This window comes from Chionomys nivalis, chromosome 2 (assembly GCF_950005125.1).
Source record: "Chionomys nivalis chromosome 2, mChiNiv1.1, whole genome shotgun sequence".
Lineage (NCBI taxonomy): Eukaryota > Metazoa > Chordata > Mammalia > Rodentia > Cricetidae > Chionomys > Chionomys nivalis.
This window is the reverse complement of record NC_080087.1, coordinates 81,890,977-82,031,847: the sequence shown is the minus strand read 5'-3', so window position 1 is coordinate 82,031,847 and position 140,871 is coordinate 81,890,977. Positions and strand designations below refer to the sequence as shown.

The 140,871-nt window shown below is 50.5% G+C and overlaps 6 protein-coding genes and 1 non-coding gene across 11 annotated transcripts in view; 1 reads left to right on the top strand and 6 right to left on the bottom strand.

Moving 5' to 3' along the window:
• Positions 1-12,960: 12,960 nt before the first annotated feature.
• Positions 12,961-21,899, bottom strand: Dyrk1b (dual specificity tyrosine phosphorylation regulated kinase 1B). 5 transcript variants are annotated; one of them, XM_057761950.1, is made up of 12 exons: positions 20,654-20,917; positions 19,464-19,627; positions 18,640-18,759; positions 18,359-18,547; positions 17,912-18,059; positions 16,465-16,751; positions 15,761-15,907; positions 15,540-15,680; positions 15,223-15,258; positions 14,943-15,138; positions 14,485-14,585; positions 12,961-14,401 (listed from the first exon to the last, which is right to left on the bottom strand). In XM_057761950.1, exons 1-12 carry the CDS (start codon positions 20,730-20,732, stop codon positions 14,030-14,032), a joined length of 1,980 nt encoding a protein of 659 aa, XP_057617933.1. In that variant the 5' UTR covers positions 20,733-20,917; the 3' UTR covers positions 12,961-14,029. The 5 variants fall into 5 exon arrangements, with proteins under 5 accessions (XP_057617933.1, XP_057617932.1, XP_057617935.1 ...); XM_057761949.1 differs by having other exon boundaries at positions 12,963-14,401; positions 14,943-15,258; positions 20,654-20,916; XM_057761952.1 differs by lacking the exon at positions 15,223-15,258 and having other exon boundaries at positions 12,963-14,401; positions 20,654-20,916.
• Positions 21,873-30,776, bottom strand: Fbl (fibrillarin). Its single transcript, XM_057761955.1, has 9 exons — positions 30,671-30,776; positions 26,149-26,331; positions 25,942-26,049; positions 25,763-25,857; positions 24,851-25,021; positions 23,629-23,761; positions 22,595-22,707; positions 22,028-22,173; positions 21,873-21,930 (listed from the first exon to the last, which is right to left on the bottom strand). The coding sequence occupies exons 1-9, from the start codon at positions 30,678-30,680 to the stop codon at positions 21,906-21,908; spliced, it is 984 nt and encodes a 327-aa protein (XP_057617938.1). The 5' UTR covers positions 30,681-30,776; the 3' UTR covers positions 21,873-21,905.
• A 7,084-nt stretch (positions 30,777-37,860) lies between these two features.
• On the bottom strand, positions 37,861-70,067 carry LOC130868961 (IgGFc-binding protein-like). The gene is made up of 19 exons (XM_057761040.1): positions 70,013-70,067; positions 66,396-66,745; positions 64,438-65,008; positions 62,008-62,612; positions 59,616-60,177; positions 57,682-58,274; positions 54,162-54,747; positions 53,856-54,055; positions 50,841-50,982; positions 49,273-49,610; positions 48,448-49,021; positions 47,532-48,148; positions 46,655-47,192; positions 45,124-45,692; positions 43,882-44,455; positions 42,560-42,759; positions 39,768-40,142; positions 37,965-38,236; positions 37,861-37,870 (listed from the first exon to the last, which is right to left on the bottom strand). Exons 1-19 carry the CDS (start codon positions 70,065-70,067, stop codon positions 37,861-37,863), a joined length of 7,731 nt encoding a protein of 2,576 aa, XP_057617023.1.
• A 3,381-nt stretch (positions 70,068-73,448) lies between these two features.
• LOC130869359 (40S ribosomal protein S12-like) lies at positions 73,449-73,865 on the bottom strand. The gene has a single exon (XM_057761378.1). It carries the CDS (start codon positions 73,863-73,865, stop codon positions 73,467-73,469), a length of 399 nt encoding a protein of 132 aa, XP_057617361.1. The 3' UTR covers positions 73,449-73,466.
• A 5,902-nt stretch (positions 73,866-79,767) lies between these two features.
• On the bottom strand, positions 79,768-79,870 carry LOC130870581 (U6 spliceosomal RNA). The gene has a single exon (XR_009056725.1). It is a non-coding gene; the product is annotated as a U6 spliceosomal RNA (small nuclear RNA).
• A 5,789-nt stretch (positions 79,871-85,659) lies between these two features.
• LOC130869358 (IgGFc-binding protein-like) lies at positions 85,660-121,363 on the bottom strand. Its single transcript, XM_057761377.1, has 19 exons — positions 121,309-121,363; positions 117,259-117,608; positions 113,865-114,435; positions 112,639-113,243; positions 108,585-109,152; positions 106,732-107,324; positions 103,432-104,017; positions 103,140-103,339; positions 101,857-101,998; positions 100,618-100,955; positions 99,516-100,089; positions 98,600-99,216; positions 97,618-98,164; positions 96,089-96,660; positions 95,182-95,755; positions 91,377-91,576; positions 88,304-88,687; positions 85,918-86,189; positions 85,660-85,812 (listed from the first exon to the last, which is right to left on the bottom strand). Exons 1-19 carry the CDS (start codon positions 121,361-121,363, stop codon positions 85,803-85,805), a joined length of 7,758 nt encoding a protein of 2,585 aa, XP_057617360.1. The 3' UTR covers positions 85,660-85,802.
• Positions 121,364-138,635: 17,272 nt separating this feature from the next.
• The window catches only part of Psmc4 (proteasome 26S subunit, ATPase 4), a 9,638-nt gene continuing 7,402 nt past the window's right edge, over positions 138,636-140,871 (top strand). The window contains exons 1-3 of the mRNA XM_057762851.1: positions 138,636-138,724; positions 139,698-139,796; positions 139,921-140,107. Coding sequence (XP_057618834.1) covers positions 138,689-138,724; positions 139,698-139,796; positions 139,921-140,107 — 322 coding nt within the window. The 5' untranslated portion in view covers positions 138,636-138,688. The remainder of the gene's footprint in view (positions 138,725-139,697; positions 139,797-139,920; positions 140,108-140,871) is intronic.

The window sequence follows — 140,871 nt, the reverse complement described above, 5'->3', positions numbered from 1 at the left end:
AGGCTGGCCTCAAACTCACAGGATCTGCCTCTACCTCCGGAGTGCAGGGATTAAAGACGTACATCATCACAGCCCAGCAAGAAAATTAAAATTTCCAAAAAATTTAATTTTTGTGTATAACTGTTTTGTATGCAAGTGTATATGTGAACCATGCATGTGCCTGGTGTCCTCTAAGGTCAGAAGAGGGCACTGGAACCCTGAAACTGGAGTTAGAGGCAGCTGCGAGACCCTGTGTGGGCGCTGAGAACTAAAGTAGGTCTTCTGTGAGAGCAGGAAGTGTTCTTAGCTGCTGAGCAATCTCTCCAGCCCCATTTAATTGTGTGTGTGTGTGTGTGTTCGCGCGCGCACGCATGCACGCGCGTGTCTGCTTGTCTGTGCTATAGCATGTACTCGATGTCCAGCTGGCTGGGTAAGAAATGGATTTCCTGCCGGGCGGTGGTGGCGCACGCCTTTAATCCCAGCACTCGGGAGGCAGAGGCAGGCAGATTTCTGTGAATTCCGCACGCTTTCAATCCCAGCACTCGGGAGGCAGAGGCAGGCGGATCTCTGTGAGTTCGAGACCAGCCTGGTCTAGAAGAGCTAGTTCCAGGACAGGCTCCAAAACCACAGAGAAACCCTGTCTCGAAAAACCAAAAAAAAAAAAAAAAAAGAAATGGATTTCCTTTGGTTTGAACCTTCTGGAGCCAAGTCCTTCTGTCTACAGTCAAGGAGGTGCCCACAGGTCAGTGTATCACAGTTAACCTTTTGGAGCTTGTAGGTAACTGGCCCTGTGTTGAGGCCTGGAAACTGGGCAGGAGGACTGCAAATTGTGACGTAGGTAGTTCCAGGACAGCACGGGCTACATAAAGAGGCCCCAAAGATTTTTTTTTTTTTTAAAGACAGGATTTCTCTGTGTAGCCCTAGAACCTCCTTTGTGAAGGGTCTAGAAATAAGAATAATATAGAAATGTAGTTACCAGAAATTAGAATGTAGAAAGAAAGACACATAAAGTGGTAAACCTAGACAAACTACCAGCAGCTTTCTCAGCAGTTAAGGATGGATTATCCACAGTGGGTTATTTTCTCAGCTGCTTAAGGATCTATGGACAGCAGTGGGTTACTTCATTGTACAACTGGCTGCTCTGTTTACAAGACCAAGAAAACACCCCTGCCATCCCCACCCGTCATTAACAACAGATATGAGCTGAGTTAACTTTTAAATGATGGGGTGTACCTGACTTTTGGGTTGTGCATTTTCCCATACACAAAACCGGCAGTGTCAGGGAAAGTGCAGAGCTTTGGTAAGCACCATCAGGGAGCACCAGGGAAAAACAATAGACTAAATACAAACAACAGTATAACTAAAAAACTCTGGAAGTGAAAATTGTAAAAAAAAAAAAAAAAAAAAAAAGGCAATTTGTATTTGAGTTTTACCTCCAGATTGTAAACATTCCTTTGTTCATGCCTAATACTCTTGCATCTTGCTATAAAAGGGGGGAGTTCAGAAACCAGCCCCTGCCACAGCCTTACAAGTCCATCCCTGGCTGTGTTCTCAGCTAGCTGATGAGCTTCTTGTGCCCCATGGAGATTTTTTAATTTTTGACTTTCTTCCTGGAATAGAGTTTGCTTCTGGTTTAATAGACTTTGCTGGTCTGTCCCCATCTTTGCATGACCCCCATAGGCACAACACTTTGTAGACTCGACTGGCCTCAAACTCAGAGAGATCTGCCTGTCTCTGCCTCCTGAGTGCTGGGATTAAAGGCGTGTGCCACCACCACCCAGCATTTTATATATTTTGTTTTGGTTTGGTTTTTCGAGACAGGGTTTCTCAGTAGCTATGGAGCCAGTCCTGGAACTCGCTCTATAGACCAGGCTGGCTTTGAACTCACAGAAGTTCACTCTACCTGCCTCTGCCTCCTTCATATGTAGTATGCACACACGCATTTCCATCACCTAATACATGCCCTGTTGCACTGAGAGGACCAGTCACTGAGCACCACTCAGTCCTCCTGGGAAATGCAAAGGTCAGTCCAGGGCTGTGAGGTCAGAGCATCCCTTCAGGAGTGAGCACAGTGATGCCTCCCACTGGCCTGTCTCTCCATGCAAGTGCTGTTGGTGTCTGGGGTCTGGGTTGGGTGTTTCCCGGTTTTTAGGCTTCTCAAGACTGACATAGGCTGGAGAGATGACTCAGTGGTTAAGAGCACCACATACATTCTGAGGACCTGCATTCAGCTCCCAGCACAAACCAGGTAGCTCATAACCTGCCGGGAGTTGCAGGGGAGCTGACACCTCTGGCCTCCATGGCTCTTGCACTGGTGCCCGCTCACGCATACCATCCCCTTCCTCGACAATGGAATAAAGCCTACACAGATTTCAAAGTAGCAAGGAAACCAATCAGAGCAAAGTGACGGCACCCATCAAAATACACTGCAGGACAGCAGTGGGCCATAAGAGTTAAGACACTCAAGGGCGGGGCTGCTGATGGGTTAGCTCTTACCAAGGACCTAGGTTGGCTCTCAACCGCCTAACTATAGCTCCAGGTGATCCAATGCCCTCTTCTGGCCTCCACACTCACATTCATAAAGACAAATAATAAAACCAGAAAAATAGGTGGCCAGCTCCTGAGGAACACCTGAGATTGTCTTGTACACACACACACAGTGAATGTAACTGGACATATGTCAATGACTAACAGAAGAATATCAAAGGAAAACAATGGATATTATGCATATAAGTGCTCTGCCTGCAGGTATATGTGCCTCGAAGAAGAAGTTATCAGATCCCCTGAACTGGATTTACAGTTGTTAACAGTCATGTGCGTACTGGGGCCAAACCTATGTGTCTTCTGCAAGAACAATTGTTCTTAAACACCGAGTCATTTAACCAGCTCCTAACTGGCAGGTTACTTTTTGGTGACTTTAAACTTTAAACTGTTCCAGGGACTGGAAGGCAGGGAAAGGGATCCCGGGAGCAAGCTGGATTCAAGTGAGAGACCCTTGATGCTAACTCACGTACATGAAAATACATGGACTTCTCCACATGTGAAGACACACGTATAGATGTTGATACTCGTGTGCATGAAAATGCATGGACACCTCCACACATGGAGATAAACATTGACACTCACGTACATGAAAATGCATGGACACCTCCACATGTGATACACACACAGATGCTGACAGAGGGCTGGAGGGTAGGGGAACTCAAGTCCAGTACAAGCTCCTGAGAGCTTCCTTGGGAAGACCGTGGGGAAATCTCTGGATGAGACCTTTTGTTTGTTTTGAGACAGGATCTCATGTAGCCCATGGTGGCCTCAAAAATGTCATCTTGCTGTCCTAGCCTCCCAGAGGGCTGGGAGAACAGGCATGTGTCACGCCTACCCAGGAAGACAGACTAATGGCAAATTCAGACACCTGGAACGAGCAGCTGGGAGGAGAAGCAGGAAGGATGCACCGAAAAGAACACACACCAAAAGCAGCGACAACAGGGAGTCCAGAGTACCCCGGACCAGCTTGGCTCAGCAGAACAGCCAAAACACAAACGGCCAATGTAATCCCAATTTTATTATTAAAATTTTGTTGATTTAAAATTTAAATTTTTGGGTGCAAATGTCATGTGCCACAGCACCTGTAGGGAAGTCAGAGATAACTTGAGGGCGCTGGTTCTTTCCTTCTATATGTGGGTCCTGGGGCTTGAACTCAGGTCCCCAGGCTTGGCAACAAGCACTGTCATCTGCTAAGTCATTTTGCTGGCCCTAATTTTAAATTTTCTAGTAGCCACATAATAAAAATAAAAACAATATAAGTAAAGTTAATTTTAATAATATATTTTATTTAACCCAAGATATCCAAAATATTACCATATCAACATGTGAGCAATATAAAAAATTATTTTTTGTACCACATCTTTCAAATCAGGTGGGTATTTTACACTTAAAATATATCTCAATTCACACAAGCCATATTCTCAAGTGCTCCAAGCCACACTGATCCTGGTGGCCAATGACTGAACGGTACAGCCAGGCCCTCACTATGCCAGGTCATCACACCCTGGGCCCCTTAGAAGTGTGGTATCTTGGGCCCTTTCCAGATCCCAGAGAAGTCAAATGCACATTCAAGACTGAGGAAATGGGCCAGTTCTGCTAACACTTCTGTGGCTGCCTATTGCTCTCGTGCTAAGAGCCTAGTTTCTGAGCGTGGCAACCATTCATCCATCACTCCATCCATCACCATCCATCCCACTCAGGCAGCATCCTAATGTCACTCACTCCACACCTGCTCCCTGAGCACTGAGTGCCAGGCCCCATGGTGGGTGGTCTGGGTGGTGCTGGGGACACAGCAGGCAGGCAACAGTGATCATCCATGCTCCCTTTGACCAGTGTGGATGCCATGTGCTTCACAGTTACTGTGAGCGAGGGGCATCCCAGGAGGCCTGACCTGGCCAGGGTGGACAGGGACCCAGAAACTAAGCCAAATAAGGGAAGAGGCCCCAACTGTGGCAAGCAGCCATGAGCAGATTAAATGTCCTACTGCAGGGGACAGGACTGCCAAGCAACCTGGCCCGCTGTTAAGATGGATCACTTTCAGGCCGTACAGAGGCAAGGAGACAGGCCCCAAGCATAAGATTACAGGAAGATCTCCAGGGCGACATGACACCATGCTCAGAAAAGTGGGATAAAGGGGACAGAGGACTAGGAAGGTACTCAGCTGGCCAGCAGAGGAGTAACTTGGGTCAGAGAATCCTGGTGAGCCTTTCTTTAAAGAGTCCTTCCGTTAGCCAGGCATGGTGGCACACACTTTTAATCCCAGCACTTGGAAGGCAGAGGCGGGCTTATCTCTGTGAGTTCAAGACCAGCCTGGTCTACACAGTGAGTTTCCGCCACGTCTACACTGAGATTGTGTCAAAAACAAACAAACAAGATTCTTCTATGAAATGTGAGTTTGCTCTGACATCTGAGCAGGGGATGAAACAGCAGGAAGAGATGAAGGGGGCTTTGGGGACACAGGGGTGTGAGGCTTCTGTGTGTCTCAAAGTTTCCCTAAGACGAAGGGAGAGTCCTGTTTTCTTCAGGACAACTGAGGACTCTGAAAAGTTCCAGCCACTGGTGAAGGAAGGCATTGAAGTCCCTCCGAAAGGCGACCCCTCCTCTCACAGGTATCAAGGAGGGGAGTGGCTAACTGGCACCCAGGGCCCAGAGAGGCCTTCAGATTCGGAACCTGAAACCTTGAGCCTGGTCCAGCAGCGCGGGTCTGGGTCTGGGGCCCAGCCTGCCCAGAGGCAGAGGCAGGAGAATCCGGAGGCAAGGTCAGACCACACAGTGAGCCCAGGCTACAGAAGACCTTGTCTTTTCTCTCTCTCCTTTTGGAGACAGGTTTCACTGGGTAGCTCCCAGTTGGCCTGGAACTCTCTGTGTAGACCAGGAAGGAACTGAATTCAGAGCTCTGCCTGACTCTGCCTCCCAATCACTAGGATTAAAGCTGACCCACCATATCTGGTTTTTGAAAAATATTTTCTGTGTATGAAGGTTTTGCTTGCATGTATATATGTGCCCCACATGTGTGCTGGGCCTGCAGAGGCCAGCAGAGGGCACTGTGCTCTTTGGAAGTCGAATTATGAGCTCCGTGTGGGGCCTCCATAGAGCGGCAAGTGCTCTTCTTAGCTGCAGTCATCTCTCTGCCCTCTCTCCAGCGAACAGACAGTGATAAGTTTAAACTCCAAATGTCTCACTGAGAACCGGGAAAGGAAAGGTGAATACCCACTGGGCTGTTCCAAGGTGACTGAATCTTGGCTGTGGTGTGGCTGAGGCTCCAGGCCCGGGTTCTATTACCAGTGTGTCTGGGAAAACTAAGCAGTGACTGCAAGCTTACGAAGGGCTCAGGACTGCTTGGTTTGGAGAATTTGTCTTGGAGTAGGCAGTTATCATTGCAATTTGGGCTTCTGAGACCAGCTGGCCTCAACCTTATGATCTTCCCGCCTCTGCCTCTCAAGTGGTGGGACAGGCCTGATTCACCACATCTGGCCGGCATTCACTGTCATAACAAGTGTCCACCATGCAGATCACTCTGAGACAGCCCAAGTGGCCACAGTGACAGTCATGGACACCAACCTGCTATCCTCACGGCGGCCAACACCCAAAGAACCTGTCAGCTATCCAGATGCTGCGACACTGGCGCAAGTCAGGTGACATCTGGAGATGCTTAGTGGGACAGCTGGCATGTGTGTAAGGGACAGGAGCTGCAGTGTAGATGTGTCTCAAGAGGCCTTGCAGGCCCGACTGTGACACACCGCCTTCCCCTCCCACTCTAGGGCCTTGCAGTAATGCATCAGTTCGTGGAGGCCCTTATCCTTGTGGCTAAACATTATCCAACTTACACCAGTTATACTGGGCTGGAAAGGGGGTTGGGAACGGGAAAGAATCGCAGTGGATGAGGTTGAGTGACAGAGGGAGGTGGAAGCTCCAGCGGACAGGCTGGGCCGGCTGGTGAGCATGCAAGGGCCACTCTGAGAGAGGGTAGGGTGAGGCAGCAGATAGAAATTAGGGCCCAAGGACCAGCAGGGGCAGAGGCTGTTTACCAGGCCTCAGGGCCAAGAGAAGACAATACCAGCAGAGGCAGGAAATGATGGCCCAGGGATGAGGAGAGCCCTACATGGGAGAAACTGGGGAAATACAGGGATTTGCTGGATGCTGTCTCTGGGACCAGCAAAGGGACAGAGTCTGGTTGCAGGGAGAAGCCTCAAAGTGCAGGCCTGGCCATGTTGCCAGGTTCCGCAACACAGACTCCACAGAGCAGCCAGTTCACTGTAAAGAAAGGACAAAGGGAACAGGAGCCTGTGTGGACCCTGGGTGCCGACCTGGGTCAGAGACATGCACACGGGAACACAGCTGTGCATATGTGTGGGGCTACAGATGCGTGATGTTAGCTGACAGCAGGACAGGAGGCAGCCGCACATCCCAAGTCTAGAGACCTGAGTCTAACACCGCTCTCCTGTAGAAGGGTTCAGAGTTGCCTGAGGAAAGACCGAGAGCCTGCAGCGTGATGCAGCACAGAGAGGAAGCTCAAGAAGAGGAGGCAGAGAGAACACAGGAGTCTGCCTGGAAGGCAACAGCAACTTGAACAAAACACACGGAATCACAACAGTGCTCTAGACCAGATGGTAAATGGATACCCTGAGTTCATGCTGACAGACTGTTGTAGAAACAGACAAAAGGAAGACAAATACAAGAATTCTCGTTAGAATGCCACAGTGCTCGCTACAGGCCAGGCCCCTGGGAAGCACCAACAGCATCCTCCTGAGTTTGTTAGTTACTGTGGACTATGCCCTGGAAGGTGTGAACGCAGCTCAGGTGCATGTGTTGGAAGCTTGGCAGCCTGGCCTTCACTGTGATGAGGTCACAGGGTGTGCTCTCCAATAGAACGAAGTTCTTGTGAGACCCCAGTTAGTTCTCACAAATATTATTTAAAAAGCAAGCCTGCCAGCTCCTCACTGTCTGGCTTCCTATCTCACCATCGACCCCTTTCCCACATGTTCCTTGCCATGATGACTTCTACCTCAAATCATGAAAAAAGGGGGGCATCTGGTCTTGGAGTTTCAGTTTCCCAAACTTAGCTCTTCTCTTTATACATTACCCAGTCGCAGGCATTTCGTTAGAGCAACAGAAAGCAGACTACTGCGCTGTAGTTGTAACGCACAGGCACAAATCCTCGTGACAGCTTCTTCCTTCGGGAACTGGAGCTTAATGCTCCTCACTCTGAGCGTGGACTGGAGTCAGTGACCACTTCTTACAAAAAGAGGATGGAAGAGGAGAACAGGAATCCTACAGCTGGGAATCTGCAGACTGAGGTCATGGTCGACACCACCTCAGCAGACTTTCCAGAATTTAAATCCCAACCTAACCATGAGAAGAATACCTAACAGACAAACAGAGCGGCACGCTGTGTGCTCCTGACCACCATCTTTAGAAACCGTCACAGAGAAAGTGCCCCACAACGGAAGGGTACATGCGATATGGCCTCCCGGGCTGGATCCTGACCAGAAAAAGGAGAGGTGTGTCGAGGACGTGAGTGAAGTGAGTGCCAGTCAACGGGGGTGGGTGGTGGGGTGGGTGGGGGGTGGTGTCTTATGAAAGACACCGACACCAGGGGAGCCAAGGCAGACCCTGACATTTTCCCACAAGGCTAAAGTGATGGATAGGAAGTTCCCCCTCTACTGACTTGGCTACAGTGGTCCTGTGCCCTCATTTGACTTCTGTAGACCTTACCCACGTCTCCTGGTGCAGACTGGTCTAGGTGTGGCCCCTGGGTTTCCGCAGCCCCCTGCCACCATGCCTTGCCCAAGCCTGTTTTCCTTGCTCAGCCTTGAGCACTCTGCAGGCGGGATGCCACCCCGACTGGTAAGTTCTGTGAGCTCAGAGGCCAGCCCTGCCATCACTGTCTGGCTACAGGGATGCAGGTAAGAAAGAAGAAACTGGGGCCGGGCGGTGGTGGCGCACGCCTTTAATCCCAGCACTTGGGAGGCAGAGGCAGGCGGATCTCTGGGAGTTCGAGACCAGCCTGGTCTACAAGAGCTAGTTCCAGGACAGGCTCCAAAACCACAGAGAAACCTTGTCTCGAAAAAAACCAAAAAAAAAAAAAAAAAAAAAAAAAAAAAAGAAGAAGAAACTGGGCCGAGAACACTCCTGACCTAATCTTGAGCCCTTCTCAGCTCAGAGCCTGATAGACTCTACTTTCTATAGGGATGCGCTCCAGGGTAAGTGTTTCCCACCCACTTCTCAGGTCCACACACCTGAGGCAACATCAACGGTTCATTCCACACACCCCTTTCCCCAAAACAGGGCCAAATCCTCAACCTATTACACCAGCTGTCAGCACACTAACTGTGAGGCTTGGGGTGCCTGGTGAGCACGGCGCCCTTTGAAGAGGACACACATCACAACAGGAGCCCCCCAGTGGCAGCAAGTCTAACTGGGCTGTAGTGCTGGCCCCTGCATTTCAACTCCTGCTGGTCACATTGTGACCAAGAATGGAGGAGCTGTAGGGAACTGAGCAGGAAGGCCACACAGGGCTGGGGCAAGAGTTCCCTCCAGAGCAGCCAGCCACCTGCGCAGAGGGAAAGCAGTAGGTGCTGAGAAGTGGGAGCCTCGGCCTGGCAGCCGAGAGCCCAGGTGCCATCACAGGTCCTGACTCTACTCCCAGGAGGGCCTTCAATTCTCTTGCTGTCACTGCTCATGACCAACCCATGAGGCAGGGCGTTCTGAATTCAACACTACTCAAACTTGGCGACTGCTCACCACACCGTGCCCTGTGGCCTCCAGGCTGGGCTCCTGCTCTTATTCTTATCCCCACGTCCATCTTCCCTGTTCTGATCTCCAGGGCTCTCATGTTAGCAACATGGTGACCGTTCTCACATGCGCCTACCCGACTGCTCTTCCACATTCAGTGGCCAGCACGCTTCCTCCTTCCTCCTCCACTCAGGTTGCTCCGGACTCATGCAAGCCCAAGCCAACACCTTGCATCCGACACCTGACCTCTTCTGCTACCACCATGACCAAGCCACAGACACCAACACTGACTAGACTGTCTGTCCCACTGGAATGTTCCATGCCTCTGATGCACGGCTCTCAGAGGTCCTTGAACACCGCACTGCTCCCCGCTAACTGAAAGGGATGATGCTTTCCATGACGCTTGGCATACAAGTCAAGTCTTCCCATGACTGCTCAGGGACCTTGCCCTTGTCCATGTCACTCCTGTCTGTTTAGCTTTAGTTTCCCGACAAGGATGTCCTTCCTTAAAGAACGCACGGCTTCCTCCCTTTTGGCCTAGTCTTCTAATGCTTTCCTTACCATCTCTGTCCCCCAACCAGTGTCCATGGCTCGTCTCCCTGGCATTTCACTGAAATCTACCTTGTCCCGGGATGCAGGCTTTGGAACGACAGGGGCGCTTGTTACTGCTGTAGCACTGCCCCCCCTCCCCCCAAACAGTGCTCACAAAGTGGCAGGCGCCTGTGACAGGATAAATCAACAAGCAGTGAACAGGAACTGGTTCAACCAGGACTTCATGCTTCTTAGTAACAGGAGGCTCCCTCTGACTTGAATGACAAGCCGCTGGATTCCCTGGGAGCGAGTCAGAAGCAAGAGGACTCCATGGCACCACTAGTGCCACCAAGGACTTGCTGCCCTCCCCATCTTGCCAAGGAAACGGGATAGAACTACATTCCTAAAAGGTGGTTAATAATGCTTTCATTCACCTGCCCACCATCTCTTCAACATCTACGAAGAACTTAATTCTCATAAACTCCTTGTTGTTATTAATGCTTGAGTACTCAGGACAGACTAAGGCTAAGGAACCTCACAGTGCTTCAGGGAACCTCACAGTGCTTCAGGGATATCTCTCATGCCTTGATTCTTTATCTGTAGGATGGTCACAACAACACTATTTAGCTGGGAGAGATTCAAGTAGCAATCCCATAGTTAGACGACATCACCATTGAATGATTCAGAAAATACTGTTTTACTTCTGTTAGCTATTGCTAGTAGCAAATCACCCTAAAACAGTGTCATAAAATTGCAATTGTTTATTTCATGATTCTGGGATATGAAAAAGGTTCAGGGGGTGTGGCCTGAGGAGGACTCAAGTCTGTTCCAGGGTAGTGCCAGTTGGGTCAGAAGGTCCACGAGGTCATGCACAAATCTGGCCCAGTTGCAGTAGGTGGGGCAAAGACTGGACCTCTCTCTCTAAAGACGGTCAGGGTACCAGGGTGAACAGAGAAGCTGACAGACCCGTGAAGGCCACTGGGCTCAAGTTACTGGCCCAGTCATTACTCAAGAGGAAGGAGACTTCCCCATCTCGAGTATAGACAGCAGAATGAAGGCTATCTTTAAGTGTAGCCATGGTAACACCTGTCTGGAACCTTTTAAATATACAGCTGGGCCTAGAGAGTTGGCTCAGTGGTTAAGAGCACTTGCTGCTCTTCCACAGGACCCGGGTTCAGTTCCTAGCATCCACACAGTGGTCCACAACTATCCCTAACTCCAGTTTCAGGGAATCCAATGCCCTCTTTAGCACCAGGCATGCTCATGGTTCAGACATACCTAGAGGCAAAATACTCATAAAATAAATAAATCTAAAACAAAACAAACAGAATCCCAATACAGCTAACCTTGCTTTCTTTCCTGCTGTTTAAATTCTCCTGCAACTCTCTGTACACAGACAGTGGGGACTCACGGTCCTCCTGAGAAGGACAAGGTATGACCTCAGCCTCTGGGTGTCAATCACCACATACATACTTCTTTCTGGATGGAGCCGATGCCAACCCCATGGGCTGGAATCTCTTTCTTGGAGCCAAAAGCACCTATCAAGTTTTCCTTCGATGCTCTTGATCCTGGTCACTTCCCATAGCTGTGCTATCTGAGTTCTTTCATGGCAGAGACACACCCTTTCTCCTCTGTTGCTTCCACATCGTATACTGCAGAAGCAAACTCCCTGCTCACTGCCTTGAGCTCTCAGAAAGGTTCAGCTGTACAGAAGGGGATGAGTGGAGTCCAGATCTACACCCTGCTGGTGCCACATATCCTTCTGTGTGGGAGATAAAGCATAAAGTGACCCAAATGCTTGCTTCCAACGAGTTCAAGGGCTCCTGGAAGGGTAAGCGGTTGGTGACAAGATACATTTCAGCATGTGCCAGCAATATGCCTGACCCAAGGAAAAAGTTAAAGAAGGAAAATGGACAGGGCCGTCAGAAAGATGATTCAGAAGAGTGGTCAGGCTGTGCTGTCTAGAGACAAATGATGCAGGCAAAGAGAACACCACGCACCACGGTCCTGAGGCTAGCTAGTGTGGCTGAAGCAGAGGCGGGTGATGAAGGTCATGCAAGGATTGGGCTTTCACCATGAGTGAGATGGCATCTAGGAGGCTTCTCAGCAGGGAGGGACAAGTAGGTGCTCAGAATTTCTTTGGTTACATGGGGAACAATGAAGGCAGGAAGACCAATGAAGATGTCATGGACGTTCACCGGTATGAACTCTGAGTACCCTGGAGATACCCAAGGAGGTGTCAGGCAGTCAGTCAGCCTGGAGCAGTTCCCAACTACAAACAGAAATGGCATCCCACACCCATTCTACATTCCTCACAGGGCCTACATGATTTGGTCCTGCTGAGGCCTCCAGGCTCAAATACACTTTGCTAAATTAATTTGGACTGGTAAACACACACACACACACACACACACACCCCAACTTGAGCCTATCTCCTAGTCGTGTGACCCTAGACAAGAAGTAACTTAACTTCCATCTGCCCTCACTATGCCTAAACTCGGAGAGGTCACTGTTCTGGTCTTCTAGGACTGTTCAATCAAAGTCTTTTACTGGGAGGCTGGATGTGTAGAACACTTGCCTAGCATCTGGGGTTCCTTGGGTACCATCCCCGGCACCACACACACATACACACCAAACCAATACTATCAATGGGGCAGGAGACCTCCCTTCCCGGGCCCTCTCTATCTCATCCTTCTACTCAGCCTGTCAACGCAATCGTCTAGAAAGTTCACCTGTCCTTCCCTGACCTCTTCAGCACCGCCCCTGCCCGATTACACCGCGCCCCTGCCCGGTTACACCGCAGACAGCTCTTGCCTAGGGGCCTGCCACAAGCCGCCAGACTCACTGCAGCCTACTAATCATGTTTCAGAAAAACTGGGCTGTACACCTTCCTCTCATTGTGCCTCAGCCCCTTCGAAAAAGTCCAGCTCTCTACATAACCAAAGAGCCCCAATAAATCTTAACCGGCATTCTCAAAAAGATCACTATCACCAGTGACCCACAAACGACCAGGACCTTGCTTACCGCGGCTTCAGCATGTGCCCTCCATTGCCCCGCCCAGGCCCTGCAAAGTAGATTGACAACTTCCAGCACCACCACCCCCGCCCCGCCCCTGCACACTATCCAATCACTACCCCTTCTCCTGACCCGCCAACATCCGGGCCCTAATGCCGAAAGCTCAGCGAACACCAGGCCCCAGCCACGTGCGCAGAGACTTCTGGGCTTTGTAGTTCCCCAAGAAAAGTGAGCAAAGAGCTAGCCTAGCAGAACTCCATCTCCCAGGAGTCACCGCGCCCGCCCATTGTGAGTGCTTAACAGTTTGAACCAGGTGGTTCTTCCAAGACTGACTGGGAGACAGCTGGTTCCAAATTGCCATGAAACAAAAATCACTTACCTGAAAGTCAGGGAGCGTCTTTTTGCCCGAGAATCTCAATATTCTGCAATGACTCCAGAATGGGCTGGACACAGGTGGGGTAAAATCTGTCCCCATGGCCTGTCTGGATAGTACCAAGGAAGGCCCGTGGAGTATACCCAGAGCCTACTGGGTGTCTGCCTGACACAAAAAGCCACTCCTTGGTGGACTCTATGAGAGCCCTGACAGACGAGTGCAGGACATTATTATTTCCAGCAATAGGCCATAAAGGGGCCTTTTATACTGGAAAAGGCAAATGTGGGCCAGGATCGTTGTGTTCAGGATGTGTCTATGGTTCTACAGCCCACCAACTTCCCGCTGCCCCGTGCCTGCACCAAGTATGATGTCCCCAGGAGGGATATACCCACGCCACAAGGCACCCTTTCCCACACAACCTTCCCCACCATGCCTCTGAGGGTCAGGAGAGGGAGCCAAGGCCCTGCAAACGCTCAGGCAGGCATGTGAGAAAGCTCTTTACTGGGGGGTACAGCAAGGAGGAGCAAGGCCATCTCCCCCTACCTGCCCCCACCCCCTCCTAGGGCCCTAGGGTGAGGGGCAATCTCCCCTCTACCGGACCACCACTGTCTTTGGTACAATAAATAGAAAACAAGGGGGGAGAGGGGGCCAAGGGTCCAGTCTTAGTGGGGAGGGTGCGGCCAAAACCCCTCTCCCTTGACCCCCTGCCCTGGGCCCCAATCAGTGCAGGCCTCACCCACCCCAGCTGGGTAGCAGCAAGTCCAGTCAAGGGGAGAGATGAGGATGGGAGCCCAGGGCCCCCAGATGGGGGGGGGGTATGGCTTCAGGAGGGGCCCCAGGGAGGGGGCAGGGTCATGAGCTGGCTGCTGTGCTCTGGGGTACGCCATGGAGGCCCAGGCGAGGCCCCAGAGTGGCAGGGTCATCAGGGGGTGGGAGAGGTGGTCGACCTCCCGTCATCCGAGTCCGGAGGGCTGAGGCAGCCGGGTGCTGGGGGGCAGGTGCTGGATGAGGTGGAGAGCATTCTGGAGGGCTGCCTGCCAGGCTCACATCCATCAGCTCCGGGGGTGGTGGTGATGTTGGTGATGGGGGACGTCCAAGGCATCGGGGTTGGGGGGGTAACTGGGCCCCAGTCCCTGGCAATGTCGAGGCAGAGGTAGGGGCTGGATGTGTCTTGTGGGGCACATCACCCCCTGCCCAGGGGCGCAGAGGCTGGGAGGGTATAACCTGAAAACAAAGGAATGGGAAGTGTTGAGATCCTGGAGCCCCAGGCACCTGCACCCCTCTCCGAGGACTCACAGCTCCAGTACCTGGGGGCTGTTCATCTCACAGTCGGTGATGGGGGGCCCAGGCCCCCCACAATATCGGTAGCGGTAGGCCCTGTTGTCACTGGAGGAGCCACTGGAGCCTCCTGGAAACACCGGGATGGAGAAAAGAGGGCAGAGGTGCTAAGATGTGTGGAGTCTGTTCAACACCTAGACCCCAAGATTGACCTTTGAGACCAGAGTCCTTGTGAAGGCTCTAAAAGCCCAATTTTGAAATCTGGGATCTGAGATTGTGTGGGAGGCTAGCGTCAGTTTTAGGGGCTAAATCCCAAGCCCGGATTCAGAGATTCTGTTGGTCACGCGGGACTGTCCCACCCACCGTCCCACCCACCCCCTTACCCTGGAGCTCAGAATCTGGTAGCTCTAAGGCTCTAGGACAGAGGACCAGTAGTAAGGCTTCCCAGGCTGGGCCCTGAAGCACACATCTGACACTGGGCACCCACCAGAGCTGGAGATGGAACTGGCGGTGCTAGAGGAGGGGCAGGTGTCGAGGCCCGCCGGCGAGGTGGAGGCACTGCTGCCCGCCGGGCCCGTGTTGGTGGCCTCGTCGGCCGTGCGGCGGAAGAAGCCGTGCTGCAGAGCGCCCAGCGGGCTGATGCGGGCGGCGGGCTCATATTCCAGCATGCGCAGCACCAGGTCCTGGAAGCGGAGGTAGTCGGCGGGGCTGTGGCCCGGCTCCCCCGCCCGCCGGCCCCCGGGCCCGCCCGTCTGCACGCCCAGCACCTCCTGCAGCCGCCGTGTCCCGGGGCCCTGGTAATCCTGGCAGGGAGGGGGTGGGAGGGGGGGCAAGAGAGTGGCCGTCAGTGGGCAGGAGGGGCAGGGAGACACACATGGGGAAACTGAGGCACAAGAGAGGAAGAGGAAAAGAGAAGCTAACAAGAGCTGTGGGGTGGGATGGTAATGGGGTGGGCAGGGGAGGAAGGAAAGGACAGACAAGGGGGAAGAGAAAGACAGGGAAAGACACAGGGAGAAGGGGGAGCCCCAAGTGTGAGTGAGGGGCCACCCAAGGAGGGAGAAGTGGCACAGGGCAGGGGCCGCACCTTCCTGAGTTCCTTTGTCCTTCGTAGGGTCCAGCCACCCCCAGGCAGCCGCTCAAAGTACTTGCGAGCCTTGGGTGCCTGTTCCAGCATGGGCGCAGGCGGGATGCCCAGCACCTCGACAATTCTGCTCATCTGGTCCACCTGCGGGCAGGCGGCGGTCAGGGGCGCCGGGTGGCCAGGCTCCACCCCTCCACCTCCAGCACACCCTTCCAGGGGCACACCTCATTGGAGCCGCTGAAGAGGGGCTCTCCGGTGTGCATCTCCACAAGGATGCAGCCCAGGGACCACATGTCGATGGCCAGGTCATAGGGTGTGCCCAGGAGCACCTCGGGTGAGCGGTAGAAGCGGCTCTGGATATACTGGTAGATCTGGGGAAGGGGGCAGTCATCAGGGCACTAGCTCCCCTGCTGGTTTCACTGAATACTCAACTCAAGACAAGCCCCTGCTTGAGAACAGGATGGAGCCTCTAGGCTCTCAGCAAGGCTGCACAAACCAGACACTGTCTTGCTGAGCTTCCAGTCTTCGTTGGCCTGCCGTAACCCTGGCTCCATCCCCAGCTCTGGCCCCTTTTAAGAGAGGCTGGCTATCCCATACTGAATCATACTAACTAGTGTAACTCCTGTCTGCTTACACAAGGCTGCAAGACTTAAAGGTCTTCTACCTGTGACCTGAAGAGCACAAGTAGGCAAAGCAGAGCTCAGGCTCAGATCTCAACTTTACTACTGAGGAGCTGCCTGCCCTTTGGGGTCACCCTCTTTCTTCCTTGCTTGGGTCTCCTCTGCCCCCTTCACCTCTGACTCCCTCCCTCCAGGGGGCCTCCCTATGCCCAATGTCATTTCTCAGATATCAGCTCCCAGGACCAAAACAAAGCCGCAAAATGCCATCCCACCCAAGACACTGGCCCTGCCCAGAGTCAGAGCCGCACCCGCTGGCCAAGCTGGCAGGAGCTGCCAAAGTCCACGATCTTGATGGCACTGCGCTTAGGATTGCAGAGCAGGATGTTCTCAGGCTTGAGGTCGCAGTGGATGATGCTGAGCTCAGGCGTGGCCAGAAAGAGCAGCGCTGTGCAGAGCTGCTGCGCCAGCTTCCGAGTCAGGTTCAGTGAGACACCTCGGAAGTGTGTGTTGCGCAGGAGGTCGTACAGGTTGTAGGACAGCAGCTCAAACACCAGGCACAGATGATTCCGGAACATGAAGTGCCGCTTCAGGTGCACTGTGGGGAACCACAGGCAACAGCTTAGAGACAGGTGACAGGGCAGATGGCCTGGGGCCACTCAGCAACCACCTCTGCTAAACCGCAGTGAGCACGCAGGTGTTTGTGCCCTGGGCTCAGTGGACTGGCAAAGCATGCTAATTCTCCTGAGGCTCTCACACCTCCTGATTTTTACCAAAAGGAAGGTTTCTGCCAGCAGGGAATAGTAAACACGACTGTAATCCCAGCACTTTGTAAACTAAGTCAGAGGATGGTTGAGTTCAGGACCAGCTTGGCACACAGTGCAGCCTGGAATTGTAAATAAAAAACAGAAAAACCCCAAAGGGTGGTATAACTTGGGTTATATTAGCATAGGGCAAGGATGACCAAAGAAGGGTTGGAGCATGTTTGCCTAGCAAGCACAAGGCCCTAGGTTCAAGCTCCAGCACTGCAAAGGGAAAATCAAACGCACTATCACCTTCTAATAGAGCTGCAAAACAATTCCAGGCTTCCTCATTTCACATTATACCACGGAGCCTGGCCTGGTGGTGCAGGCATAGAGACCAAGGTCTTCAGATGCAGAAAGAATGGAAGCTCAAGGCCTGTCCGGATAACTTAGTGAAATTCTGTCTCAAAATAACTTAGTAAAAAGGGGTCTGGAGATGTAGTTCTGGGATGAAGCCCCCGCCTAGTGTGTATGAAGCACTGGGTTTGATCCCTAGGATGGCAAAACAAAACCCCAAGAAGTACCACCACCACCAAGAGCCCAAATGAACAAATGAACCTGCCTTCCTTTTAGCGGTATCTATCTTTGTGGCAAGGGACACTGGTTGTCCTTTTTAGAGTCTATCAGTCCCTTTCCAGAGGAATGGGACACATCTCGAGAGTCAGAGTTCCAGAGACCACTGCTTCTCAAATTATTAATTCTGTTGTGTATAAACTGTCACTTCATGTGCGTGACAGCACTGAGGGCCTCAGTTTCCTATCTCCTTCACCGGCGGGGGTGAGGTAATTCATGTGGAGTGTTGCAACAGTCTGGCCCTTAGTGAGCACTGGATCAACACTGACCACTGCTGATCAGGTAAGCAGAAGAGCAAAGCCATGACCAAAGCATGGCCACTGCGGTGGAGAAGCCCAAAGACCCTTACTGGTGGTATCTCCCACAGGCGCCCTGCACTCACCTATGTAGTACTTCATCTCTGTGTCATGCTGGTTCATCAGCTCCAGCAGCCGCAGCTCAATCTGTGCCTGGTTCAGGAAGGCCTTTTTGTTCTTGATGATCTTGATGGCCACCAGCTCCTGGGTCTGGTGGTCATAGGCTTTCACCACCTGTAGAGACATGGAGAGTTACCCAGGGAGGTGGGACGACCACCAGCCACACCTTTCCAACTAACAACTCACAGCCCAGCGCTCACATCCTTTGTACTGGATACAAAATAACATAGTTCCCTTATGTGGAGTCTTGTTATTTATACTTCTACAGAAACTGAAACAGAGGGATACTAAGTGGCCTGAGAGACTGGCCAAGACAGGACTTGGCAGCAAGTGAACACTGGGGGTAGAGGGAAGGTGGGTAAGGTTAGTAACTGTCTGCATGCAGTCAGTGGATGAGTGGCGGAGTCCCACACCTGGCCAAAGGAGCCTTTGCCAATAAGAGAGTCAATCTCATAGCGCTCTAGCCAGCGCTCGCCACTGCGCACAATGTAGTCGTGGTTGTCGTCGTCGTAACCGTGGTTCAGGACCTTCTTCTCCTTTTTAGTGCTCGAGTCCTGGGGTGGCGCCTGTTGGGCCCGCCGCTTCTTCTTCGCATAGTATACCTGCTCAAGCAACCAGGAAACCGGACCCCTGAGTGATCCCGGCAAGCAGCCAGGCCCCTTTCCAGCACCCAGCAGGGAATCCCATCCCCCACCTCATTGATGTGCTTGTAGGTCTTGATGAGGTCCACTGAGAGCTTGCGCAGCGGGGCTGAGGCTGCGTCCCGGAAGGCCAGGGGTAGTCTCCGAGGCAGTAGCCGCACATCAGGCAATACCTGTGGTGGAGACAGGCAGACACTGAACACAGACCTTCACCTCCAACTTTCAGGGAGAGAACTGTAGGGCCTATCACACATTGGGGTCCCCCAGATATCTGTTCATTGTGTGATGGAGTGAATGATTTACCGCCCACCCAGCCCCTGGTCAGCTTATCTGCTCTCTATATTTTCTTCTGAATCTCAGTGAACACCCTGAATGAGAATGAGAAACTTGGGGTCTTTGCACCTGAGAGCAGTTTGGGGGACCCACGCCATTGATTTCCCTGTAGCTCCATGTCCTCACCCTCAGATGAGTGTCTGTGCCCAGTTCCTAAAGCTCTTGGACCAGGATTAGACTTCTTGGATTTCCCACTATCCTCAGCTCACTTTCCTTCCCATCCCCTTGATTTCCCTTCCAGGTTTTTCACTCCAGACCTCTGGCTCGGTGTGGACACTAAGACCTGTGTTCTGGGCTGTTGTGTGCCAGTGACAGTTCTGAGCCTGACAAATATTAACCACTCCATGAGAGACAGAGGGTCACAGAAAAGCGCAGTGATTTGGTTCCCATAGCAGGAGTTAAGTGTGGACTTTCCACCCTACCTGAAACCCTGCCAGTATCACCAGGTCTGCAGCATCCTCAGAGATCAGGCTGATGTCTGAACCCTTTCATCCCCAGTCTCTTTCGCCCCCCCAGGCAGGTGAGAAGCCAGGTGAATGCCTACCTGTGTGTGTTCCTGGGGCCCCGGAAAGCCAGAGAAGGGACCATGGCCTGGTGGGACGGCCATGGTGGGCTCAGAGGGCCGCAGGGGTGTGAGGCCTGGAGCGGGAGCCCGGCCGGGGGGCGCCTTCTCGCATCCTGCACCTCGGCTGCCACCGCCGCTGAGACCTGAGAGCAGGTAGGAAGTAGGGAGACAACATGGAACAAGAGGGTATGTGGATCAGAGTCAAGCAAAGAGGTGGGATGAAGAACACAGGGCAAGGGGGAGGCACCAGGTAGCAATGCAGAGGGGACAGAAACAAGTGGCGTAGCAGTGTTCCTCAACACATCATCAGTCAAATAAATGAGACAACATAATGACAAAATGTAAAAGGAAAGGGTTAGAGTCACACAGGGGTGGGAGAGAGTGCACACAGGGCCAGGGCAGGAAGGACAGAGAAAGCCCAGTAATTGGGAGAGCAAAAGAGAAGACAGAAACCCTGCAGAGTCTGGGCAGTAGAATTCATTTTTCTTTGAATTTCTGCTGGTGCCCATTTGGAGTTCCTCAGAAAAAGACCCAACCTTCACATGGTCTTCCCTCAACATCAGGGTCTTCTGGGCCACAGTGAGGGCCCCATTTCGAATCGAGTCTAGAGAACTCCAGGATCCCTCACACCATAGCAGTCCTTGTGGAGTGCTCAGCAAAGATCAAGGTTATCTGAGAACTCCTTTATGTGTGAGTGCTATGGGTGTTTCAACCACCAGGGCACACTTTCCCCTGGGACAGCTCCCTAGAGGAGTCTCCCGCACCAGGGACTCCTTTCCCACTAGGACTTTCCCATAACCCAAGACCCCTACTCCTAGGAAAACACGAGGGAGATGTTCGTTCTCGACAGTTTAAGAGTCACTGTCTTTTTCTCCCTTACACTGGGATCCTTGCTATCCCCTTTATCAGATATTTCTAAACCGGGTCATTCGGCAATTGAGCCTGTTCCTAGAAGGGCCCAACAGCCAAATCCCTAAATAACACACAAGACGTCGCTCCCTGAAAGTGTCCTCCAGAACAAAGTCTTCTCCCTAAGAGCCTTCCCCCGTCAGATCCCTTCTACCCTATGACTCGCTACTCCAGGTCCCCTTTACTGGGGCTTCACCGACAAACAACCTCTTCCCCGGCCCTCCCACACTAGGACCGACTCTCCCAGCTCCCACCCCTACCCGGGTCAGGGCTGGCGCTGGGCCCACGGGGGGCTGGGGAGCGATGGGGCCCCCAGTGCGGTGGGCGAACGGCCAGCATGGCGGTGGTGGCGGCGGTGATGAGAAGGTGGCCGCCTGTCCCCGGCCTGGCCAGTCCCGCGGCGGTGAGGGCAAGCGGGACAGGCGGCCTGGTGGGTGACAACAGCAGCCGCCGCCACCGCCGCCAGTGGGGCGGGGAGAGGAGGGGACGAGGGTCAGATCGGGGCACGCGGGGGAAGGGGGACAGCAGGTGGACGGGGGAGGGGCGGGTTAACCCTCGCCCTACGGCCCAGCCCCGCCCCGCGTGGCCACCCGCCCCCAGGGACCCTGGCGTCCCGCCCCCCACCCGGCAAGCCCGCCCCGGCCGGTGGAGTCCCGGCGGGCGGGGCCCAACTGAGTTCGGCAGGCCGCACCTCCCATGGCAACAACCACGCCATTGGTTGTTGCCGCCAAGAGTTTAGCCAATCAGCACTCAGGGCAGCTGTTGCTAGGCGACAGTGAAGCGACCAGCGCAGCCGAGCCCAAACAAAGGGCGGGAGTGGGGCCGGGCTGCCCCCTCCCAGACTCCCTCTCAAGACGGCTCCCTCGGGCTGGGCCCCTTCCAGAAATCCGGCCGTAAATAGCCGGGCTCCGCTGCACTGGCCCGAAGCCCCCTCCTTTCCCTTGCTAAGTCTCGCGGGGATGGGCAGGGCGGATCCCCGTCTGCCCCCCACCCAAGCGTGCCACCCCGCCCCACCCGTCGCCGCACCGTTACCTGAGGGCGTGGGTAAGGGGACTCAAACTGCCCGGGGAGCCCGAGCTCAGACCTGCCCACTCGCTGAGGGTGTCCGGTGGACGCGGCAAGCCAGGGCCCCGATTACCCAGTAATGCAACCAGCAAAATGGCGACCACAACAAACCGGCCCCCCTGTCCCGGCTCCGCCCCCACACTGCTCACGTGACTTAGGAGAGCACTGTGCGCCTGCGCCTTCAGAGCGCTGAGCCGCGCACATGCGTAGCAGGTATCAATGGAGCATGCACCATGTGACCGGATGAAACTTTCCAAGGCACCCCCCCACAAGCGCACACAAAGTTGGTCAAGGGCGCATGCGTCTTTTGGCCACTGAGCAAACAGTACCAGACAGGGGAGACAGATGAGTCTTTTAATAGAAACAAAACAAAACAAAACAAAAAAAAACAACAACACGTGCAACAGTAGCAACACACACTTCTTCGAATCCAGACAGCTCCGAGTTTCAGTTCTTCACCTTGGGAGGTGGCCTGTGAGGAAATCAGAGGGGGTCCAGCTGTCAACATTTTCGGCTCCCAAGGCCCAGGGAGCTCAGGCTGCAAGGGAGAAGTCTAGTCTGGTACTTACCTGTACACACCTACAACCACAGCGTGGTCCCGTTCGTAGGGCTCAAGTGTCAGCTGCTCCTGGGGCTTCATATTCTCCTGCTGCATCTTCTTCACTTCAGAGGCAAACACAGCTTCTGCTGAGGCTGTAGAGTCAATGCAGTTCGCCTACAGAGAGAGGAGAAAGGACGAGGTTAGAGATTTGGAGACCCAGGGCTGGGCAATTATAAAACTCCATTACAGAAATTTTAATTTGGCTTGGACTGGAAAGGATGTCCCACTTATCTAAGGCAGTGTTTTAACTCCGGAATTTTCTTCCATGTCCTGGTAACAGTAGAACAAATGCCGCAAGAGGCTAATTTTGAACACGGTGAAGAAATACAATGTTTCTAAAAATGCACTTTGTACTTATTTTCTCTGTACCAGAAATCTGTTCTAAGCACTTCACATATATCAATCTTTGCTTCAAACCTTAAAGAGGGTTGATTAATAAACGAAGAAACGGAGTCTCGTAGGCTAAGTAGCATGCTCAGACACAGAGATCAAGCACCCACTGTTGCTGCCCCAACTTACATTCCAAGCCTCATACCTTAATGGAGATCACAAAGTGTCCTCCATTCCTCAGAAAGGTGTGGGCATTCAGGGCCACAATGCGGGTTTGGTCTGGCTGTGCCACATCGGCAAAGATCACATCCACCATGGCTAAGGAACAAGGGACAGCAGTTACCAAGTAGAAGCCATCAGAGAGCTACCCAGAGCCTCCCAATATGGGGCCTGTGCTCCATCACCACCAGGTTCCTGGGAGTCTCCTGCCTCCAGTCTCACTCCCCACCACACACCCTCCCTCCAAAGCACCCCAAAGGTGGGGCCAGAACCCAGACACATCACTCATCCACTCCTCTTGTAAAGCATGGTTGCCACCTACTCTGTGGCCAGCCCTGGGCTGGGCGTAGGGGACACAGAGACGAGTCAGACCCTGCCCTCGAGATGCTCCCGGGTCTGGGGGGAGACAGACATGTCATCAAAAAGACAAGTAAAGGTGAGCAGTTAAAGGCAAGACGTGGGCAGGGCTGTCAAATGAGGAAAGGACCAGAGAAGGGGCCAAGTGAACCGAGAAAATGCAAAGAAAAAAAGGAGGGGGGAAAACCACTCCCCCCAAAACCCAATCAAACCAAAACAAAAAAGTGCAATGAAAAGGCAATGTTTTTAGGCAGTATGATTTAAACACGAACACATAAACAAAGTGATGGAATGAAAATATCTTTAAGGATTTGGAAAAGCAGATGGTTAAGTATCGAGTACCTTCGGGGGAATTTAAGAGGCTTTCCATTTTTATACTACACCTTTGAGGTTTTTTCTTTTTTTTAAAAAAGCCATTGGGTCATACTTGCCGTGCTCAGGGCTGGAATGTCATCAGATAATATAAAGAAAGGCAGAATACAGGGCAGTGTAAAAAGGCATCAAGTGTCGGGGGGATCAGAAGTATATGGGGCTCAGGGAGGGAGAGCAGAGATGACCAGCACAATCTTCACCTGCAGCTCCTCACTCTAACTCCACTGGCCTCTTCCGGGAAATATGCAGTGGCTTATCCTACCTTCCCTGGGACACCCCCAGGCCCCTCACCGATAAGCATGCGGTATTTGTGTGGGTGTCGGGCATCTTCAATCACAGGAATAATGTTGGTCCTCTTCTTGGCCAAGTTGATGAGGTCACGGCCAGAACGGTGGGAGAACTCAACTGCATAGACCAGACCATCCTAAAATAAACCAACAGTGATGAGCACACACTTGTTCTCCATTACGGGCTCATGCGCCACTTGTAGCAGGCCCTCAGACCCTCATCACTAAGTCCGTGGTCCAGATGAGAAAATGGGCCTGGAGATGAGTCTCCTGCCATGGTTATCCACAACCAATAAAGTTACAAGATCCTAATTTATCTGATTCAAGAGCCCAGGCTCCCAACACAGGCTAAAGTCCAGGGCAGAGGACAGAGCCAAGGCATTTGCAATGGGCCAGCACTCACAGCAAACATACAATTTTCCAAACAACCTTATTCTCCATAGTGCTCACCCCTGGCTCAGAGAGCTCAGTGTCTCACTGAAGCCATACACTATTCAATACCAAAAGAAGTCTGAGTTTTGTTGCGGTTTAGATTTAGACAAGGTCTAACTATGTCGCTTAGGCTAGGACTACAACAGTGTGTGCTTTCACCCACCAAATTAAAGAGTCCGTAATTCAGCCAACAGCAAGAGGCTGTGAAGTGGGACATCCAAGAGGCAGGTGCTCTCTGCACTGCCATCACCACAGAAAACACATGCCCACCAGTAGAAACCAAGGGCTGCAGATGTAGGCATATCTGCCTAGCATCCAAGAGGCCCTGGGGTCAATCCCAATATGGGGGGTTGGGGAGAGAACAAACTAGGTTTGGGGGCCATGAGTATTTTGTGTCTATGTATGTAGAAGCCAGATGACAATGTAGGTGTTATTCTCCAGGAACTCCTCCCACCCTATTTCTAAGAGAAGGTCTCTCACTGGTATAGAGCTTATCCATTGACGGCAGCCGATGACCAGCAAGCTCCACAGCTGCTGCTGCCCCAGTGCTGTTATTACAGGGGTATACATACCACCACACTTTTACATGAATTTCGAGGATCAAAATCAGGTCCTCATGCGCGTGTGATAAGCACTTTAGTGACTAAGCTACCCTTCCAGTCCTGGGACATCAATTTTTCAAGTGGGCAACCAAAATAGTTTGGTATCTATGTTCCCAGCTCTGGGTGATTTTAACACAGTGCAGGTAAACAGCCAGGCTCGGCTCCCTCCATCTCCACCCTCTATCCACTCACCGGGCCAACGATGTCAGAGACGTGAGAGACGGTGGTGCCTGAGGCTGCCCCAAGGTAGAGCACCTTGGCCCCTGGCTTGATGTGGATCTGGTCTACGCCACCCAGGATTGCTGCTGCCAGCTTGGAACGGAAGGGGTTCCAGGCTCGATATTCAATTTTGTCATCTCCCTCCTGACCCAGGAGAGATGGGAACACAAGTCAGTGCTGGGTTCCTGTGCAGGATACCATCCCATAACCCTAGGGCCCTCAAAAGAAATGTTGCAGCCCAATCACTGTATAAGAACCAAAAGCAGATGTACAATAGAGACAAGAACAGAACACAGACAATAAACACAGAGGTGACAGAAAGACCTGGGCACTAAGCATTACTTCCTGCCCTAGCTGTTTCAGGTGTTGGAGATAACCTTGAATAGGACATGGATCCTGCCCCAGCAGTAAGTACCCACTGAACTAACACACAAACTGCCTCAGGAGACGGTGACAGGCTAGAGAGACCAAGCCAGGAGAGAGGATGGCAAACTAGAATGGACCAGGAAGGGCTGGGGATGTTTGAACTAGACCTAGAAGTGAGCAGGTAGGCCTCTGGCCGGCCATAGAGAAGAGGACGTACGAGAACCACGGCTGGGGCTGTGAGGATACGAGTCCTGTCAGGACCAGGAGGTCCTGACTAGAGACAGAAGATAGGGGCCGGTACAGTATGGAGCTGGGGAACAATGGGCCAGGCCAGGGAACTGAAGAACTGCAGGCTATGGAGGGCGGGGAATCTCAAGGCGCATGGAGCAGTGTGCATGGCCTAACTTATGCACTAACACCCTAGCTCCCCACTGTCACAAGTAGGACACAACAGCAGGACTGAACTGCAGGTGGCACCATCAGCTGGGCTGATACTTAGGACAAGGGTTTAGAACTCACTGAAATAGAGACTCTCTTCTCCCCATACACAGACTCTCCAGGGACCAGATTCTTTGTGACAAGGGCATCCTCCTTTCCGCGACAGATAAAGACGCCTGGGGAAGGTAGCAGAGACTCAGAATGCGGCCATGGTCCACTTGTAGCTGCAGCTGCCGCCCTGCCCTGCGCACCACACTCACCTTCATGCCGATGTGGTTCCACCATCACATTCTTCCCTGACTGGTTTCCTCTCTTGCCTCCCCGGCCACCACCTCGACCCCGGCCGCCCCCAGACTGGAAGCCTCCACCTGCAAGAGAAAGCTGCAGGTGGAGAGGGAGGTCCCTTCTCTCCCCCTCCCTGCACCCTCCAGGAGCCTGCTCCACCTCCCCATGTCAACCTCACTCACCTCGTCCACCTCCTCCTCCACCTCCTCGTCCCCTGAAGCCTCCACCTCCACCTCGACCTCGGCCTCCACCAAAGCCTCCTCGACCTCCGCCAAAGCCTCCTCGTCCGCCTCGTCCTCCTCTACCACCTCTGTCACCACCAAAGCCTCCTCTGCCACCAAAGCCACCCCCACGGGGGCTGAAACCTGCAGTAGAAACAAAAACAGGGAAATGAAGGTTAAGACGTTTAACCTAACTTACCCGGCAGTTCTACAGAAGTGAGACATCAGCAAAGCACATGGCTGTAAGCTCCCGGAGGAAATGTCCACTGCAGCCAACAATGCACACCAAGGCCACCCAATGTCCCACCAGCAGAATGGACACATAAACCAAGTAACAGTAATCAATAATGAAAATGATCTTCAGTTGTGCAGCACAGATGAACAAACCAGACCCTCCCAAAAGCAGAGAAACAAATTCCTATACAACTACACCCAACGACACACACTGCTCTTCTAAAATAGGGTATCAAGAACCCCAGGCTGGCCTTGAAGTCACCATGTAGCTGCTGATCCTCCTGCTGCCACCTCCCAAGTGCTGGGTTTACAGGTGTGCACCCCTGGACCGGGCACCTTATCTATCCTTATGAAGCATACCAGCAAGGGACCACTAAAAGCAAAACATGCCACAGATGATCTAACGGGATAGGGTTGAGAAAGAATGCAGACATTCTGGGCTTCTTGGTGGACAGCCTTAGTATCGGTGAGCCCTGCACATGTGCTGAGTGCAACGGGACCTCCTGTGCCCTCCCAGCATCTTCCCATGAGTCTTCGTGCATATGGTGTGTGTGTGTGGGGAAGCTCCAGCTCCTAATCTGATGCTCAGTTTCTCCCTTCTTTCAAGATTGTAACATTCCTGGGGAGGGGGGTGTTAAAAAAATCCCCAAATTTAAGGATGGGCAATGGCCTAGATGGGCAGATTAGAGCTCATCAGAAATCAGGCACGGGAGCATAGATCTGTGATTCCCGTACCCCAGGAGGCAGAGACAGAGACTCTAGCCTCCTCCCTTCTCCCTGATCAACACACACACACACACACACACACACACACACACACACACAAAACCCCCCAAAAAAACAAACCAGCTCCAGGGTGAAGCGGCAAACATGGGACTAACAGGTGTCTGATGCTGTTGCTGTGTTTGCTATTTCCCTTTTCTATGATGGAAACTTTTGAGTACTATGGGCAGGGGCACAAGAGTTGATCTGAAAACATAGTTTGAGATTAGTGTTGGCTTAAAACTATCTTACTTGATCTAAGATGTCAGATATAAATCTGCTTACGTTTTGTCACTGTGCCTTGAGACTACACCTATCACCAGCTTCAAACAATTTTTTTGTTGTTTTTTGAGACAAAGTCTCACTACATATCCCTGACTAACCTGGAGTGATGTACACCAGGCTGGCTTCAAACTCAAGAGATCCACCTGTCTCTGCTTCCTAAGTGCTGGGATTAAAGGAGTGTACCATCCTGAGAGTATTTTTAATGGTATTAAAAACAAACAAACAAACAAACAAAAAAACCAAGAAACAAAAAACAAACCTTTGCTGATTCTCTTCTTACTTTTTGCTCTCTTTATATGACACTTAAGGGGCTAGATACTGTAGCTCTAATGTGTCAGGCCAGAGTTCAACTCCCCAGAATTCACAGCAATAAAATACCTTGAAACTTGGTATCTATTCCTAATTTACTTTATTTTTTTGAGGGGGGGGGTTTCCTCTGGGTAACAGCTGGCTGTCCTGGAATTCCCTTTGTAGAACATGCTGGCCTCAAACTTACAAAGATCCACCTGCCTCTGAGTGCTGGAATTAAAGCTGTGCACCACTACCGCTAGGCCCTAATTTAATTTTTCAAGTTGTTAACAGTTTCCTCTTCAAAACTCTCAAACAATCCCAAGCCTTACACGAGATCCCATCCCGCTGCTTCCAACCTCCCACTTCACAATCCACAATAAACTCAGAATTCTTCTCTTTACAAAGAATCTCCGAGCCAGATGGTGATGCACACCTTTAATACCAGCACTCTGGAGGCAGAGGCAGGCGTATCTCTGTGAGTTCGAGGCCAGCCTCATCTACAGAGTGAGTTCCTGGATAGCCAGGGAGACACAGCGAAACTCTGTCTTGAAAAACCAAAACCAAAAATAAATAAAATCTGGGAAGGGCATTTTTTTAAAGAAGTTTCTCACAAGACCATAATGTATAGACCCAAACCATCATGCTGAAGACACGCCCCCGGGCCCTACTCAACAGCCAGCTTTGAAATCTCTCACATGAGCTGTTCCCACTTTCCAGCTCCTGCAAACAGGGCTGTGCCCATGCTACTTGGGTTTCTGATGAGATGATGCTGACGCTACCTTGTTTTCTCGTCATATTGCATTGGATACTGCCTGGCACTCTCACTGGCCGTTACAAGTTCCAAATGCACAATTCACAATTATTCTGGTTACCACAACATCCCAGCACCCTGTACAACATGAAGCTCAATAAACACCAGCAAGGCTCTGGTATATCCCCAGCTCTGCTGATGCAAGTCTCTAGGTCCCTCTTCACAGAGAAACCACTGGAAAACCACCCTGTTCATTCAAGAGTGGATGGTGAAGGGGGAGTTCTGGTTCCTCCTCTCCCAGCTCATCCAGGAGGACAGCTATGCCACTGTCATTCAGGACCCTAATGGAGGGAAGGTGCATGGGAGTCTGTTGTAAAATCAGGTGACTTTGTACCCACAAAAGTACTTAGAAGAGAAGCCACCCACCAGGGCCTGACAGAACAGAGGCCTGGTAAGTTGTGGGAATCTTCATGGGGAGCAGTGGGCCAGGGTCAACTCTCAGTCCCAGATACTCAACTTGTATCTTGGTCTATTTCAGGTCCTGGAGTTTTTAGGGAAAGGAACAGAAAGGACTCATTACTCAGAAAGACTCCAAGTCCATATATAGTCCGCTGTTTTAGAATCTGCTTCCCTCCAGTAGCCCTCCCACCTCAGAACTCCAGCCTGGTGAGGGATCCCAGGCCTACAACCCCACTGCTGGGGAGAGTGAAGCAGAAGGCTGAGTGTGTGGAGAGCCCGGGCTATACCAGATCCCATTTCCAAACAACGAAGGACCTTGTTAGAAGACAGCATACCTCTGCTTCAAAACCTCCCCCGGAGCCGGGCGGTGGTGGCGCACGCCTTTAATCCCAGCACTTGGGAGGCAGAGGCAGGTGGATCTCTGTGAGTTCGAGACCAGCCTGGTCTACAGAGCTAGTTCCAGGACAGCCAGGGCTGTTACACAGAGAAACCCTGTCTCAAAGAACCAAAAACCAACCAAACAAAAACAACTCCCCCAAAGCTGCTTCTGCCGCTCAAGGCTCAAACTGTCAACGCAGAGTCCACGGCTAGAAATTTTTACAACTTTTCATTCTATCATTTGCCAGAGCAAGGCTGGAGGAGCACAGACCACAGAACGGCAATCCCTCCACCCTACTTCACCAGACTCCCAGACATTCCACAGGTCTGGGACCAGGAGCATGGGTGATTATCCCCTGCAGCGGCTCTCATCTGTCCACAGGAACATGTGTGCACACATCAGACAAAAGCCTGCAGTAGTGAAAACTGATCCTTGGGCAACGGTGATAAGCTCACGTTATCATTACCGTAGCACAGACTGGTGTCAAGCCTCAGCTTCCCGAGTACCGGAATTGACGAGCATTGCTATAGCCCCGAGTAACATTTTACCAAAAAACTCCCTTATCCAGTAAGAATCCACGAAAGAAAAATCAGACCTTCATCATCATCCACCTTGTAGTGGATTCATCAGAAAAAGGCGGGAAATAAGTGAATATATTTTTGTCGGGCTAGGTGGCACACGCCTTTAATACCAGCACTCGGGAGGCAGAGAGGTGGTGGAGCTCTGAGGTCGAGCCAACCTGGTCTACAGAGAGTTCTAGGCCAGCCAGAGGCACATGTTGAGACGCTGTCTCAAAAGTTAAACCAAAACCAACCCACTCCACTAAGGCCGGGCTTGTAACGTTTCTCACCACAGAGCAGGTACACTCAAGTCCCCAGATCGTCGACTCCAGCAAGTCTAGGACCCCGCCCCTCCCGGAAGCGCGGCGATCGAGACCCTCACACCTCACCGACCCGGAGGTCCTCATCCCCACCCTCTCCCGCCTTCCCGGGGAAGCTGGGCTGGGGATCAAGATAGTGGTGCCGGCAGGTGACAGTGGGTGACAGGGAAGGCTTGAAGTGGGGAGAAGGGCCCCTGGCCTCAGGCCCGGAGCCGTTCCATTTGAAACCCAAGCCAGATCCCCCGAAGCCACGCGCAGAGAGCGACCCGAACCCTAGCTCTGGGCTGGGGTCAGGAGGGCCGCGCCGGCAGGCCGGGAGCCGCGAGCCTGTAGGCCTGTCTCTGGGAGCCGAACCACCGGCCACATTCCCCGGGTCCCGAGCAGCCGCGGTGCCCGCCCGCCGCTCCTGGAGCCCCGCTCCTGCCCGTGCCGCAGTCTCTACCTGGCTTCATCACTGCGTTCTGGTCGCGCGGCTCCGGCAATCAGCAGCTTCCCTCACTCCACGAGTCTCAGGCTTTCGCACGTGGAAAGGAGCGCATGCGCGCGACGACGTAGGGCGCGTGACGGAAGGACGTAGCCCCACCCCTTACACGCGCCCTCCCCCGGAAGGAATTGGGCGGGAATTCTGGAGACTGTGGACTCCTCCTTGTTGCTTCGCTTCTCTTTCCCAGAGCGCTAAATTCAATCGCAAACCCGCTGCGGCTTTCCCCCTCACTAGCATTCCAAGAATAAAAGGTTGTACTCAAACTGTGCTTTTTAATTTTTTCGAAGATTTATTTATTTTTATTTTATCCTTAGAAGTGTTTTGCCCGCAAGCATGTCTGTGCACCACGCTCATGCAGTGCTCGCAGAGATCAGAAGAGGGCGTCGGATCCGCTGGAACTGGAGTTACAGGCAGTTGTGAGCTGCCAGGTGGGTGTGGGACCCGAACCTACATCTTCTGCAAGAGCAATATGTACTCCTCACAGCTGAACTATCTCCAGCACAGCCTGTTTCTTGTTTTTCTGTTGTTGATGTTTGTATTTTGAGACAGGGTTTTGCAGTGCGGCCCAGGCTGGCCCGGAACTGGGGATCTCTACTGTCTCCAGGTTGTACCTCACTTTTCCTGTCTCTTCCCTTTGTACTCTAAAAGCCCTCCTTCACTCACTTGCCCCAAGAACAGGCACCTCATTGCTTCTGTTCCCTACCGCTGGCCAGTTTCTGGGAATCTTCAGTCACCCTAATGTTGCCGCAGCTGCCTCTGAGGCCACTGCCCCGCTGTCAGTGCCCTTACTACTTCTGGTTTGCAGTTGGCTCTGCGGTCTGTCCCTCGTCTTCAAGTCCTGGATTCTTTCCACCCCACCGATAACGATCAAAATCAAAGACGGAGTTGCATAAGGTCCGAGATTAATATTGCTCCACCAGGGGGCAGCACAGGAACGACCTGCTCTCCAGGAAAAGCGTCCCAACAGCTATGTCACACAGCACAGCCTTCCAGGGAACCGAAAAGACCGTTTGCACACATCACAGACTTTTTTGTTGGGTTATCGGGGAAAGAGTTTACCCTCTGGCCTAGATGAAGTGGCCGCTAAGGTTTACAGGGGCTTCTGATGGTAAAAAGCCCATGTAAATAAGCAATAGTCAGGGCTGGAAGAGTGCCTCCGAGCAGGAACTGTCTTTCAGAATTAAGTGGTTGTAGCAGTCTGACTTGGATGGTTGTTATTCATTAAAAGCTGCCAAGTACCAGGGAAAGGCTGATTGTCATGGTGACAAATCACCTAGCCTTCAACACCCTTTTGTGTTTTTTTTTCTTTTTTTAAGACAAATTAAAGTGGATTCTTAACATGAAATCCTATCATAGACACTGACGATGCTTAAACTTACACACACACACACACACACACACACACACACACACACACTGCATGGGCTCTCTGCCTTGCTGTCTTGACATAGGGCCTCTTCACTGGCTCCGAGGACCAGGAAGCCTCTAGTTTCACCACTGCCTCCCCGGTCTCGGGCTTCCAGGCACACAGATGACCCTCAGTTTTGCTTTTGTTTTGTTTGTTTGTTTGTTTGTTTGTTTACATGGGTGCTGGAATTTGAACCCAAGTCCTCATCCTTTCTCAACAAGATCTCTTACCTGCCCAAGCTCCTAGTGTTTCTAATTATTTAATTTAAAATCATTATTGATAAACAGGTCACATAGTATAATTTTCCCATTTATACAATTCAATGACTCTTCGTGTGGCGTATTCATAGGAATTTCAAAACACTTGGCAATTCCAACATGCCTAAAACGTGTTGTGCTCATATTCAGCCCTTTAGCCTCTTCTCCGTTGTGTTCCTGATGCTCCTCCTGCTTCCGTCTCCTTTTTGGTGTGACCCGTGTGCAGGTAGCCACAGCTTCTGTGTGTTGTCACGTGCCATGGTCACAGCATGTCCAGGAGACAGCATTTCACAGTGTTCTTCACCGTCATCCAGCTCTTAGGATCTTTCCAGTCCTCTTCCTCAGCGTTGCCTGAGCCTTGATTAGGAATGAACACTCCTCGGTCACTCACTCTCGGCACATATGAGTGACTTCTGAGTCCACTCACGAGTCACGGCAATACTATCAGCACTGCAGATGGATGAGAGGGCAGCACAAATCCTTAGAAGGCAGTTTTTGATGTCCACTTAGCCCAACAGTAGTAGACCCCACCCTGCCTCTTTCAGAGTCTGCCATCTCCCCAGCCTTGGACTTTTAATAAGGCTCACAGTGCTAGGCATGAATTCCTTCCTGTGGAGCAAGCTGTAGAGCCAATCAAACAGTGGTTAGCTGCCCCCCAAACAGTCATGCTACTGTTGTGCCAATGGGCATAGCTTGCCTCATCAGTTGGTCTGGTGTAGTAGGAGCTAAGGGCTGTGTTCCGCCGCCCGGCTCCTGGCCACCGGCTAGCTTTATACCCGAAATAACAACACACAAATTGTATTCATTTAAACACTGCTTGGCCCATTAGTTCTAGCCTCTTAATGGCTAACTCTCACATCTTGTCTAACCCATATTTAGTAATCTGTGTAGCACCAGTCTTACCGGGAAAGATTCAGCATGTCTGACCTGGCGGTTTGCTTCATCACGATTGCCCTGGAGAAGAGCGGCATGGCGTCTGAGCTCACTTCCCTTCTTCCCAGCATTCTGTTCTGTCTACTCCACCCACCTATGTTCTGACCTATCGGGCCAAGCAGTTTTCTTTATTAATTAACCAATGATCTTCCCACATCAGTCTGGTAATAGGCAGGACCCACAGTTGGGTAAAACAGTTGGTGACTTTTCTGCCCCAGCAGGCTACAGAGCACATTCTGGTACCATTAAACTAGCTAGCCAGCAGGGAGGAAGCTTCCAGTTCAGTTTCAGCTTGATCTATTTGTATTCTGCAACCTAAGTATGTGGTGCCTTCAGCAATATGAATCTACCATCTAGTTTTGGTGGACAACCACGAGAAACGGCCGTGGCCTGTATTGTTTGGAGGGACTCCCTGATGAAAGACTCATTGGCATTTTATGGTTGGCACTGAGATTTTCATTTAGTGACTTTGGCTTCTAGGAGTATGCAGACACGTCAATTCATGTTTTTAGTTTTTATAAATAATGTTTTCAGTTAATGTTCATGTTTTTGGTTAATCATTCCTCATACCCCATCTTTTCCCCGTCCCCCACTCCAACCCCATCTTAACACTTCCCACACCTCGTACCCCTCCCCTCTTTAACATCACCTGTGTGTTCCTACTTCCCTTTAGGGTCTCTCCCTCGTCATGGTTCTTTTCTTGCTTTCTGACCTCTGTTTTTTCTCATTCCAGTTTGAACACAGAATCCTGAAAAAATTCATGTGGCATCTGACTTTCTGTGTTCAGGTTGCCTCACCCCGTAGGATATTTTCCAGTTCTATCAATTTGTGAGTTCTGAAGTATAGTAATTTTAGTATCTGTGCTGGGTAGTTTTATATAACCTGACCAAGCTATAGTTATCTGAGAGGAGGGAACTTCAATGGAGACATTGCCTCCATAAGGCAAGTCTGCAGGGCATTTTCTTCATTAGTGCTGGGGGGGGGGTGCGCAGCCCATTGTGGGTGGTACCACCTCTCCACTAGTGGTCCTGGGTACTATAAGAAAGCAGTCTGAGCAAGCCATGACGAGCAAGTCAGTAAGTAGTACCGCTCCATGGCCTCTACATCAGCTCATCAGCTGCTGCCTCCAGTTTCCTGCGCTGCTTAAGTTCCTGTCCCAACTTCCCAGATGATGAACTGTTATATGGAAGGGCTAGTGAAATAAACTCTTTCCTCCCCAACTTGCTATTGGTCATGGGGTTTCATTCCTGCCATAAAAATCCTAAGACAAAATACAGGGAGCTTTCATGTTCTTACAGAAATGTACCTATGGAAATTGAATACTTTTAATGTTTTCCTCCTATAATTCCTCAGCATATAAATATCAAAAATATCAAGTTGGTATACCTTTGTATTATATTAAAATGTTTTTTTGTTTTTGACAGTGCATCACTATAGCCTTCAGTAGTCTGGAACTCACTGTATTCCACAGCTCCTCTCCCCCTCCCCCTGCTCTGATGTAGGAGTGTCATCTATCTGTTGCTTTCATTGGTTAATTAATAAAGAAACTGCTTAGCCTTTGATAGGCCAGCCCTTAGGTGGGTGGAGTAGACAGAACAAGATTCTGGGAGAAAGGAAGCCGAGTCAGGCAGTCGCCATGATTCTTCCACCTGACACAGACGCAGTTTAAGAACTTTCCTGGTAAGCCACACCTCGTGGTGCTACACTGATTAATAAATATGGGTTAAAGCAAGATGTGAGAATTAGCCAATAAGAGGCTGGAACTAATGGGCCAGGCAGTGTTTAAAAGAATACCATTTCTGTGTAATTATTTCGGGGCATAAGCTAGCCAGGCGACCAGGAGCTGGGGAGGCAGGAATGCAGCCTGCTGATCCTACTACACTGTTCTTTTTGCCTCCTCTTCTCAGTTACACCCTGAGCCTTGGTGGTGGGGTGTGGCTATAGGTCTGAGCACAGCATTAGAACTTTGAAGTCTTAAAGAGACCTTGAGCCAGGCGGTGGTGGTGCACGCCTTTAATCCCAGCACTGGGGAGGCAGAGGCAGGCGGATCTCTGTGAGTTTGAGGCCAACCTGGTCTACAAGAGCTAGTTCCAGGACAGGAACCAAAAGGCTACAGAGAAACCCTGTCTCGAAAAATCAAAAAAGAAAAAAGAAAAAAAAAAGAGAGAGAGAGACCTTAAACTTTTAGAATGCTGAAATTTATAAAGACTTAAGTGTTTGACAGTTGAATCCTGATATTAACCCAAGAATCTGGGGGACAAGAATTGAACAGTTAAGCTAAAGTGCTCTGTTTGTGTAGCAGGTTGATGAGGGATAGTGGGTCCTGAAAGAGCCCACTGTGGGTGGTACAATTCCTAGGCTAGTGGTCCTGCACTGTAGAAGAAAGCTAGCTAAGCACCGGCCTGAAAAGGAGCCATCAGGCAGTGTCCCTCCGATATTTCTACTTCAGGTTCTTCCTTGAGTTCCCGGCTCCCCTCAGTGATTGGTGGCGACCTGTGAAATGAAGTCAGTCCTCCGCCATCCTTGGTTGCTTTTGGCTGTGGTGTCTGACACAGTGGCAGAGTGAAACTGGAATCTAAGGTTAGATCCTCATTCTCCTTGGTGCTGTGGCTAAACCTTTCTCTCTGCCTCCTGGCTAAGCCAATGATATTGAAAGCTGCCAGACTCTGCTTCCATTCTCGTGACCCTTCTTTGGGACTTTAGCTTGTCTCCACACTGCAGCTCTGTTGTGTGTATCCATGTCCCACCCATCACGCCGTCTCCCTGCTTGACTCCCTAATGTCCATGTCCTATTGAGTCACTAGACTGTTCAGGTCTTCATCAGGCCCTACCCACTTGTCCCCACACTGCCCTCAGCCCCCATCACTCTCAGTCACACACCTTCTCCATTCATAGCCTCCAACCAAAACGCCAACTACACGACCTACAACGCTCCAGCTGCTCCGCCCCAGCATCCTAGAGGCTGGATGTAGAAAACGCTGCCTGGTTCATAATAAAACTCTTGAAAGAAATTTTTATATTTACTATATTCTTGGCTCCATCTTTCTTGAACCCATTCCAGTCAGATTTGTCTCTCCATCATGCCACCAGAAACTCAGTAAGGACTTGAACCAGCTGTATCATCTTGTTCTGGCGTGTAATATAACTGGAGCTTATTATGCTTTTTCAGCCTGGCGCTCAGCACCCTCCTCGGTTCTCTGGGCTGGTTTGAGAGGGAATGCTCCCCAGAAACTCTGGTCTTTGACACTTGGTTCCCAGCAGGAGGCATTAGTTGAAGAGGTTTGGATGGGAGAGACTTGGTGGCAGAAGTCCCTCACAAGGTTTTGAAAAGTAAGGGCTTTGCCCAGCTTCCTGTTTTTTCTCTGCGTGTATTTGCAGTTGAGATGTGATCTCTCAGTTTCCTGCTCTGGCCTCCTGTTGCTGTGCTTCTCCCGCCATTGTGGACTCCCCTTCAGAGCCATGAGCCAAAACATAATCTTTTTCCTATAAGTCGCCTTTGCTCATGGTGTTTTATCGTAGTGTGATGTTTTGAAAGAAAATGGCCCCCAAAGGGAGTGGCACTATTAGGAGGTGTGGCCTTGTTGGAAGAATTGTGGTCTTGTTGGAGGAAGTGTGTCACTGTGGGGACGGGCTTTGAGGCTTCCTAGCCTCAGAATACCACACAATGTGACTGTCAGTTGTCTTCCTCATGCCTGCAAGATGTAGGACACTCAGCTATTTCTCCAGCATCATGTCTGCCTGCATGCTGCCATGCTCCTCGCCATGATGGACTGAACCCCTGAGCTGTAAGCGAGCCACCACAATGAGATGTTATCCTTTCTAAGAGTTGCAGTAGTCCCGGTGTCTCTTCATGGCAGTAGGACCCCTAACCACGACCCACAGCAACTGTGGAGTAACTGGTTCATTTCCCTAGCATCAGCTCTGTTCATTTGCCTTGTTGACTGAACTCAGGAACTAAATCCTCACTCCAACTTTAAGAAAATCCTAGCCTTCGTTCTATTTCTTTTTACAGGTGATGGGACCAAGTCAGGGAGGAAGCAGGCAACTCACCAGGCTTGTCAATGGTAAAGCCAGAATCTGTCTCCCTCCCTCCCTCCCTCCTTCCCTCCCTCCTTCCCTCCCTCTCTCTCTCCCTACGTCCCCCCACCCTCCACCTCTTCCCCCATCCTGTCCTCCATCATTTCACCATCCACTCCTCTAGTCCCCTGTCTCTATGACTCCCGATCTCCCCAGTGCTTCCCCACTCTGGCCATCTGCTCCTTCACCTGCCGTGCCCCACACGTGAGCCCCCGTCCTCTCCTAGTAGACACCCGTCATAGATGCCATCATCATCCATGTCTCCCACTGTGGGGAGGAGGCTGGGGAGACAGCAGGAGGCAGACACACTGGCACATAGCCTGGGTCAAGACATTTACTCAATGCTTTCAGATATGGCCTCAGTGGCTCAGCAAGGGGGAGGGACAGGGAAGGAAGGGACACAGGGCATCCTTCAATCACTGTAGCTTCTGGAAGATGAAGCTCTTGAAGTGTCCATTGCCAGTGCTGACTGATCAGCGGGAACTGCAAGAGACAGACACTTGGCACTTCATGCTGCAGACTAAGTACCTACCCATACTACCCCCTCCCCCGGTCCCCTTCCATTCTCCATCCTCACCATGAGGAGAAGTCCTGTGCTCTCCACTTCTCCATCGGTATCTTCCCCTGAGATTTACGCACATCATTATTCTGATACCCATCGAAGTTTCCACAGGCCCCACACAGCAAGGCCGCATGGTCATCACCGACCATCACATCCAGATGCCCATCTGTTCCAAGCCGGACCTGGACCCCTGCCTTCTGGCGAACGAGCATGGAGCCATAGGACAGCCTCCTCACAGACACAGATGTTAAGACGCTAGCTGGGAGATCCACTCGGAGACCGTTAACCTGGTGTGGGGGAGGGGAAATGGAGAAGTGAGACCTGAGTGACAGAAGAGCTGAGGGACCACCACGCTGGTGTCCTCATCACAGTAATGATTCAAGCAAAGGGATGGGCAGGCGCGGGAAGGGACAGGGCCTGGAGAGGAGCGGTACATGAGGGATGCACAGGTGGGAAGACAGCTGGAGCTGTGTCCACACACGCTCACTGTGCAAGCTTAACCCCACTGCAATGTGACTCAACTTGACTTACTAGTGCTTTCAGAATCTCTGGGTTAATATTTGCCAGTGGACAGAAGACTGGATCAATGGATCCTCCCCAGATACCGAAGTTGGGGAAGAGCTCCTTGGATCACACAGATAAGTAAGCAACTGAGCAAACCTGGGGTCTCTGCAAGCTCTAGTTTTCAGAATGAAATAATGATTCAGCATGTCCTGGTTGATGCCTCTTCCCCATGCACCGTTTCCTAGCGTCCTCTCATTGTAACCATTCTCGGCTATCGGTACAACCATGTGCTGAGCTCTTAGAGGGATCTTGGCTATCGGTACAACCATGTGCTGAGCTCTTAGAGGGATCTTGGCTATCGGTACAACCATGTGCTGAGCTCCTAGAGGGATCTCGGCTATCGGCACAACCATGTGCTGAGCTCTTAGAGGGGATCTCGGTACAACTATGTGCTGAGCTGTTAGAGGGGATCTCGGCTATAGGCACAACCATGTGCTGAGCTCCTAGAGGGGATCTCGGAACAACCATATATTGGGTTCCTAGAGGGGATCGCAGAACCTAGAAATTGACTTGGGGAATCCCAATACTTCCTGTGATGCCAGCTTGGCAAATCATAACATTCCACCCCCAGTACAAGAAGTGGGCAGGCAGTCCAGGCTAGTTCAGTGAGATGCAGTCCTGGGCTTGTGCTGGATCAGTTTCTGCCCAGTTTTGGTGAGGCAGGTGGCACTTCCTTCATGAAACCAAAACTCTCTAGGAATGAAGTTGTAAGCCAGGCGTAGGGACACTCTTCTTTAATCCCAGCACTAAGGAGGTAGACCTGGGTGGACCTCTGTGAGTTCAAGGCCAATCTGATCTACAGAGTGATTTCCAGTACAGCCAAGGCTACACAGATACATACATCTGGTCTCAAGAAATTAAAAAAATAGACATTGACTTCAGGGACAAGTCTGAAGCCTAGAGGTGTGAACTGACAGGGTAGCTGGGGTGTCTGGGACCGTCTCTGGTTTCCCAGATATGGACCCAGTCCATTTGTTTCCCCTAGGGCAGTTTGTGTTTGTTTCCTGCCACTGGTAACCAGCGGAGGCTTGATTAAGACCAACAACAAAGCTATGCTGTTACTTAGTGTAAGAACTCAGGGCAAGGAGAGGGGCCCAGGCTGACCTCTAGAGACAGGTATAAATCCAGAAAAAAATGCAGAGACCTAGATGAGGGAAACATCACAAAACCACTGGATAGCCAGGATGTAGGATACCGTGATAGGAAGAAGGAAAGTCCAGGGAAGATGTCTGTGCCCTCTGTGCCCAGGCTTACCCACACGCCATTGCTTCGGGTCACAGTCACAAGTCCATCCTGGAAGAAGATGTGGACTTTGTCCACGACCTTGTCATTGCCCTGGACATCAGCAACCACACGGTACCAGGGCACAGTCTTCTTGAGTCCAGGGCAGCGAGAAGAAAGCTCATAGACACCAGGGGAGCTGATGGTATTGTGAACCCCATCGAAGGTGATAAGGTTGCCTTTCACAGAGAGGGAGCAAAGACCTTTGGCTGGCCAGCAGTTCCGGACTCCTGCACGTATCTCACAGACTTGGCCAGGTGAGCAGCCAGTTGGATAGCATGTCAGGCCAGTGCTTGGGGAGCAGAAGCAGTGTTCGCTGCAGTCTGAGGTCATCAGTGAAGAGTTCACCTGTGCACAGAAAGGAGTGGGTGGTGTGCATTCACACAGGGAGCCTGTGGAAGCTCCCAGTGAGAGACAGTGTGTGTCCTCTCCCCAATGGTAAGCTCAGTGATTTGTCAATAAAACCGCAGAGGCCAGCCTGTGACAAGCTCATGTTTTGACTCAAGAGCCTTGACAGTGTACCCCATCACTCACCTGTCTCAGATTATGCCGTTACTATGAGAACAAGCCTGGGCTAGTCCGTTGGAGGATGAATCACCGTTTGGTACAGACAATGATTCCAGCCTAGGCCACTTGCCATGGTTGGAACATGGCTTGTTCCCCTGAACCATGCAGGACTTCAGTCCTCAAAGTTTTGTATTAATGGTGTGAAGAGATTGGAGACTTCATCCAACTATGGAGTTAAAAGACAGGACTCTGGGTAGGTTGGGAAAGCATGAATAATCCTAGATGCTCTTGAAAAACTAGTATTAGCCTATGGCAGATGTCATTGTAACTGGAAGGGAATCTAGGGCAGAATGACTATTCGTGAGGCACGCAACCACCTGGAAATAAGAAAAGCAGGGGTGAAGTGTGTCACAAGCAGATCCAGCCACAAGGAGGCTGGGTAAGTTTGATTTATCCAATTAGTAGGAAATGTTCTTTTCAAATGAATATAAACAGTAGTTATTTTAGGGGAAAAATGACTAGGGCTGAGCGTTGTGGCGCACACCTTTAATCCCAGCACTCAGGGCTGTGAGTTTGAAAGCAGCCTGGTCTGCAGAGCGAGCTCCAGGACATTCAAGACTATGTAATCAGACCATGTCTCAAAAACAAAAATTCTTTTTCTTTGTTTCTGGTTTGCCAGAAGTTTGGCTGTGCAGATTCAAGCTCAGAGACCAGAGAGACAAGGCCATAAGGACGATATACATGGCTAAGTTTTGTAAAGAAAGAACCCATCCTCCCTGGCGAGGCTGAATGAGAAGGGAAGGGCCAAAGTACTCAGGATGAAGTGATGAGTGTCTCACTAGAGTCCTTGCCTCTAAGTCAGAAACAGGAGATGTGTGGCCTTGGGAAGCTGGCCGCATTAGTAGAGTCTCTAGGATGGCATATCCAAGACAGAGGTCTTATGACTCTTTACGGAGAGAGACTACATGTTGACGGGGACATGCAGCTGCTTCCATAATGACAACATACAGCCGGGGGCCTCCCCAGAGCCTGCGCCATGCACCTTGGTCTTCCAGTCTCCAAAGCTGCAAGTCACACAAACCTCCGTTATCCACAAAGCAGTCCTCCCTAGGCATTGGTTTACAGTGGCAAAAGGCCAGTGGCCTACAACAGCATCTTCTTCTGTCTTGTTAGCTGACAGATAACTCAGGACTGGAGGACTCCTACCTCAAACTGCAGTGACAGGACTAGACACACAAAAGAGGTCATTGTTTTTAATCTATTCATTTTGTAGTGATATAGTAACTAATTGCATGAAGATATTTACCACTATAGAAAAAAAACTAACTGGAGGAGAAAGGTAGGTGCTGGGGACATCTCCGAGTCTCCGGAGTCCACGGCAAGGCAGTGCCTCTCCCTGAACTGGGATCTCTTTTCTGATCATCTTATCCTGATTTTTCCCCCAGACCCAAGACCCTTGACCCCCTTGCCCTGAGCTCCATCCTCAGGCCTCAGTCTTGCCATTCCTTCCCTGGAGAGCTCATCAGATGTTAAGGATAGAAAACGGTGTCTGTTTCCTCAGGGGCCCTGGGTCAGAGAGGGCAATGATTACAGACGGTGGGAATGAAGTAACCGGTGAAATCTGGACGGAGTCAGTGATAATGATATCGAATAACCGGGGATTTCCCGGATTTGATCTATTATCTGTCACATAATCGATTTCCTTCTTCTCACAGCGCCCACACTTAATGACCCTGGGGTACAGGAGCCGCTGTGTTTACAAGAGAGTGGTTAGCAGGAACTAACAGGCACACACTCCCGAAGAGCAGACGGCAGAGCAGGCAGGGCATCAGTGGGTGAGCCTCAGGAAAGGGCACCCCCACACACGTTTACACTCGTTCTAAAGCTTAATTATTTAAAAGAACAAAAATTTGAGAAAAAAAAACAAAAAATGTTGAAAACTTGGCAAGAAAAACCTCAGTGTAGTTATCACAGCAGAGGCATCCCCCTGGGTCCAGGAGCCCCCGAGGTACTGGATTGGAGGATGCTGAAGCCATTCTGTACAATGGTGTAGTGTTTGCATGTAACATACCATGTCCTACTATACACCTTAAACCATGCAATGCTCCATAAACAGTGGGGTACTGACTAGGAGGGGACACTTGTCACACAGCTGGGGACAGGCGGTGGTCCCCCATGACCCCATCCTTGAGCAGAAACCCAGAGCACAGTAACTCTGATTGTCCCTCCAGCTTCTCCTGCTTGGAGTCTCTGCTCACCGGCATATAGTGGCCATTGTAGGTGCAGCCGCAGTGTTGGGCCGGAATGCACACACCCTGGGAGAGCAGAAAGTGATCGTCACACTCACATCCTTCAAAGCACTGAGTGGTGCATTGAGTGAGGCCGGCGAGAGCAGCACAGGAATCCTGGCAGGAACGTGTGCAGACAGAGTAGTGGCTGTGGGCAGGACACCGGAGAGCTGTAGGGAGAGGAGGCAAAGGGGGTCACATCTGCTGCAGAACACTGACTAACTTGACTTACTGAGCTCCCAGCCCTGGCCAGGATAGTGCTGAAGATGCGAATGCTGAAGGCAGTCCCCAGTGCTGTCTTACAAAGCTCACATCCAGGTTTGCAGACAGCAACAGATCAGGTAGGGGGTTTGTGAAGGTGAGAAATCTGGGACAGTCAGGCCTGGAAAACTGAAATGGCTGGGGTAGGATGGGAAGGCATGGAGGAAGGTAGGGAGTTGACTAGATGGCATCAGGAGGCTTGGGCTAGTCAGGGTGAAATGGGGTGGGGCTCTGACAGTGTGGAGTTGGTGTTGGGGGGCAGGCAGAGTATCGAGTTGAGATAGAAGGTGTAAGCAAAGGATTGGGATGGCACAAGAATGGGTTTGAGAATGGGGCAAGAGAAAGACACAGAGATATCAAAAATAAGGCACCAGGCTCTGACTAAGTGTGGCAGGTGGCCACTGGGGCAGGAGAGAAGGATCAGGCTTCGGGTGAAGTCTGACTTCAGCTGGAAACGCAGCAGATGACCAGAGCACAGGGTGCACGGCGCTAGCCTCCTGTTTTAGTTAGAGAGAGTGCCCACAGTCAAAGCCCGACTGATTCAGTGCTGTTAGATAGCGCCCGGGCACTAGGTCCTGCCTAGAAAACTGAAGGAGAAACTGCTCTTCGCTGGAGCACCGGGGACCATTGCTTTGGCATGGGGCATCTGAGGGGACCTGCTCCTACCTTGTAATTTGGAAAGAAGTGTATTGTTTTAGATTGGGGACCCATTGCCTGTGGCCTTGAACACTGAACACATGAGAGGCTACTTGGTCTGAGGGAGGGGTCAGTGAGTCACAGCTCAGGACTCTTGTGGGCTCTCAATCCATCCAACTCCCTTCCAGGTCACTGCAGGAAGCTGAGAACAGCCCTGGGAAGAGGTGGGTGTGAGGTCTGGGGAGAGTGGACTCTTGACTAGAGTCTGAGACCCCGGGTCAGAAGTAGAGTGGAAAGCCACAGAGGATGCTGGGGGAGGGCTGGAGGAGGCCCTGTCACAGGCAGGGATTTCTCCATAGCCCAGAAGTTTCCAAGAGGGGTCCCCAGACACTCACGGCAGAAGTCTTTTGTCCTCCAGGGCTGCACGGTTGCACCAACTGCCTGACAGGCTGCGGTATAGGCTGCCAGGCTTTGACAGAGGTATGTTTTGCTGCCCTTATGGGCACACAGGTCAAATACACATTGGCGGAAGTATTCCAAGGGACTCAGAACCTGGTGGCAGGCCACGAAGGGGCCTTGGGAGTCCTGCATCTTCCCACAGGCTTCGTTTTTCTCATGCGCTTCTCTCTCCTTGGCCGAGCACACAGGACAGCCTTGGGCCCCACAGCCCTCACCACAGCCCAGGGGGGAGCCAGGAGCTCGCCAGGCAGCTCCAAAGGCCTCAGCACTGGGGGCTAAGGCTCCACTTGGCAATGCAAAGTCGTCACTCCGGTTCCCATTGAAGTTCCCAGAGAGGCCACAGATACGTCCACGGAAGGGACTAGGGATGGACATGAGGACATGGCTATCACCATCGAAGAGAACCTTCAGCCCTCTCTTTGTCTGAAAGAACATGTTTCGGCTTTCAACAGTTATAAACATGGAGCCCACAACCACGGGCAGGCTCACAGCTTCACCATCCACAGTCACCTGGGTGGAAAGGTCAGTCAGGTTAGAGGTCAGAGCATGCCTCTTTAAGGAAGGCCCTTATTGTTCTGCCATAGAACTTCGTCTTTCTCAGACCCTCATGGCAGAGCTAGGGACTTTTTAGAGTGGAGCGAGGTCAATCCAGGCTCCCACGGTAGGAATGTCTCCAGTAGGTTACAGGTTGGGACCCTCACCTACACCTGGTTCTGTGGTGATCTCAGGATTCTTTTACTGGGATTTTTTTTTTTAAATATTTATTTATTATGTATACAACATTCTGCCTCCATGTATGCTGACACACCAGAAGAGGGCGCCAGATCTCATTACAGATGGCTGTGAGCCACCATGTGGTTGCTGGGAATTGAACTCACGACCTGTGGAAGAGCAGGCAGTACTCTTAACCACTGAGCCATTTTGTTTGTTTTTTGAGACCAGGTTTCTCCATAGCTTTGGAGCTTTCCTGGAACTAGCTCCTGTAGACCAGGCTGGCCTCAAACTCACAGAGATCCACCTGCCTCTGCCTCTGAGTGCTGGGATTAAAGGCGTGCGCCACCACCGCCCAGCCTGCTCTCAGGACTCTTTAGGTTGTCAGTGTCCCCTGAGACCTTCCAATGTAGGGGCCTGACTCCAGATGACCCTATCAGAACATGAACAGGTTTGTGTCTACTCACCCGTGGCCCTTGAGCCAGGACCACAACATGGCCTGCCACAATAACCACCACTCGCTGGGGTTCACCTGCCAAGTTCTTCTCAAGCACAATGGAGAACTCCTCATCTCCAGGTTTCGGGTGGCAGACTTGTGCCAAGATGTAGTAGCAGGAGCCATGAAGGTCATACACCAGTCCGTCGGGCGTGGCATAATGAATGCCATTAAGAACCACCATTAGTTTAGAGCTTCTGGGATGGCAGGCACGGACGCCATCCACTAACCGGCACTCCTCATGGATACCACAGGATTCTATCTGGCAGGTGACCTGCCCGTCTGACTTACACACACAGAGCCACTCGCACTCAGGGCCTGGGTAGAATGTGGCACCCAGCTGGTAGTAGCGTCCATTGTAGAGACAGCCACACTGGCCCACGGGCACACAGGTGTCACCACTGAGCACAAAGCCAGAGTCACAGGCACAGCCCTCCCGGCAGGTGGTTTCACAACCCTTGGGGGCCGAGAGGCTTGGGCAGCTCACAGGGCAGGAGTCACCACAGAGCTGGTAGTGACTGTTGGCAGGACACTGGAGGGCTGTGGGGACAGAGCAAGGGAGAATCAGGCAGAGGCAGTGGTGGCAGCAGAAGGGCTAGTGTGTAAGAGCCCGCCTGAGACAAGCCAGTGCCCCTGGATTGCTATGGGACGTAACGTAGGACATATGACAGGGGCACTGATTTGGGAGCTCAGGTGTGGGGGTGTGACCTCGTCTCTCTGAGGAGGGTGTGCCATCCTGACATCTAAGGCAAATGCCATCTAAGGCAAGGGACTGTCTGGGGGATGCAACCACATGCATCTGACCAGAACAGACCAGAACCGACCACGGCTGCATCGAGGTGCATGACTAGGGACCCATGTGTGTGGGAGACTAGTCACCCTGACTGAAGAGAAGGAAGATGGTGCCGACATGACTGGAGCACCCGTTGGTCTCTCAGACATCCTCTGTCTCAGGGTGCGACCCTGCCAGTGTGTATGTGATTGGGTGCCATTGACAGGGTGCCCCTTACTCAGCAGATCTGCCTGAATGTGCTGCCCCCCATCTCCTGACTCAGTCTTTTGGATCTGCCCAGGACAGGTCCTGATTCCAGCTGAGGGGTCTGACATCTGACCCGTGTGTGGCAGGCAGTGTAGGGTCTCACTGGGCTCTCTGACTACTCTTGTGTGTGTGACAGTGGTCCAGGGGCTTCTGACTGGGCATAACTCCCTTGGCCTCTGATAGGGGCTCCTTGGTGAGTAACTGTCACTGGTCATATCCAAGTCCACTAGCAAAATGTGCCTTCCAGAGTGGTCTGCACCCAGGCTGTGTGACTCGAGTGTGTAGCTGGGTCCTTCCCTACCCCACTGGTGGTTTTCAGTATCAGTGCCAGGATGTATCTCTGACAGGAGGTGGTGGGGCTGGGCCTTGAGCTTCACTGGAGCAACAGGGCTCTTGTCTTAGAGCCCCTGGAAAGAGTTGGGGGAGACCCTGTCTGTGTGGAGCTGCAAGGGTCAGTACTCACGACAGAAGTCTGGCTTTCTCCACTCTCCAAGTTGGGCCCCAGCATCCTGACAAGCTGCTACATAGGTGGCCACAGCAGGACAGAGACCTCCTCGATGGCCCTGAACTTGACAGGCATCCAGCAAGCAAGCCTCGAAGTACTGGGTGGGTGGCACGAGGCTGTGGCAGGGTGCTAGTGGACCTGCGGGGTCTGAGATGATGCCGCAGGCGTTGGGGCCACCGAAGGGTTTCCGTTGCTCAGGTGTGCAGGGTTTTGGGCACTGCTCCTTCATGCACTGGTCGCAGCCTGGGGCTCCGCCCACCTTCCAGTGCTCAGGTTTCCCCACTGCTGTCTCATCGTCATTGGGATTTTTGTTGTAGTTCCCGCATAGGCCACAGAGGGCGCCTGCATAGGCTGCAGGCACATGCAGGCGCAGGAAATTGTCTTCAAAAGCCAGGGAGAGCCCCCAGGTGGTGTTTACCACCAAGCCTGTGCCGCTCATGTGAACAAGCAGTCCTGAGTCCAGCTGGAAAGGCAGCATTATCAGCTCTCCATCCACCTGCGGATGTGGGAGGGCGGCGTGAATTGAGTGCTGTCTATACAGGCTCCAATCCAGCCTACACCATTCAGTATTAGTGATCTTAAGCATATGATTGCTGGTTATCAATAGTAAAGACACAAGAAACATTTGTTCTCTGTGCTACCATGAAGCAGGTACTTTCAACACTCCTCCCTACAGAGGAATAATGGAAGGCTGAGTCTGGGGAAGCCATTGCTTCTAGCTGTTCTGGTCTCACAGTGTAGGCTGAACCCAGCATCATGGTCCTGCCAAGCTGGGAATGGTCTATCCCTCATCTCTCCTGTCCAGCAGAGGCTTCGTGTCCCACAGCCCACTCACCTGTACGTGCCTTGGCCAGCGGGCACTAAGGGTCAGGCTGAGGCTGTAGATATTCAGAGTGACACTGCGTGTGTAGCTGACCGCCTGACTGCCCCTGTGCTCATTGACCACAGTGACACTGAAGTATTCAGTCCCTGCGGGTGGTGCATGGCAGGGTGCACTCAGCAGGTACTCGCAGGTGCCTTGGAAGTCAAACCGGTGCCCATCGAGGGTGATGTAATGGGGATCGCCCAAGACTATGCACTCAGCTATGCTTGTGGGTTGGCAGCTGAGCTGGCCAGAGGGCAACAAGGCACACTTCTCATCTGGCCTGCAGCTGGCAGACGTGCAATTCAGGGATTCACTTCCAGGTCCACAGCGACACCTCTCAGAGCAGCTGGCATCAGTCCAAAACTCGGTGCCCGCTTCATGGTATGTGCCATTGACCCAGCAGCCACAGCCACTGTCCAGGGGAACGCACTGCCCAGCACTCAGCACGAAGCCCTGGTCACACTGGCACCCCTCCACACAGGGCCCGTCACATGCAGCTGGGGTTGTGTGGCGTGCAGGGGGCGGGCAGCTGGCTGGGCAGGGTGGGCCACAGAGCTCGTAGTGGCTGTTGTCAGGGCAGGACATCTCTGTGGGTGGATGAAGGGCGGGAGAGAAATGAAGAATGGTGTTGGGGTGGCCTCTGGGCATGGAGTGGCAAGAGTCATCAGCAGAGACAGAAGGGGACGGGGAGACTACCAGATCCAGTGACGCAGTCGGGGAGGGAAGCTGAGACAAAGTAGAGCAGATGACGTGAGAGACAGACAGAGATGATGAACTGGGGACACACAGAGACAGCCAGGAGACAGCGACAAACAGAAGCCAGCAGAAAGACCCAAAGGGTGGGAGTGGAGCCAGCCCAGCCCTTGCCCTGGTCCCCACCACTCACCACAGCCAGCCTGAGTCCTCCAGTCTGTGATTTGGATGCCAGCAGCCTGGCAGGCAGCAGCATAGGCAGCCAGGGACTGGCATAAAATGTCTTTGACTTGACCACCCATGCAGACATCCAGCACGCAGCCCTTGAAGAAGTTCTCAGGAGGCACATGGGCATGGCAGCTGGTGAAGGGGCCCACTGTGTCAGGGGCCAGAGGTCCACAGTAGCCAGGACCCTCATACTCCTCCACTCGGTCCTCTGGACACACTGGACAGGAACCCTGACATTCATTCCAGCAAAGAGGGTCCCACCCTGGAATCTGCCAGCTGCCACCCCAGGTGGGTATCGAGGGTGCCGTTGTGCCGTTAGGGAAGACTTGGTCATTTTGGGGGTTTTTGTCCATGTTTCCACAGAGCCCACACACTGCACCATAATAGCTACTTGACAGTACAACCTCCACCCTCCAGTTCCAGTCATAGATGACTTGAAGCCCGAAGTCTGTCACCAGCATAGCCTTGGAGCCCCCGTGAACCACTGAAATCCGTCCACCAGCCAGGTAGACAGGCAAGGCCGTCAGAACTCCATTCACCTGGAGAGAGAGGGAGACCAGAGGGGTCAAGGGAGCGGTGTGTGTGGATGGAGCTCTGCTGTCCCCATTCCTGTCCCCGTTCCTTCCCTCCTCCTGCCACGGGCTTCCTCCTGACTGACATGGTCACCACCAGGTCTTACCACTGACTCTCAGGTACGAGACTTGGCATCTGCATTTTCGACCTCTCGTTTGGTTGAGATTCCCACTCCAGGCTCCATCGGGAGCCTGAGCAGCCATCCTACTGAACGTACCTGGACTCTGCCAATCTCCTTCTTGTGGATGGCGATGCTGGTGTTGTAGGTAGTCACAGTGACCCTCTTCACATTGGACACAGCAGGGTTGCCCTGGCTCTCGTGCTTGGTGATGACCATGAAGGGAGTCAGCCCGCCAGTGCTGACCCCAGGACAGACACTCCCTGCCAGCAGGTAACTGCAGGTCCCGTGGAAGTTAGTGTTCAGGCCATCGAAGGAATGATAGTGAGGGTCTCCCCACGCCAGGCATTTGGCTTCATAATTGGGTATGCACACGCCCTTGCCACCTTTCTCTGTGCACGTTTCCTGTGACCGACAGTTAACCCCTTGGCACGGGTCTGTGGAAACAGGAGACATGTTCTTGAGTGGCTGCCCACCACAAGCATACCTGTTCCCAGAATCTAACTCAGAACGTGCCAGGGATATTGACTTTGAACGTTGCTATAGTGGAGACCAGATTTCCAGCAACTGAGTTGACACCTAAGTCCTAGGTCCTCCGGTTGCTGTGGAAGAAAACGTTAGAGAGATGGCTCTGCAGTCAAGAGCACTCGTTGCGTTTGCAGAAGACCTGGAATTGGTTCGTAGCATTCCGGAGGCTCACAGCCATCTGTAACTCCAGTCCCAGGGGACCGAACACTTCTACTCTAGTTCTTTGTTCTTCGGCTCAAGACCTCAGGTGTGGGATTTCCTGGCGAGATTTCTGGGTCTGGGGCCTCAACCTTTCACACTTGGACTCAGTCCCCAGCCTAAATCTCATGGCATGAGGTGTTAGCTGCATTCACAGGCGGTGGTGTGTTCTGTCTTAGGAATCTCATTACTTGGATACAGCGAGTGTCCATGTCCAAGGCTCCATGTTAGTGTCACTATATCCATGTCTCCACTTATGGGACATACATACACACTTAACAATTAGTTAGCTGAGCCTCGGGCCTTAGTCTGGGACTATGTACAGACTAAAACTGCTGCAAGCTTTGGTTTGGAGTCAGTAGACAACAGCTGGGAGAATGACAATGTGTATTTGTCTGCAGGGTCAACCAGCCTGCTTTGAATCTGCCCTGAAGTTTAAAGTTCTGTTCCTCAGTATTATATAATGTAAGCAGAATCATCCTCTAGATCACCCACAGCTATCTATGTGCCCTGTAAGTATAAAACACACCCCCAAAAGGCTTTGGGGAGGACCCCACAGCTGTTTGTATTAGGGAGGCATGGCAGTGGCACCTGAGAAAATTATGGAGTGAAAACAACCAGTCCTCCACAGTCAATAACCCCACAACTTTGCCTAGTGGAGCTCCCCAATTGGTCCACCTGTTAAACACCAGCTGTCATTGTTGTAGAGTCCCACTGTCCTGTGCAGACCACCACCATCAAAATCTTACCCTGAGGGTCCTGCAGCCTCAAATCCCTTAAGGTTCCTTGACACCCAGACTGGGTAACCTCTGCCCTTGGCTCCGAAGTCTGACAACTCAATCCACAGGTCTTTGTACCTCTCACCATGAAGTCATGTTCCCCTCAGCTCCCAGCCCTTGTCCTGTGTCCCCCCACACCAGCCCAGCTCCACTGTACAGCACCTTTGGTGACGCAGGTCAGGATGCCTCCGGAGGGCTCGCACACCTGTCCTGGATTGCAGCTGTGATTCTTGCACACCATGCCTTCTCCTGAATGGCACACACACTGCTGCTGGCAACTTTCAATGAGAACCGACTCCTCTGGCTGTGGGGACAGAGAGCATGCCATCAGTAACCAGAGGGGTGCGGACTCTGGCAAGCCCAGCGTTCTGGGCAAGGAGAGCACTGGGGTAACAAAGTGGCGACTCTGCAGCGTGGTCCGTTGTCAGTGAAGCGCAGGTGACGCGAGGCCCAGCTCATTCAGCTGCTCATTCGTGTAGTAGCCCATTCATTCCAAAATGGGCACTGTTTAGGTGAAGTAGAGTTAAACAGTCAATGAAAACAAAGCAAGCAGGCAGAGTGGTGTGTGCCATTATCTTATCACTAGGGAGGCTGAGGCAAGAGGATTGCTGAAAGTTTGAGACCAGTCTGGACTGCATAGTGAGTCACTGCATAGGGCCACATACCAAGGCCATCAAAACAAAACAGCAAAGGCTCTGGTGCAGACTGCTCATTCCAAACCCAAGACAAGATGACGTATGTCTTTATGTCCCGCTTTCCTCATCTGCAGGCTGTAGGTGTAACAGCACAGAGCGAGGACAATACGACAGAGTTCATATAATGCTTAAAGCACAGGTGAAAGCAGAGAGACACCTGCTCAGTAATCCAGGCTGCTTCATAAAAGGGTAACGGTGAAGCAAGACTGGGGAAAAGACAATTCTTGTTAAAGCTGAGTGATGCGCGGGGTACGGCGATAGATGTCACTATCTATGTGCTCGATGAGCACGGTGAAATGTTTCACTCTTCTCGCAACATTACGTTTGGTTTCATGATGAAAAGTGTCTGTGTGAGGTGTATATGTGCACAGGCCCAAGGGCAGTGCCACCCACGCACTAGCTTTCATTATTATTGTTCACGGGAAGAGAAGTACAGGGTGGGTGCTGCTCTCAGAATCTTCACAGTTCTAGGAACAAGGCAGTTTCAGCACACGCACAGACACATGCAAACACACAGACAAACACACATGTACAAAGGCACACACACAAACACCCCCACACACAGACGAACACACAAACACACATGAACACCCCCACACACAGACAAACATACACAAACACATACAGATACACACACAAATACCTCCCCACAGGCAGACACACAAACACCCCCCCACAGAGACAAACACACACATACACAGACAAAAACACATGATCACCCAAACACACACAAGCACATACAAACACATACACAAACACCCCCCACAGGCAGACACACACAAACATACACACCCACAAACACCCACATCCACAAGTTAAGGCAGCGCTTTATGTGGGGGAGTAGGAGGAGGAAGCACAGGGAACAAGCAGCTGCTGTAACATAAAATCTCCTCTCTGCTCATGGGACAGAGGAGAGGACACATCTCTCCTTGGGGCACTGGCAGCTGTCATAAACTGGGACTGGAGTAATGGCTCAGTAAGAGCACTGGCTGCTCTTCTGAAGGACTAGGGTTTGATTCCCAACATCTACACGGTGGCTCACAGCCATCTGGAATTCCTGTCCCAAAGGATCGGATACCCTCTTCTGGCTTCTTTGCTGACACCCGCCAGGAGCACACATGGTGCACAAACATGCAAGGAAACAGAATGCTTACATAACAACTAAAAATAAGTCTTAAAAACTATTATAATCTAAGATATTGGAGGATCAGGTAATCCGGTTCCCCGCTCGTCAGCTATTGGACTCTCTCTTGCTGTTGTAGCTTCCTTGAGCGGAAGGACTGACACTCAAACGAGCCACGTCAGCAGCTGTGGTTTTGAGCACTCCGTGGGTCTGTGGAGAGGGTTAGAGCTGGTTGTTCTGGCCCCTGAAGGTGCAGCTTTAGCCAAGACTTGGTTTTTACCAGCCCTTTCCCTATCACAGATCTTTGTGAACTCTCGGTGACCCTATACTCATTTCCAGACTGGGGGCAAAGTGCTTCCTCTGCTGGCCTGGTGGTGACTGTCACTGGCTGGTGCTGAAGAGGTGAAGCTGTGATTGGTGCAAACACCCCTGCGAGGCAGTGTGAGCATGCTGTTCAGCTCCTCTAGCAAATCAGCCGCAAGAGCTGGCAACACGAAGAAAGCAGCGAGACCGACGACAGAGTGCGGTGGTAGCAGAGGCAATGGAGTGGCCATGGCAGCCCAGCAAGCCTAGGTGTAAATGCTGCAAGCTTGACCACTGAAGGAGAGATCAGCCGAATTAGCGGAGGGCTGGACTGCAAAAGCAGCGGAGCGGCTGATTGACAGCTGAAGGATGGGAGATAACAGCTGCAGTGGGGATAGAGGGCGTGGCAGGATTAGGAAGGATGAAGGAAGAGTTCCAGAGAGCTTTGCATCCACGGAACTCCCATACCTCAGGCTTAGGGTGGGAGCACTGACCGCTGCCAAGGGCTAAGGAACCCTTTACCTTTTAGGCCTTTACCAGAACCGTGATACTTTAAAGCTAAAGGTCTTGTTATCCAAGCCAGAGCTGTGGCACAAGAGGCCGCCACCAGCTCTTGCCTGCTTGCTGCTCTCAAGCACCTTCAGAGACAAAGTGCCCAGGACCACCACTTGAGAAGCTTTTCCTTTCTTCCACACGATCTTTATCTCAGCAGAGCAGGACTCCACCAAGCTGACTGACAATGGGAGAGCCATCTTGGCCCAGGCATGGTACAAAAAGGTTAAGTCTTGACTTCAGGAGCCAGGAGAGAGTTTAAAACATCACGATTCATAGTGACGTTTGGAAAGGTCTTTACCACTGCCATGAGGAGGGTAGACCAGAAGGAGGAGAATTAAGGACGGGACGAAGACAAGGTATATCCAGTTAGAGTGAGGGGAGGGGACAGATGTGGGCAGAGAGATAGTCAGGAAGTTGGGTGGTGGGAAGGCTATAGCGCTGGTGGGTAGGGGTTGGTTCAGGAGGAAGTTCCAGGTTCTGTCTGGATGGCTGGGTTCCTACCTCATAGTAGACACCATCGTGATGGCAGCCACATTTCTCCATGGGCACACAGCCTGTGATGCTCTGCAGGTAGTCGGTGTCACATTCGCAGCCCTCGGAACACGTGTCCAGGCACTCTATCGGAGTGGTGATGGTTGAGCATCCCAGGGAGCAGGTGTCTGCGCAGATCTCATAGTGGCTGTGAGCGGGGCACTCCATTGCTGTGAGAAGGGGGCACTGATGAGGGCACCAGGGTGGGGGCTGGGGCTTTACCCCTTTAATTCCCCAAGTTTCCCCGTTCCCAGCCCTCGGTGTCCCATCACTCACCACAGAAGGTTTTGGTCCTCCACGGCTTGACGTGCCCTCCAGCTGCCTGGCAGGCACTCACATAGGCGTGAATGCTGCTGCAGAGAATGCTCAGGTTACCGCCACCCAGGCAGAGATCAAAGACACAGTCTTTCAAGGGATCCTGGGGGTCAATCAACTTGTGGCAGTCAGCCAGTGGCCCCGTGAGGTTGGTGAGCAGCCCGCAGAACTGGTTATCATGATATTTTTTCTCCATGTCTGGGGAACACTTTGGTTTGCAGTCCTGCCCCTGTTTGCAGGCAGGCTGGGGCCTGTAGGAAGAGCCTGGCACAGTCTTCTGCCAGGAGTTACCCAGATCACTGGGACTGACAGCCTGTGAGCCATCCGGCTTCTGGAAGTCATTCTTGGGGTCTTCATTGTAGTCCCCACACATGCCACACATGTGTTTATAGTAGTTATGGGGAATGGTGACATGCACATTGCTGTTGAGATCATAGGACACATGCAGGCCAAATCTGGTCTTGATGACCACATCTAAGCCATGTTGGAAGGCCTGAACACTGCCTTCATCCAGAATCACAGGCATCTTTGTGGTCACGCCATTCACCTGGAAAGTGGGGAATGCCAAGGTTCAGAGGGCATGCTTTGAGGCAGTCAGTCACTAAATATTCCTAGTCTGTGCCTAGACGTCCCTGTCTTGACACTGAAATCTGGAGTGACCCTATGTTTCTGGGCCTTAGCTTCCATATTTGTGAAATATGTATAATAAAAGTGTCTTATCCTAGCCAGGATCTTTAAATATGACCACAATTGGGGAAGGGTCTTTGTTGGTGTCATTAAATGTCCTGGGAGGTAGTGGAGTAGGACAGAGCCCACAGTGGGGGCGGCATGGGAAGACCCAGCAGTCGGGATGGAGGGTTGACTCTGTAAGCCTAGGGACATCCTAGAGCCACCAAAAGCTGAGGAGGAAAGAAAGCTCCTCCTCTGCAGCCTCTGGAGGGGGTGTGGCCTTGTTACCATCTCAACTTAAACATATGTGATATTTAAAAAGTTGTTAAGTTACATTTTCTTTAGGTATTTATTTGTGAGAGGGAGCACAGACATGGACATCGGAGGACAGGTTTTGAGAACCGGTTCTTTCCTTCCAGCACATGGGTCTCAGAGATTGAACTTAGGTTGTTAAGCTTGCTGGTCAGTGCCCTTACCCACGGAGTCGGCTCACCAGCCCAACGTGTTCCTTTAAGTCAGTAAGCTTGTGGCATTTTGTCACCGCAGCCACCAGGGCACTGCTACAGGTCTCAGAGGGGTGAGGGGACCCTTCCTTACCAGGTGACATGGTGACTGATAATACAGGGACCGAGCCTGGAGGCACACGCTGGTCTGAAGCTCAGCGCACCCTTTACCCCTCTGAGCCCTTGGGCAGGGATTCACCTGTGTTTCTGTTTCCTGTCTGTCTGGGGGATCGGGCGCTTTGTCTGCAGAGTGTCATCTAGGGAATCTGATACATAATGTGTGTGAAGGCTTGGGCTGTGGGCTGCACCCCAGTGAGCCCCTCCCGTGGCCGGGGCTGTGTTTGCAAGTGGACAGTCAAGGGCACTCAAAGTTGCTGCTGTCCCTGTGACTGGATGCAAAATCAGGCTCCATCCCTCACCTGAAGATCGCCTGAGGGCTCCGGCTCCAGCCAGGCCTGGAGGTGCACACCCGGTCACCACATATGTGCTCTTCCTCACACACACACCCTGCACACTGGGTTTACAGAGCTGTGAGGAGTCAGGGAGGGGGTAGGGGAAAGACATGCTCAGGCATGTCTAGAGTGTCCTGAAGACATCAACAGCCGTTCCTCCCTAGCAGGCTGCCCATGAATAAGGACAAGTCATTTAACGTCTGGGCTCAGTTTCTCCCTCTGCAGTGAGGGACAGTCGCAGGGATGCTAGGGTTTGGTGAGATGTGAATAATGGACGGAGACTGTCCCCATGTGTCTGGAGCTGCTTAGTTATCAGGTGCTAATCTGAGAGCTTGGGGCTCGTTAGGGAAGATGCTCCACTCTGTAGCCCATGTCCAGAGCATGCGACAGCTCTTGTACCTAGTGCTACCAGAACAATGCCTGTGTGCTGCATGTCAGCGGGGGACACTCCCATGTATCTCAAGTGTCAGTCTCCATGTAAGACCCAATGCTTCCAATTCAGAAAAGCAATGGGTATGGGACAGGATCCAGTATGCTGTTTCTTAGCAACACACGTCCTGTTCTTGCTACAGGATTTTAACAGTCATGGGACCTTGTCTTCCAAACAAATGTACCCAATCATGGTGCCTTCTACAGCTACAATCTTACGTTAAATTGATGGTGAGGGTGCCAGGTGCTTAGTAGCCAATGGGCCCTGGGGGCAGCATGCAAAATGGGTAGTTATTTTACTGTTGTTGTTATGATTGTTAAGAGATGATAGGGTCACAGATTGTCCTCTGTCCTTGAAACTTACTTATCTCTGAACTTTTCTATGCTGTGACTGTATCAAGTGCTCCTAATAGGTAGGAAACCAAGGAGGTGGCTAGGGCAGTGTTGGATAGAAATTTCCTGTGGATACATTTCATCCTTGAGGGAGGCTCAGGAGAACTCAGAAGTTCTAATGGAAAGCTCTATAAGACTAAGAACATAATAAGGACTAGCAACTCACAAGTCACAGGAAGGTCCTAAACTTAGATTCACAAGGTCTCTCTTCCCCAAGGTTCTATAAGCAGCAGGGGCTGCTTGGCTTGGAGACTCTCCCACTTGCAGAACTAACTAAAGATGGTACAGAAAGCTCCAGTTTTCAGCTTTCCTCAGTCATCACCTGTGCTTGAGTGGACTTTTGTTTTCCCAGCTTCCTTTTGGTTGTTCATGCTCCTTGAGTTTATATTCCTTTATATAATCCAATAAACTCTTGGTTCACCACATTAAACTTGGGTGGTATTTTTACTTTGGTGTGTCCTTGGTTCCATCTAGGAGTGAGCAGTGTGTGTGTGTGTGTGTGTGTGTGTGTGTGTATTAGGGAATCAACTGTGTCCACCCAAGAGTAAACATCTTTGATCTTGATGGCCCCTCTCTCTGCAGCAATACACTGCCCTCCTCACGATCACTATGAGCTGTATAACAAGGCTGTCCATTGACCAGTGGAGACCTGCTGGTGCCTGGAGGCTGTGGCTCAGAATGCCACAAGGCCTGTATCTGATGCAGTGAGTAGTGTGTATATCTGTGTGTCCCCAGACATAGTGTCATACAACAGGCAGGACCAGGGATGGTGTGAGCACACTGTAGATGAGGAGAGGGTCAGTTAAGGATGGAGCAGAAGGAGAGACAAAGCCACATGGCGAAAGGCTCCAGGCCCCTGAGGCCTCCTTACTCTAGGTTTTCTATCAGTATTTCTTCTTGTTGAGGTCATACTTTCTCCAATACTCTCTTGGGCCTCTTAACACCCCCTCTGGGACTGAGCACCATCTAATGCCGTACCTCACACATCAGCCCTCAAGACCCATATCTCCTCTAGGGCCCCACTTCCTCTCTCACCTTGACCTTCCATTGATTCTGCTCCAGCTGCAGGGTGTAGTTGGCCACCTGGACGGTGATCATTTTGGTCACAGTGACTTGCTCGTTGCCCCAGACCGCATTCTCCTGCAGTACTGTGAATGGTTGCAGGCCGGGCCGGGTCCAGCAGGTTTGAGCCAGCACATACACAGAGGTACCCATAAAGTCAAAGTGGCGGCCATCGAAGGTAGTGTAATGGATAGATCCTGACACCCGGCAGGTGGCCGAGTCCACAGCCACACACCTGAGGATGCCATAAGACACCTTACAGATCTCCTGTGGGCTGCAATATGAGGCCTGACAGGACACCAGGCCCCCCTCATGACAGTGGCAAATGGAATTGCATTCAGGTCCAGGATAGAAGTCATCTCCCACATGGTGGTAAACACCCTGGTATAGGCACCCGCAGGAGGACAGCGGTATACAAGTCTCACCACTAAGGACAAAGCCTTCATCACAGACACAGGCCTCGTGGCAGTCTGTGCCACAGCCTCCCGGCACCGGCAAGTCTCCACAGGTCAATGGACAGCCTCGTTGACACAGCTCATAGTGACTGTGAGGAGGGCAGTTCATTGCTGCAGAGAGAGGGGCCATCAAGATCAAAGATTTTACTCTTGGGTGGATACAGTTCACTCCCCAATATATACACACACATACACACACATGCACACGCACACAAGTAGCCCTATTTCTAGAAACCACCATGTTCAGTAGGTCAAGGGAACACCCACTTTTCATGATAGTTTCTGAGCCTCAGAAATAAGATTCAGTTCTGATGTAATAGTGGGTTGTGGTCAATCTGTAGTATCTTAAATGATACTGCTAACACTGGGCATAAATGCTAATATATTCCACATATTTTAAATAAGTTTATGCATGCGTGTATAACAATCTATGCAGTATGTGTGTAGGTTTAGCATTAGTGTCTTCATTTTACACTAAGAAAAGATTAGGTTAGTAAATTCAAATGTTAAGTGCTACTTAGTAATTAAAGATAACTACTTATACTATGGTGAAAGCATTTCATATTACAACAAACAAACGTGAGTCTGGAGAGATGACTCAGCTGTTAAGAGCACTTGCTGTTCTTGCGAGGGAACCTGGGTTTGGCTCACAACATGCATATAGTGGTTCACAAGGCTCTCTTAGTTCAGTCCCAGGGGATCAGATGCCCTCTTCTGACCTCCTTGGGCACTGTATACCCCTCAGTGCATAGACATATATGTGGGCAAAACACGCACACAAATAAAATAAAAATAAATAAACCTTAAAAAAGCTTAAATAAACTTTAAAAAACTCAACCAACCAAATCAAACCATTTCTTATTTCCCTCCCTAAACCCTAGTCACTCAAACATATCTGTCAAGCAGCTCCACGAAAGCAAAAGGAAGCTTCCAGCCAAACAGCCTGGGCTGAGCTCACTGACAGAACTTGCCAAACTTGCACCAGGCTCTGTGACCACACCTCAGCACCACAATAAAATCGAAACTGAAAAAGATGTCCAAACCCCAAACCCACTGAAACCAAGCCAAAAGAACATCCCCCACCCCATGCGATTGCAGCGCCCCATGCTACGATACTGTGGGCTCTAGAAACATTGGTCGTTTAAATGGAAGTAAAGTAAAATGAAGGAAGAGGGAAGATTCTGTCTCTGGGTCACAGCAGCCTCGTTTCACACATTCCTATTGTCTTTGGCTGACAGCTGTCCCTGGCGATCAAACTTGGGATGGCCAGGTGTAGTTGGTTGTAAGTGCTGTTGTCTATGACTTCTTAGTGTCATGTTGCTATCCCCCAGTTCCATGGCATAAGCACAGCCCCTTCCTCATGAGACGTTGTAAGAGGTTAAAACAATGTTACTTGTATATTAATGAACAAACATCAGATCCAGCCCCCTGGTTGCCACTTCTGATACTCACGGCAAAGTTTCTCACTCCTCCAGGGATACACAGTGACCCCTTCAGCCTGGCAGATGGCGGTGTATGTGGCCAGTGTGTCACACAGTGGCTTAGTCTGGCCCGGCATGCGGCAGCTATCATAAATGCATTCTATGAGGGCGCTGTTGAAGGCGGGCACTTTCCAACATTCCCTGAACTGACTGTCCTTGTCACGGAGGATCTTGCACTTCTTTCTGTTCTTCGTCACTACCTCGCTGTTCATATTAGGACACAGAAGTTGTTCGTCTGTTCTGCAGCCAGGCTTCATTGTCACCAGCCACTTCTTCCCGAAATCTCGAGGGTCAAGGGCTTCCCCTTTACTCTGCAGACCCAGGTCATCACGAGGGTCCCCGTTGAAGTCCCCACAGAGGCCACACACAGCTTTAGCGTAGTTGCTGGGCATCTTGGCAGTCACATGAGTGTCCCAATTGAAACTAACGGTCAGGCCGAAGTTTGTGCGCAGGACAGCGTATTTGCCTTTGCGGAACGCCACGACTTTTCCACCTGCGGCTTGGAAGGGCAGGTAGTGAATGATGCCGTCCATCTGGGCAGAGATACAGGAGGACCGTCAGGTCAGGGTACCTGTTTCGCCCATCTCCACAGTGCTGAAAGCACTCTAAACCTCTCCATTTAGTCTGCTCTCAAGACCTTGGCATTTAGTTGTTTTAATACACACTGTTAATTAATAGTCAAGTCTTAGGTGCAATGTCATTAACACTGTTAATAGTTGTGCCGTCTCTTTATCTAGAGCCGTTCCATACCGAACACTGGGGGATATAGAGCATGGCATATGGAAAGTTATGCTTCCCACTTTTGATTTGTCCACTGTCCCTCTCCCAAGGGCACCAGCCATTACCCAAACTTCCTTCTGATAATTATGAGCTATTGTGTGTGAATATCCAACAACTCATTCACACACACACACACACACACACACACACATTTTAGACAAAGTCTTTCTGTAGCTTTGGCTGTCTTGTAGCCCATAGTCTGTCACTATGTAGACCAAGCTGGCCTCAAACTCACAGAGATCCTCCTGTCTCTGCCTCCCAAATGCTGAGATTAAAGGTGTATGCTACTACACCAGGCACTGTCTGTCTGTCTATCATCTATCCATCTATCTATCTATCTATCTATCTATCTATCTATCTATCTATCTATCTATCTATCTATCTATCTATTGAGACAGGGTATCACTGGGGGGACTAATTGGCCTGGAACTCAATATGTAAACCACTAGATTGAAACTCAAGGATCTGTCTGTCTCTGCCTCCTGAGTGCTGGATTTGGTATGAGTCACCAAACCTGGCTTTTACCTTTTTTTTTCCCCTCGTGGGCAAGAGCTCTCTGTAGCAAGACTCAAGAATGGCAGAGTTGCTATCTTTGATCACAGGATGGGACTTACAGTGGATTTGCAAACCCTATTTGGGAAGGCTTGAAGCAGGACACTTGGTCTCTAGGTATGGATTTGTGTGTGAAGGATTTTTCTTTATCCCTTTCTGAGCCAGCTGGTCCAGGGCTCTGGGTTGTCAGTCCTATCAAGTTATGAATAGTACAACCAACAGCCCGGAAAGGAGTGATGGGGTAGGACCCAATGGGGGAGAAAGAGGGTGCAGAGATGAGGCTACAGCCAGGCAGGCCGGCTTTTCTTTTGTTTGCTGAATTTTCTGAGACAAGATCTCACTATGTGTAGCCTTGGTGCTGTGTCTGGGTGGACAGACATTCGCTCAGACTGAGAGGCTGAATGAGGACCTCCATTTACTCCCTAACCTAATGCTCGCTTTGCTCCTGACATTTCATGTCCCATGGTATCTTGCTGTGTGGACCATTCCTAAGAAAATGCATCCGTCTCTCATTCCAAAGTTTCTAAAGAACAAACCTAGGGACCACCAATACCTGCTGAGCATCAAGACCTCTTTTAAAGACCCTGCAGATGTGGATTCATCAAATCTCCACAACCACCCAGGAAATGGTGGCTCCTGGTGGCAAAGAAAGACAGGCTGGGGGACAGTCCACAGATCTGCTATCCCAAGAAGGGATAGCAGGGGAGTAAGTCTGGGGTCTGGACCTTAGCCATAAGATAGTTGAATGATGGTGCTGGAGAGATGGCTCAGCAGTTAAGATCACTGCCTGTTCTTCCAGAGGTCCTGAGTTCAAATCCCAGCAACTACATGGTGGTTCACAACCACCTGTAATGAGATCTGGTGCCCTCTTCTGACATGCCTTCAGGCAAAATACTATATACATAATAGGTAAATCTTTAAAAAAAAAATAAAAAGATAGTTGAATGAATTCCACTCCATCCATCTTCACCCCAACCACTAATCTTTTAGCAGATTTTTGCCCTTCCCAGTCCCATGGCCGCTGTACGCACCAGCACTTTGCCTGGGTAGTCCCGAGGCACCTCCAACTTCACTCCATAGACCTCCAGCTGCACAGAGTGTACAAAGCTCACACTCTGACTTCCCCGACGTTCGTTTTCCATAACCACTTTGAAGTCGGGGAGGGAGGGGTGCTGGCCACACGCGGTGGTGAGCATATAGGAGCAGGTGCCCATGAAATTGTAGTTCCGCATATCCAAGCTCCTGTAGTGAGGGTCCCCGGACGCCTGGCAGCTGCGGAAGTATTCCGGGTAGCAACCCAAGAAGCCATCCTGTACCCCACAGCGCTCCCCAGGCAGACATCCTGCTGTGTCCCTGCAGATCACCTTCAGGGTGACTGCATCACAGGTGCAGCGCTGCCGACATAGGTCATCAGCAAACACTTCCTGCCCCGGGGCCAGCAGGCGGCCCTGGTAGGTACAGCCACAGGATGACACAGGCACACAGTGGCCACGATTGACCACAAAGCCTGGAAGGCACACGCAGCCCTCCACACATGGGCGCCCAGAACAGTTGGTCGGTAAGGCTTCTGAGTTGCAGGAGGCTGGGCAGGCAGGGCTGCAGAGTTCATAGTGGCTGTTGGCTGGGCAGATCAAGGCTGGAAGGTTGGGGAGAAAGGGTTGAGTCATGCTAAGGTGGGGGCTCCCCCAGACAATGCTGCCTTCTCAGAGTCCACACCCCTCAGTTAATGGCACTCAAACTTTCTTGATGCCCAGGGCCCAATGGTCTCCCCCACTCCATCCCTGAACAACCAATCAGTGGGCAAATCCCGTGACTTTCACTGTCTGATCCCACCCAGAATCTGTTTCCAAAGCCCATGAACCCCAGCAGCCTCCTGCCTGGTGCCCTGGTGCCCTGGTCCCCTGTACCAAATCTGTTCCTCACAGCAGTCAGAGGGATGGAATGCAGGATCAGACCATGTACCGCACCCCCACCCTCCCATGGCTCCATCTGGGGGTGGGGAGCAGAGTCCTCCCTAGGCCCAGGGGTTTCCCTCATCATCTCCCTGCTCCCCCATCCCCTACTGAATCACTCTGCCCCAACCTCAGTGGACTGGTGCCTGGTCCCGAGAGTCCCATCTCAGGCCTTTGCACTAACCATCCCTCTGCCCTTGTTACCCTTCCCTCAGACAGATGCTGCAAGAGCCCAGGCAGCCAGCTCTCTCCTTGCCCGTGTGTCCATGAGCAAATGGCTCTAGGCTGTGAGTACTGCAGGCTTGCCAGGACTAAATGGGATGGCACGGCCCTGATTCCCCTGGTTAGACAGACTAAACGAGGGGTGCTCCACGCCATCATTGTGACGGCTGGACTCCGTTGCCTGACTGCACTCCGGGATCTAGGGCCATTACTTTCCAAAGTCATCCCTGAGCTTCCCGATACTGTCATAGGACTTCGCTTTCTTTGTCCTTTGAAGGTATTTCATAGTTGATCTGTCTGTCCCTCCCCTTCCAGGACATGGATTCTGCTGGAGTGGGGACACAGCTTGACTCAGTCACGCTGAGTCTTTAGCAGCCAACCACAGAGCCTGAGAGATGGACAGGTGGGGAGGGGCAATGGACTCATTGGTTTTTCCTTCGTCTTAAGTTTGGACAGACTCAGAGAGGGAGGCCTCCTGGACAATGGGGTATCGTAGTGATGCAAGCAAGTCCAAACAGTGTCTTTGTCTCCCCCTGGACGAACCACCCTTCTGAAGTCCTAGTCTTAAGCCCTGGGCCTGAGGTCCCTTCTTCCCTCACCATCCTTTATGATCCAACAGCATTTCCCCGAGCTGCCTACAGGCCACAGATGCTAACGTGGCCTCCACAGCACCAGCGCGGGAGAGGCTGTTGTGAAGACCCGGCGTGTTTGCTGACTGACTGAATGACTGTGTTACTGGATGGGTACCTGGCAGGTAGTCATCTGGGGCCTAGTCCAGGGGAAGAGGCATCACGAGAGTGTAACAAGCAGAGAACGACCACTGGTTTTTATCTTGTAATTTGGCAGACTACCTTTCCTGCCAAACCTCTGTGGTTCCCTGGGTCAGGAGCCCACATCCTTCTTCTCCCCCTTCCTGCCTATTCCGGTCCCTCCCATAGATTTCAAATCAGACCTTCTTTTTCTAGGAACCTCCCCCCATAACTGCACTGAGACCTTCGCTGGCATCACGGATCCCTCTAGAATGCCCGCTGTCTCATCCTGCACCCCACTCCATTTACTCTCCAGCTTTGTCTCAGCACCCTCTCATGTCAACCATTGCAGTGGATCCTGTCCCTGTTCAGTACTGTGAGCCTTGGGCCCACTGTAGCAGAGCGGGGGTGTCTCGGCCATCAGTGTTCTCGTTATTGCCTGTCACTAGGTGGAAGCACAATCATAGCTCAGTTACTGCACAGATTCAGCGGTTCCCTGGGCCCTCGCCAAGACCTCCCTACCCTGGCTGTAACTCACGGCAGTTGGTTCGTGACCGCCATTCCCGCACAGAGATGCCCAGGTCAACACAGGCTCTGGCGTAGGCACTGAGGCCATGGCACAGGGTGAGGCGCTCCCCTCCAGTCACACACATGTCGTACACACACTCTTCCAGGAAAGGCTGGGGGTCCAGGAAGCCGTGACAGTCCGCAAACGGGCCCATGGGCAGAGTTAGCATGCCACATAAAAGGTCTCCCTTAAAGAGCTCGGACTGGCTTGTGGTGCAGGAGGGACAATTGCCGTAACAGCCGTCATCACATAAGGGGTCCCCATTATCCAGCTTCCAGCTGTTGGTGAAGTTCAGGACATCAGAAGCTTGCTTCCCATCAGGCATGCGGAAGTCATCAGCAGGGTCTCCATTATAGTTGCCACACAGCCCCCACACCTGGTCTTGGAAGCGCTTGGGCAGGCTCACTGTAAGCTGGTAATCCCAGTCAAAGGTGACCAGCAGCCCAAAGTCCAGCTCGATCATGCCTCGAGTTCCACTCTGGTACACACGCAGGCGACCTTCTCCCAGGGAGGCGGGGAGGCTTGAGTACTGGTAGTCTATCTGCACAGAGGGGGTGGAGGTCAGACCCCTGTGTAGTGTCCCCTTCAGCCTTCACCTCCTCCACTCAAATCCCCAGCTCTAGGCACACAGGGCATCTTCCTTCCCTGCCCTTCCTTCCTTCCCTAGGGATTCTTGCTATTGCACCTCTAGTGGCCTGAAGTGTTCTTCCCCAAGATGCAGATGTGCACGAAGACCCCACCCCCACCCCGCGGATGCGTGCTGAAAGCCGCCATATTGCTGGCCCTGCAGAAAGGGATGATGTGACCCCAGATGGAGCCTGTTGGGGTTCATCTGAAGAAGGAGCAATGACTTCCCACTTAAAGCAACATTTTGTGTAACAGAAAGTGCTCGAGGGAACCCAAGTCACACCTCCAAAAGCAGTTTTGAAGTGCGGTTTGGTCACCTTGCTGGCCACCTTACAATACTCCCGTGTGACAGAGGAGGTCGCTTTGTTCAAGACCCAAGGTGCTAATAGAATTGCCTAAGGCATCCACTCCACAACTGGGTCCTTACAGCCCTCGCAGGGTCTTACCGGCATAATGCTTCACTGTGCTGAATCTAAAGGAGGCTTTTTAAAAAAGATTTATTTATTTATTTTTTTTTATGTGTATGAGTGTTTTCTGAATGGATGTGAACCACAAACATACTCAGAGATCCACAGAGGCCAGAAGGTGGCATCAGATCCCTCGGAAATGGGTTTAAAAGGCATGGGTGCTGGGAACCGAACCCCAGTCATTTTTAAGTTCAACAAGTGCTCTTAACCGCTGAGCCATCTCTCTAGCCCTCTTTCTTCTTTGGCCCCATTTTGCCTCTTAATTTTCACTCCCCTCCTCAGACACTCTCTCTGCCTCTACAGATGAACAGCATCGTATGGCAGGGGACCAAAATGACTCATATCAACAGCAGTGAGGTGACCTCACAAGATAAGTCACTGCATTACGATTACCCCCAGATGATAAAGACTGTCCACAGTGGCCAGGCCACACCTTGGGGTGGAAGTAATCACTTCGTGGGAACCAGATTGTTCCCCTCAAGAGCTGACGGCAATATCAGCGTCTCCAGAACTGGTCTAGAACCAGAGTTGAAAAGATGAACATTCAAACCATGCCTAAGCACCAGTGCCTGCTCTCTCTCTCGGCAGAGAAGCTCTTCTGTTTCCGGACTCTATAGGCTTGCAAAGTTCTTGCCATTCCTCTCAAGAGAGACTGCAAGGTTAAGTCTAATTGTTCTAGCCCGAGGCCACGTGGAGTAAATCACCCCAGCACCCAACCCATCTCTTATCTTGGTGTATTTGGATGATAGTTAGAGCCAAGGGTTTGGCTGCTTTTTTTTTTTTTTTTTTTTTTTTTGGACCTGTAGTTTAAACCCAAAGCCATGGGGAACTCACCCGGGCAATGCCTATTTCTCCATAGGACAGGGACACAGTATGGTTGTAGGCATGCACGGTGACAAAACGCACGTAGGAGACTTTGCTGGTGCTCCGGTGCTCATTCTTGGCTTCTACTTTAAAGGCCAGCAGGGAATTCTTGGTGCTATGCAGCTCAGCCAAGGTGTAGGTACAGGTGCCCATCATGTCATAGCGGCGGCCATCGAAGGTGGTGTAATGGGGATCACCCTGGGCACGGCAGACAGCTGTGGACTCTGCCATACAGCTGGCCTTTCCACTCACCATCTGGCAGCGCTGTCCAGATGTACATCGCATGCCTTGGCAGGAAGTCTCTGCTGCGGAGAGCCGAGCTGGGGAGGGAAGAGTCAGAAACAGAGTTGGAGACGTTCATGAGGTCAGAATCCCGGACCCCGCCTTCAGTGTGGACTATGGGCAGTTGGCTCATGACCGCCCATTTTACAGGCATGGAAACGGAGGTTTGAGGTCTCATGGAGAGGGATTCTCCGGGTTTCCTGACACCCCAGGCCTTCTGATTTCACTATTTAGCACAGCTTGGCCCAGAGGAATGGCAGGCGGTGGAGAGGGAGCAGGAGCAGCCATTGGAACATCCAACTGTTCACAGTTCCATTTCCCTCGTCCTGGTCTTCCCATCCGGCTGGAATGGCTGAAGGATAGGAACTGGAAGTCAGGGCAGGGCGATGTGGGAAGTGCCTTCTTTGTAAGCAGGGGGACCCGAGTTCTGGTTCCAGCCCCATGAAGATCTGGGGTGATGGCACTGGGTTAGCTCAGTGAGCGGGAGGGAGCAGGGCAGTCAGATTCCGGGGTTGGCTGGTTGGCCAATTTAGCTGACTGAGAGCTCCCCGTTCAGAATCCCAAAAGCAAACAGACAAGATGGTAGGGATGAGAAGAAGACACCTGACATTGACCTCTGGCCTCCACACATGTGTGCTGGGGTATGGGGTATGCATACCTGCATACACACATGCATGCCTGGGTGTGATACCTGCTTACAGACAGATACATACATGCATGCCCAAGTATGCATACATATAGATACACACATTCAGAACACACACACACACACACACACACTTTTGAAGGAAGGCAGAGACACAAGCAAAATGGAAAAGTCATGGTGTAGGAGGCCTTGATCTGAGTCCTAGCCAAGGCATGCAGCGTGGGACTCTGGGTAAATTGTATGACGTGCTCTGTCCTAAGTGTGCCTGTTTGCCAAGGAGGTTGGAGAGGAGTGTGGTCAGGTTTTAATAAGCTAAAATGGAAACAAGTTTTGGAACTGAACCCAAGGATTGAGTATTAATTGTTATAATTAATTAATTAGCTACCCATCCCCATTCTACTAGTCAATTATAAAGTACCCCTTGAAGTAGGATGGCATTTTGCCAGGATAAGGAACCCCGGGTCTAAGTTCCCAGTCTGAAGAAGACCATCTGGGAAGAAACAGCCCTTCCTGGTCAGCTTCCAGCCCTCAAGTGCTCTCCCCTCTGGCCCTCCCGGCAACAGCTCACCCTGCACCACCCGATCTTTCACCACAAGCTGATCTAAGGAATTTCACGCTTTCATTTATTCTACTCCCTCCACAGCCCTGTTGTGGTGTGTGTGTGTGTGTGTGTGTGTGTGTGTGTGATTATCCGTACTTCAGAGTCACAGAAACTGAAGCCTAGAGAGGTGGAGTGATAGACCGAAAGTCTCGCTGGCACAGCTGGGATTTAACTCCAGGCCCTCTGCCTCTGGCCCTGTATCCTCAAACACCTGAGCTACCTGGTGGCATCTTCTGAATGGGCGGAGCCTGACGTCTCACTCAGGGCCAGATCCTGTCCCTTCACTGTGCCAAAGCACACAAAGCACCCATGGGGCTGGAACGCAGAGACTCCCCAGCTGCGTCCTCAGTGTTACTACTTTGGCGCTCCTGGCTTTGGGCAGCAGCGCTCCTACATGAGGTGCAGCACTGTGGTTAGCAGCAGGTGCAACTGTAGCAGTCGCTAAGGTAGCAAAACACTGACCAGCCCCTTCCCAAAGAGCCCTCCACCCTGGCTCCCTTCATCTCCCTAGGACTGTCTCTATAGTCTCCCACAAACCAGCACACAAAGGCGAATGCTGGAACAGTGGGGGAATTCTCACAGTGCCCTGCTTTTGGGTCACTCTGGGTGGTAAGTATTTTGAATCATGTTCCTGGCCAAAAAAAAAAAAAAAAAAAAAGGGAGCAGGGAGAATTAAGGAAGGACGCTAGTGCTGCTAATGGTGAGAGGTGGACAGGCCAGTTGATCCTGGGAGCCAGAGAGGAACAAGCAGGAAAGGTGGGGAAAAGTGGTCCAGAGAGGTATGGGCGGTGAGCACAAAGCCCTCAGTGTCCAGGGCTCTACAAGGGCACAACAGTGCCAGTTCTTCCAGGCTGGACTTGGCACCTAATATCCACTCTGCCACGGTGTGTTCAGAGTGGACCAGCACGGAATGCTAGAAGCTATTATAGTTGACCATCCTTGACTGATGTTGACCATGACTGACTCTCTAGGCTTCACTGTGACCTTCTGTGAGGTGCCATCGGCCTGGCTGAGGATGGTGACAGAGGTGGTGTTCTCTGACAGACTGGAGATGAAGACACAGAGAGAGGCCGTGCTGTACCCGGGCTCGGAATTCTGCAGGAAGGCCGTGAGGAATTCTTCCCCACCAGTGTTCCTGGGGTCCACTGTGGCCTCCTGGGTCAACCCTTAAGAAAACGCAGTTGTGGGTCCACTTAGCTGTTCCTCCCCACTTCAAACCTGTGCCCGAGACCCTCTTGACATAATTCTACTCCTCTGCTATTTCCTTCCTTACCCGTGCAGCGTTTGTTCATCTGTAATCCTGCTCGGCTTTTGCTGCCCCATGCCTGAGAACTTTGCACAGGGCTCTTGAACTCGAATACGGCGGGGCCAGACGAGGACTAGAAATGTGTGAGATAGTCCAGGTGGCCAGTGTGGACCCTGGAGCACTGGGCTCCACCTAGAATGAGTTGCTGCTGTTGTCTTTCGCTGACTGGTATTGTGGTTTGGTGTCCTAATTTCCATGCATCCCCTTCTACCTTCCAGATGAAACTGGTTAGCTAGCTGAGGCTTACAGCCTGACTGGACTCTGTTGCCAGTGAGGTTTCTGTCTTTTTTTTTTTTTTTTTTTTTTTTTTTTTTTTTTTTTTTTTGGTTTTTCGAGACAGGGTTTCTCTGTAGCTTTGGAGCCTGTCCTGGAACTAGCTCTTGTAGACCAGGCTGGCCTCGAACTCACAGAGATCCGCCTGCCTCTGCCTCCCGAGTGCTGGGATTAAAGGCGTGCGCCACCACCGCCCGGCGAGGTTTCTGTCTTACTAGGTCTCGGTGGTGTGTACAAGAGAAAGAAGGGAAAATGAGGGTTGTGGAAGTATAGATGAAGTCTCCTAAAAGTAGAAGCGGGTAGACTTCAACACTCCAAACATGGGGGAGGGAATCCTACCTATTTATTCCCAGGCTGTCTCTTCCATGTCAACTAGCCTGGGGGATACTGGTAATGATTTATAGAAGGAGTATGAGTGAGAGATGCTGACCCAGGCAGGCAAGTTTCCCAGATACGAACAAGGACTCATTCTGACTTACCCCACAGGAGGGTTGCTCCGGCCCAGAGCGCCCACCAGCTCCACAGGGATCCCATACCTGCAGCAGGGAGAGACAGAGGCTCATATAAGGCTATCCTGGTGGAGACGGTCATGGAGGTGGCAGAAGAGGACAGTCCTGGAGCAGGGGCTACCTGGGTGCAGGAAGGCTGAGGAGGGAATGAAGTTGGGCAGGTGTGTGGATCAGGTGTGTGGACGGGGTGGGCAACTTCTAGCCAGATGTAGGGAGTGACCTAAGCAGTTCAGAGTCTGGGGAAACAGGGAGAGGAACTGAGTATCCGGATGCCCTGAGGATGCCCCAAGGGAAAAGATAAGAGGTCTGGAAAGAGGGACCAGAGGAGAATAGCTGTCCTTCCAGGGAGAAACCTGCTCCTTCTCACCTGCAGGTCCCTGGAGCTGCAGGAGCAGACTGTGGACTGAGCTATATAGTGGAGTTTCTCATTAACTCAGGCCACACCGCTGGCCACATGCCAGGCAGACAGTGCCAGCTTCCTGGAGGAGGCCGCTGATAGCAGGCCAGGTGGAATAGTGAGTCCTGACGGTCTGTGAAGGGATGAACCTGTAGCTTTTGCTCCAGGAGGGCTGAGATTAGCTGGCGCCTGCACCTAGGGGATGTGGGAAAATTTGATTCAGAAAGAGTGGTGTCCTTAGGGGGACAGCTGGGGAGTAGCATGCCAGTGGCCTGGGTTTCTTGTGCAAGGTAGTGGGGATGGAGGGTGAGGTAGCATTGACTGTGTTTGTCGGCTTGCTGGCCAGATTCCCATCTTTGGCCTCTACCTATAACAATATAAAAGGTCCATATCTGGGTTCTGGCTCCTTGCAGTCCCCATGGGCTGATCCCTGGTCCAAAGCCACCCACATCTTGTTTCTAAATCCTAGTGAGGGAAACTGTCTAGGGATATATGATCTGAGGCTGTGACTTGGGTTCTTGTGTAGGACATGAGGTTTCCAGCCCAGAGAATTATTTGGTTTGGTATTTGAGATACTCCCCTGCTTCATCTCTCTCCATGGAGAAGGGACTAATTTGGGGATGGATCTATGCCTTATCATCTCCAACGTTAGAGTTTTCCTGAGCTGTCATAAGGGGCTTTCAGGATGCAGAAGTAACAGAGGGCATATAGACTTTCTGCATGTGATCCCAATCTCCTGAAAGGCTGGCACAACCCATGACGCTGTTGGTTGAATCTGAAAGGTCTCCCATGGCTATTGTCTTTTAATGTGTGGTTGCAGCAACTGGTACTGTTTGATGAGGTTGTGGGATACAAGGTTTGAGGTACAAGGCCTCAAAAATCAAAGCAAGCTTCTAGGGACAGGCCTCGGAGTTTATACATGCCTCTGTTTCTGTCCGGCTCTGATGCTCGCTTGCTCGGTGTAACCAGCCACCCACCCTCCCGTGTTGACAGAGATGCTCTAGCCGGAATGCCCTGCGCACCACGGTAGACTGCACCCTCTCAAACCATGCCCACACTCTCGCATGGACAGAGATGCTCTATCCGGAATGCCCTGCACACCGCGGTAGGCTGCACCCTCTCAAACCATGTCCATGCTCCCGCATGGACGGAGATGCTCTAGTTGGAATGCCCTGCGCACCGCAATAGACTGCACCCTCTCAAACCATGAGCCCAAATGTTTTCTTCCTCTCTCGTTACTTCTCTTAGCCATTATTTTTTTAAAAATCACAACCGTGACAGAAGTAACAGATGAGAAAATCGGTGCAGAGAAGAGGGGTTGTTAGTGTGACTAAATCTGACATTGTGGTCCTTGTATCTCTGGAACCATTTTGTTACAAAGACAGCCATGGAAGGATTTGGAGGCGAATGCGGATGCTGGAGGAGCCCCAGAAGGTGGAAATAGAGCACTCAGGACTAATGTGGTGGAAAATCAAAGGCCCAAATGCCAATAGAAATGTGGACAATGGAGACCGTACTTACGAGCTTTCAGGCAGGAACAAGGACTTGGGAACTGAGGTAAAGGCCATTTATGCTACATTCTGGCTAAGACTCTTACTCTGTGCTGCCCATGAACAGTTTAATTGGGTGAGGCTGAATCTAACCGGAACGGAGGGATTCATTCAGTAGAGGGATTATTACTGGCTGGCTCTAGTCAGGCATGTGGTGGGAAGGGAGCGAGGAAGTGGGAACCATGTGCAGCTTGGGGCTCGAGAACATTTGAAGCCTCAGACAAGGTGAAAACGAATAGAGAAGATGGAATTGTTTAGAACATCAGATAAGTTTCGCACATGGGAAAGGCACCCCAGGGAAGAGGCTCCCTAGGCGTGGTTGGTTTTCAGGGATTGAAATGCACAGAGAGGATCTTTTTTAAAAAGAGAAAGGTACATACAGCCAAAGGGGTGCCTGGCTTGAAGTGTGCATGTAGGGAAATGTTTCTCTGGTTCCAAGGCACAGGGTCTAAGAGCCAGGGTCTGTTGGGGAATATTATTTTAGGGTGTGTTGCTTTTGTTCAAGCTTCATTTGTTTAACTCTGTGAAGCTGTGTCTAATATGTCTACAGTCTAATAAAGAGCAGAATGGCTATCGTGAGGCAGGAGAAGGGAATGGGTGGGGCTGGCAAACAGAGACGATAAATATGAGGAGAGATCAGGGAACGAGAGAGAAGGAGGAAGACTTCAGGGGCCAGTCCCCCAGACAGACACGGAGCAAGAAGGAAAGAGAAGGTATACAGGAACAGAGGAAGATAAAAGCCCTGAGCCCAAAGCTCAATGGGATAATTTAAGCTAAGAAAAGCGGGCTGAAACAAGCCAAGGCAAGACTGGGCATTCATAACTAAGAATAGCCTCTGTGTGTGATTTATCTGGGAGCTGGACGGCGGGCCCCTCAAAAAGCTAAAAGAGTAAAACCTCGAACAATGGTCCTGATTACCTGGACCACATCTTGAGTTAGCAGAACCTGGCATCTTGCATGCGGTGCTGCTTTGGCCATGATGCATGAAGACCGCAGTAGTGATGAGGTCATGGAAGCTTGCACAAGGTTCCAGGGGAAGAAAAAAACTTCTATCAGGCACCGTCTATGTGGCAGAGACGGAATCCATGTAGGGCAGCCCTCCCAGGTCAGTGCCTGAGGTAGTGGAACTAAGGTCCAAGTTGCCATGGACCCCCTAGGATGGTGGTGCCAGAAGCGTTGCATGTATGTCAGGGAAAGCTGCAGGCACTGACTGGAGCGGAGTGAAAGGTCATGAGTTGCAATGGCAAGGCCACAGGCAAAGGATGACCAAGCCCTTAAGAACCCAGATGGTGCCAATGGTTTGATCTAAGTTCTGGGCTCTAGTGATAATGTTTAAGATTTGCCCTCCTGGTTCGGGGTATGACTTTGCTCCAGTCCTTCCTTACCCCCTCCCCTGAACAGGAATGTTTACTCTGGGCCACTAAGTGTTGGAAGAATGTTAATGTTTTTTTTTAAATGAGCCAAAATTTTTATTTATTCATTTCTTGCACTTGAAGTACTCTTCGATGACATCCTTGGCCTGAGATTCTTTGCCATAGTCCTTAACCACTACACAACTGCAGCCAACTACTTTCCGTGGCTTTCCCTCTGGATCAGCCTTACAGAGGTCTACCCATTCCCCGAGTTTCTTGTTGCCATCAGCCTTAATTAGGTTGATTTGGTGCTCAGCACAAAGGGCCTCCACCAACTTGACATACATAGGCTCATCACAGTTGGATGCAAGCACACAGAGATGGGTTTGGCGCTTGTCTAAGGCTTTGGCAGCTCCGTGAATGCCACGTGCGAGGCCATCGTGGATGAGGGCGGTTTTCAGCACCTCTTGAAGAGCAGTGTTGATGTCCATTACACCTCCAACAGCAATGCCTTCCTCGGCCATGGCCGTGGATTACGGGTGAGGCTGAATCTTGAACGCACCCGTGGCGCTGCCTCCGCGCAACTCCGCGGCAGCAGGGGAAAAGCAATGTTTTGTTTTTTAAGGGCTCATAGCTAACAGCGCCTTGAGTCTCAGAAGAGATCGTCAGACTTGTGGCTAATGCTGAAACTCTGGGGACCCTTGAAGTTGGATTAACCACTTTGCATGGTCAGGTGGCCATGAGTCTACTAGGGCCAGCGGTGGACTGCTAGGGTTTGAAACTGAAATGCCCCCAAAGGATGTGTTCGAACGCCTCCGTGTAAGGAGTGTTTCACTGCTGTGACGAAAGTGGCAGCCTGAGGAGGGAGCTGAAGGTTTGTTCAGCTCACAGTAGTGCTGACTTCTGTCCATGCTCACCTGGGTCCATCGATTTTTCAGCCAGTGGCAAGTCACCAGTGTCACGGCAGTGGGACAGGGCAGAAGGAAACATTAGTGGGGGCTTTCAAGGGTATGTCCTCAGTGACCTCATTTCCTCAACCAGGCCCTGCCTCTTAGTCTCCGTCACCTACCAATAACTCCATAAAATCATAAATGCACTGACAGATTAACCCAGTGATAAAGTCATAAATTGTTTGGGGAACTGAGGCCAGGAAGGCAGATGTGAAGTGAAGAAAATGGTGGTGGTATTCTGTAGCCTTGTCTCTGACCGAAGGCAGTTATGAGGAGCTGCAGTTGAACTCTCTGCTGTATCAGGAGCTGAGGGGCCAGGGACCATTCTTATTGCTGCACATGCACACCCATGAGGGATCTGCCTCCAACAGAGAGCCTGGCTTATTTATCATACCTCCTGCGTTGTGGTTGACCCTCTCCTGTGGGCTCTTCAAGAGAACCATGGGAAGAAAAGCTCTGAAAGGGAGCTGTGACTTGAGAGGGGAAAGGCCACCTTATTTCCATGACTATCCTATATCCGACTCACAAATATGTGTTAAAACCCTCTTCTATAAATATCAAACCTAAGATTTCATGCTGCTGTGAGGACATTTGGGTCAGCCTGTCCCACGCTCTCATGAGGGCTGTCCTTTTGCCTGGCTTTGCTTAACAAACTTCTTAAACTCTCCTTTCTGAGTAGAAAGATTTCTTTCAAGAACAAAGAACAGAGGAAAAGCTCCATCCCAGCCATAGCTCAGGTAGCAAGCAGTGTGAGCATGGGGCCATGCTTTCTGTGAGGGTCTCCGGCTCTCCATCCTGGCTTGTTTTGCAATCCTTTCCTGTGGGGTTTTCAAGGACTGCATGCTTCATGTGAGCTGGCCGTCCTTGCGGAGAGGAGAATCTTCTGGGGTACCGGCAGCAGCAATGCTGAGCCCCATCTCCCCACTGTCACAGAGAACCACACAGTACTTAGCGAAGGCCTCTGTGCTGAATATAGGGAACTCTGGGGAGATTTCCCTTCCCCAGTCCTGAGTTAGATGGGATAATAGTGTCTTGCTTGAGAGGATATGGCCAGCGGAGGTTTGTCTTCCCCGCAATGCCCTGAGTTACTCTCTTGTGCTGATAAAAGAGAGGCCAGCCACACGAGACCCTGCGGAGATGAGACAGCTCTGAAACGATGCACAGTGATGCGCTGATTAGCGCAGGGTGGTGGCCAGGCTTGCTCTCTACAGCCTGCCTCGCAATCCTTTGCCTGCAACCCTCTCTGCCTCGCTTTTGACACTGTGTCCAGCCCTTGCTTACCTCTGCTCTCACAGGCATAAAAACCCAGATGCTCAGCATTCTACCAAAGCCTCATGTAAAACGTGTGTGTGCACGCATGCACAAGCCATGTGAGCAGTTTGGCTATAAGTCCTCCTTGAAGCAGGTTCGGGATCTCAGCTCATCTCTTCCTCTCATGCTGAGTCGGACGCCTGATGCCCCGATGTCGGGGAGTTATCTGTTCAGCCTGGGTGGGCTCTAACTGTGCTTTCCCTAGGTTGCTCAGTCTCTGACCCCAAGGGAGCATATTGTGTTATATTTTTCTCTTTTTGCTTTTTTTTTGGGGGGGGGAGGGTCACCACCAAGTTCCCAAATAAATCACACACAGAGACTTATTCTTAGTTATGAATGCCTGGTCTTAGCTTGACTTGTTTCTTACCAGCTTTTCTTAATGTAGATTATCCCAATTAACTTTTGCCTCTGGGTTTTTTATCTTTCCCTATTTCTTTTTTTTTCTTTTTATTGTTTATTTATTTATTAAAGATTTCTGCCTTCTCCCCGCCACCACCTCCCATTTCCCTCCCCCTCCCCCATCAAGTCCCCCTCCCTCATCATCCCTAAGAGTAATCCGGGTTCCCTGCCCTGTGGGAAGTCCAAGGACCACCCACCTCCATCCAGGTCTAGTAAGGTGAGCATCCAAACTGCCTAGGCTCCCACAAAGCCAGTACGTGCAGTAGGATCAAAAACCCATTGCCATTGTTCTTGAGTTCTCAGTAGTCCTCATTGTCCATTATGTTCAGCAAGTCCGGTTTTATCCCATGCTTTTTCAGACCCAGGCCAGCTGGCCTTGGTGAGTTCCTGATAGAACATCCCCATTGTCTCAGTGTGTGGGTGCACCCCTCGCGGTCCTAAGTTCCTTGCTCGTGCTCTGTCTCCTGCTCATGATTTGGACCTTGAGATTTCAGTCCAGTGCTCCAATGTGGGTCTTTGTCTCTGTCTCCTTTCATCGCCTAAATGTTTTTCTTTGGGTTCACCTTCTTAATTAGCTTCTCTAGGACCACACATAATAGGCTCAACGTCCCCTATTCATGGCTAGAAACCAAATATGAGTGAGTACATCCCATGTTCCTCTTTTTGGGTCTGGCTCACCTCACTCAGGATAGTGTTTTCTATTTCCGACCATTTGCCTGCAAAATTCAGAAAGTCATTGTTTTTTACTGCTGGGTAGTACTCTAATATGTATATATTCCATACTTTCTTCATCCATTCTTCCATTGAAGGGCATCTAGGTTGTTTCCAGGTTCTGGCTATTACAAACAATGCTGCTATGAACATAGTTGAGCATATACTTTTGTTGTATGATAGGGCATTTCTTGGGTATATTCCCAAGAGTGGTATTGCTGGGTCCAGGGGTAGGTGGATCCCGAAATTCCTGAGAAACCGCCACACTGTTTTCCAAAGTGGTTGCACAAGTTTGCATTCCCACCAGCAATGGATGAGTGTACCCCTTTCTCCACAACCTCTCCAGCAAAGGCTATCCTTGGTGTTTTTGATTTTAGCCATTCTGACAGGTGTAAGATGGTATCTTAAAGTTGTCTTGATTTGCATTTCCCTGATCGCTAGGGAAGTTGAGCATGACCTTAAATGTCTTTTGGCCATTCGAACTTCTTCTGTTGAGAATTCTCTGTTCAGCTCAGTGCCCCATTTTTTAATTGGGTTGATTAGGCCTTTACGGTCTACTTTCTTGAGTTCTCTATATATTTTGGAGATCAGACCTTTGTCTGTTGCGGGGTTGGTGAAGATCTTCTCCCAGTCAGTGGGTTGCCTTTTTGTCTTAGTGACAGTGTCCTTTGCTTTACAGAAGCTTCTCAGTCTCAGGAGGTCCCATTTATTCAATGATGCCCTTAATGTCTGTGCTGCTGGGGTTGTACGTAGGAAGTGTTCTCCTGTGCACATGTGTTGTAGAGTACTTCCCACTTTCTCTTCTCTCAGGTTCAGTGTGTTCGGACTGATATTGAGGTCTTTAATCCATTTGGACTTGAGTTTTGAGCATGGTGATAGATATGGATCTATTTTCATTTTCTACAGGCTGACATCCAGTTTTGCCAGCACCATTTGTTAAAGATGCTTTCTTTCTTCCATTGAATACTTTTAGCTCCTTTATCAAAAATCAGGTGTTCATAGGTTTGTGGGTTAAAGCTAGGGTCTTCTATTCGATTCCATTGGTCGACTTCTCTGTTTCTATGCCAATACCAAGCTGTTTTCAATACTGTAGCTCTGTAATAGAGTTTGAAGTCAGGGATGGTAATGCCCCCAGACAATCCTTTATTGTATAAGATTGTTTTGGCTATCCTGGGTTTTTTGTTTTTCCATATAAAGTTGATTATTGTCTTTTCCAGATCTGTGAAGAATTTTGATGGGATTTTGATGGGGATTGCGTTGAATCTATAGATTGCCTTTGGTAGAATTGCCATTTTTACTATGTTGATCCTCCCAATCCAAGAGCAAGGAAGATCCTTCCATTTTCTGGTTTTTGTTTTTTTTTTTTGGATTTTCGAGATAGGGTTTCTCTGTAGCTTTTGGTTCCTGTCCTGGAACTAGCTCTTGTAGACCAGGCTGGCCTCGAACTCACAGAGATCCGCCTGCTTCTGCCTCCCGAGTGCTGGGATTAAAGGCGTGTGCCACCACCGCCCGGCTCATCTTTCCCTATTTTTGCAAAAGTTTCTTTCCTTCTTACTCCGTGCCTGGCTGGGTAACTGGCCCCTGATGTCCTCCTCTCCTTGTTCTTTTGTTCCTCATTCTCTCTCCTCCCAGAGTTTCTCCTTCTATGTATCCTCTCTGCCTGCCAGCCCCGCCTTTCCTTGCTTCTGCCTTGCTATTGGCTGTTCAGCTCTTTATTAGGACCATCGGGTGTTTTAGACAGGCACAGCAGCGCAGCTTCACAGAACTAAACAAATGCAATGGAAACAAAAGTCACACACCTGAAGATAAAACCCCCCAACATGAGCACTCTCATGTCTTGCCATTTTAAGGGACCTTGGGATAACAAACGGGGACAGAGCCGGCAGGATGCCCAATCTCAGGGATCTTAGCCAGCCCAGTTGGTTGTAGCATGCACAGGTGGAAGGGTAAGGGAGCAGATGACTAAATCTGGGGCTACCTGGGGAAGAGGCTGCTCTCACCTCTGCTCCCTGGCCAAGACCTGAGTAAGGGACACTTTTCTCCTTACAGTGTTCTGTTTGTCTCTTCTGGATGAGGAACCATTCATCCCCCAGAATTTTATTCCTGGTAGCAAGCCTGTTCCATTACTTACATACTTATCACTGGACAGACATTTGGTGGAGAATGACATTAAGTGTAATCTCAGTTTACAAAGGTACACTTTGAAAAGCATTACAGGGTCCCTATAAGACCAACCCCCCAGTTCCTGATAGTGTTCACAAGTGGGAAAATGGATGAACAATTAGATAGATGCTAAGTCCTGAGATCGACATCCCCAAAAGCACTGACTCCGGGGACCGCAGATGCCGAGACCAGGGGACCAATCCAAACTGGGATTCACAAGTTCATGGGCTACCACTGACTAGTTCTTGGTTAAGTGGAAGATACTGTATAAAGGGCAAAAGTTCTGGGCTCATCTTTCCATCACGACCCTGCCAGTGAGGCTCCAATCCACCTTGGATCGCGGTATTCTCCTTCCCCTGGGTCTTCATGAAAACAATAGTCATTTGCTGTGCCCTCCAGTTCCACAGAGGAACCTGCTGTATCCTAAGCTGTAGTTATAGGGGTAACGCACAACCTTTTTTTTCCCCTTGTGTATTTTCTCTTCCTTCTGCTCTTCCTTGCTGGTAGTTGGTAGGTAGTCGGTAGGTAGTCGGTTGGTAGGTGGTTGGTAAGTGTTGGTAGGTGTTGGTAGGTTTTGATAGGTGGTTGGTAGGTGGTTGGTAGGTGGTTGGTAGGTGGTTGGTAGGTAGTTGGTAGGTAGTAAGTGACTTTCACAGTTCGGTGTCCTTTGTCCTTTGGCAGTTTTGTTGTCACTGGAAGTTTTTGCTGGACTTCAACGTGCTAGATAGATTAGCTCATAGCTTAGACTCTGAAGAGGAAGATTCTGCCCAAGGCCCACAGTAGGCAAGAGTATATACTCTAACACTATGTGGACAGCTAACTATCATTTATTTTATTCTGCTGGTAAATGTCATATGACTTCAATTTCCCTCTTTCATATTCAAGTTCATAAAATATGAGGTTTTTTTTCACAAACTTGTGTGTCACCCTCCTGCAGGGGAGCATGGTAATCTGTGTATTATTCCAATTTTAGTATATATGTTGCCGAAGCGAGTCCTTGGCTTCCTTTGAATAGGTTGGTGAACTTTGTGGTGTTGCTCTGTCTCACTAAGGAAAAGGGTGCAAGGTAGGAAGAGCCAAGCAGGGGATGGGTGTACAGAAAGATATAGGAGGTGTTTGAGTAAGAAAAAGCAAAAAGAGTTGGGCAGTGATGGTGCACGCCTTTAATCCCAGCACTTGGGAGGCAGAAGCAGGTGGATCTAAGTGAGTTCGAGGCCAGCCTGGTCTACAGAGTGAGTTCCAGGACAGCCAGGGCTGTTAACAGAGAAACCCTGTATAGAAAAACCAAACAAACAAACAAACAAAAAAAAAGGAGAGGGTAAAAAGAAAAGACAATATTTTTCATCAAAGAAGGATTTTTTGTACAGTAAAGTAAGATTTCTTTTAAAGTGAAATGCCTGAATTCTTTCCAAAATGGAAAAGGTGAAGGCAAACCAGAAGCCATAAGCAAGCTGCAGAAGGTCCAGGTAGTAGACAATGAAGCTTCAGGATTATATGTAACACACACACTCTTAAACACATTCTTAAAGGATTCAGATTTCTTGCTGGGCAGTAGTGGCACACACCTTTAATCCCAGCACTGGAGAGACAGAGGCAGACAGATCTCTGTGAGTTTGAGGCCAGCCTGGTCTACAGAGTGAGTTCCAGAACAGACAGGGCTAAGCAGAGAAACTCCATCTCTCAAAATACAAAAACAAAAAAAGGGTTTAAATTTCATAAAGTCAAAATGCAGCATATTGACATAAAACAGGAACCCGGTTCTTTGTTTAGAACAAGGAGGTTTTCTTAAGATACTGATCTGTTCTTGGTAACATTTATAAGAACTGGCTTAAAGAACAAGTGTTTCATGCTTATCAAGATAATTACTTGTGTTTTCTGTTGTTTATCAGCCTTTTTAACTGTGTAGGAACCCGAGTCTTTAATAAAATGAGGACTTGTGGGCCGGGCGGTGGTGGCGCATGTCTTTAATCCCAGCAGTTGGGAGGCAGAGGCAGGCGGATCTCTGTGAGTTCGAGACCAGCCTGGTCTACAAGAGCTAGTTCCAGGACAGGCTCCCAAACCACAGAGAAACTCTGTCTCAAAAAAAATAAATTAATTAATAAAAATAAAAATAAAATGAGGACTCGTTTCCAAACACGTTCATTGCGAGTGATAAGAGGAGCTTGAATGAAGGCCGCTGCCTCCTCCTTAGGATGAGTGCACGTTTCCTGGGGATGGTGTGTGGGGGGGTGTCAACCAAAGCTTGGGGGTCAAAGCTGAAGAGGGTAAGGGAGCAAGAAGACAGCCAGTGTTTTGGCCCTTGCCCTGCAAGGTCATCCAGGACCTAGGAGGACACGATGTCTCTAAAATGGCCCTAAAACTCTGATGTCACCTGTCCTCTTGATCAGAGAGGCCATGGAGTCACCAGGGCTTAGATGTCAAGGGTGTCCATCCTGGAAAGAGGAGAGTCACCAAGGGAAGAAATGTCCCCTAGGTGTCGAAGAGAAGCCAACATGGTCAGCAAGACCCTGGCACACCAGCACAGCTAAGAGAAGAAAAGTCATGGGTCTAATTAGGGGGCACCCCTAAGAGTAACCCTACTGAGTCTCGATTATCCTAACAGTAAAAGGTGGATTGTCGCCAGCTGCATGGTCTCCAGCACCCAGCAGGAAAGGACAACTCCAGAGGCCAGTGAGGAGCAGGGGCAGTGCTTCCCGCCAGCCCAGACTGCCTGAGTTTACTCTGCACAACCCTCAGGGTGAAAGGGAGAACCAACTCCCACAAGTTGTCTCCTGACCGCCACATATGTGCGCGCTCTCTCTCTCTCTCTCTCTCTCTCTCTCTCTCTCTCTCTCTCTCTCTCTCTCTCAACAGAAAGTAAAGTTAACTGATAATAGTAAGGGGATCTACAAGTACCCGACCAGGATTCTGGCCTTGGCCTGGTCGAGCGCGTGCCCCAGGCCCTCCGAGGGTGGCACTCAGACCATGGGTTCCAGCCCGCTAAGTCCTTCAACGGCGGTCAAGCATTCAGGACATTACTAATATGGTTGTCCCGTCCTTCAGAAAACCCCGGTTTTTAGAAAGTGCTCATGGTAAGTGCTCTTCAGAGCAGGAAACCAATTGAGAACTTACATATCTTCTTTAAAAGGAACCTCAAGGGCCGACGTCAAATGAACAACCTATTGGCTCATATCCTAACTCCTGAGTTGTAGTAATATCTTGTTTGTAATCTAACAAATAAAGCTTGCCTGAGAGATCAGAGAAGCAGTGCAGTCAGCCACTAGAGAGACCTTATGCCTCTACCAACGCTCAGACCAAAGGGCTGATCCTGCCTCTAGGAATCCTCTCTATGAAACCTCAGACTGCGTGCTCAGACTGAATCCTCAGACTGTATAAGAGCTCCTGTCTCCTCCCACCTTATATTCCTCTCTCTGACCAGCCATATCCCTTCCTGTCTCCACCTCCCTAGTGTTGGGATTAAAGGCATGTGACTCCCAAGTACTGGGAATAAAGGTGTGAGCCATTGCTACCTGGCTCTCTTGCTGTCTTAGGCTGGATCAATTTTGTGTAGCCCAGGGTGGCACTGAACTCACAGAGATCCGTCTGCCTCTGTCTTTTGAGTGCTGGAATTAAAGGTGTGTGCCACCACTGCCTGGCCTCTATGGCTAGCTAGTGGCTCTGCACTCTGATCTTGAGGCAAGCTTTATTTGTTACAGCACAGACAAGACATCACTATGCCACGTTTGGGGCTTCTCTCCCAGGGTGTATCTGGACAATATTTGTGCCCACATGTACCCGTGCCTCACTAAACAAATGCTGCCTAGATTACTTTGAGCATGCTTTTAAGATACTGTATTTTTTCTGTTAAAAACTAATTTATCTGGCTCCGAGTGAATGCAGCCCACTCTCTGTGTAGGATCTCTTCAGCTGGGGATATTCTCTGGGGGAATGTCACCCCAGCAAGGTCTGCCATCCTCATCCTCACGCTCAATCTACAGTCTCCATTTTATTCCAGTCTTCAATATATCCATTAACTTTCAATCCAGGGACCCTCCAGTTTTAACTGAGTAGCTAGCTAGCAATACTGAGTAGTTATACTCAATGGTCACAGCTCAATCCATCTCCCATCCTGGTTCCTTTTGCTTTATGAGGGCTTACAGAAAAACAAAACAAAACAAGAACTAAGCATTTGGTTACTCCTTGTGGTACAGCAGACTTTTAATTCCTGTTATCTTCCCTCCTGGGTATTCCTATCCCTGGGTCCCTTTTTCTCGCTGCTAGAATTTCCCAGTCATTCCGTGGTTGGATATGGCCACGGCTGGCCTTTCTATTGTAAAATGTATTTCACTCTGCAGTTCTGGTCCCTGCTTCCTCTAATGGCTTCCCTGGTTTGGTTCTTCCAGAATTCAATAGATTCAACTTCAGATGGTCATACGATGAAGATATTGCTGCATCTCTCCTGGGCCAGATCTCAAAGCATCATCTTCTACACTAGATCAAATGGGACAGCATTTCTGAGGGACTTGCCAGCCAACAAAACAAGCGGGTATTTTATATCAATGATTTCTGCAGCTCCCTTGCTTCCTAAAGTAGTCAGCACAAGATTGGGGCCATAGGCAGGTCTATGTCTTAGGAAGGGAGAGGCCTCTACTTTGCCCTCCTAGAAGAATATGAGGCTCCATATTGGCTGAGAGAGGAATGAGACCAGGTAGGCAGGGGTTAGACATGGTGCAAGAAATCGCAGCTGTGGCTTTTGATTGTCAAAAATATCCCTTGATGATTGAACATCCTTGATGCTACAATTAGGTCTTCCCACTATATCAAAAGCAGAGACTTTGGGGAATTTCCCAGCAGCCACATATGCACGCCAGGGGAGGGTTTGCATGGTCAAAAGATCCTGACTTTATTATAATATCATTTGCATTGCAACTTTGTCTTCGTGCCTCCCCAGACTTTTCAAGGGAATCATGGGAAGAAATACTTTAAAAGGATGAACTGGTGCACCATGATTTGGGAGAGACAAAAAGGTCATCTTATTCTCATAAATCTATCTCCTACATATTCCTATCTCATATCACTTATCAACATATTCATAAAAAACAGCAAATCCGCCGTCTCTTGCTGCTACTTGCCCGCCTCGGGTCCGCCATCTAAGCACTCAGATGTGTGCTTACTTTGCTTTGCCTGACATACTTCAGCTTAAAGAGTTAATGTTTCTCAGCTGAATTCTTCCCTTCGCGGAGAAGAAATGAACTCTGCACTGCAGTAACAGAGTCACTGCCCGCAGGCCACCCCTGAACATGTGTTCCATGAGCATGCAACAGTTTGAGCGGCATTTCCTACCCAAACAGTAACACCATCTGCAGCTTCTTTTCTCTCTGCTGCTCTAAACAGCCCCTGCTCTCCATTGTAGAGGACTTTCCAGCCTGCCCCGCCCAGCAGTAACAATGTACCCAACAATGTACCCAGGTAGAAGAGATAAGACTCCCAGCCCTTGCTCTTCCTGGCATGCTGGCATCCTTCCTCCCTGGTCCCTTAGCCACAGGCATTCAGAAAGATCTACTCCCATCCTTATGATTAGCATACTAACCCCCAAGCTTCCCCAACACACTCCTCCAATCATGATGCTTCTCTGAATTCCAGTAGGTCCCCTGAACACTGTGGCTCCTCAGCGCCTGGCTTTCCTCTCGTCCAGTGATCATGTCCTCAAGTCAAGCTGTCAATCCCATGATCACACTTATGCTTTATGGGGGGAATCCAGCGGTGGGAATAACCCTAGAGGTCCCAGCCTGCTCCTCTCTAGATGGCATCAGTTCCTGAACTACAGAAGGCCCAGAGACTCAGCTCCAGGCACCTCACTTTCTGCCCACCAGCTTCTGCATCTCTGCCTTATTCTCTTTAGTACCAGTACTCTAAACATCCTTCCGTCCCAACCTCCATTAGCTGGCGGTAAACTCATGGTCCTGCACCTCCTTCTGACTGCACTGCCCTCAGCACCCATCCAGATCCCCACCCCAAAGCATCACACACCTTCACTCACATCCTCAAACTGTAAACTGACTCCAGCTCTCCGACTCTGTGTCAGCCGTCTAGAAGCCCGATGTAGACGGATAAAATACAGGGCCGCTCTAGCTACTTTGTATCAAAGCTCCTTGAAAGGAACTTTTGTACTTCTTGTCTTTGTTTCATCGCTGCTTCTGGGATTCTTTCCAACCAAGCTTTCCCGCCCATCAGCTGACCAAAACTCACAAAAGACCCCCATGTTACCGAAACCAGTGAGGCGTTTCCTGCTATCTTAAAGCAGCAGCCTTTGCCGTGCTCTTCTGCTTAGTCTTCTTGTTTTCCTCCTAGCTTCTCTGTTCTGACTGAACTCAGGAACTAAATCCTCACTCCAACTCTGAGAAAATCCAAGCCTTTGTTCTATTTACAGATGATGGGACCAAGTCAGGAAGGAAGCAGGCAACTCACCAGGCTTGTCAATGGTAAAGCCAGAATCTGTCTGTCTGTCTCCCTCCCTCCCTCCCTCCCTCCTTCCCTCCCCCCACCCTCCACCCCTTCTCCCATCCTGTCCTCCATCATTTCACCATCCACTCCTCTAGTCCCCTGTCTCTATGACTCCCGATCTCCCCAGTGCTTCCCCACTCTGGCCATCTGCTCCTTCACCTGCCGTGCCCCACACGTGAGCCCCCGTCCTCTCCTAGTAGACACCTGTCATAGATGCCATCATCATCCATGTCTCCCACTGTGGGGAGGAGGCTGGGGAGACAGCAGGAGGCAGACACACTGGCACATAGCTTGGGTCAAGACATTTACTCAATGCTTTCAGATGTGGCCTCAGTGGCTCAGCAAGGGGGAGGGACAGGGAAGGAAGGGACACAGGGCATCCTTCAATCACTGTAGCTTCTGGAAGATGCAGCTCTTGAAGTGTCCATTGCCAGTGCTGACTGATCAGCTGGAACTGCAAGAGACAGACACTTAGCACTTCATGCTGCAGACTAAGTACCTACCCACACTACCTCCTCCCCCCCTTCCCTAAAGTCTGGCTTCCATTCTCCAGCCTCACCATGGGGAGAAGTCCTGTGCTTCCCATTTCTCCATTGATGTGTTCTCCTGAGAGCCAAACTTATCATTGGTCTGGTCCCCATCGAAGTTTCCACAGGCCCCACACAGGATGCCCGCATGGTCATCACCGACCATCACATCCAGATGCCCATCTATTCCAAGCTGGACCTGGACCCCTCCCTCCTGGTGGACCAACATGGAGCCATCAGGAAGCCTCTTCACAGACACAGATGTTAGCACGCTAGCTGGGAGATCCACTCGGAGACCGTTCACCTGGTGTGGGGGAGGGGAAATGGAGAAGTGAGACCTGAGTGACAGAAGAGCTGAGGGACCACCACACTGGTGTCCTCATCACAGTAATGATTCAAGCAAAGGGATGGGCAGGCGCGGGAAGGGACAGGGCCTGGAGAGGAGCGGTACATGAGGGATGCACAGGTGGGAAGACAGCTGGAGCTGTGTCCACACACGCTCACTGCGCATGGTTATGCTGCTCTAATATAAAATTAATTAATGTGTACGCCCACGCCCTGATACAAATGTGGAGGTCGGTCGGCAGCGTATGGGAGTTAGTTGTGGGTTCCAGGGATCAAATTCAGGTCCCATTAGGCTTGGTGACTCGTTTCCTCACTAAACCATTTCACCTGCCCAATAGCAATTTACGAGTTTGGGGAGGATATCTTTCTGATACATTGATCAGGATAGAAAGAGGAGGAGTGGGGCATGGATCAAAATTTCTCCACAACTTTCCAAGGTCTGGTGCAAAACATTCTGTACCAGACAGAGAAGCAAACCAGGAATTCCAGATGTGAAATATTAAATCATAATGTTCAAAGTGAACGACCCTCCGGGTTGTCTGCAAGTAACTGGGTCTCCAGCAAATGCAACCGTATCAGCTCCTCTTCTGGGCTTGTATCTGAATGAAGGTGACGATCCTGGCAGTGTAATAACCATGCGGGAAATTTCCAGTTTCTTGTCAGAGGCTGCAGACTCAGCAGCCTTGTGACTGTCTCCCAGCGTCTGTCTGTTCTCCCCGATGGGTTTAGCTTTCTTATGTTAGATTCCCCGGTGAAACTCTTTGGAAAGCGATGTTCCCACTCTTTCTCAAATGTTAATCCCTTGAGTCTCTCCCCATGTAATCGCGGATGTAGGTACATAGGTAGGAAAGACAGACAGATCTTAGAAAACAGAAGGGTGGTGGGAGGGAGGAGGAAGGGTCAAAGAATGAGTACGTGCAGACGCTGAAGCGAGGAGGGGAACAAGGGATGGCTGCAGCAGAGGACACACAGAGATGCAGCGGATGGGCAGTCTTCCTGGCTACAAACTCTGCAGTAAGAATTGGTTGAGTCGTTTCAGTGACCCAGCACAGTGTCTTGAGAAGGCTGAGCTTATTCACAAAAGTCAGGGTTTCCTGGTACCTCCAGGCTGTCAGGCTGTGGTCTAGCTACTGGCAGGAAGCGGTGATCTGGACTGGCCTCTCATGATGGTAACAGTGGAAGCCATTGTTGTCCAAGACAGGCAGACAGTGCCAATGTAACCAGCATCACTGGAAACTTGAAGTGATGCTTATATGAACTTCCCTGAAGATATTTCCCAGGCTTTGTCATGACTGTCGGGGGATTTAAGGACTCCGCGATTCCAGTAGGGGACCCTTGGGAGCGAGTGCCTGGGTCTTTAGGATTGCACTAGGTGGCTCCTTCCTCTTGCTGGTTTGGCCTCATGTCCTTTTCACTGTGATCTTTCTTAGTTATTAGCATAACTATATGCCGAGTCCTCTGAGGGAATCATGGCGCCTCTCTGAGAATGGCTCAGGGGGAATCCTGATATGTGACCCCAGCCTGGCCAATTATAGCATGCTATGCTTAAGATCACATTAACTAATTCCAGTATTAAGCACATGGCATAAACCAGCCTAGTGAGATGCACCACAGGGACTTTCGTTAGATCACTTTGTACTAAGGTAGCAAAGGTGGCAGACTACAGGCCTGAGGTAGACGCTGCTCATCTTTGCTCTCCAGGAATGAAGCTGAACAATTGGTCAGCAAGTCTGAAACCTAGAGGTGTGAACTGACATGGTAGCTGGGGTTTCCCAGATATGGACCCAGTCCATTTGTTTCCCCTAGGGCAGTTTGTGTTTGTTTCCTGCCACTGGTAACCAGCGGAGGCTTGATTGAGACCAATAGCAAAGCCATGCTTTACTTAGTGTAAGAACTCAGGCCAAGGAGAGGGGCCCAGGCTGACCTCTGGAGACAGGTACAAATACAGAAAAAGTGCAGAAACCTAGATGAGGGAAACACCACAAAACCACTGGATAGCCAGGATGTAGGATACCATGATAGGAAGAAGGAAAGTCCAGGGAAGACGTCCGTGCCCTCTGTACCCAGGCTTACCCAGACACCGTTGTTTCGGGTCACAGTCACAAGTCCATCCTCGAAGAAGATGTGGACTTTGTCCACGATCTTGTCATTGCCATCGCAAGACTGCACATCAGCAACCACACGGTACCAGGGCACAGGCTTCTGGATTCCCGGGCAGCGAGAAGAAAGCTCATAGACACCAGGGGAGCTGATGGCATTGTGAGCCCCATCGAAGGTGGTGAGGTTGGCCCCCACAGTGATGGAGCAAACACCTTGGGCAGGCTGGCAGCTCCGGACTCCGTCTTGGAGCTTACAGACTTGGCCAGATGGGCAGCTGGTTGGATGGCATGACAGGCCGGTGCTTGCGGAGCAACAACAGAGCTGGCTGCAGTCTGAGGTCAACAGTGAGGAGTTCACCTGTGCACAGAAAGGGGTGGATGGTGTGCATTCACACAGGTGAGAGATGCTGTGTGTCCTCTCCCCAACGGTAGTCTCAATAGCCCTCAGAGGTCAGGCAATTCATCCGGTCACCACTCTGTCTCTGCCTCAGATTGTGCCCAGTTATTCTGGGAACAAGCCGGAGTTAGGCCAACCGGAGAATGAGAAACCACATGGTGATAATGTTACCGGCTCTAGGCTATTTGTTATGGCTTGAATATGGCTTGTCTACCTGAACCCATGCAGGAGTTTATTCCTCAAAGTGGTATGTATGAAGAGATTGAAAACTTCATGTTCAGAAGTGAGGACTCCGCGGGATGATTAGATTAATAAAGTCACCAAAGTAGAACTCCCATGATTGAAACATGGTGGCTTTTGAAGGCCAGGGAGGGGCTACACCTTGACAGAGGCAGACACACACTCCTGCCATGGCCTCATGCAGAGGGGGCTTCATGAGCGCCCGCATCACTAGTGCTCACGGCCTCATGCAGACGGGGCTTCATGAGCCCGCATCACGAGTGCTCTTTAGACTTCTAGCCTCCAAAACTGTGAGTTTTATAAGGCCATTTCCTCCATGAAGTAGCTTGCATTAGCTGTTTTCTTACAGCGACAGAGTAAATTCATGAGCCTAGAAACCAAGCAAAAATCACAGGACTCATCAAGTGAGTATAACACCCAAAAGCTAAGTGAGGAGAGAGCAGAATCCTTGGCTCAGACTGGAAACACACGGCTATAAGAACCAAATAAAACGGGCCTAAGTGACCCATTAGATGTGATCTGTAACGCTGTAAGAGCTAACTATATGTGTAAGGGAGGGCAGTGCACCCCCACAGGGTACAGGTAGTGACAGCACAGATGCATGCATTCCCATGTGTAACAGGTCCCCATGTAAGAGAAACCATTCTGACCTTAGAACCTAGTATGTAGGCCCTGAAACCTGCCAAAATGGAAAGAAAGACCTAATCCATTGAAGTCCTGGTCCATAGTTCCAGAAAATTCCCTAAATGTACTGACCTTGCTTTCTGGCTTCTGTAGTTCTGCTTCTTGCTAACTGAAGTGGGACAGCCAGGATATGGTTTTAGTACATAAAAGAGACGAAGGACTGCAAGACTCGGGGCTCCATGATTTGGACAAGTTCCCCATGCAGATGCGGCTGACGGTAAAGACTCTGATTTCAGCTTTGTGCGTGTCTGCATGGTGACCCCTGCAGGATTCACCCCAGTCACACAGCGACCTCCCCTGTGTCTCGTCCCTCACCAGCTGCTCCTTCTCCATGCCCCTCTCAGGCTCCCGTGGCTCCCAGAGCCCCGACTCTGGTCCTAGGCTCTGCAGACAGATTCTCTTCTACCTCCTTTCTCTCTGGTGAGGTCATCAGACCTTGTGAAAGCAATGCAGAGTCTGACCCTCAGCTGGCCCTGGCCGAGAGAGAAGTAACTGCTATAGCTGACTTTACTGGAACAGCCAGTGAACTATGGTTAAAATCTACAGATTAGATAACAGTGTGGAGTCAGCATTACTTTCCTGGTTTTGATAATTGTCGTCTGTCATATAAATAAATTTCCTTATTTTTAAATGTGAGATTAGGAGGTGCAGGTAGATGCTCTGGAATAGCTAAAAGGTAAACGAAGGGATCAGCACTGGGCTGGGGCGCACAGCTGACTGTGAGAGCTCTGGGAGGCTGCGGAGCTAACCTAGGAGATCCTGGATGACTTCCAGGAAGTAGTAAGACCCGAAGGAAGAAGAGTTTGGCTCCCTTTGCAAATGACAGACATTGTCTAGGAAGCGTCTCTGTAAAATGGGAGGAACAGCCAGCATATCTATCTTGCTGGACTGCTACGATTAAAGATGAATTAACATTTCAAACAAACTTGGCCACACAAGGAGCTTTCGAGAAGCTTCAACAAGGATAAATTAACTATTAAATCCCAGATCAAACTGTTGAATGTTGGCAGCTGAGCCACCCACTGCACTGCTATAGATCCTATTCTCGCTGAATGTGATGTACGGGAGGATGATCCTGTGCTCACTGGGTACCAACTGTCCTGAGCATCAAATGTCTATGGAGGCAGGATGCTGACCCAACCGTTCTGCAGGTGAAGAAGTTCAGAGAGGGAAGGGTAGTGGAGGAATGCTCCCACACCAAAAGATAGCAATCCAAAATTCCCGGGACCAAGCATGCTACCTTAAATGGAAATGTGTGTTTGCGGTGTGATTAATGTTGTTTAGATGGAGAATTATCCTGATTGTCTAGGTGGGGAATCCCGTGGACACTCATAAAAGGACTATACTGGGAGATGTCAGGTCACCCAGAGAAGTGATGGCAGATGCTGGAGTGGTGTGGCCAAGCCCAGGAATGACCAAAGCCACCAGAGGGTGAGAAAACAAGGAGTAGATTTTCCTCCAGAACCTCTTAAGACAGTGTCAGCCTTCCATCGCATTGACTTTAGTGCGGTGAGCCTGACCCTTGACGCTTGGTCTCCAGAACTGTGGGGAATTAAGTTCTCTTGCTTTGACCTGCTGAGTCTGGGGTGACTCAGTACAGCAGACACAGCTGGGGACAGGCGATGGTCCCTATGTCCCCGTCCTTGAACAGAGACCCAGAGCATAGTAACTCTGAACAGCCCTCCAGCTTCTCCACCCGCACTGCCTGCTTGGAGTCCCTGCTCACCGGCATATAGTGGCCATTGTAGGTGCAGCCGCATTGTTGGGCAGGAACGCACACACCCTGGGAGAGCAGGAAGTGATCGTCACACTCACATCCTTCAAAGCAGCGAGTGCTGCATTGGGTGAGGCCAGCGAGAGCAGCGCAGGAGCCCTGGCAGGAGCTTGTGCAGACAGAGTAGTGGCTGTGGGCAGGACACTGGAGAGCTGTAGGGAGAGGAGGCAAGGGGGTCACGTGTGCTGTAGGATGCTGATAACCTGAATCTACTAAATCTTAGGTCTGGGATGAGTGATTATTGTAATCTGGATGTGAGGTACCCCCTCTCCTCATTCACAGAAAAAAAGAGCGGGTCTCTAGCTGCTGTATGCAATGACTGAGAGGCCTCCGACCTAGGCAATGGACTCATGATTTGCACAGCGTACCCACAGACTCGACAGCCTTTGGTGAGACACATACTTAGGTGTATGTAGTTTACTAGGGTTCTATCTTGTCTCTGGTTTTCCTTTTCTTTCTGATTCTTGGCTACCATGAAATGGGCAACTCTGCTGGTCATTGCTGTGGGACCATGATCTGTACCCTGTCACTTGTAGTTTAAATAAACGCTGATTGGCCAGTAGCCAGGCAGGAAGTATAGGCAGGGCAACCAGGCAGGAAGTAGAGGTGGGGCAAGGAGAATTCTGGGAAGAGAAAGATTCAGTCTGAAGTTGTCACCCAGACACAGAAGAAGCCAGACACAGAGCAAGCAAGATGTGACTGCCTCACCGATAAAGGTACTATGCCATCTGGCTAACACAGACAATTATTATAGACTAATATAATTTATAAGAGTTAATAGGAAGCCTGAGGTACTAGATAATCAGTTTATAATTAATGTAGACCTCCATGTGATTTCTTTGGGATTTAATGACTGCAGGAACCGGGTAGGACAGAAACCTCAGTCAACAGGTCATGCCCTCTCTTCCACGATCAGCCTCAGCACAGGCCCCCTTGACAGACAAGTCACCCCCACACAGAAACCTGTGAGCCCACAAACCAGAGCAAAGTCACCCTCCTCTTCAGATGTCCAGGTACTTTTCATGGCCACGAGAAACTAACACAAAAATTGTTAAGGAGATATAAGGCTGCTGTTGCGACTCTTTCTGGCAATGTGACTCACATGGGAGGTGCTTGGAGAAGGGGGCTAGAGAAACCTGGAGCCCTGTGAGTGGTGTGTATAGGAATTCTGGTGTGAGCTCAGAGCAGATAGTATGTTTGAGACGTGTCAGGCGGAAAGCTCCACCTGACAGAGGACATACCAAGGCTGCAGAGCCTTCCGCCTATAGCATAGTGTTCCTAGCCGGTTTTGTCAGGTTTATAGTCAGTATCGAGAACAAAATCAGAGCATAAATATTTGACAAATGGTTTCTAATGAGATCAGAGGTTCTAGAACGAAACCAGGAACATTGAACTTGGAGAACAAGGACCATAGTCTGAGGATGTCTTGGGAGTCATCAAGACTGGGCTATCATAATCTGAAAAAGGGGAAGTGTGAACTTGAAAGACCTTTCCCTTGAGGAAAGAGAGCAGCTGGGACACCTTATTCACTCAGGGCCACCTAGATGCTTGTTTACCCAGAGTTAATTTCACTACGCTCACCCTCCCAGGCACTCCGAGACGACTCGACAACTGTCTGAGCTGGTGATAGACACTGAAGTCATCTGCATGGAGGTGAGTTTGGGAAAACGTAGAGTGCAGGAGCTATGGGGTCAGTGGCTTCCCCCCAGATTGAAAAATATCCTGAGAGGCCAGGCCATGGGTAGCGAGGATAGGATCTGTATATGGACCCCTGAGCGGGTGAGGCAAGAGCTGTGACGATGAAGCTGAAGATGCCAGGGAGTTAGAGAAAGCAGGGATGTGGGGCACGTAGAGCAAAACATCAGGCAAGAAGCACGAGAGAAAACTGGGCAGGAGCAGAGGCACTCAGGAGGCAGAGGCAGGCAGATCTCTGAGTTTGAGGCCAGGATGGTCTACAACATGAGTTCCAGGACAGCCAGAGCTATCGAGAAACCCTGCCTTAAAAAACTAAAAAATGAGGAGGAAGAAGGAGGAAGGAGAAAGAAAAGAAGGAGGAGGAAGAAAAAGAGGAAGAGGAGGAGGAGGAGGAGAAGGAGGAGGAGGAAGAAGAAGAAGACAGACAGACAGACAGACAGAAGCCATGAGGCCTGTAACTAACAAGGCCTATAGACTAGGGGCTCCCACACTCTTTGGAGCTCACACCGTGTCAATATTTCCCCTGCTAGGTTTTGATCTTACTTTGGTTCCATCTTTCCCTTATATGTGTCCAATCTTCCTTTTTAGTACAGGGATGCACCCCATTATACCACTGGATGTTGAAAATGTGTAATTGTACTTTGCTTGTTTTCTTGCAGAGGCTCACATCTAAGGGTCTACATTGAGTCTTGTTTAGACTCTGGATTCGGACATTTAAGCAATGTGGGAATTATAAAGACCTTGGGGAGTTTTGGAGATGGATTGGACACAGTTTTCGTTATGACATGGATATGAGTCTGCTGGGATCAGGGGTAGAATGTTTGGAGATGAACTGTTCCCCCAAAGACTCATACACTGAAGACTTGGTCTTCTTGGTGGTCTAGTGATTGACTGGTACTTGAGTCACGAACACTCTGACCTTATCAATGGCCAATCCACTGATGGATATATGATTTTATGTGTTACTGAGGAATAATGGAGATTTTTGGAGGTTGGGCTTGGTTGAAGAAAGTCTATCAGCTAGACTAAGCCTTTCAAGAATATCTGTTGCCTGCTCCCGGCTTTGATCTCTGTGCTGCCTCTGTCACCTCTGTCTGCTTCTGCCATAACCCCATCCTACCTCAGGCTCAAGCGTGCACTCAGTCATCCTGAACACAAATGGCTGACACCCTGAGCCTATGTAAATCCTCAAAAACGGTTGCTTTCAAGCATTTGCCACAGTACAAAACCTACCACAATGCTGCAGGGGACACAGCGCTGAGGACCCTATGCTAAAGAGCGTGTGTCCAGTGGGATTGACAGCTCAAGTGGCCATGGCTGGTGGCTGGTTGAGAACATCAGATACAGGCTTGAATGGGAAGGTGAGTCATAGGCCGAGGCTTAAAGCAAGGAGAGTAGAAAGATAGGCATAACTCTGTGCTCTAACTAAGCATTATCAGAGTGGTGTGGCTGTCATCGGATGGGAACTGGGATAGAGAAGAAAGATCGGGTTTGGCATAAAATGCTGTACTCAGATTTAAGGATCACCAGGAAATAACCCAGGAGGCCATGGAAGTCCAGAGCTGGACATGGTGTCTAGTACTATCACTGGGACAGTTGCTATGCTGTGGAGGGGTTGATGGCACTGTGTTTAGTTCCTGCCCTCAGGAGACTGAAGGAGAAATGACTCTGCCATGAAACAAACATCAGCCTTGTCATGCAGAGTCTGGCATGGCTTGTCCCTGTCCTGCAAACTGGAAAGAGGTGTGTGGTCCAGGATTGGGGGTCTATCGGTTGCCACCGTGTCTGAGGGAGGGGGTCAGTGAGCCACAGCTCAGGACTCTTGTCGGATCTCAATCCATCCAACTCCCTTCCAGGTCACTGCAGAAAGCTGAAAACAGCCCTGGGAAGAGGTGGGTGTGAGGTCTGGGGAGAGTGGACTCTTGGCTAGAGTCTGAGACCCTGGGTCAGAAGTAAAGGGGAAGCCACAGAGGATGCTGGGGGAGGGCTGGAGGAGGCCCTGTCACAGGCAGGGATTTCTCCATAGCCCAGAAGTGTCCAAGAGGGGTCCCCAGACACTCACGGCAGAAGTCTTCTGTCCTCCAGGGCTGCACGGTTGCACCAGCTGCCTGACAGGCTGCGGTATAGGCTGCCAGGCTTTGACAGAGGTATGTTTTGTTGCCCTTATTGGCACACAGGTCATACACACATTGGCGGAAGTATTCCAAGGGACTCAGAACCTGGTGGCAGGCCGCGAAGGGGCCTTTGGCGTCCTGCATCTTCCCACAGGCTTCGTTTTTCTCATATTCTTTTGTCTCCTCTGCCAAGCACACAGGGCAGCCTTGGTCCCCACAGCCCTCACCACAGTCCAAGGAGGAGCCAGGAGCTCGCCAGGCTTCTCCAAAGGCCTCAGCACTGGGGGCTAAGTCTCCATTGGGCAACACAAAGTCGTCACTCCAGTTCCCATTGAAGTTCCCACAGAGGCCACAGATATGTCCACGGAAGGAACTAGGGATGGACATGAGGACATGGGCATCGCCGTCGAACAGAACCTTCAGCCCATTGTTGGTCTGCAGAATCATATTCCGGCCTTCAGCAGTCACGGTCACATGGTCTACAGTCATGGGTAGGACCACAGCTTCATCATCCACTGTCACCTGGGTGGAAGGGTCAGTTAGGATGAGGGGACAGCAACTCAGTTTAAGGCACATCCTCACAGTTCCTGCACAGAGCATTGTCTATCTCAGATCTTCTATGAAGAGCTAAGTCCCTTTGGGGCTAAAATCAGGTCCTGTTAAACTCCCAGGATGGGGCCATGACTACAGTAGACTCTGAAGTGGGACCCTTTACCCACAAACCCAGAACTGTCAGGGTAGGGCTGTGCTGTTCCCATACTTGGAACTCTCCAAGCTCTACTGAAACTCTAGAGGGTGAGACTAAGGTGGGGTCCTGTCCCTACCAGAACTCTGGAAAGGTTTGTGTCTACTCACCTGTGGGCCATGAGCCAGGGCCACAACATGGCCTGCCACGGTAACCACCACTCGCTGGGGTTCACCTGCCAAGTTCTTCTCAAGCACAATGGAGAACTCCTCATCTCCAGGTTTCGGGTCACAGACACTGGCCAAGACATAGGAGCAAGAGCCATGAAGATCATACACCCGTCCATCAAGAGTGACGTAATGGATGCCCCCATTGGCCAGGCAGTGGCCACAACCAGAGGGATAGCAGGCCTGAACACCGTTCTCTATCCGGCACTCCTCATAGGGCTTGCAGTCTGAGCCTTCCTTGCAGGTGACCTGCCCATCTGCCCCACACTCACAGAGCTGCTCACACTCAGAGCCTGGGTAGAATGTGGCACCCAGCTGGTAGTAGCGTCCATTGTAGAGACAGCCACACTGGCCCACGGGCACACAGGTGTCACCACTGAGCACAAAGCCAGAATCACAGGCACATCCCTCCCGGCAGGTGGTTTCACAACCCTCTGGGGCCAAGAGGCTTGGGCAGCTCACAGGGCAGGAGTCACCACAGAGCTGGTAGTGACTGTTGGCAGGACACTGGAGGGCTGTGGGGACAGAGCAAGGGAGAGTCAGGCAGAGGCAGTGGTGGCAGCAGAAGGGCTAGTGTGTAAGAGCCCGCCTGAGACAAGCCAGTGCCCCTGGATTGCTATGGGACATGACGTAGGACATATGACAGGGGCACTGATTTGGGAGCTCAGGTGTGGGGGTGTGACCTCGTCTCTCTGAGGAGGGTGTGCCATCCTGACATCTAAGGCAAATGCCATCTAAGGCAAGGGACTATATGGGGGATGCAACCACATGCACCAGAACAGACCAGAACCGACCACAGCTGCATTGGAGTGCATGACTAGGGACCCATGTGTGTGGGAGACTAGTCACCCTGACTGAAGAGAAGGAAGATGGTGCCGACATGACTGGAGCACCCGTTGGTCTCTCAGACATCCTCTGTCTCAGGGTGTGACCCTGCCAGTGTGTATATGATTGGGTGCCATTGACAGGGTGCCCCTGACTCAGCAGATCTGCCTGAATGTGCTGCCCCCACCTCCTGATTCAGTCTGCTTGCATCTGCCCAGGACGGATCCCGATTCCAGCTGAGGGGTCTGACATCTGACCCGTGTGTGGCAGGCAGTGTAGGGTCTCACTGGGCTCTCTGACTACTCTTGTGTGTGTGACAGTGGTCCAGGGGCTTCTGACTGGGCATAACTCCCTTGGCCTCTGACACACCCTCCTTGCTAAGTAACTGTCACTGGTCATATCCAAGTCCACTAGCAAAATGTCCCTTCCAGAGTGGTCTGCACCCAGGCTGTGTGACTCGAGTGTGTAGCTGGGTCCTTCCCTACCCCACTGGTGGTTTTCAGTATCAGTGCCAGGATGTATCTCTGACAGGAGGTGGTGGGGCTGGGCCTTGAGCTTCACTGGAACAACAGGGCTCTTGTCTTAGAGCCCCTGGAAAGAGTTGGGGGAGACCCTGTCTGTGTGGAGCTGCAAGGGTCAGTACTCACGACAGAAGTCTTGCTTCCTCCACTCTCCAAGTTGGGCTCCAACAGCCTGACAAGCTGCCACATAGGCGGCCACGGCAGGACAGAGACCTCCTGAATGGCCCCCAGCTTGACAGGCATCCAGCAAGCAAGCCTCGAAGTACTGCGTGGGTGGCACGAGGCTGTGGCAGGGTGCTAGTGGACCTGCGGGGTCTGAGATGATGCCGCACGCGTTGGGGCCACTGAAGGATTCCTGTTCCTTAGGTGTGCAGGTCTCTGGGCAAGGCTCAGACTGGCATTGATCATCACAGCCTGGGGCTCCGCCCACCTTCCAGCCCTCAGGTTTTCCATCTACAGCTGTCAGGTCATCACTGGAATTTTTGTTGTAGTTCCCGCACAAGCCACAGAGGGCGCCTGCGTAGGCTGCAGGCACGTGCAGGCGCACAAAACTGTTGCCATCAAAAGTCAGGGAGAGCCCTGCTGTGGTTTTCACTACTACGTCTGCTCCACTTAGGTAAATGCTCAGTCGCTTGTCCAGGTAGAAGGGCAGAGCAACAAACTCTCCGTTCACCTGCAGGGTGGAGAGAGGTGAGAGTTTTGCATAAGGATTCAAAGTAGGTTACTGCCCCTGCTGTTTTAAGAGTAAAGACACGTGGAGTCATGGACTCTTTTTGTTTTTGCTTATATTGTTTGTTGTCTCCTGTAACAAGGAACGACTATTGTAGGCTAGGCTTCTGCAAGTCTCTGCAACCCTCCTACCGCAGTCTCTGAGAGCTGAGTTAACAAAAGTGAACCACCCCATCAGACCATGTTTCTGGTTCTCTGTGCTACCATGAAGCAGGTACTTTCAACACTCCTCCCTACAGAGGAATAACGGAAGGCTGAGTCTGGGGAAGCCTTTACTTCCAGCCTTCCTGGTCTCACAGTGTAGTCCTGCCAAGCTGGGAATGGTCTATCCTTCATCTCTCCTGTCCAGCAGAGGCTTCATGTCCCACAGCCCACTCACCTGTAGCTGCCTTGGCCAGCTGGCACTAAGGGTCAGGCTGAGGCCGTAGATATTCAGAGTGACACTGCGTGTGTAGCTGACCGCCTGGCTGCCCCTGTGCTCATTGACCACAGTGACATTGAAGTATTCAGTCCCTGCGGGTGGCGTTTCACAGGGTGCGCTCAGCAGGTACTCGCAGGTGCCTTGGAAGTCAAATCGGTGCCCATCGAGGGTGATGTAATGGGGATCGCCCCAGGCTTGGCACTCAGCTATGCTTGCTGGTTGGCAGCCGAGCTGGCCGGAGGGCAACAAGGCACACTCCTCACCCAGCCCACAGCTGGCAGACGTGCAATTCAGGGATTCACTTCCAGGTCCACAGCGACACCTCTCAGAGCAGCTGGCATCAGTCCAAAACTCGGTGCCCGCTTCATGGTATGTGCCATTGACCCAGCAGCCACAGCCACTGTCCAGGGGAACGCACTGCCCAGCACTCAGCACGAAGCCCTGGTCACACTGGCACCCCTCCACACAGGGCCCGTCACATGCAGCTGGGGTTGTGTGGCGTGCAGGGGCCGGGCAGCTGGCTGGGCAGGGTGGGCCACAGAGCTCGTAGTGGCTGTTGTCAGGGCAGGACATCTCTGTGGGTGGATGAAGGGCGGGAGAGAAATGAAGAATGGTGTTGGAGTGGCCTCTGGGCACGGAGTGGCAAGAGTCATCAGCAGAGACAGAAGGGGACGGGGAGACTACCAGATCCAGTGACGCAGTCAGGGAGGGAAGCCGAGACAAAGTAGAGCAGATGACGTGAGAGACAGACAGAGATGATGAACTGGGGACACACAGAGACAGCCAGGAGACAGCGACAAACAGAACCCAGCAGAAAGACCCAAAGGGTGGGAGTGGAGCCAGCCCAGCCCTTGCCCTGGTCCCCACCACTCACCACAGCCAGCCTGAGTCCTCCAGTCTGTGATTTGGATGCCAGCAGCCTGGCAGGCAGCAGCATAGGCAGCCAGGGACTGGCATAGAATGTCTTTGATGCCACCGCCCATGCAGACATCCAGCACGCAGCCCTTGAAGAAGTTCTCAGGAGGCACATGGGCATGGCAGCTGGCAAAGGGGCCCCCTGCACCAGGAGCCAGAGGTCCACAGTAGCCAGGGCCCTCATACTCCTCCAGTTTGTTCTCTGGGCACACTGGACAGGAACCCTGACATTCATTCCAGCAAAGAGGGTCCCACCCTGGAATCTGCCAGCTGCCACCCCAGGTGGGTATCGAGGGTGCCGTTGTGCCGTTAGGGAAGACTTGGTCATTTTGGGGGTTTTTGTCCATGTTTCCACAGAGCCCACACACTGCATCATGGTAGCTACTGGGCAGTGTGACCTCTACCCTCATGTTCCAGTCATAGGTGACCTGAAGCCCGAAGTCTGTCACCAGAATAGCCTTGAAGCCCCCGTGGACCACTGAAATCCGTCCACCAGCCAGGTAGACAGGCAAGGCCATCAAAACTCCATTCACCTGGAGAGAGAGGGAGCCAGTGGGATCAATTTCCTTTCCCTCTGCTCTTTTCTCTGAGTCTCTGGTCTAGATGTTTCCTTCCCCAGAAACGTGCCTGGGATTGAATCTAGGCCCACCCCATTGGGGGTCCAACGACCTTTCCACAGGGCCGCCTAAGACCATCGGAAAACACAGATATTCACGTTATGATTCATAACAGTATCAAAATTACACTTATGAAGTAGCAACGAAAATAATTTTATGGTTGGGGTCACCACCCCTTCAGGGACTGTATGAATGTGTCACAGCAGTAAGAAGGGTGAGAACCACTGCTCTACATGAAGGCCAACATCATGAGTCTACTGTGAATGTTAGCAAGAGGGCTACGCTTAATTCCCAGGAAAGGGCTGCCCTCTCTTGTAATTTTCCCCATGTGGTTTCATGTCTATGTGAAAACAGACTTTCCAGCTCCTAACTGCTGTTAGTTACACCAGGGTTCATTTGGCCTCATGCCCCTGGGTGTTCCTGGGACCATCATCTTTAACATACCCGGACTTTTCCAATCTCGTTCTTGTGGATGGTGATGTTGGTGTTGTAGGCGCTCACAGTGACCAGTCTCACATAGGACACAGCCGGGTTGCCCCGGTTCTCATTCTTGGTGGTGACAGTGAAGGGAGTCAGGCCCTCGGCACTGACCCCAGGACAGGCAGTTCCTGCCAGCAGGTAGCTGCAGGTGCCCATGAAGTCAAAGTTCCAGCCATCGAAGGAGTGGTAGTGAGGGTCACCCCACAGCCAACATGTGGAATTATAGTTGGGCACACACACGGCCTGACCACCTTGATCCTTGCAGGTCTCCTGAGGCCGGCAAGTGACATTGTGGCATGGGTCTGTGGGGAGAGGAGAGAAACACTGAGGCTCGCCACAAGCATGGCTGTTGCCAGCATCCCCCAGGTCTCTGCTAGGGACACCAGCTCTTGCCTGTTGATGCAGGTGTGACCAGTGTCCTGATACCTGAGCCCTAGACCCTGAAGTTGCTGTGTAAGACCAGACCCTGAGAAGCCAGCACTAGGAGTCCAGAAATTTCATATGTTATGCCTGTGGTCCTCACGTTAAGTCTCTGGGCTTGGATATCCCACAGTGTTCCATCGAGCGCCAGGATCTCACTTCTGGGGCTTGTCCTCAAGGCCTCCCCCTCCCAAGCCTCCACTAGTGCCCCTCTCTCTGTGACTCCAGCTTGGTGTCCAGGCGTCCAGTCTTCACACTCGCTCCTCTGTCTTGTTGCCTGTTTGAAATCAGCCTGGAAGCCTTGTCAGCAGAGGGTGCTATGGAGTCTGTGGGGAGGAGGGGGGGCCCTGTCCTGACAACCTGCTCTGCTGAGCTACTGGCCTGTAGGACCCTGGCTCTCTAGCTGGTCGCCTGGAAGCACTAGGTGGCTGCTTCCAGCTGATTTCTCCAGCACTCCAGAGGGTGGGGTGGGGTTCACTCCTGCATCTCCACCCTGCAGGATCCTCTGCCACCCAGTGGCTGCAGGGTGCCTTCTCCAGTGAGGTGTCTGTGCAGACCTCCACCATCAAAATCTTGCCCTGAGGGTTCTGCAATCTTAAATCCCTTAAGGTTCCTTGACACCCAGACTGGGTAACCTCTGCCCTTGGTTCCTGGAATCCCCTCCCAAAGTCTGACACCTCAATCCACAGGTCTTTGTACCTCTCACCATGAAGTCATGTCTCCCTCAGCTCCCAGCCCCTGTCCTGTGTCCCCCCACACCAGCCCAGCTCCACTGTACAGCACCTTTGGTGACGCAGGTCAGGATGCCTCCGGAGGGCTCGCACACCTGTCCTGGATTGCAGCTGTGATTCTTGCACACCATGCCTTCTCCTGAATGGCACACACACTGCTGCTGGCAACTTTCAATGAGAACCGACTCCTCTGGCTGTGGGGACAGAGAGCATGCCATCAGTAACCAGAGGGGTGCGGACTCTGGCATGTCCAGCGTTCTGGGCAAAGAGAGCACTGGGGTAACAAAGTGGTGACTCTGCAGCGTGGTCAGTTGTCAGCGAAGCGCAGGTGACCGCGAGGCCCAGTTCATTCAGCTGCTCATTCACTGTTCGTGTAGTTGCCCATTCATTCCACAGTGTGCACTTAATTGATTGTCGCTGCTCAGGAGGAGCAGAGTTAAGGAACCAGAGCAAAGGTTCTGGAGCTCTGCTGTTCCTGAGCTGGACGACTGCACAACACTGCTTAGCTTCTTTGTGCCTCAGCTTCTTCACCTGTAAGTGACAGCTAGACACAGGACCAGTCCAAGGAAGGAGAACTGGGACCGGAGAAGGAGCTCTTCAGTAATGCAGGCTGCTTTGGGAAGGTGAGGAAAGATGAGCTTGCGGGGAGCTCGGTTCTGAAGCCAAGTGATGAAAGGAATATAGTGACTCAAACCAGTGTTCTCTCAACAAATACACATTTGAGAATTTCCATAATATGAAGGCAGGCTATATATACACGTGTGTGTGTGCATGCATGTGCGTGCGTGTGTGTGCGTGTATGACGGATGTACATGATAAGATGGGTTCATGATAACAGCATGTACACATCTCTCCCAGGAGCCCTCACTCCTGCAAAGGAGCCGGACTTAAGCAAACACACACTCAAGTCAGAGGGCCCCTGTGGGAGAGAACAGAGAAAGCAGAGGGAGTGAGCACCTGGTGTCACAAACAAAATCTCAACCTCTAGACCAGGAAGAACACCTCTGCTCAGATCTGGGATTCAAAGTTAAGTCTTGATCTGGGGAGGCAGTGAAGGATTTAAAACTTCAGAACCCATGATCATATTTCAAAAGATCTCTCCACAGTCGTGGGGAGGGTATAGCAAAGGAGGCAAAAGTGGGGACTGGGAAAGGACAACACAGACCAAAGTAGGGTTGTGGGGGTGAGGGAAGACGGGGGGGGGTGATGGGGGACAGAGGTGAGCAGAGAGATGTTAAAGAGGCTGCACGGTGGGAAGGCTATGGTACTAACAAGCAGTGGGAGGGGGTGTCCAGGAAGACACCCTGGGTTCTGCACAGATGGACGGATTCTTACCTCATAGTAGACCCCATTGTGGTAGCAGCCACATTCCTGGACGGGCACACAGGCTTTTCCATTGTACAGGAAGCCGGAGTCACATTCACAGCCCTCAGCACACACTTCTGGGCACTTGGGCGGAGCACTGAGAGCCCAGCAGCCCAGGGAGCAGGTGTCTGCACAGACCTCATAGTGGCTGTGAGGGGGGCACTCCAACGCTGCAAGAAGAAAATGCAGGGTAGGGTGGGGATTCTACTCCTTTTCTGCCCCAGCCTCCCTGTTCCCTACTCCTCCATGTTCTGTAACTCACGACAGAAAGTTTCAGTCCTCCACGGCTCCACTTGCCCTCCAGCTGCCTGGCAGGCACTCACATAGGCATGGATGTTGTTGCAGAGAATGCTCAGGTTCCCCTCACTCTGGCAGAGATCAAAGACACAGTCTTCCAAGAGACCCTTGGGGTCTATCAGCTTGTGGCAGGCAGCCAGTGGCCCCGAGGTGTTGGTGAGCAGCCCGCAGAACTCCACCCCATAATACTTATCCTCCAACTCAGGGCTACAGTCAGTGCCACAGCCATCCCCTGTGCAGGGAGGAGTTGCTGGCGCACAGGGGGAGTCAGGTACAACTTCCTCCCAGGAGTTCCCGAAGTCAGTGGGGTCGGATGCCAGTGAGCCATTTGGCTTCTGGAAGTCATCCTTGGGGTCCCCGTTGTAGTCTCCACACAGACCACACATCTGCTGGTAGTAGCTGGCTGGGATAGTGACCTGTACATAGTACATGAGGTCATAGACCACACGCAGGCCAAAATCAGTTTCAATCACAACATCATACCCGTGCTGGGAGACACGGATCTTGCCCCCATCCAGATCCACTGGTAGTTTCATGTCCACACCGTTCACCTGGGAGACAGAGAATGCCAGGCTTCAGAGGACACACTTTGATGCAGCTGTCCCTAAATGTTCCTACCTAACACTGAAATCCTGTGTGATCTCATTTCTCTAGGCTTCAGTTTCCATATTTGTAAACTATATATAGTAATAGTGTCTTGTAGTGGGTGGAATGGTGGTTTCCAAAAGGTAAGTCCACCCAGCAGTCAAGAACGTTTATTGCTGGGGCTGGAGAGATGGTTCAGAGGTTAAGAGTATTGCCTGCTCTTCCAAAGGTCCTGAGTTCAATTCCCAGCAACCACATGGTGGCTTACAACCATCTGTAGTGAGGTCTGGTGCCCTCTTCTGGCCTTCAGGCATACACACAGACAGAATATTGTATACATAATAAATAAATAAATATTTTTAAAAAAAGAACGTTTATTGCTGCTCTATCGCAGGACCAGGGTTCAAACCTCAGCACCCACATCCAGCAACTCACAACTCCTGTCTACCTGACGCCCCTTTCTGTCCTCTGCAGTCACCCAGAGCACATGCGCATACTCACAGAGACATACATAAATAAAAAGATAAGTCTGCCAAGAACCTCAGAGAGCAACCGTATTTGAAGAAAGATCAGCAGATGTAATTAGAGTTACTGTCTTGAAGTGAGATAATCCTAGATCAGGCTGGACCAACAAGTGTCCTATGAAGGGAGAAGAGAAGAGGAAAGAAGAGGAGGGGCGGGAGAGGGAAGACAGGGAATGGGAAGAGGGAAGATCCAGGCAGGGGTGTGGATGGTGAGGACACTCCAAGCAAAGGGACAGCTGAGCCACCCAAAGCTAGAGGAGCAAGAAGGTCCCCCTTCCACCTCTAGAGGGGGCGTGGCCTTGCTGCTGCCTTGATTCTGGACTTCTGACATCTAGAATGGCGAGAATATAAGCATGTTTATTTGAAGTCAGCAAGCTTGTGGCATTCTGTCACCACAGCCACCAAGGAACTGCTACAGGTCTCAGAGGGGTGAGGGGACCCTTCCTTACCAGGTGACATGGTGACTGATAATACAGGGACCGAGCCTGGAGGCACACGCTGGTCTGAAGCTCAGCGCACCCTTTACCCCTCTGAGCCCTTGGGCTGGGATTCACCTGTGTTTCTGTTTCCTGTCTGTCTAGGGGGATCGGGTGCTTTGTCTGCAGAGTGTCATCTAGGGAATCTGATATATAATGTGTGTGAAGGCTTGGGCTGTGGGCTGCACCCCAGTGAGCCCCTCCCGTGGCCGGGGCTGTGTTTGCAAGTGGACAGTCAAGGGCACTCAAAGTTGCTGCTGTCCCTGTGACTGGATGCAAAATCAGGCTCCATCCCTCACCTGAAGATCGCCTGAGGGCTCCGGCTCCAGCCAGGCCTGGAGGTGCACACCCGGTCACCACATATGTGCTCTTCCTCACACACACCCTGCACACTGGGTTTACAGAGCTGTGAGGAGTCGGGGAGGGGGTAGGGAAAGACATGCTCAGGCATGTCTAGAGTGTCCTGAAGACATCAACAGCCGTTCCTCCCTAGCAGGCTGCCCATGAATAAGGACAAGTCATTTAACGTCTGGGCTCAGTTTCTCCCTCTGCAGTGAGGGACAGTCGCAGGGATGCTAGGGTTTGGTGAGATGTGAATAATGGACGGAGACTGTCCCCATGTGTCTGGAGCTGCTTAGTTATCAGGTGCTAATCTGAGAGCTTGGGGCTCGTTAGGGAAGATGCTCCACTCTGTAGCCCATGTCCAGAGCATGCGACAGCTCTTGTACCTAGTGCTACCAGAACAATGCCTGTGTGCTGCATGTCAGCGGGGGACACTCCCATGTATCTCAAGTGCTGGTCTCCATGTGAGATCCAGTTCTTCCTATTCAGAAAAGCATGTAGCAAGGGTCTAGTTCATGGATTCTGGGCTCAAATCCTATTGTTGCGTGAACGATCTCCACAAGGGTCATATTATTTGGCTCCCAGCCAGAGGCACTATTTTGGGAGGTTCTGGAAATTCTAGAATGTGGGACCTAGCTGAAGGATGTAGGTCATTGGAGGCAGGACTTCATGGCATCCTGCACCTGGTCCCTTCATTTCTCCCTCTGCTGTGTCCTGCATGCAGCCCTCCTCTCCCACATGTCTGCACAGCCATTATGTCCTTCTCAAGCTCAGGGACAGACAAACATGCACTAAACTCCCGGAAACCCTGAACGACAATGAGTATCTCCTCCCTGAAGCAGCTCTTTCAGGCCTCTGCAGCAGAAAAAAACAAACACTGGATTCTCTCAGGGACCTCGGGACAGTGGTGGGAACTCTCCCTCTTAAAAAGGAAGCAAATTATGGTGCCTCCAACTCCACAAGGCTAAAAGGAGTGTGTGTCTATGCCAACGGCTCTAGATGACAGGATCACAGACTGGCCTATTTGAACTTTCTTCTGTGTGATTGTACCATGTTCTGTCTATGGCGAGAGTCCAGCGAGGAGCCTGGGGCAGGCACCACACTGAAGGAAGATGGAGCACAGGGGAGATGAGGGAAGAGTCAATAGGATGAGGCAGACGAGCTGTAGCCATATGGTGAAAGGTCCCAGTGCCTGGCCTCGCTCTGAACTTTCCACCAATACCTCCTCTAATTGGGACCCCCATTTCCCATTTTCTCCAGGGGCTCTGCATGTTCTCCTTGTGCTGCCCACACAGGGCTCTAAGGGATCCTCCTCCCATCCCCGGCCCCTGCTCTCACCTGGACCTTCCACTGACTCTGCTCCAGTCGCAGGGTGTGGTTAGCCACCAGGACCGTGATCGCCTTAGTGGCACTAGCATCTCCATTGCCCCAGGGCGCATTCTCCTGCAGGACAGTGAACTGGTTTAGGCCGGGCAGGGTTCCACAAGTTTGTGTTAGCACATACACACAGGTACCCATGAAGTCAAAGCGTTGGCCATCATAGGTGACGTAATGAGGATCTCCTGATGCCTGGCAGGTGGTAGTGCCCGCAGGCACACAGCCCAGGACTCCGTTGGACGGCTGGCAAGTCTCATGTGAGCCACAGGATGAGGGCTCACAAGAAAGCAGTCCACCTTCGTGGCAGTGGCAAAGAGAGTCGCATCCAGGTCCAGGGTAGAAAGTTTCTCCTGGTGGGTAGTAGGTGCCCTGGTGTACACAGCCGCAGGAGGCCAGAGGCACACAAGACTCACCACTGAGGGCAAAGCCATCATCACAAACACAGCTCTCTTGGCATTCTGAGCCACAGCCTTGGGACACTTTCAGGTCTCCACAGGATATTGGGCATCCATAGGAACATTGCTCATAGTGACTGTTAGGTGGGCAGGTCGGTGCTGCAGGGAGAGGTCACTAAAATCAATAACTCTTTCAGAGAACACAGTGGATGCCCCCCCATATACATGTTTATACATGCATGCAAGTTACCCAGCTGCAAGATGTCTGTATTTTTAATGGGGCCAGGAGAACAACTCCTGTAACATTTTATTTGATCCTATCAATTAATATTTGTTTCTAATACCTAGTGAGATTTGTGATTATCTCTAATGGCTCTTCAGGTTTGGTATAAATTTGGTGCAATGTGTGTTTTAAACATGCACACACATGTAATTTACTCAGAACCTTTGACAGTCAAGCAAAGCATTCTACCATTCTCCAGCAGCACGCAACACACACATGCATGCATGCACACACACGTATGCACACTCACACACACGCATGCACACTCACACACACAGGCACACTCACACGCATGCACACACACGCATGCACACTCTCACACACACGCGCGCACACACACACACACACACACACACGGCCGTGATAGCAGTTTTAAATGACAATACCATGTTGATCTTCGTGGAAGGATGATGGACATAAAGGATCCACTGTCCTAGCATGCTTGTGGTAGGTTCAACTTTTCTCACAACGAAAGGTTCTTAAAAGTCAAAGATTATTACTTTCTGGAAGTTTTGATGTTTGCAATTATCTACTCTTCAGATGGAGCAGCTAGAGGGGCACGTTCCACTCGCAGAGCTCAAATTTCCCTCCAAGGGCAGGGAACCTGGCACCATCTACACAGCTTGGCCTCATGCTGAAGCTAGTCGAGCTGTGTGTTTATGTGCGCAGTTAAAACATGTGCAGTACAGGGCATACCCAAGCAAAGTTTAAAACTCCGGAGATGTGTGCATGGCTTTCCAAATCTCCACGAAAGACAAGCAAAACTGCTTGCCCGCCCTTCCTGCACCCACATCTGAAGCAGAGAAATGTGTGTGGGTTAAATGGTGAGATGGACCAAGGAGAAATGCAGAGGGTCCAGGCTCCTTCCAAACACAGCACCACTACTTCTCTCTGACCGGTAGCGGACACAAGCAATCTGACTTGGGGTCACCATAAATTTTCAGTCACCAGTGTCACTGTACACTGTTGTGACTTCCTGGTTGTCATGGAGTGTGGGCATGTAACTACGAGTTGGTACTCTGCCAAGGTCTAAACAATCCCTGCCTCACCAGACATCCAAAGGATTAAGCAATGCTACCTGTATATTAATGAACAAACATCAGACCCAATCCCAGGTTGCCATTCTTGGTACTCACGGCAAAGTTCCTCGCTCCTCCAGGGATGCACAGTGCCCCCAGCAGCCTGGCATGCAGCAGCATACGCAGCCAGAGCATCACACAGTGGCTTAGACTGACCGGGCAGCAGGCAGAGGTCATAGACACAGTCACGTAGCGCACCCTGGGGGTTCAGCAACTTGTGACACTCCCTGAAGGGACCCGCAGAATCAGTAAGGATCCCACATTCCTTTTTGCTTTGTTGTTGCTGGGCCACAAGTGAATCCAGTTGGGAACAGTCACCAGGGTTAGTTGCTCCACACCCAGGGATTATCTCCTCCTGCCAGCTATTTCCAAAGTCCAGAGTGCTGTTGGCTTGGCCTCCGTCCTTCAGAGCCAGATCATCATCTGGGTCCCCATTGAAGTTCCCACAGAGCCCACACACAGCCTTGGCGTAGCTGCTGGGCACCTTGGCAGTCACACGAGCATCCCAATTGTAGGTAACGGTCAAGCCAAAGTCTGTGCGTATAACAGCATCGTTGCCCTGGCGGAACACCTCAACTTGCCCGTCTGCAGCCTGGAAGGGCAAGTACTGAAGGATGCCGTCCACCTGGGCAGAGATTCGGGCAGGGCAGCAGGTCAGTGTGTCCACGTTTTCGCTCAGCTGGCTCTAGTCACCCCACCCTCCTGGGTTCCGCCTCAGGGCTTTACAACCGCTACTCCCTCTACCTAACACATCACCCATCACTCCTTATCCTCTCCACTGGGATCCAGATCTCTCCTGCCTTTCCAAGCCTGTCCCACCTGTCTCCCTGGTACTCGCTTGAGAATGTCCCCACAGGCTCACGTGTTTAAACGTCACCCATAGCCGATGGCGCTGCATTAGGAGGCTTTGGAACCTTTAAGAAGTGGGCCGAGCTGGGAGGAAGGTTTGGCAGAATCTAGCCCACTGACCTCTCTCTTTGCTTTCTGGTTCACTGAGATGTGAGCAAACCTCTCTTCATATTCCAGTTACTATGGAACCAATAGCCGTGGCTTCCTACCCCAGCGTACTGTACCCCTCAAACCTTCCTACCCCAGCGTACTGTACCCCTCAAATCTTCCTACCTCAGCGTACTGTATCCCCTCAAATATTCCTACCCCAGCGTACTGTACCCCTCAAATATTCCTACCTCAGCGTACTGTACCCCTCAAACCTTCCTACCCCAGCATACTGTACCCCTCAAACCTTCCTACCTCAGCGTACTGTATCCCCTCAAATATTCCCACCCCAGCGTACTGTACCCCTCAAATCTTCCTACCTCAGCGTACTGTACCCCTCAAACCTTCCTACCCCAGCATACTGTACCCCTCAAACCTTCCTACCCCAGCGTACTGTACCCCTCAAACCTTCCTACCTCAGTGTACTGTACCCCTCAAACCTTCCTACCCCAATGTACTGTATTCCCTCAAATCTTCCTATCCCAGCGTACTGTACCCCTCAAACCTTCCTATCCCAGCCTACTGTATCCCTCAAATCTTCCTACCCCAGAGTACTGTACCCCTCAAATCTTCCTACCCCAGCGTACTGTACCCCTCAAATCTTCCTACCCCAGCGTACTGTATCCCCTCAAATCTTTCTACCCCAGCGTACTGTACCCCTCAAATCTTCCTACCCCAGTGTACTGTATCCCTCAAATCTTTCTACCCCAGTGTACTGTACCCCTTCAAATCTTCCTACCCCAGCTTACTGTATCCCCTCAAATATTCCTACCCCAGTGTACTGTATCCCCTCAAATCTTCCTACCCCAGCATACTGTACCCCGTCAAATCTTCCTACCCCAGTGTACTGTACCCCTCAAACCTTCCTACCCCAGCCTACTGTATCCCTCAAATCTTCCTACCCCAGTGTACTGTACCCCTCAAATCTTCCTACCCCGGCATACTGTACCCCTCAAACCTTCCTACCCCAGCGTACTGTACCCCTCAAATCTTCCTACCCCAGTGTACTGTACCCCTCAAACCTTCCTACCCCAGCCTACTGTATCCCTCAAATCTTCTTATCCCAGCATACTGTACCCCTCTAATCTTCCTACCCCAGCGTACTGTACCCCTCAAACCTTCCTACCCCAGCGTACTGTATCCCCTCAAATCTTCCTACCCCAGCCTACTGTATCCCTCAAATCTTCCTACTCCAGCGCACTGTATCCCTCAAATCTTTCTACCCCAGCGCACTGTATCCCCTCAATCATTACCCCTCTTGCCAGGCATTGGGTAACCCATCCGCAAGTTTTCCCATTACTCTAGCCTCAAGGGCTTTGCACTCCGCCTGACCACCATCCACCAACGCTGCTGCTTCTGCTTTATCCTCCTGGGCTTGCCTACAGTTCAAGTGTCTCACACAGAATGCCCTGCTACCCCTTGGTTCTGCCAGCATCTTACCCGTCATTCCTCAGCCTCTGCTGTCTCTGACTTTCCAGGTCTTGCCCGCTCTGAGCGCCTCCTCTTCCACAGCACTGGGCAACCACACCCTGCTCTCGGCATGCCAACGTTCCTGCCAAACCTCTCATTGCGGCCCCCAATGATCTAGGTCTGCATCCCACTCTCCCCTAGTCAATACTCCAGCACAGCCATACCCCTGAACCTCCAACCATGCATGGACTTGAACTCATGCTCAGTCCAGACTTGGGACTCTTGTACTTGCTGTACCCCTGCTTGTAAGATTTTCACTCACATCCACACCCCAGCTCTCACATAGCTGCTGATATCTCCTTTACATTCTACTTCAGGTCAAGCTGCTCTAGCCGGCTGGCACTATTCATGCCTACTTTTCTGGCCCACAGTTCCTCCCGTTTCTGCATGCCACCTCCCAGTCTTACTCTCGTAGGAGTGTTCTCTTCCTCTCAGCACTATTCTAGTCTCTGCGAGGCTACCCAGTCTCAGGCTTCATATCTGCTGTTGCCTTTGCCTGGAAGATGCTGCCATTTACCTGGTGGCATCTTCTTTGTTCTCCAGGCTGCACCTGAGTTCAAGAGCTTGGTTCCAGCTAGCCCCTGCCTCGACTCTGCTCACGGGCTCCGGCCCCTGCCTCGTCTCTGCTCACCAGCTCCGGCCCCTGCCTCGTCTCTGCTCACCGGCTCCGGCCCCTGCCTCGTCTCTGCTCACCGGCTCCGGCCCCTGCCTCGTCTCTGCTCACCGGCTCTGGCCCTTGCACTCAAGCTCCACCAGCATCCTTGCTGCTTGCTGCCCACTCGAGCTCATCCCTGCCTCAGGACCTCCTTCCTCCTGGAACTCCTGTCTGTCCACTTTCCTCACCATCTGTTGCACGGCTCGCCTTGGGACAGGCAATAGACTATGACAGACTCCCGCGGATTGGAGAAGTACTCTGCAGTTAGGAGAACACTCTCCCAGAGAACACAAGGACTGGGTTCATTCCCAGAACACATGGTGGGTAGCATATTGCCTGTAACTCCAGCCCAGAGGGATCCCATACCTCTGGGTTCCTTTGGCGCTATGTTCACAACCCATGTCCTCCAATTAAAAATAATAAAATCACTTTTTAAAGTATGAACTCCGGAGCAAAACATCAGAGTTCCAAAATTTAGCTCATGGGCATCTCAAACTCACTATAATCCTCTCAGTAACCCACAACTGTGTCTCTGTAGGTGATTTCACCTCTCTGTGTTCCAGCTTTTTTTGCCAGCTAGATACTGGCATTCCATATGTCATCTTGCTCTAGGAACCACCATCTTTCAGAAGATGCCCAAGTCTACAACTCTGAGGTTTCAGAAGAAAGACAACCACCGACATCTACTGGGCACCAGGGCATCTTTGAAAGAGCAGGCAGGCATGAGTTCATCAGAGCTCCACCACCACCCAGCCAATGACTGCTGCCCCAGAATGAAGTCTCTCTTATTCCGTCCTTTCTCAGAGGAAAATACAAAGGCTACAGACAGTCAGAGCTGAGAAAAGATGGTACTGCCTGGCTTCTGGGCTTCCCCCTTAATCACAAGATTTTTAAATAAGCCCCTCCCACCGCAACTACAGCCACTAACATTTCTGGGAATTCAGAGCATCCACCCCCCCCCCCACCAGTTTCCTGCCCAGTGGTGCTCACCATCACTCTTGCTGGGTACTCTCTGCGCACGGCCACCTCTACACCGCGGGCCACCACCCGCACAGCTCTGGTGTAGCTCACGGTCTGGCTGCCTCGATGTTCATTTTCCACCAGCACCTTAAACTCGGGCAGTGCAGCATCCTGGCCGCATGAGCCCACCAGCAGGTATGCGCAGGTACCCATAAAGTCAAAGCGCTTTCCATCAAAGCTCACGTAGTGCGGGTCTCCGGACGCCTCGCAGCTGGCGAAGTTGTCGGGATAGCAACCCAGGAGGCCGTTCAGCACACGGCAGCGCTCACCAGAAGGACATCCTGATGTGTCTTTGCAAATCACCTTTTGGGTGGCTGCATCACAGGTGCAGCGTTGCCGACATAGGTCATCAGCAAAAACTTCCTGACCTGGGGCCAGGGGGCGGCCCTGGTAGATGCAGCCACAGGATGACTCGGGTACACACTCGCCACCACTGGCCACAAAGCCTGGAAGGCACACGCAGCCCTCCACACAAGGGCGCCCAGAGCAGTTGGTCGGTACAGCTTCTGAGTTGCAGGAGGCTGGGCAGGCAGGGCTGCAAGTATCATAGCGGCTGTTGGCTGGGCAGGACAGGGCTGTGGAAGGATAGAAGTTGTGTTGGGCAAGGGTGGGGCTCCCCCAGAGAATGCTGCTTCTTCAGAGCTCCCCACCCTCCAGTTAATGGCACTCATACCTTCTTGATGCAACCAATCAGCAGGCAAATCCCGTGACTTTCACTGTCCGAGCCCACCCAGAATCTGTTTCCACAGCCCACGAACCCTAGCAGCCTCCTGCCTGGTGCCCTGGTCCCCTGTACCAAATCTGCTCCTCACAGCAGCCAGAGGGACTGGGAATGCAGGATCAGACCATGTACCGCACCCACAACCTCCCATGGCTCCATCAGAGGTGGGGGAGCAGAATCCTCCCCAGGCTCCTGGGGTTTCCCTCATTGTCTCCCTGTTCTCACCCCTCTCACTCACCTACCTGTGCCTGTGCCTTCTCCATCTCAACCTCCAATCACTCTGAACTCTCCCTATCCAGTGATGTGTCTGTCCCAACCTTGCGCTAACTTTGGCAAAGCTTGGATGTCTTGGCCAATCTACGTCTCTGGCATTGTCCAGCATCAGGCTGAATCACAATCACGACTCAGATATTGAGCAAATGCAAGGGGATTCCCAGGCCCTCACCATGGGCTTCCCACCCTGGGTGCTACTTACGGCAGCCGGCGTGTGACCTCCAGTTCCCATCAGAGACGCCCAGTTCCGCACAGGCCTGGGCATAGGCGGCAAGGCTCCGACACAGGCTGAGGCGCTCCCCTCCAGTCACACACAAGTCAAACACACAGTCCTCCAGGAAAGGCTTAGGGTCCAGGAATTCATGGCAGGCAGAGAAGGGGCCTGTGGACAGAGTCAGCATACCACAGAGCCGGTCTCCCTCATAGTGCTGGGTCTGGCCTGCAGTGCAGGTGGGACAATCGCCGTGGCAGCCATCATCACACAGGTAGTCCCCGTCATCCAGCTTCCAGCTATTTGCAAATTCCAAGGCATCTGGAGCCTGTACCCCATCAGGTGTGAGGAAGTCGTCAGCAGGGTCTCCATTATAGTTGCCACACAGCCCCCACACCTGGTTTTGGAAGCGTGTGGGCAGGCTCACTGTCAGCTGGCTATCCCAGTTATAGGTGACCACCAGCCCAAAGTCCAGCTCGATCACGCCTTGTGTTCCACTCTGGTACACACGCAGCTGACCATCACTCAGGGAGGCGGGCAGGCGGGAGCGCTGATTGTCAATCTGAAGAGAGACCGCAGAGGTCAGACCCCTGTGTAGTGTCCCCTTCAGCCCTCACCTCCTCCACTCAAGTCCCCAGCTCTAGGCACAGAGGGCAACTTCCTTCCCTGCCCTTCCTTCCCTAGGAATGCTGACCCTAGGGATGCTTGCTCTTGCACCTCTAGTGGCCTGAAGTGTTCTTCCCCAAGATGTAGATGTGCATGAAGACCCTGCCTCCCAGCCAATGTCTGTCAGGGGTCACTGACTCAGTGAGGCCATCCCTGATCCCCTTCCTGTTGCCTCTTCTCCTCTACTTCCCAGTCTCATGGAGTCTAGCCTTTGCCCGCAGTGTGCTAGTTCCCCACACTCTCCATCCGTCAGAGCCACTAGAAGGCCACCCCATGGTTTCATGTCCAGTGCCTCCAACAGTGCCTTGCAGGACAGCAGACTCACTACTAGTGTGAAACCAGTGTGAGGAAGGGACATGGCAGGCCTGGTGGCAGCAAGGGGCGGCTGCGGGGAAGCAGTGAAACAATTCATGTTCATGCGACAGGGAGCGAGACACGGGACGCTGCGGGTAGAACTAGTCAAGACCAGCAACCGCCATGATGATGATAAATCTCCCGAGGCTGCCAGCTTCATCAAACCCTCACTGTGGCATGTCAATCAGCACGGTAAGATCTCTGCCCATGGGCAGCTATAACACAGGCACTGGCACATTCTGAGTGGTGAACAAAGTGGCACACGGTCCTGAACGCCTCCTGTTTGCCATCAATCTTCTCTGGAACACACCTTCGCTTTAGAAGTGTCTCATTTCTGTCCTGCACCCAGCCTCTGCAAACTACTATGAAATAAACTTATTCCCCACCCTTCCCTGTGCTGGAAGACCCCTGGGGATGGTGCAGAGAGATTAGCATCAGCAAACAATGCAAGCCAGGAGTCACTCTGACACCAAGGAAGCTCTGGCAGAGGCTTGAGGCTAGATTGGAAGCCTTGGGAAAAGGCCATACTGAATTCTGCCAACTAAGGAAGGCTCCCCAGAGAGGGGACAGTCGAGTAGAGCCTGGAAGGACCAATGAGAGCCCCAGCTATTCTGGAGGAGGTAGGAGGCTTGCAAGTGTGAGGCCAGCGGGGCAGCCCAGTGAGCCCCATCTCAAAAGGAAATGAAGAGAGCCGAATGTTACCCAGCGGCACAGCACACAGCTAGCATTTGCAAGGGACGGAGTTCAGTAACAACATTTCAAAACTTCAATATATTTTTTGAAAAAAAATGACCAACAGAAGTAGTTTCTTGTATGGAGGAGAAAAAACCCACCAACAGATAATGTCATATGCAGAAGTGATAAGTTTCATAGTTTGCCTTTTGATGAAATTCTTTGTGAATCTCTACACCTCTGTAGATGAGGCTGGCCTCAAGCTCACAGAGGTACCTGTCTCTGCCTCCCAAGCACCGAGAGGCACAACTAATCCATGAGGGAAACATCAAGCCAGTGATATGCAGAGACAATCATGTGAAGACAGAGGGACCGCCCAAGGTGATGAAAGGTCCTCCATCTTAAGGGGATTTTGATGACACATCTGTGAAGACGCAGGTGAAGTGCACACTTACAGTGTGTGGTTTGGTTTGGAGGGTAGATGTGGGTTTCTGTGGATTGAAACTAGGGCTCTCTAGCTGTGGAGGTGCACTTGGCAGGCAGAGGCAGGAGAACCTCTCCGTGAGGTTCAGGCCATCCTGGTCTACACAGTGACCAGGGTTATAGACTAAATAAAAGTTAAACCGGAAACTAGGGCATTACACACGCCGAGCAAGGGCTGTACACGCAGTCCCTCATTCGTCCACCTGGGCACTGGACCACTGGGCTGCGGTCCCATCTCTCCTTTGCTTTCCATCCACTAAACTGTCCCGGCAGGCCTTGAACTTAGGACCCGCTCCTTGAAAGCTTGGATTTATCCCATCCCATCAAGCTCAGCTATGAGTTTTAATATACAAAAATTTATCTGGAAATTAAACAAAACTTATTTATACATCACATTCTAGCTAACGATGTATATGTTGAAGTCATTTTGGTGACGTGATCTGATGTCTGTAATTGACTTTCAAGGACATAAAAAATGAGGCTGTCAATCTGACGGGAATGTACAGATGGGTATCTGAGGTAAGCAAAGAATAGTTAAAATGTTTAAAGTCTATGCAGGGGGCTGATATATAAGTGTTCACTGCCTAGACTAAATACCCCGGCTCAAACATCTGAAATCTGAAATAATAAAAGGAATCTGACACTGTCTGTGCACTAACACATGAGTTCAGTCCCCACTGCCAGAAAGATTAATAAGATAAAAAACTGTGTGCGCTGAACATAGTGTGGACAATCACCCTCAGGCTTTGTGCTAGAGATGTGATGGAACCTAAATGAACTTGTGTTTGGGCTTTGGTCCCATCACGGTATATACATGCAAATATTCTAAAAATTTAAAAAGTTCAAAATCTAAAGCATTTTTGGCCTCAAGCATCTCAAACCGGGGACTCTCAACCTGAACAGTGACTGAGGCTTGTTTAGAGACCTAACTGTCTCCATGGAGACGGTAGGGCAGGTAGATAGCTGCTGCTTGCTTTCGCTGCCCAGCAAAGCATTCACCAGACTCAGCACAGAAACCCTGCAGCCAGCCTGCATGTGCTGGTGAGGGGAGGGTTTATGAGGGGAGGGTTTTAAGGAACCGCCACTGGTTCTCAAGTCTCACCAGTTCCCTACCACCTCACCCACCAAAGGCCTTGAGTTTGGGGCCTGACAGGACATGGCCTCCTGGTTTTGATTGGTGGCTCATGGGTATTAAACTCTGAACACTCACCCGGGCGAAGCCAATTTCTCCTCGAATCAGTGACACAGAGTGGCTGTAGGCGTAGACGGTGACCAAGCCCACGTAGGAGACTACGAGGCTGCCCCGGTGCTCATTCTTCGCCTCCACACTGAAGGCCGGCAGGCTCATGTCCTCTCCAGTCAGCTCAGCCATGGTGTAGGAGCAGGTGCCCATCATGTCATAGCGGCGGCCATCGAAGGTGGTGTAGTGGGGATCACCCTGGGCACGGCAGACAGCTGTGGACTCTGCCACACAGCTGGCCTTTCCACTCACCATCTGGCAGCGCTGTCCAGATGTACACCGCATGCCTTGGCAGGAAGTCTCTGCTGCGGAGAGCCGAGCTGGGGAGGGAAGAGTCAGAAACAGAGTTGGAGACGTTCATGAGGTCAGAATCCTGGACCCCGCCTTCAGTGTGGACTATGGGCAGTTGGCTCATGACCGCCCATTTTACAGGCATGGAAACGGAGGTTTGAGGTCTCATGGAGAGGGATTCTCCGGGTTTCCTGACACCCCAGGCCTTCTGATTTCACTATTTAGCACAGCTTGGCCCAGAGGAATGGCAGGCGGTAGAGAGGGAGCAGGAGCAGCCATTGGAACATCCAACTGTTCACAGACCCATTTCCCTCGTCCTGGTCTTCCCATCCGGCTGGAATGGCCGAAGGATAGGAACTGGAAGTCAGGGCAGGGCGATGTGGGAAGTGCCTTCTGTGTAAGCAGGGGGACCCGAGTTCTGGTTCCAGCCCCATGAAGATCTGGGGTGATGGCACTGGGTTAGCTCAGTGAGCGGGAGGGAGCAGGGCAGTCAGATTCCGGGGTTGGCTGGTTGGCCAATTTAGCTGACTGAGAGCTCCCCGTTCAGAATCCCAAAAGCAAACAGACAAGATGGTAGGGATGAGAAGAAGACACCTGACATTGACCTCTGGCCTCCACACATGTGTGCTGGGGTATGGGGTATGCATGCATGCCTGGGTGTGATACCTGCTTGCACACAGGTACACATGCATGTGTGTATGCAAGTATTTGCCTGGGTGTGCAAACCTGAATACACACATGCATGCCTGGGTGTGTATACATATAGATACACACATTATAAGTACCCCTTGAAGTGGGGTGGCGTTTTGCCAGGATAAGGAACCCCGGGTCTAAGTTCCCAGTCTGAAGAAGACCATCTGGGAAGAAACAGCCCTTCCTGGTCAGCTTCCAGCCCTCAAGTGCTCTCCCCTCTGGCCCTCCCGGCAACAGCTCACCCTGCACCACCCGATCTTTCACCACAAGCTGATCTAAGGAATTTCACGCTTTCATTTGTTCCACTCCTGCCACATTCCTGTTGTGGTGTGTGTGTGTGTGTGTGTGTGTGTGTGTGTGTGTGATTATCCGTACTTCAGAGTCACAGAAACTGAAGCCTAGAGAGGTGGAGTGACAGACTGAATGTCACACAGGCACAGCTGGGATTTAACCGCAGGCCCTCTGGTGGCATCTTCTGAATGGGAGGAGCCTGACGTCTCACTCAGGGCCAGATCCTGTCCCTTCACTGTGCCAAAGCACACAAAGCACCCATGGGGCTGGAACGCAGAGACTCCCCACCTGGGTCCTCAGTGTTACTACTTTGGAGCTCCTGGCTTTGGGCAGCAGCGCTCCTACATGAGGTGCAGCACTGCGGTTAGCAGCAGGTGCAACTGTAGCAGTCGCTAAGGTAGCAAAACACTGACCAGCCCCTTCCCAAAGAGCCCTCCACCCTGGCTCCCTTCATCTCCCTAGGACCTTCTATAACCTCCCCACAAACCACTGGAGTTCACAGTAGGGGCTTCCCGATGCAATGCTGTGGATAGTGGTGCCTCGGGTCGCTCTTGTCGGTAAATATCTAGGATCATTTTCTCTAAGGGTAGGGAAGGGATGGAGAGGAATTAAGGAAGTGTGCCATGGAGGATAGACATGAGATAGAAAGGTTAACTAAGCCGGGAAACCAAAGAGGAATAGGTAGAGAAGGCATGGCTAGAAGGCCAAGGTCAGGGGTCATTTCCCATCACTCACTCTTTCCACAGGCAGCTGCTGTCCCATAGCCCACAGCCTGGGCCAGCCCGAAGGTGAGCAGCCCAAAGCTGGTGGAAGCCTCAGCTGTGTGCATCTTGTCAGTAGTGCCAAGGTCCACTTCCGCATAGGAGAACTCACTGCCTGGCACAGCCGCCCAAGTGAGCTTGGCCCCCAAAGCCTGCCCATCCATGGTTAGCTCACTGGTAGCCTTTGTCTGTGCAACCACCAGGGCCACACCCTCAGTGCCTGGCGTATTCTTGATCACATAAGCAGAGCAGTAGGCTGCCACATCTGGGATCAGGACCAGGTAAGGGTCATAGGTCATTTGACCCTTTATGGCCCCTGTGCCAAACAGCACAACCTGGATACCCACATCTGCGGACAGGTAGAGTGGCCGGGTTGGCCGGATCTCGAACTCAGCCACATCGCCCGTCTGGAGGCCTCGGGAACCAATGGTTCCCCCGTGGTTGTACGTCAGTTTTGTGGTCTGGCTGGCTACAACATAGGCTAGATCATAGCGGGACTGGAAGGTCAGAGGGGGAACCACATACTGGGTTCCCCAAGCAGATGTGGGGAGCAGTTGCTCCACCACATGGTTGCAGTTTGTGTGCTTCTGGGCACAACTGTGGCCAGAAAGAACAGCCACTGGGCTGCTGGCTGTGACCCTTGACCCAGAGAGATCTGCTGTGCTCTGTAGCTGGGCTGCTTCATATGGTTCCAGAGTCACATTTACAATACTACCGGCCAGGTGGAAAGTATTGCGGAATGTCACTGCTGCCTTCAAGCTGATAATAACTGAGGCACCGGCTCTGCCAGCCACCACAGCAAACTCTTTTACATGTTGGGCAGAGATGCCTGGGGGTGTGAGTACAAAGTACTCTGTGCCCAGGGCTCCAACAGGCCAGAGCAATGTTAGCTCTGCTGTTCCAGGCTTAGCATTTAAAGCCTGCACAGAGATGTGGTGGTCGGAGTGGACCACCACAGCATGCTGGAAAGTGCTGCTGCCCGTCATCTCTGCGTTGGCATTGATGTTGACCATGACTGACTCTCCAGGCTTCACTGTGACCTTCTGTGAGGTGCCATCGGCCTGGCTGAGGATGGTGACAGAGGTGGTGTTCTCTGACAGACTGGAGATGAAGATGCAGAGAGAGGCCGTGCTGTACCCGGGCTCGGAATTCTGCAGGAAGGCCGTGAGGAATTCTTCCCCACCAGTGTTCCTGGGGTCCACTGTGGCCTCCTGGGTCAACCCTTAAGAAAACGCAGTTGTGGGTCCACTTAGCTGTTCCTCCCCACTTCAAACCTGTGCCCGAGACCCTCTTGACATAATTCTCCCCCTCTGCTATTTCCTTCCTTACCCGTGCAGCGTTTGTTCATCTGTAATCCTGCTCGGCTTTTGCTGCCCCATGCCTGAGAACTTTGCACAGGGCTCTTGAACTCAAATGCCTCAGGGTCAGACAAGGACTAGAAATGTGTGAGGTAGTCCAGGTAGCGGGACTGGGAACTGGAGCGCTGTGCTCCACCTGAAACAGCCTTTGCTGGTTGTTAATGTGAAAGATTGGAGCCTTTCACCCATTTTAAGGAAAGCTATCTGGCTAGCTGAAGTTCTTACTGAACTCTCCATCCAATCTGTGCGGTTTCTGTCTGAATATGACTAGGGGATTTATGTGAAGCGGGTGAAGGGGGAGAGGGGTTGTAGAAGTGAGGACAGAGAGTCTGAGAACTAGAGGGTAGTGGGCTTCTCAGTGTCCATGTGTGCATGTGTGTGTGTGTGTGTGTGTGTGTGAGAGAGAGAGAGAGAGAGAGAGAGAGAGAGAGAGAGAGAGAGAGGGGAATTCTATCATATCTCTTTCACTACCTAAGGGCTTCTCCCATTTCTGCTAGCCTTTGTCTCATTTAAGTTAGCCTTGGAGTGGCACTGGGAAGCGGTTTGTGGAGGGGTCAAAGCTTGAGGGTGCTGACCCGGGCAAGTAGACTTTCCCCAGATATAAATGGGGGCTTGATCTGACTTACCCCACAGGAGAGTCGCTCCGGCCCAGAGGGCCCACCAGCTCCACAGGGATCCCATGCCTGCAGCTGGGAGAGAGGAAGGGGAGATGATGCTGTCCGGTTGGAGACCATTCCAGATAGGCCAGAAGGGGACAGTCTCTGGAGAAGGGTTACCAGGCGTAAGGAGGGCTCAAATGGGAAGAGAAGTTGAATAGATAGGACCAGATGGGTCTGGAGTGGGGGACAAGGCTGAGAATGCGGAGAGGAGGTCGGGATCAAGTGCAATAGGTAGGGTATTGAATATCCAGGGGTCAGAAGGTAGAGGTAAAAGAGGCAGTCTAGAATTCAGATCCAGAATAGGGCGCTAGTTGTCCCTCTTCTGCAGGAAATCCCAGCCCTTCTCACCTGCGGGTCCCGGAGCTGCAGGACCAGATTGCAAGCTAGGCTATATAGTGGAGATTCCTGGCCCCTTGGGCCACACCCTGGGTCACCTGACAAGCACATTATGCCAACTTCCTGGAGGAGGATGCTGATCTCAGACCAGGTGGAATGGGGAGCCCTGAAGACCTGCCAAGGGTGGAGGATGAGGCTGTAGCCTGTGTTCTGAGAGTGGTGTGAGAACAGCTGGCGGCTACACCCTGGGAGCTTATGGATCAATTCAGTCCTGGAAGGGCGTTGTCCTCATGGAGACAGCTGGGGAGCAGCATGTTGAGAACCTGGCTCCCTGGGCAGGGTTAGGGTGGTGGGCAGGGTCTGAAATCGAGATGGGAGGTGGTGACTGGTCATATTTGCTGGCTCACTGGCCAGATTACTTTCTTTGACCCCTGCCAGAAACAACAGTAAAGGACCCATATCCGGGTCCTAGTTCCTTGCAGTTCCAAGCTGAGCCTTGGTTCCTCACCGTCTTCTTTCCAGTCACCAGTGGAGGACAGGGGTCTGGGAGTGAGCAGGGGGCTGAGGCCTCACCTAGACCTGTGATGTGTATCATCGCATTCTTGCCCCATTAGGGTCCCCCGGGCTTCCCCCCTTTGGTGTGGAAGCATAAAGAACTTGCTTTGCTGGGCTCCTTGATGTTCTGAGGTGCTCTTTATCCACTTGTGACAGGGAGAGGGTGGAGTGGGACCCTGGAACTCAGGCTGTGTGTGACAGAGGCCAGAGGTCTCTATTTCCTGGTTCCACAAGACCATGAGGGTTTCACTTCCTGGAGAATTATTTGGTTTTGGATTTTTTACTTTCTGTGGTTTTGCCATCCCCTCTCCTTTCTTCTTTTCTTTCTTCCTTTCTTCTTTCTTTTGTACCCTGAGAAGGGACCGGCTGGACAGGTTTTGAGTGCCTCTCCATTAACCTGAGATGAGGCATGGGGTCCAGATGGCACAGTGAGAGTCAAGGTGGTGTGGATTTTCTGGGCTGGAGTCAGATGTCTCATTCTGGCCTGGCCCATGTCATCCCCTCCTGATCCCTACTTTGCAGATCGATGTTTGCTGAGGAGTCTCCTCAGGAAACAGCAGCTGCGAAGCCTAGTGTCCTCTGTCAACACCCCTCCCAACTCCTTCTCCCTTATCACTGAGGCCTGGGCTTCTGTGCAGCCTGGCTGGGTGGGGGATCTTCTCTGTCCAGGGCTGTGACTTTCCATCTAACCACCCGTGGCAGGTTTTCAGAGGGGAAGGTAAAGCCTAGGTACTGATGATAGGGCCCTCGAGTCAACAGAAGTGGAGAGAGCAGGTGGAAGGCTGGATGGAAGGCGGAGAGGACGAGAAACAAGTGAATGCAGGGCCAGGAGTGGGAGATTAAGAGTGAGGACTTTGGGAGGACAGAGGCATAGTACCCTCAGGAAGCCCCCGAGAGCTGGGAGAGAACGCGACAGAGTCCCCGAGAGAGAAATGGAGTGGGAAGAGATGACACCAGGACTCCCAAGGGAGAACGTGATAGCAAACCAAGATGTCACCCACTGTATGTGGTTACCTCTTTTCTTCCTTGAGACATAAGGAATGTCTCAGAGGAATAAGATGAGGAGGAAAACATTAGGGTGAGATTTCAGAGATAATGCTGACTCCCTTTCTGCACACTCCTCTAAGCCTTAATGTATCCCCTGACTGAAACCAAAGAGAAACCTGCTCCTTTGGGCACTGCTCTCTGCAGATGGAACCTGGAAATGGGTGGTGGAGCAAGTCTTATGAACACTGTAACTTGACAACCCCTTAGGACCTTGTCTCTTTCTCCTTTCAGAGTGTGTGTGTGTACACTTACATGTATGTGTATTATGACACACTCCTGTGCCCTACCCCAGATTATTTATGTTCTCATGAATCTTACTAACAACCCCGGAAATAACCCACAAGAACACTTCCTTATGGCCAAAGAAATCATATTCATCCTGCAAATTGTAGCTTCCTTCTGGCCCCAAGCAAAGGGCTCATTTGAACCTTTGGGCCTCTCCATATCTATGAAGTAGGGCCACACCATTCCAGACCCTGGGGACCCCTCTGACTTGTCTGGGCTCTACAAGCCAGGCCATGGGGCAAATGATTTTCTGTCCAGCTAAGATCAGGTTTTGCCGGAAGTTTCTAACCCTACTCCTTCACACTCTGGTCCCAACGACCTGACTTGCACCTGCACAGAAACTGCTCTGTGTTCTCCAATGAACTGTTACTTGACGCATGGTTCTAGTTCCTTCTCCGTAATACCAAACATCAGTGTTTCTTCATTGAAACTGTCTTGGCTTCCATAGCACTTTCTGGATTTTGTGGTACTTTTGTCTGTTTCCTACATGTACACCTTCAACGCTGGTGACTTGTAGATTCTTTTTATGATCTTTCTAGAATTCTCCAGAATATAACCATGCTCCCCCATGTCATCCAACAGAGCGTCCTACGCGATGAACACTTTCTCTCCTTTGCCTGTGGTAGACAACTGAGCTATTGAGCTCACGAGGCTACTGAGCCTTTGAAATGTGACAAGTGTGATGGAGGAGCTGGATTTTTTGTTTGCCTGGCCGGGTGTCTACACCAGCTACCACACAGCCCTAGAGCCGTTACTAGCACAGGCTCCGTGCCATCTACGCGTCAGGATGCTTATCTGCTTGGCCATCCACACACCTAATCACTTACTCCCATACTCCCTTTCCATTCCTTTAGTTTCCTTATAGACAACCAGTCTGATGTGATCCATGAGTCTATTTTTCAAATATCTGATTAAAATAATAGACTATTAATAAGTAAACAAACCATAAATGTATATAGCTCATTAAATCACCTCAAATAAATACACCCTTATAATCTTCAGGTGAAGTCTAATAAGCCAGGCAAAGTCTTCAGCAAGAACGTTTCTGCATTCCAGAGATCCTCTTCATGCTCCCTTCCAAATACTTCTTACTCCTTACCTCTTGAAAGCTAGTGACTATGGCTTCTAAGATCATAGGTTATTTTGTTCTTGAATTCTGTGTAAATGGAATCATGTTTGTCTTGTTTTGCGATTGTCTACTTTCAATGACTTCTTTGCCCAAGTATCTATAGTTCATTTTCAATGTGACATGCTAGCCAGTTATATGAAAACATACTTACTTATCTATGAGCACTTGGATTGGTTTTACTTTAGCTAATGTATTTTGTGCATGTGCACAATTTCTTTGAAAAGTAGCATGAAGTTCCTAGTTGTAATTTTCCCAGGTCACTAAATTAAGATTTAGATACTGTCAATACTTTTCAAAACTAAGGGACTAATTTCAACTTGCACAATATGTATGACCTTTATGGCTGCTCAGAGCTACACCACTACTTTCTAAAAGTGCACTGGTATGGATCTGAGATTCTAAAAATTTATTTTTTGCACGTATGTGTCTGAGTATATGTCTGTACAGCACATGTTGGCAAGAGTCCCCAGCATTCAGAAGAAGACATCAGATGCCCTGGAAATGGAGTCACAGAGGGCTGTGAGACACCATTGGGTATCAGGAGCCAAACTTGATTCCTCTGGAAGAGCAGTCAGTGCTCTCAGTAACTGAGCCATCTCTCTAGGCCCTCACCTGTGGTTTTAGTTCGTATTCCTTTGTCAGTGAGCTGAACACATTTTCATGTGTTTACTGACCATCTGTGTCTCTTTCTTGTGATTTCAGACTTATTAAGCTTTTTCCCCAATATTTTTAATTGTCTAACTGATTAGTATAAACTCTTTATATATTCTGAACTTAAACTGTTGGTTATTTATTCTGCAAATATTCCCCCTTCTCTGTGACTTGGCTTTAATATTCTTAAGAATGAAAAAGAATCTTAATTTTAATATAGTCCATTTTGGAAATGGCCTTTTCTCATGAAAATATTGAGTCCCAATCATGAACATTATTTTCCCATTTATTTAGATCTTGATTTTATCAGTATTTTGAAATTTCTTAGAATACAAATCTTCTACTTATTCTGTTAGATTTACTAATGAATTTTAACTTTTACTGGCGCAACTATAAATGATAGTATGCTTTAAATTTCAGATTCCAGTGGCACAGTTTTTGTCAAGTTGGGCCTTCTTGTTTTTCTCGAAGCCTAATACCTCTTCCTTTTTTCATATTCTTGCTGCCTTCTGAATGGTTCTGAGCTCAGAGAGCTGGCTCTCTATTTTCACCTTTTTCCGTGGCTCCTGGGGATCAAACTCAGGCCATCAGGCTTATGTGGTAAAGGTGTTTGCCCCTGAAACCATCTCACTAGTCCTTGCTCAGTCCATCACCATGAACTGTCAAATGTCTTTTTGCAGCTATTGAAATGACTTATGGTATTGTCATTCATTCTGCCAATGTGTTTGCCACGTTTACTGTGTTACATATGTTAAAACAACTTGCATCTCTGAAATCCTATGTGGTCACACTATTTAGAATAATTCATTCAATTGATGTCTGATTCTGTTTGCTAATCTTCTGTTTAGAAGTTTTTGCATCTATGTTCATCAGGGATATTAATATTCCTTTCTCTTTTCCACTTTTCCTTTTGTTTGTTTGAGACAAGCTCTTCCTACATAGCCCCTGCTGTCCTGAAACTCACTATGTAGACCAGGCTGGCCTCAAATTCACAGAGCTTTGATCCCCAAGTGCTGGAATTAAAGGCATTTGCCACCACAGCAGGCTGTGCTGCCTTTCTTTTTATTGTGATCTGTGAAGATCAGTTTTCATTGTCAACTGGACTGGATTTAAAATCACCTAGAAAACAGAACTCTGGGCATATATTGGTGTTTTGCCATGAATGTTGAATCCCCTGGAACTGGAATTATAGACAGTTGTGAGCGGCTATGTGAGTGCTGGGAGCTGAACCTGGGTCCTCTGGAAGAACAGTCAGTGCTCTTAACCACTGGATCATCTCTCCAGCCCACTAAACAGTGTTTTAACTATTCCTTTTTATTCAGTCTGGAACCCCACTGATGTAGGATACCCCTCTGTATGCTGTGAATATGTTTTATTACTATTGGTTAATAAAGAAGCTCTTTTGGCCTATGGCAAGGCAGAATATAGCTAGGCGGGATATCCAAGCAGATAGGGAGAAAGAAGGAGGCATTGGGGAAGATGCCAGGAACTGCTGGAGGAATAAGATGCTAGAGCCTTATCAGTAAGCCACAGGGCATGTGGCGATATACATATTGGGTTAATTTATATGTAGATAGCCAGGAAGAAGCCCGAGCCATCAGCCAAATAATGGTCATTAATATTATGCCTATGAGTGATTATTTTATAAGCAGTTGTGGGAACTGGTGAACAGGAGAGAAACTGGTGCAGTGGGACTGGATGGGACAGAGAAGAGACTTCCAGGTACACTGCAGCATAAATGCTGATGGCACCATGAACTGACTAGAAAGCAACAGAGAAAGAAAGCTGGACGCCAGCACTCACGTCCCTATGTGTTGACTGTGGCTGCAATGTGACGGGCCACCTCATGGTGCCAATAACATGCCTTCCACACACTACGACAAACTATTCCCTTAAACTGTGAGCTAAAATAATGCAATGTGACGGGCCACCTCATGGTGCCAATAACATGCCTTCCACACACTACGACAAACTATTCCCTTAAACTGTGAGCTAAAATAATGCAATGTGACGGGCCACCTCATGGTGCCAATAACATGCCTCCACACTACGACAAACTATTTCCTTAAACTGTGAGCTAAAATAAACTCTTTTATGAGTTGCTTTTATCACAGCAATGAAAAAAGTAACTAGCACACATTTGGAACCTAGAATCCGGGCTGCTGGTTTTCTGGAGGAATGCGGAAGAGTTTAGAAGGGCTAAAGAAACCTTAGACAGAGCCGGGCGGTGGTGGTGCACACCTTTAATCCCAGGAGGCAGAGGTAGGCAGATCTCTGAATTCCAGGCTAGCCTGGTCTACAGAGTGAGTTCTAGGACAGCCAGGGCTGTTACACAGAGAAACCCTTTTCCAAAAATAAAGACACCTAAAGCTAGAAACAGAGCATAACAGGATATCCGGTAGGTGTTGGAATGATGACAAAGGCAAGCAATGGACCCTGTGCTCGAGAGACTTTAGAGGGAGAACAAAGACTCGGCCAGAGCTGGAACAGAGGCCCATGTGTTACAGTCTGTTAAAAAAGTTTGTGTCTAGGGAACTTCAGTGAGGCTGAATTCCAAAGGGAACTTCAAGACAGTGTTCAGTCTGTGGTACAATTACTGTGCTCTGCTCTTAGCCAGGCCGACAGTGAGAAAGATGGCAGAGGGAGCACAATGGAATGAAAAGTGTGCTCTTGGCTAGTGAAGAGCATGGGCATGCTGGGAGGTGCAGACGAGGCCGATGAAGGGAAAGCAGCCATGATAGGGGAATTAGCACAACTAAAGAGAAACCTCAAACGTTTCACTGTGATAATAAGAAGGCCGCTTTTAGGGCAGGAACTAACTAACTTATGAACAAGCTCCTGCTTGTAAAAATGAAAATTCATTTGAGAGACTGAACTGAGACCATAGCCGAAGAGGTCCTCTGCTCAAAAGCAGCCAGCTAAGGAAGTGTTCTCCCAGGTTCAGCTGCCAAGGTACACAGACTACAGTTGCAGTGGAAAAAAGCCAGATATTATCTCAAGGTGGCAGTGGAACTTGGCAACACTGTCCAAATGGTACTGGCTTGGCATGCATTCAAAACACAAGATCAGGGTGGAGAGATGGCTCAGCCGTTAAAGGCTAGGCTCACAACCAAAATATTATATATGATGGGATCATAGAACCTTGCCTCAAGGTTCCAGAAGGCTGCTAAGTTCAGGTTGTAAGTGTTGCAGATCTGAGGGGAAAAGATTTCCTAATGCAAGTGTTGCAGCTTTGAGGGGTAAGGTATCCTGGCAGTCAGAAGCCAAGGAATATCAGAGTCACAAAGCACAACAAACCTCACACAAGAAAATATATTGGGAAAGACACAAGAGGGTGGCTGCCTCTGCTCGGATGAGAAGCAGCAGAGAATTGAGTGGGAGGCAGCCTTATATAGGATTTCTTAGGAGTGGAGTTTTCCAGGGTGGGGATTGGTGATATTTCAAGTCCTAAGTTTGGGGTGAGCTCAGGGATTGGTGGGTTTTCAAATCCCAGAAGTAAGCTCAGACTTTTTACCCTACACAAGCAATGTGTGAGAGTGTCAGATTCAATGCAAAAAGTTTCATTATGTAGGGTTGTGAATGTGAAACCTAAGTTGCAATGTGAACGTTGGAGATGCTAGGACCATGGAAGTTCTCTCAAGGAAAGCTGCATGGGATGAAACTGGCCCAATAGAAGGGGTGGGTATCACATTGGCTACAAGTATCGGAGCTTGAGAAACAGGGTCATCACCTACAACTGTTGGAACTGAGATGATGCTAAGAGCCCAAGAAGGCAAGCATGAAGCTGTAAGATTTGGTATTTGCTCAACTGGATTTCTATCTTGCTAGCCCCAGTCCCCTCTTTTAGGATAGGATTATTTACCATGTTGTTGTATACTGAAAGTAGATAAATTTCTCTAAAACAGATGTTCAGAGTTGAGGAATTACCTAATCTTAGCATATGCCCTGTCTTTTTACTATTCTGAGTCAATGTCAGAAATTTCTAAGCTTTTGGAGACTCTTAGTGATAATCTGAATTTATTTTGCAATGTGAGATAAATATGAAATTTTAGGAGCTAAAATAAAATGTTATGATTTAAAGGTGATGGTTTTGGGTGAAAGTTGACAAGGAAAGGACTTGTGACAATTAGTCTTCATTGTCAGATGGACTGAATTTAGAATCAACTAAGAGATGCACTCCTGGAAACGTCTGTGAGGTGTTTCTAGAGAGTTTTATTTGATCAAAGACCCAACCACCCACTAAATGGGATGGCACCATTCCATGGCCTGAGATCCCAGGCTGAATAAAGGTGAACAGAGGAGAAAGTGAAATGAGTCTTCGATTCATCTCTTCCTCCTTCCTAACTGTGGCTCCACGGTGGCCAGACACCTCACACTGCACTACCATGCTCTCTCCTCAACAGGACACACTCCCTCAGACCATGAGTCCAAATAAAGCTTCCTTTCCTGAAGGTGCTTTTGTCAAGTACTTCTTTAAACAACAACAAGAAAAGTAACTAGACGTTGTGTCCATGTCTTCATGCTGGCCTTATAGGATGTGTCAGAAACTTAATTTTCAGACCAATACTGTTGCTCATACTAACTACACTGATCCTTTGTGGTGTCGGAACTACAGTGATCTGTGGAGTCTCTCTTTTGGCCTTCACTTTATTTATTTGGGCTGCATTTCTTAGTCCGAGTAGTTGTTTGTCTTATTTACAGTGCTTGAAGAAACCAAAGGAAGAGGCATTAGGAATCTATTGTTGTGTCCAGATTATGACCCCCAGAGTGAGACCACCAGAGAGGCTCAGACTGTAATAAGCAAGGTTTAATCAGCATAATACAAACATGTTTGGAACCCCTGTCTCCAAAAGACCCTGTTACAGTGAGGTAGAGAGAGGAGTTGTATCTCCTCTGTGGGGTAAGCTTTTAGAGGCGTAACTATAAAGAGGTTTTTGTGAAGCTGCTTTGGCAGGGGTGCAAGGACTTTCTGTTCTATCTCATCCTGCTGTGTCAGCTTTCTCCTTATTCTTAGAGCAAGGCCACTGTTCCTGAGTTAGACCATCTTTATCAGCCTGTACCAGGTGGCTGGCTGGCTAGGCTAAGTGACCTTGTGCTCAGAATCTCCGGGGTGGGAGAGGGGAAGACCACTATCTTCCTGGGAAAGCATTTTGCTAGGAAATTTCTTCCACCCCTTTGAGAATAAGGGATGAGGGTCCTACACTACTTGATATTTATACATTCAGAAATCATCAAGTGTCAACCAAAGTCCCAACAAGTCCATGTAAGCTTTGCTTTAACAGTGAACAATCAATACAATGTTGATTTATTCATTTATTTATTTAGGTTTTTGTTTTTTGAGACAGGGTTTCTCTGTGTAACAGTTCTGGCTGTCCTGGAACTAGCTTTGTAGATCCGACTACCTTCGCCTCCCAAGTGCTGGGATTAAAGGCATGCACTACCACCACCTGGCTACAGTGTCAATTTATACTAAACAATAAAAGGAATGAACTGTTAACACACAATAATATAGGCAAATCCCAGAATAATTCTACCGAGTGAAAGAACACATGCTATTTAGTTATATAATTTCTGTGGTGTAGTTTCAAAGACAGAAGAAGAAAAGAAATGAATATAAAAGAACATTAAAGTGTAGAAGAGACATTTATTATCTTAATTCTAGTGGTTTTATGAATGTATAAAAATACCAAACCATATCAAATTGTACACTTTAAATATGTGGCAATATATTGGGCCAGTAAGACAGACTTGCCAGCAAGTCTGAGAACCTGACTTGCACCCCTAAGTCCCACATGGTGGAAGGCGAGAACAGACTCCCAGGAGCTCTCTTCAGGCCTGCACACACAATCCAACCGGTTCCTTCATAAAAAGCAGCAGAATCTGAAATATGTACTATTTATTATAGATTGGGTCTAGCTACTTCATAAAGGCATTGTTTAAGAAAGTGAATAGGCACAAGCATACTGAGTTATATGGACAGTCTGAGTCGAAAGGGGGGAGAATAAAGAAGGCCACAGTGTCAGGCCTTCCGGAGTGCAATCCACATAGAAATTCTAGCAGGGTTTTGGTATATCATGGAAACATGTATATTGTACACATATGTGTGGAGAAAACCCAGGCTAAGAGTGTGAGCAGTTCTTAGAAGTTTTCTTTAACTTTTAAAATTTAAACTAAAAAGATTTCTGAAAAAGATTTATCCTTTTTCATTTTGTTAATTTTTTTTTTTGAGACAGGGTCTCACAACCTGCTATGTAGATCACACATGCGCCTGCCTCTGCTTCCCGAGTGCTGGGATTGAAGGTGTGCTCCATTCCCCATGGCCTTAGTTTTCCTTTCTAAAGTATTATTTGTGAATACTTCACTAAATCCTTTAAATTATAGGATAGCCCATAACGAAGGTCTCAAAGTTTATTGACCTGGGCTGAACAGATGGCTTAGTGTTAAAATACTACCTATTCTTCCAGAGGACCCGGGTTCTGTGGGAGCCCACATGTGACTCAGTTTCCACCTGGAGTCCATTCTGGCTTACAAGTTGGCTACTACAGGGTTCAACTCCCAGGACCTACATGGTGGCTCACAACCAACCGTAACTCCAATCCCAGGATGTCAGACACCATCTTCTGACCTCCTTGGGCACTGTATGCACACAGTGTACAGACATACATACAGGGAAAACACACACTCATGAAATGAAAAAATAAAAATGGAAAAAAGTGTTTAAGTTTACTTAACCTTAAATACTCAGTTGTTTTCCTCAAGTTTAACATTTCTTCCTTTTGCTGTTATTCTTGCTCTCTTCTGAGAGGTCAAACCCTTCTTCCATCTCTCTCCTAGCACTGGGAAGTCCTTCCTTCCTTCCTTGACCTTTAGAGCAATACTGGGAACAAGATGAGTACACACCAGGACTCATGACATCTGACTGAAGCACACAGATGCTTCTCTCTTAACCTGCATGGTGTTTGTTAAGTTTTACACAGTTTAAAATGTTAACATTTTAAAGTTCAAAGATTTTAATTAGGAGTCTGGGTTCCCAGACATTTTGAAGGTGTGCTGGGTATCAACACAGGTAGGCAACCACTCTACCCCCAAACTTCCAGCACTCAGCTTTGGACTTCTCTTGCAACATCAGACCTGGGAACAATGAACCAACATTCTGGCATGTTAAGACAGCCTTAACTGGAGCTGGGTGCGGAGTGCTTCCTGTTGATGAGAACTGCTTCTCAATCAGCCTGGCAATGTTCATTTACTTGCTTGCCTGCTCCTGTCCACTGAGCCTCTCCCAGAGCCCCAAGTCCCAGCTATGAGACTATGAGACTGGTCAAGGTTTCTTTCTCCTTCCTTCCTTCCTTCCTTCCTTCCTTCCTTCCTTCCTTCCTTCCTTCCTTCCTTCCTTCCTTCCTTCCTTCCGTTTTTGTTTTGGAGCTTTAGGGCTTGTCCTGGAACTTGCTTTGTAGACCAGGCTGGCCTTGAACTCACAGAGATCTGCCTGTCTCTGCCTCTAAGTGCTGAGATTAAAGGTGTACACCACCACCGCCCGGCTCCCAGTCAGGGTTTTAGATGGTGGCAGAACAGAGAGAAATCTGAAGAGATGAAGCTAAGTGAGTTTTCTTGATTCTCATTTCCCAATGTGTTAAACATCCCCCAAGGGCGTCTCTGGTGAGTGGAATGAAGGGTCCTAATAATACAGGTACAGGGAAAGGTGGTCTAGCTTGAAAACCTCCCGAGAGCACTGAATCTCCTAAACCTTGAGGAAGACTGCCTTACCTGTGTAAGACGTCCACACACCAATATAACTACCAGATGGTGGTAAGGCTCTGGGCACTGGTGCTAGTGCTATCTCTGTTATTTACTTGCTGAGTGCTTGGCAAGTAACTTCACTTCCTGCACCTGGTTTCTCACGCAGGACCTGAGGGCATAGGAAAACTAGAGTTTTCACTTCAAGTCCCACTCTGAGGATTAAATCTGATGGGATGTATAAAGCAATCCTTAGTGTAAGCAGTGTGGTGGTGCACGCCTTTAATCCCAGCACTCACGAAGCAGAGACAGATGGATCTCTGAGTTTGAGGCCAGCCTGGTCTACAGAGTGAGCTCCAAGCCAGTCAACAGACACATGGAATGATCCCAAAAGACAAAACCAAAACAAATTTCACAACTACTGCTTACTTCTGCCATCAACTTTCTAAGGTTGCAGTGAAAGATAAGAAAATGAGGTAAAGAATGTAACAGGACCCCCAACCTTAGCACAACTGACTCCATGATGGAAGTGCCATTCAGGCTGTAAAACTCAGCACACAGACAGCACCACCTGCCAAAACTGAAACTAAGACCTAATCCATCTAAGACCATAGTTCTGGGAAAATCTCTAAATGTATAACCTTTCTTTTTTGGCCTCTGAGTTCTGCTTCTGGCTGACGGTTCTTTTAACTGAAGTGTGCCAAGCAGGAAATGGTGTTGCACTTGAAAGCTCACCCTGAGAAAGGTGCGGAGCTACACTGGGGTGTTGAACACCCAGTGTGAAGACTTCCTATTGGCTTAAGCCCATATCTAAGCATTCTTCTCTGGTGGATATGCCACAACAGTACCGGTCAAGAGCCACACAGAACTGGGCAAGATGGTTGGAAACTGGAGTGACTTGAATCAAATGGCAGATCATGGGTTTTGTTCTAGGTCATAGATTTTAAGTCATAAGGAAGGTTATGGAATGTCTTTTAGACGTAAGATGAAAGGTGGAATTAAAAAGTTATCCATTTTATTCTTGTTCTTTTCCTTTTGTGGAAAATCAAAAATGTTTGCCCTGTAAACAGGGAGGCTGGGCCAGGTATGACTAACCTCTGAGTTCCCTGAGCATAGAGCTGGCACCGGGCAGGAACCACTGGTGTTGTGTACTATTACTTTAACTACGTAAAGACGTGTTACATTTGTTTATGCTGCATTTGTCCAACTATATAAAGAGGTGTTGCTGTTTTACCTTGCCTGGCTTAGGCGTCTGGATAGTAATAAAAAGCGGAATGGCCAATAGGTAGGCAGTAGAGGAAAAGACAGGGCTGGTGGGCAAAGAGAATAAACAGGAGGAGGAATCTATGCTGGAGAGAGATTATGAAGGACAAAGAGAGGGAGATGCCTGGGGGTTAGCCAGACAAGCAGTTGCCAGACAGACAGACACAGAGTAGGACACACACAAAGAAAGAAAGGTAAAATCCCCAAGGCAAAACGTAGATGTAGAGTTAAATTAAGTTACAAGAGCTAGTGGGACAGGCATAAGATAAGGCTGAACATTCATAATGAAGTCTCCGCGTCATGATTCGGGAGCTGGCTGGCAGTCACACTGGTTCTCTTTGTAAACCAGTGGAAGGGATTTCTCACCACACTCTAGTTTCCTCATTTGTAAATGTTTATGAAGATCAGAAGATCATGGGTTGGAATTTGTCTGGTCAAAAGTAAGTGTACAGTGTTCAGTATGACAATCTACATGACAAGCTACATGCTAAGTAGGAAACCACTCTGGTCAGTGTGCAAAACTGGTTACTGGTATGACAACAAAGCTAAAAACAGTTCTGTGCCCCTATGACCTCCAATTCTGCTCATTTAAAAATTCCGTGTTATGTATGTGAACATGTCCATCGTGCATGGGTGTGTATAGAGGCTAAAGGGCAACCTTGGGTGTCATCCTCAGGAATGCCATCTGCCTCCTTTAGGTCTCTAATTGGCCTGGGCGCACTAATCAGGCTACACAGGCAGGCCAGTGAGCTGTAAGGATTCTCCTTCTCCATCTCCTCAGCACAGGAACCATGTGGGTTCCAAGGAACAAACTTAGGTCTTCGTGCTTGTGTTCTACTGACCGAGCCAGCCCTTCAGCCACCAATTCCACTGTTGGGTATATTCCTCAAATAAATGTGTATGTTTACTGAAAGAAATGTCCTTGGATATTCCCCACTGGAAACCACTCAACAGTAAAAAGAACTATTTTTACACACAACAGAATCTCACCAACATAATGATAAGTTTATAAAAGGGTAAACACAATATACTGGGGAGGTCTGAAGAAAATTCAAATCAACGTCATCTTTGTCAGGGCGAGTGAATGTTTTTACTGGGGGAAAGGGAATATGGGGTGCCTTGGGAGCTGCTATGCTTGGTTGCATGATCTGGGTAATACTATATGATGCAATGTGCACTGTATTGGTGAACGGCCACATGATGCATGAGCTCACTGAGAAGTGGCCAAATGGAGTTGGCCCTCTGTTTCAGACCCAAACATGTTTGTCTCAATTTGTCCTCCTCAAAGCCATGTCCAAGGGGAAGTTGATCCCTCTAACTCTGTAATGAGGTGAAAGGAAAATAGCAAGATGTAGGAGGAGAGCCACTTGTTGGTTCCCGGCTGCTCAACCCTGAAATAATCACACAGAAACTATATTATTTAAAACACCGCTTGGTCCATTAGCTCTAGCTTCTTACTGGCTAACACTTATATCTTAATTTAACCCATTTCTAGTAATCTGTGTATCACCATGTGGTTGTGGCTTACCAGGTAAGGTTCTATCTGGCTCCAGCAGGGCTACATGGCTTCTCTCTGCATTCTGTTTAGTTTTCCCCACCTAGATCTGTTTCCCTATAGCTCTGTTATAGGCCCAAAGCAGTTCCTTTATTAACCAACGATATTCACAGAATACAGAGGGGAATCCGATATCAGTAAGAAGTTAAGTGCACTTAAAAACACTGTGTCCAAGAGGAGGACTGGAAAGATGGCTCAGTGATTAAGAGCACTTTCTGCTCTTCCAGGGGACCTGGGTTCAACTCCTGGTACCACCCAGTGGCTCACAACTACCTGTAACTCTAGTTCCAGAGTTTCCATCAGCTCTTCTGACCTCCAAGGGCTTCTGTACACACACAGTACACACACATACACATAAATAAAAATAAAATTACAAGCACAGTGTGTATGGGCTAGTGAAGTGGCTCAATGGATAAAGGTGCTCACCTGAGTCTGATATCCAGGACTTAGGTGGTAGAAGGTGAGAGCTGACCTACAAGTTTAGTGTATGCGCCCCACCCTCAGAATAAAGAAATGTAAAATAACAGCAGTGACAGACCCTTGTGTCCTTGTGAACAACTGGAAGGTACACAACTTCCATCAGAGGCAGCTGCTGGAAGCGTATCGATGGTATAAAAATGGCTGGAGCGGAAGCAGGAGCCAACTCAAGACCACGGTGAGAGCCCTCTACCCAGCTGGAACTCTCGATCAAACAGCAGTGGCCCCTTCTACCGGCTTTGTTGTTATCTGCCTGCCGCCTGCATTTGTTCTTTTCCTTGGAAGCCTCACCCGAGAGGACACTTTTTTTCCAGCCAGGTGTCTCCAGTGAGCTTGGCTGCCTCAGCGGGGCTTCCCGAATCATTTCTGATGGATGACTGTGAGTGTCCAATCTGATAGTATTATCTGTTGTATCCTGCTTGCATTTGTTCTTCTTGGAGGACACTCTGATCCACCCGGGACTTTCCAGGGGGGGATTCCAGCTGCCTTGATGCAGCGCCTTTAGTCATCTCTGCTGAATGTTGGAAACTCACAATTTGATGATGTCTTGTTGTCTGTCTGCTACTTCCTATTTTTATTTTGATATATACAAATATATAGCTGATTTTTCTTTTGCCTCCAAAAAATGGTGAATTTCCATTTCTTGGTGGAGTCTGCACCCAGCACCCATTTCCCTGAAACATGTATGTCTTTCCCTCATATAGTGTGGGTCTCTCTGTACCTGTAATACCACAGAAAGGAGAGAACACTGGGGTGCCCCTCTTATCTCAGCCAATCTACAATTCAGTTATATCTGTACCAGCGGACCTAGACAGAGGCCTGCTTCCAGAAGGGACACATAAACACCATTAAACCAATAGGAAGGACTGAAAATCACCTTGGAGGGGTGGGGGGTGGACAGGGGTACATCTTAAACCCAAATAAAAACCCAACCTCCCTTAATGGTCGGAGGTCTCTCTCTCCCTCAGATATCTGCGTTACTTGCCAATAAACTTCACTTTCCCTTTGAGCTGAACTGGTTTCTTGCTTTTCAATTCCTCAGATGGAGGAAAGGAAACCACCTGCTAGCCAGGGTCACGGCTATAGTAGGTCATTCTCCATACCATACAGAACGTACAGGGAGTTCAATTTGTGCAGACCTATGTAACTGCTACCTACTTATACGCTAATAAAAAGTTGACTCAACAAAACCTGTAGCCGTTGTAAAGAGTGGCAATGTATGTCCCTGGGACCATGAGCACAGACAGATCTAGGCTCCAGCCACGCTTTGCCATTCCTGCCAGCTGCTCAAGCAATTTCGAGGCTTGACACCGCTTTTCTTCTCTGTGAAAGAGAATATAATACATACCAAGACTTTTAGCTGGGCTTGGTTAGCGAATCAAAGACCCCCAGCTCCACTACCAAGCACCAGGAAGGGAAATAACAATAATAAAGGCAGTGCCAGACTCCTCCGCCCTCTTCTGGCCTCCGCGTGTACTGCATCCATGTGCACGAACTCCCGCTCCGATATACACGTACACACGGAATTTAAAATAAAATCCTTTCCAGAAAGACTACTTTCTATTATTTTTAATTATGTGTATGTGTAAATGTGTGGGGTGTGTACTCGAGTGCAGGTACCCGCAGAAGCCAGAGGAGTCAGTTCTATGTGCTAGCGAGAGGCCCCACGTCGGCGCTGGGACCCGAACTCGGATCTTCTGGAAGAGTACCAAGTTCTCTTAAGCGCTGAGTCATCTCTCCGCCCCGCGCCCCCAATGACGAAGAAAGAGAAGAAGAAAAGATTCGACTGGACCCGCAGCTGCCTCACGTCTCCAGCTTTGGTGCGACCTGATTGGCTCCTCACCGTTCTGGGGCCTTTGCGTCTCTCTGCAGGTGGCGGCCAGAGACAATTCTTCCGGAGAACAGAACTCATGCTTTTCTGTCACCTCCGGTCTGTTTTAACTTAACCTGAGAATCCCTCTAACAAAACTCCGGAGACTTTCTTCAAGAGCGACGCAGCCGCGCCACCTACAGGAGAAAAATCCCTACGCCGCGCGAGCTGCCGCGGAGCGAGACGGCGCCGAGTGAGCGCAGCTGCGCACGCGCAAACCGCCTCGCGGGCCCGCGCGCCCGCGGGCAGCGCAAAGCGTAGGGATGCACCTTGGGGGCGGAGCCCAGGACCCGGTCTTTCCCGCCCTTCCAGCTATTCCGCCCATCCTGCCAGGCCTTGGCCGTGCCTTAAACTACGTTTCCCAAGATGCTCTATGCGAAGTACTTCCGCTGGCGTCAGCGGAAGCCGTGACTGGCCGGGCTGCACGGAGGCCGGCTTGGTCACTATGGAGGAGATAGGCATTTTGGTGGAGAAGGTTCAGGTGCGGTGAGAATCTGGCTTTCTGTGCGCGAGCTAGACCCGAGTGTCGGTGCTGAGCGCCTTCCAGGAACCAGGCTCGGGGCTGGGTGCTTTCAGAGGCCTCGGTATAGACCCTTGAGTGTTCCCGAGGCCTGGCTGGGTAGCCGAGTTGTCAGGAGGGCGGCGGAGCTCAACAAGCAAGAGTGGGAGAGGAAAGTGGCGTTAAGCTTAAAGACTTTCTTTAAAAGACAGATTTGTAGGCCTGGATAGCAGTGCTTAATAGCTTTTCGGTTTTGGGGTTGGACCTGGTGGAGAATGATGTAATGGGACCCTGTGGCCTAGGTATGTCCGTGGCCCAGTTGCTTGGACGGGGAGGCGTTAAGTTTTATTTGTGGCTTGGCTGAGTGACCTTTGGCCTTAATGCAAGTTGTTGTTTTTTGTTTTGTTTTGTTTTGTTTTTTGTTTTTCGAGACAGGGTTTCTCTGTGGCTTTGGAGCCTGTCCTGGAACTAGCTCTGTAGACCAGGCTGATCTCGAACTCACAGAGATCCGCCTGCCTCTGCCTCCCGAGTGCTGGGATTAAAGGCATGCGCCACCATCGCCCGGCTTTAATGCAAATGGAAGCCTGACATGAAAGATTTTGGGGGGAAACTGGGTAATGAGACTCTGAATGCGACCTGACCTTAAAAACATGTGGCTTTTAGAACCTCTTGAGGGGACCTGGATGCGGGGTCTGGTATGGAGTTGTAACACCTGCATCCTAGCTAGGGCATTATAATAGCCGATGGGAGGAGATGTTGACATAAAAAGTTTAAGGGGCCTGATACGAGAAACCTGCATTGGGGATCGAGCAGTTCCTGTTGTTTATTTCGAGAAATTGAATTATGTCGGATGCGAGAGGCAGAGTGAGTTGGCGGCAAAATGGGAAGACAGCTCCAGCTGATTTCATGAGATGATTCTCTGCTTCGAACGCCAGGTTCTCCTTTTCGTTTACAGGATGAGATCCCAGCACTGTCTGTGTCTCGGCCCCAGACTGGCCTGTCCTTTCTGGGGCCTGAGCCTGAGGACCTGGAAGACCTGTACAGCCGCTACAAGGTGTGTTCAACCCTAACCCTAACCCGGAACCTGCATACTGCATAGGGCCCGCATCACATACTGCCCCCGTTCCTCCACGCTGCTTGGCAAGGCCTGCAGACAGCCCTTTGCTCTGTGCTTCCAGAAGCTGCAGCAGGAGCTGGAGTTCCTGGAGGTCCAGGAAGAGTACATCAAAGACGAGCAGAAGAATCTGAAGAAAGAATTCCTCCACGCCCAGGAGGAAGTAAAGCGAATCCAGAGCATCCCATTGGTCATTGGCCAGTTTCTGGAGGCTGTGGATCAGAACACAGCCATTGTGGGCTCGACCACAGGTGAGTGGGTGGGCAGGTGGGAGAACCTCCCTGGTTCTTCTGTCTGTCCAACACCTGATTCTTCCATGGGCCAGGAACTGGGAATTGTCATGTACTAAGAATAGCAAGATAGGGTGATGTAATGGCCAGAGGATTGATTAATCCAAAAGTAGATAATATGTTATTTCTGGAATGTCTTTTTCTGCCTCTCAATTCATGTGTGCATGTATGTAAAAAATTCACTAGCCAGGTGATGGTGTACACCTTTAATCTCAGCACTGAGGAGGCAGGGGGAGGAGGATCTCTGTGAGTTTGAGGCCAGCCTGGTCTACCTAGTGTATTTTGGGACTACATAGAAAGACCTCATCTCTCACAAAGTCCAACTGTGGTTATCTACCCTGTGTGTAGTGTGCCTCTTTGTCGTCTGTTTGATTTAAACAAACTTAAGGTCACGCCACACTGAGTTAATTTCACAACCGCTGCTGAGTTAGGAGCTGCAGCTTGAAAACAGTGGGAGCAGGTCGGAAGACTTTGGGCTCTGTTGAGGACTCAGCGTTCAGTGGCTGCTGTTAATGAACATAAATCCATGCCCTGCCGTTACCCTGGCCTGCTTCTGGCCACTACTGCTCTGGCCTGAGCCATGTGCCTAGCAAGGATCTGGATAAAGCTGTATGACCACTTGGGATTGAGCGGACGGGCTGTGAGGGAGTAAAGGGAGAATGTTGTGCAGGATGAAGCCTGTGTCTTCGAACGGGAGACTTAAGACAGTGGGGGGCTCCCTGAGG

Bases quoted from the DNA above. Each gene is read 5' to 3' on its own strand.
- LOC130869359 (XM_057761378.1), bottom strand. From the start codon at position 73,865: ATGGCCGAGGAAGGCATTGCTGTTGGAGGTGTAATGGACATCAACACT.
- LOC130869358 (XM_057761377.1), bottom strand. From the start codon at position 121,363: ATGGGATCCCTGTGGAGCTGGTGGGCCCTCTGGGCCGGAGCGACTCTC. The intron at 101,999-103,139 runs GTAAGAATCCGT...CTGTCCCCACAG, and splicing joins ACAATGGGGTCTACTATGAG to CCAGAGGAGTCGGTTCTCAT. The intron at 100,090-100,617 runs GTATGTTAAAGA...CTCTCTCTCCAG, and splicing joins ACGAGATTGGAAAAGTCCGG to GTGAATGGAGTTTTGATGGC.
- Dyrk1b (XM_057761949.1), bottom strand. From the start codon at position 20,732: ATGCTGGCCGTTCGCCCACCGCACTGGGGGCCCCATCGCTCCCCAGCC. The intron at 19,628-20,653 runs GTAGGGGTGGGA...ACCTGCTCTCAG, and splicing joins CAGCGCCAGCCCTGACCCGG to GTCTCAGCGGCGGTGGCAGC. The intron at 18,548-18,639 runs GTGGGGGATGGG...TTGCTTGAGCAG, and splicing joins CCTACAAGCACATCAATGAG to GTATACTATGCGAAGAAGAA.
- Fbl (XM_057761955.1), bottom strand. The intron at 26,050-26,148 runs GTGAGTGAGGTT...TTTCTCTTGCAG, and splicing joins TGGAGGAGGAGGTGGACGAG to GTGGAGGCTTCCAGTCTGGG. The intron at 25,858-25,941 runs GTGAGTGTGGTG...TACCTTCCCCAG, and splicing joins GGAACCACATCGGCATGAAG to GCGTCTTTATCTGTCGCGGA.
- LOC130868961 (XM_057761040.1), bottom strand. From the start codon at position 70,067: ATGGGATCCCTGTGGAGCTGGTGGGCGCTCTGGGCCGGAGCAACCCTC. The intron at 65,009-66,395 runs GTGAGTTCCCCA...CCCTCTGTGCAG, and splicing joins GAGAAATAGGCATTGCCCGG to ATAGACTACCAGTACTCAAG. The intron at 58,275-59,615 runs GTGAGTATCAGA...CTCTCTCTGCAG, and splicing joins GAGGAGTGAGAAACTTTGCC to CAATGAACTGCCCTCCTCAC.